This window comes from Echiichthys vipera (genome assembly GCF_963691815.1).
Source record: "Echiichthys vipera genome assembly, chromosome: 19".
Classification (NCBI taxonomy): Eukaryota; Metazoa; Chordata; class Actinopteri; order Perciformes; family Trachinidae; genus Echiichthys; species Echiichthys vipera.
Window position 1 is genome coordinate 20,652,105 of NC_139844.1, and position 114,836 is coordinate 20,766,940.

The following is a 114,836-nucleotide window of genomic DNA, read 5'->3' on the forward strand; positions in this document are numbered from 1 at the left end:
GGCAAGTAAGATGTTTTAAACACTCAGATATCTCTTGAAATTACTGTGTTCCATATAAGCCGCAGTCAGCTACAGACAAAGTACATTGTCTTGACTTGTTTTTCCCCCACTTGTGCCTTTCAGATATCATCAAGCTGTTCAATCCCAATCTGCTTGGCGCTGCTCCTGGCAAGACGGTTCATGGGCTGCAGGCTCATATCAGCGAAACAGGCTTCAACCTGGCTGTAACTGGACAAAACACCTTGTAATGACTCACAAGTGTGACATCAACACTTTCCAATCTGCACAATGTGTGCTCTGTGACCTTCTGTTGCATTTGTTATTATTTATTATGCTGCTTTGACATGTGCTGTCGTTCTGTCTTTCTAGCAATCTCCCTGGCCAGACGAGACATTTGATTGACACACTGAGAGGTTATGCGGTACAGTAATGCCCCGGCTTCTTTGAAATGAAACAACAGAGAGATGAAGAAAGTTAATAGAGGTGGTTGTTAAAGTTCAGCAAATGGAATCCGACACATCCTGCAACAAGATGCTGTCCTTGAACCTGTTTTTATGCCTCCGCGCCAGCAATAGCTGTAGCCGGAGGCATAATGTTTTCAGGTTGTCAGTCTATCCGTCCAATTATTGTGAAGGCAATATTGGAGGAACGCCTGGAGGGATTTTCTTCAAATGTGGCACAAATGTCCACTTGGACTCAAAGATGAACTGATTTGATTTTTTTAAGGTCAAATGTCACTTAAAAAAAACAACATTTTTGGCCATAACTGAAGAATTCCTATGCTAATTTTGACAACATTAAACACAAACCTTTTACATCCAAAAGGTCGAAGGTCAACTCCACTGTGACATCGTAATGCTTTTGCCAAGTATACGCCTATAACCCAGGAACAGAAGGGCAGACATTTTGTCAGTTTTGTTGAAAATGTGAAAATCTGATTGTATAGATCTTCTCTGCTGCCTGGTTGAAGAAGTGTGTGAATCTTTCACGTTTCCCCAAAAGAATACACTTAATACCTCTAATTAAATCCCTTCAAAGTCTTCACCACATATAATATATAAGTCTGGACAGTTTGAGTGTAAACTGCAACTTGACTGGTTAGTGGAGGCATACAACTGCAATGTGTATTTCTAGTTTATGCACCAAATATACTCTCTGACCCCTCTGTTGTCTCTTTCTTTAGGGTCTGAACTTTGAGGAGGACTGGAAGCTTTTGACCATTCTCATGGGCATGAATGACATCTGCGATTACTGCAAAGATAAGGTCTGCCTGCATTTTTTTCTTTTGTCCAATAGAAGTAGCTTTTTACACAATGACAAATATGTCATTAATGTCTGCAGAGTCTGCGTCTTCTCTCTAGGCTCTATTTTCAGTGGATAACTACATTCACTATATGACCGTCTCCTTGGAAATGCTTATGAATGAGGTAAAGTGAAAGAAGAGGAAGCGAGACATTTTTGGTCTCATTGAGGCTTCGGTATTGTGTTGGAATTCACTGCAGCGTGGGCGTCTTCTCCATGCTGTGCTTCAGGTTCCACGCATGATCGTTAATGTCGTTCAGATCCTGCCCATGCAGACTCTGAGGGAGGTGCAGAAGCCCACCCCGGGGTGCCTTCTCCAAAGGTGAGCCACTTATTCTGACCATGAACATTTACATGAGCCTTAAAGCCGCCCCCCCCCCCCACGCACAAAAAATATGTGGTGTTTATTGTTACTTCACTGTGACGATTGACCTGCACTCTGAAGAATTTGACACTTGAAGGTTGTTTTCACATTCATCTGCTGCAGAGGGAAGGTGTCTCTGTGCTCACCTTCAATCCCAGTTTAAGGCATGGGATCTGGGTTTTTTGTGACATCACAACTAGCCTGTAAGGGGGCGGCAGTAGCTCAGTCCATAGGTGACTTGGCTAGGAACCGGAGGGTTGCCGGTTTGAGTTGGAGCATGGACTGGTGGCTGGAGAGGTGCCAGTTCATCTCCTGGGCACTGCCGAGGCGTTGTTGAGCAAGGCACCGAACCCCCAACTGCTCGGGACGCTGAGCCACACTGGCAGCCCCCTCGCTCTGACATCTCTCCATTAATTGCATGTATATAGGTCCTGTCTGTGCTGTGTGTAACCTGTATAATAGGGATTTTAAATATATAGATATAGATATAGATATATAGAATAAAGGATTTTATTAAGTCAATCCCTCATGTTATATTTTTCAGTGTTTATGTATTTGCATATTCCTAGATCCGGATTGTTCAGTGAGGGATAAAGAGAAGACTTGGGTGTCTTTATGTACTTGATATAGTGCCCTGGTTTCTTTCTGTGCTCTTAATTTCACAATGTTTGGTATTAGAAATTCAATCAGAGTAAGTTCATACCTTGATTGGTTGACATGTCATCCTCCCATTTGTCCTTTTGTTTTTTACTCTAATGTAGGTCTTTCTGCTCGTGCCTCATAGAGCCGGCAGCCAATTCTCCTGAACTTCAGGAGCTGGTAGAAGTTAATCTGGAGTTCCAGGTACAGGTTATACCTCTCAATTAATGGCATATGCATATTAATCCATAATGGGAAACCACATCTTTAAATCATATCAACCATCTTATTATAAATTGATTTTGGTACGACTTTCATCCACAGAAAAGACTTGAGTCGTTGCTGTTCAGCGACCGTTTCTTCAAGGACGACTTCGCCGTCATTCTTCAGCCCTTTCTGAAACACGCCAACCCTCCCCGCCTCCCGGTAATCTATCCTCACCACAAAGGTCACAACAATATCAGCGTGGCAGAGGTGTCTGCTCTCAGGAGATGAATCAGTGAGAAACACTGCGAAGTAATGATTGAATCATTTAGATCCCCAATGTGACAGCTGTAGCTTTTAGTTTTTGTTAACACCAGTTACATTTCACTGAACAACACACTCCATCAGTAAATCTACACCAGTGTATGTTGTGTCTCTCCGAGCAGAACGGAAAGATCGATATGACCTTCTTCACTCACGACTGCTTCCACTTCACCATAAAGGGGCACGAAGAGCTGGCCAAGGGACTGTGGAACAACATGGTGAACAATGAATGACACTGCTTGTGTTTTAATGATACGGGAGGTTAAAGGTCAACTAGGGTTAAGGATTTATTGTGTAAAGATATGTCACAAAAGGATAAAATATCATGAGTAATCTAATAGGAATAAGATCTAGATCACAAGCGTAGGGCAATGAAAGGCACAGCTTTTTTTGAGTATCGTTCAGGGAAAAAAAAACTCAAAATGTTTTAAGATACACAACATATTATTTTGTGTTGCAACAAATGAATTCCTCGTCATCTCTGTCTTCTGCTCACAGTTTCAGCCTGAGGGGGGGAAGATGGTTGTGAGCAGCTTCTCTGACCCTATCAGTCTCATCTGTCCACCTATGGTAAGACACTTCTCTATATGACAATCTTGCTGCATATTTACCCTGAAAGTTTCAGGAATCTTTGATAAAACAGCTTAAACAAGAACAAACTGACCTTTACCTTTACTCTTAAAAAACAGACTAGCCAGATGAACACATTTCCCAAAGGATGTTATTGGTTTTTACAGTAATTTCATACCTTTGAGGGGACAAATTGATTTTACTAATTCCAACAACGAAAAGAGAGCTGAGCCGGAAGGCAAAGCTCTCGATCTACCGGTCAATCTTGGTTCCTACCCTCACCTATGGTCATGAAAGCTGGGTCATGACCGAAAGAACAAGGTCGCGCCTGAAATGTGTTTTCTCAGGAGGGTGGCTGGAGTCTCCCTTGGAGATCGGGTGAGAAGTTCAGCCATCCGTAAGGAACTCAGAGTAGAGCCGCTGCTCCTTTTCGTTGAAAGGAGCCAGTTGAGGTGGTTCAGGATCATCTGGTAAGGATGCCCCCTGGGCGCCTCCCTAGGGAGGTGTTCCAGCCACGTCCAGCTGGGAGGAGGCCTCGGGGAAGACCAAGGACTAGGTAGGGAGATTATATCTCCACACTGGCCTGGGAACGCCTCGGGATCCCCGAGTTAGAGTTGGTAAATGTGGCCCGGGAAGGGGAAGTTTGGGGTCCCCTGCTAGAGCTGCTGCCCCCGCGACCCGACCCCGGATAGACCCCGGATAAGCGGTTGAAGATGAGATGAGATGAGATAATACCAACATGCAAACAATCTTGCAGTGGTGCAACCTTCTTAAGATAAAGTATAATAAGTCTTGGTTTAGATTTTATAGCCAGTTTTGTTTTGCCAAAGTTGTGCTAACACAGCAAGCAGAGACAGTACTGAAATGTTTCTCTGTAACTGTGTTCAATGAAGCTCAGGCCTCTTTAGAGTTAAAAGTCCCATATTATAAAAACTGAGATTTGTCTGTTTTTGTTATAAATCAGGTCCAGGTGCTATTTAAATACTGTAGAAGTATCAAAACTCATGATCAGCAGAGAAATGCACACCACCCATATTCAGAAACTGTGCCTTTAAACGAGCCCTCAGGACTTCTGTACCGTTGTGTTGTCACAATTATACTATATATGGGTAGAAAGTGCTGCCACAGTGCAGTCACAGTCATTCCCCTGCTGCAATGATGGGCGGAGACACAGAGACAAGAACCAGAAATGCTGACCAATCAGAGCAGACTGGATTTTTCAGGAGGGGGTCTTAAAGAGACAGGCGCTAAAACAGAGGGTTTCAGACAGAGGGTGAATACGGGTATATTCAGACTGACAGTATGAGAAAAATAATGTGTTTTCTGAACAGTAAAGCATGTAAACATGTTCTAGTAGAAACCCCAAATACAAGTATGAACCCAGATATTAGCATAATATGGGACCTTTTTAATAAATTAAATATTACTATGACTGTAAATCAATATAAAACTGTGTCTTGCTTTGAGAAGTGTTGCTCAGGGATGTGTAATAAAAGAGCTATATGATCATTTATATGCTTTTCGATGCAACACAAAGTGCTTATAACAACCCATATTCTCCATGTCCCATCCGCAGGAACACCCGTACATCTTCACCAGACCGATAGCAGCCAGGTCCGGTCAGCCCCCACTGCGGGCTAACACTCTGTCACAGGCAGCCGTCTTCCTGCTGCCCCTGCTCCTGCTCCTCCAGGGTTTGGCATGTCTCGAACTTGTGTAGCTTTCACTTTGCTGAACTATTTAACAAGCATGCCACTGCTAAGTTTGTTACTGTTGAGGTGATACAGCATATCACCTGCAAAGGAGAGTCTGTGAGCCACTCTTTGAAGCGATGCATGTCTGAGCGTATCATATAGCAGCATACAGGAAATGACTGCGGTTTTAAGCTCTGATATCCCGAAAATGTGACAGTGAACCCTGCAACCTGAATATCTCGTCTTTAGAGGCAGCTGGAGGTGGAGGTGGTTGTTGGTGCTTCTCGTAGCAGAACGTTTTATATTTTGCTTTTAAATTTGAATGAATCATCCCTAAATTAAGATGATTGACCTGCTCTGACCACACAACACCTGTGGGAAGGGGTCAATCTTCTATGTTTCCCCCACATTTGTGATTAGAATAATTTACTGTAGGTGTAAATTTAAGGAAAAGTCTTGCCAGGAGCTGTTTTAACGACATTGTATAACCAGTTTTTGTAACAACTGGAGCATGACCTAACGATTTTGTGACATTTGTACATAAAACATTAAACTAATTAGACTTTGCCCCAAATTGATACAAAAGTCTGTTCAATGTTTTCTTTGAGAAACTCTTGACTATTCCAAATTTTCAGGGCGTCGTCTTTGAAGTGCATTTGTGTGTCCAATGTCCCATATTGTGCAGCGACATGTCCATGTTTTTTTTATTTTTATTCTAGAGGAGGTTTAGTTGCTATAAAAATATTGTAAAAATATGACAACGCTCACTCCACAGGGAAATGCATACAGCCCATATTCACACACTGTGCCTTTAAACATGCTGTTAGGACTTATGTACTGTTGTGATGTCACAAATTATACTATATAAAGGTAGAAAGTGTCGCTACAGTGCAATTAGATTCATTTTCCGGCTACAGTAACGGTGATGAGACGCTGAGGCCGCAGAAGTGGGAGACCTGGAAAGGCCGACCAATCAGAGCAGACTGGGCTTTTTCAGGAGTTCACGTCACACAAAAATGTATCGTGTCAGGCTCCAGGTAATGCGTGTGTGTTCAGGATGACAATAATGCGGACACGAGAGGTGACTGCTCATTCAAACCAACAATGGTGGCTCCTAAAGAGGTTAGCTTAGATGCAATAGCATCCGTTTTTGATCACAAAGAAGAGAACGGCACTGAAGGCTTCGCTTGATGAAAAAGATGATTCCACTTTTCCTCTGATTGACTTCCGCGAGAGTTTGATAGACAGATGGTTTATCCAATCACCTGAAAGGTATTTTTTGAAAGTGCCTGCCCTTTCCCAAGCAGTTTTAAATGAGGCCTTCTCAGATGGTTCTGTGAAACAAACCATCTGACGGGTCAGGTAAGGCTTAAAGAGACAGGCGCTAAAATGGAGCATTTCAAGAGGGTGAGTACAGGTATATTCAGACAGACAGTGTGAGAATAACAATGTGTTTTTTGAACATTAAAGCATGTATATGTTATCTAGTAAAAATACAAGTATGAACCTGAAAAGAAGCATAAGATGGGACCTTTAAATTCCCATTTCCAACATCGTGCAGTGTGCATTCACAGACACACAGAGGAGCCTTAATAAAGTCAATGAGCTGACTGAAATGATTAAAAGACAGGAAAAGATTTATACACATTTATATATTTATATAAATTACCCACAGTAAATGTTACCAGAAAGCTGTGACTTCAAACCAGAGAGCATTTAGTCACAGGTCTGTTCCTCACATCTCCAGGCAGCTGCTGGCCCACTTTCACTCCTCTGTCCTCCAGCTGCATTATTACGAGCCAAGCAGCAGAAGAGTTAAAGGTAATCCACCACACTGAACAAAAAACACAACTGATCTCCGTTCAACGTAAGCTTTAGTATATGATCATCCACTACAGATGAGCTCCCTATTCACCTGCTTTGTATGTAGTTAAGAGCGCACAGTACACTTTGTATTGCCTCTGTTTAATTAGTGTGATTACAAGGGCAGGTGGAAGCTAAATTAGGCGCAGCTCAGGTTCACTCAAATGTTCATTGAGCTCTTGAAAGGAAATGAAAACCACGCAGTGTGTACACAGCATAGTAGGGTTGAGTTGCATGGAGAATGGGGCGGCTTTCTAAAACTCGTCAACATGTCTTACATAATGCAGGCAAAGCCGTTTCAATGTGTTTATTTAGTGAAGCCTTTCCAGTATGTTGTTGACCATACACTTTAGGATGTAAAATATATATTTTCCATGTCCCCATCTCTCTACCTGGGATGTTGCAGTGGGCTGAGTTTTAATCAGCCCTCGTACCTGTTGGATGTCATAACGGCCGGATTAGTGCATTTAAAGAAAACCATCTTCATGTTTAAACAAGGCCATCGCTGGTTTATGTGGGACTGATACGCAACTGACGGAAATTGGCCTTCATTGTCTCTGTGAAAGCTGGTGCGATAGGAAATTTGAAACAGCAAACAGCCCAACCCACAGCTCGGACGACTCTTTGTCCGTTTTTAATGAATGCGTCAGTAACAAAAGAGAATATTACCTCAAAGGCTCACGTACATCTGGGACACAGCGCTTATGAGGTAGAAGAGAGCAAACAACTTTAGGATGTTCTGTAGGTCGGAGTCTGTTCCAAGTAAATGCACCTTTATATAACGACTCTGTAGAACATAAAACTCACCTGTACATTATGAGTTTTGTTTAATTTAAAACCGATTACTGCAGGTAATCTAGTACAGTGAGACCTCTTATTGCATGGCTTTGGTGAAGACTAACTCTGATTGGTTGATTATAGCATTCTCATCTCATCTCATCTCATCTCATCTTCATCCGCTAATCCGGGGTCGGGTCGAGGGGGCAGCAGCTCCAGCAGGGGACCCCAAACTTCCCTTTTCCGGGCCACATTAACCAGCTCCAACTGGGGGATCCCGAGGCGTTCCCAGGCCAGTGTGGAGATCTAATCTCTCCACCTAGTCCTGGGTCTTCCCCGAGGCCTCCTCCCAGCTGGACGTGCCTGGAACACCTCCCTAGGAAGGCGCCCAGGGGGGCATCCTTACTAGATGCACGAACCACCTCAACTGGCTGACATTTAGGAATAACAGACCGCTTATATGGATGCAGGTCCGATCATAGACTCTGAAAGACCCTTTTTAAATCATATCTCATATATATCTCAGAGCATTTTAGATGCAAACATATAAACGATGCTGTGTGACCCAACGATTCCTGTTAAAACATCTAAACCCAATCTTTCCTTGAACTTTGTCTTAGTGCACCATCCTCTCATGTGCTACAATTCTTTTAAAAACACAAATAAAATATAAAAATATAAATAAAAACTTGTCTGCCGTCCTTTAGCTTTTAAATGTGACACAAACACACCTGTTGCATTACCTTTGGGTGCCAGACCGACTGATCAAATGCATGTTCCTGAAACACATCATTTATGTAACTGTAACTAGTTTCCACTGCATTTGGTGGCGTATTGAAATAGATGTATGAAATAATTGGGAATTTACTTTCCTTCACCGATGACCCTTTAAGTGTGCACTCATCAGATAAAAAAAATCAAAGTGATCTGATAATTTATTAATGATGAGTAACAGGAATTAATGACACATCCTACATTAATTCACTGCATCGCTTAACTATGTTTAGCCTCATTATAAAGTGCCAGCTGCACATTTGAATCTGAAATGGTCCAACAATCACATCATGTCAGCTCACTATGTCAGACATTAGATAAACTACTACACTAAGGGTTGATCAACTCATATTTAATGTTATTATTTATGTAATTATGAAGATACACTGTATATTTTTATATTATATCACACATTTTAAATTCAGGTCTCATTTTGTCTCTGTTAAGAAGAATAAATGCAGCATTGTCTTCGGTTATGAAATGTGTACAAGGTATTTCCTTTTTTTATTTAAATGATCCATTCAAGCCAACTGCTCACATGATCAGAGTCTGTAGCAGCCAAGAGAACAATCATTTTCAATAAACCATCGCCTAGCAACGCGTTGGGGTTGTCAAGAGACAACATCAGCAAATACAGCATGATGACAGCACTTCGTCCACTAACACAATGAAGACAGTGACAGGAAATCTAGATTTACACCCATACTTGATCGTATTCAAAGGCGTATTACAGTGATATACATGTATTTTTTGTTTCTTTAAGGTTTTGTTTTATAAGCAGGGTCAATGCAGGATGGATGGACCAAAACCTTTATAAAATAAAAATAAAAATATGCTGAAATCTCATATTTTTTACTCAGTATATATACTTCCATAGCTATAAGGCTGCTCTCAACCTGTGCCCTTCCTAACAACCCTGACCGAGGTATGATCAGGTTAGATAGTAGACTAATCATTTGCCTCAGGATGATGTCACTTCCTCTCTCCACTATCGTCCTATATAAGCGGGCTCTGTTGCGGAGAGGTGTCGGTGGAGAGACCGGAGAGGACGGAGGCTGCCGGGTCACCGATGCTGCTGCTGCTGCCGCTGCTGCTGCAGGAAATCTAGCTCTCCAGAAATACAGAAAAAGGCTGCTAAGTTTACTTCAGGATGCGTCCGTGAAACCCACCGAGTGTCTCGAAAAGGGGTGAAATCGCACCATCTGATCTAAGCTTCGCGATTTTTTTTCTATTCCTGGAGAGCTTCCTGCGCCTCCTTTATCCAAAAACATGATCGGGAGAGGACTGCTCGTTTTGACAATACTGTCCAACTGCGGTAAGGAAAATGCTCATTGAAGTCCAAGCGACACCATCCGTGCATGTGTAGGGCTTAGATCCGCGCCGGAGATGTGACCGCCTGGATTCAGCACCGAGGACAGCGACGCGCATCCTTGATTGCGGCGGCGGATGGAGTGAATTCACCTGCGCCTTTGGCACATTCGGTCCCCTGTCACCGGGACCGTGTCGCTGTGTTTTAGTAACAGTGAGAATAACATCAGATCTTCAGGGATTATAGAAAGAATGATAGGATGATGCATCTTTTCCTTTCTCTCCCTGCAGCCCTGTCATTGCCAGTGACTCCGAGTCAGCTGGAGAATGAGGACGTAAAGGTAAAGCTGTTGACATCATTAAAAGCTTTTTCACTGTTTCACTGTGTTATTGTAGAAGTAGTGGTATACAGCAACCTGCTACTACTGTGTGTAAACCAGATGCTTCCTCATTATAGTGTGACAGTCATTGCACTTGTAATGCTCTATTGCTTCAAGCTATTTGAACTCACTTAAGTACTTTCTCTATTGGTGGCAATGTCAGTGCGACCTTGTTCTAATTTATTCTAAGTCTTTACCTCCATGGTTATTGCTGGATCACGGAGCATTTCACCTCTTGATGGAGAGAGAGAGAGAGAGAGAGAGAGAGAGAGAGAGAGAGAGAGAGAGAGAGAGAGAGAGAGAGAGAGGGAGAGGGAGAGTGGGAGAGAGAGGGAGAGAGAGAGAGAGAGACAGAGAGAGAGAGAGAGGGGGGGGAGAGGGAGAGAGAGAGAGAGAGAGAGAGAGAGAGAGAGAGAGAGAGAGAGAGAGAGAGAGAGAGAGAGAGAGGGAGAGAGGGAGAGAGGGAGAGAGGGAGAGAGGGAGAGAGGGAGAGAGGGAGAGAGAGAGAGAGAGAGAGAGGGAGAGAGAGAGAGGGAGGGAGAGGGAGAGAGAAGTTTCTGGAGCAAGTTCTGGACAGATGAGAATATAAAGGGTAGATGTGTAAAATAAACATTCAAAGATCTGGCAGGCAGAAGCAGAAAGTGTTGAACAGAAGAAGAAGAAGAAGAAGAAAAAAATCATCTGGCACGTGGGATTGGCTTGACATTGAAGCTCAATGGGAGTCGAAATGATTTTGATCTCTCATCTGAGAGTTTCACATCTTTGAATTAGTGGCTTAGTTAGCACAAGCGCAGCATTCAAAGAGAAGCCGATGCATTTGGATGTGTAAAGCGGTGTGGATTTATTCTACAGTCATAACTCATCCTGGTGGCAAAGGCATCCTGGTTTAGAGGGATATAAGGAATATCTGAATGTCACAGAATGTCTTTCTTTTATAGTCATTCTGCTGCTCCGTGTGTGTCTGCAGGTGATAAAATGCATTGTGGAGGCGCTGGCAGATGTGCTATCAAGGCCTCGCCCCATGCCCGTCAGTCAGGAGTGTTTGGTCACGCTGAAGACAGGTGAGCCCCACCCAAAGGAGCACACACTCAATTCAGTCTCACTCAGTATTTTCTTTTATTACATACCTCAGTTATGATCATGTTAACATCATTTTGGCTACAGTTAATGCCTTCATATAATAGAATATCTATTTAAAAAAAGGATTTAATGTTTATTTTTATAGGGACACATTTATGGACCAACGCCCCTAAATGGGCCTTTATACAAGTACATAAAACTCAACAAGAAAATAAAAAACACACAGCATAAATGTAGAGCTATATGCCAGTGAGCACCTTATGAGTCTGGTTATTTAGGATGTTATTTATGGAATAGTTTGATTTGCAACTTTAATGAGATCAAAACATATTTAGTTTTGGGGTATGGCAGTGGGGGGGCCAAGAAGTTACACATGTGAAACGTCACTTGCAGCATGAAATTATGAAATCAAACGTTTTCTTATCCATTAACCTTTAACCTTTAACTTCTGATGGAGAGCAAGATCTGGAAGAAAAGGACACTGTTCTCTTAATGTCTACTTTTTTCACCTAAAAAACTTAAATTCAAAATTGTATCAACGTGGGACGGAGAAAAGAAAACTTTTAAACCATAATGCAATGATAAAACTCGAGCCAATATCCAGTCTCATATCAGGATATGACCAAAAGATGATGTCATCCTCTTTGATGTATTTCCCTTAATGTCCTAACATCTTAATTAAACTGCTGAGTTCCCAGGAAGACACTGTTTTAGGGTTTTCACATCCCATCTCATGCTGTCATGTATATCATAAAGATGTACTGTACTACAGTGATGATTATGTAACATGAGTATGAAATGATTTTCAAAATGCTGCAGCCTACAGGGATTGTAGTAAAGGCTTCTTATTTATATGTTTAAACAGATCTAAAGAAGCAGGTTTAGCTTCTGGGTTTTTGGGCAGTTTTCCAAACCTTCATTATATAGGACAGACAGGAAATGGGGTGAGCGAGAAAGTGGGGGAAGCATGCAGCAAAGGGCCGCAGGTCAGAGTCGAACCCGCGGCTGTTGCCTCGAGGACCTTCAGTCTCTTTACATGGTGCGACTGCTCCAACCCCTGTACCACCGGCCGCCCCAAGCTTTTGTTTTGACCATATTCATCATTATTATCATCCCCTTCCTACAAACTAGATCCAGGACTGAAACAAGCCAGCCCACACTGGAGCGACGCCACCTTTTCCTTTTTTTTTTTATTGAGAGCATGATGACCACATCTTGAGGTTAATGGATTGATGCGATAGTGGCCGGGTAAAAAACCCTGCTCTGTTATAAAAGCGGGTCAGGAGCACTCAGTAACTATTCAGTTACATAGCCAGTGTTTTACCTCGATGCTGTCCTTATTGCATAAAATCGATCGCAGCATTACTCACCGAGCGTTTGCTACTGAGAGAGGGAAACTGTACACCACCAGAGGGATGCAAAGAGAGAAGAGGGGGGAGAAAAGGGCTGCATGACTGTACAGTTAGTTGTCTCTGCTTTGTGCTCGCTGCGTACAGTATACAGTGCTGTTTGAGGATCAGCAGAAAGTTCGGTGCTCACTTCTGCTGCAATTCAACGGGGGAGTCTCTGTGGGCCAAATGATTAATTGTGCTCTTGCTTTGAAAGCAGTAAATTTCAGGGCAATTAACTCTGACGAAACCACTAAAGCAAAGTGCTGAGTCCTGTACAAAAAAATAAATAAAAAAGCGAAGGGGTTAGACGTATACCTGTGTTTTACTCCCTGCGGGATCCCATTATTGCCCTTTCTGTTCTTTCCATACTTCAGTGGTACATTTGACAACTCACACCCATGTTTGTGTGTGTGTGCGTGTGTGTGTACATGCGTATGTGTGTGTGCGTGTGCGTGTGCGTGTGCGTGTGCGTGCGCGTGTGCGTGTGCGTGCGTGTGTGTGTGTGTGTGTTACGCAGATGACAGGCTTGTTTCTATCCTTCGCCATCACAACTTTCTGAAGGAGCTGCAGGAGATCGCCGTTCAAGGTGAGTCACAGATCTCAAACAGCTTACGTCTGTGTATGTGCCAAGCGTGCTCGTTTATAAGTGTATGAAGACAGGAAATGAAGCAAAGACACAATGCTTGAATGGCTCGTTTTAATCGTAGGTGGTCAGGAGAGAGCTCATGTGCAGAGAGACCATGGTAAACCTGAACCGACCACACAGACCCCTCGGACTGCAGAGGATGCTGCTGGTAAGAAGCTCAAGAGATGTAATAATAGAAAAAAAAAAGCATGAACCTACTTCTTATCACATTTCAGCCACTTCCATTTTTGAGAACTCTCTCTAATCAGCATTTTTAAATGCACCAGCTGTCAAAATGATGTACCACTTCCATTATTTTAACTTTGATGTTGTCAGCAAAGCAGGGCTGGCAAACGAGATACGCTGAGGTGAATTTAAACTCTGCGGAGGCTTTCTGTGAACAGAATCAGGGCATACACAAGGTCCTTCCACCTGACAGCACACCTGGCTTTTTTTAGGTCAGTGCCAGACTTCCTGTAGAGCACGCAGTAGATGAGTGGCAATAACAAGTAAGAACAAGTACTGTAATGACTAATAACGTGCACCAACCCTTACCCGTATGTTGCTGACAGCCAGATTAATGTCATGTAAAATGTGACATACTTACCCACTCCACTATACAATAAAAACACACAGATTTGACAGCTATAACACAAAATGACACTGACAATAAACTGTTGTGCTCCTGCGTAAGCACCTTCTTTTAACATCAAAGCAAAAATCAATGTCCTCCAGTAAATTAAATCCCTACCCCTCCCTGTTTTCAGATCGATCCATGTTGGAGGCTTTAGGAGGCCCAGGTGAACGATCCATCCTGTCCCAGAAGAGGAAGGCAGGAAACGGAGACGGGGAGGAAGAAAAGGAAGACAGCCTCGGAGATAGAGAGACACTGGAGGACCGTGACGTCGTTGAAGAGGTGCAAGAGAAGAGCGAAAACGAGGAGAGCCCGGAGAGTCACGTCACCGAGTCTGTGGAGGAGTCGAGTGAGGGCAAGGATGAAAAGAGGGAGGGAGAAGAAGAAGAATATGAAGTGAAGAGAACTCATTCAGAGGAGGAAAGCATGATCAAGGATAAGAAAGGCAAGTAGATATTATCTTTCTTCGTGTAGGCCTTGGTTACAATTACAAAACACTAAAAGGAAAAACAAACAAAGCAAAACTCACAAGATGCATATTCAGATTTTGAGCTTGACATTTTAAGTGCAAGGCAAGTCTTATGTATTTATTGGAGACATAAATTACATCCGAGCAAATTAAAATATGCAATAAAGCTGACCAAAGGCAGATAGCAGAATCTTAAGACAGTGAGAGTGCAGTGCTTTGTAGCCGCCTGCCACCACAGAACTGGGTGATTGATGGGAGTGCTTCCATCTACATGATGAAATCAGACCCCCCCACGACAGGGGATCAAGGCCAACATGGCTGGCGTACTAACAGCACACCAACTGAAATGATTAAATGTCTCCATGTCCCAGAATTCAAATGAGCTGCATGGTTACAGCAGGAATCATCCACTATGATCACTATCCTTTCATCAAGACGGCAATCAAGGTTTTGCTTTTTTTTGCCTGAGCTGAGCCATTCTCTGAGAACGGCAAAGTACAAGGAAATATCTATAAAAGGGAGCTCCTGCCAAGTCATCCGATTGCTCCAGTCGTGCCGTTAATTCCCATAAAGCACAGCTAGCAGTACTGGGGGGTCGAAGCTGCCAGTTGGCAAGAAATATTTCATTACAAGAAGTGGAGTCTTGCTGATGGTGGGAAGTATTCTGGCAGTGGTCTGATAGGTGTTTAAAAAACAAAAGAAATAATCTAAATGATTAAAAGAAATGAGACAGGCACCTCTAAAATAGTCATATACAGTACAATATATATACTTTTGTATTTATTTATTATTGTCATTGTTATTATTATTATTATTATTGTTGTTGTTGTTGTTGTTGTTGTTGCCCCCCCCTTGAATATTCACTGTTGAGTTTGGGAGTGTCTACAAATGTCAATGCATGTGTGACTGTACTGTATGTTCTTTAATGCTAAAGAAACACCAATAAATATATTGGTAAAAAAAACAAAAACAAACAGAGAAAACCGAGTAAAGAAAATCTCATTCTTCATGTTTATGTTCCCTGTCCCCAGGTTCTGGATCTGGTGAAAAGAGAGATACGGCCAGAATCAAATCAAAAGAGAAGAAGTCTGATGATGAAGACGAATGGGATAAAAACAAGAGATCTGCATTTTCCCCGCACAGGCCTAAACAACAAGAGGAACAAGAGGAGGAGGAGGAGGATGAAGAGGAGATGAAGAGAGAGGATAGGGAGAGCCTAAAGCGTTGGACCAAGAGGGGTAAGGCTTTTCCAATGAGGAAGAAAGCGGTCGGAAAGGAGGCGCAGCGGCTCGACAGTCAGCGGGAAGCGCCTCACCACTCGAAAGAGGTCACAGAGGAAGAAGAGGAGAAGAAGAAACGAAGCATGCAGAGGAGTCCAGAGGAGAAGGAGCTGCAGATGATTGCGAAAAGGGGACCTGAGGAGAGGAGGGAGTCAGAGGAAGAGGGGAGCGCCAGCCGGAAGGTATTCTGTCCATCCCTTTGTCTCCAAATAAGTGTTGTAACTTTGAGAAGAGGATAATACGGCAGTTCAACAAGCTGGAAAATACATTTTTTTACTTTTCTTCTTGAAGTTAGAAAAATCGGTAAATATGAAGCTACTGCCAGCAGCCAGTAGCTTCATATTTAGTAGCTTAGCATAGCATAAAGACTGGGTACAGGGGGAAACAGCTAACCCGGCTCTGTCCAAGGGTAACAAAAGCTGTGGTCACTTCTTAAGACTGTGCTACAGTGGCTTTTAAGGCCGCAAACTGCCTTATAGCTACATGTTTGTTGTAGCAGTGAGTCAAAAAGAGGTGATTCTGGTCGTAATGAGGCTTTGCTCACAGCAAAAAGCACTTATGCATGTAAGCTGATTGTGTTCAGATACATGTAGAGTTTGTGTTCACATATATATGCGATTCTTTGCACTCTGAGTATCTTTTCCTCACTTGCCGTTCTCTCACTTTATCTGCAGGAGCCAGAGATCGAAAGCCTGGCAGCCATCGAGTCAGAGCTGGAAAACGTTGCCCAGAAACTCCATGAGATGCGGCGAGGCTGAGAGAGCGATTGGTAAAAACAAAAATTGACACCGCAACCTCCTCTGCCTCCTCGTCCTCCTCCGCTTTACCAGCTGCCTGGTTTCCACAGATAGAGCTTTACGAATATGTGACAGGATTTTATCTTTCGCTACTTTTCTGGAGGATGCCCACTCGCGCCGCACCGCTGCAGTCCTCTTTGTGACATCCTGTCCCTCACATAGATTAGCGTACAGTACTGTAGATGCACATTGCAGCTAGACACGCGTACTAAAAAACAAACAAATGCGCACGTTCGGTGCAATTGAACACGTGCATTTAATATTCAGAACACACAGCAAGGCTCCTAAAGGAAAAACCTCTCCGTCAGTGAAGGCTGACAGCTGGTTTTCCTTCATTATCTCTGACAATCATCTCTCTCTTTCTGTAAATGTATCTGTTACTTTAACACTCACATTTGATACCAACAGTTATATGTTATTAACAGTCGAGGCAGATCAGGTAAATGCACACCAACAAGGTGAGGGTGTATAGTAACGGCATGTGTACACGTACAAAGCTCTTTCTGGGACGCTCACTTATGGGGAAGCAGAAGACGTAGATGCTTACTTATTATACAGTAGACACAGTTGACTCTATTCAAGCCAAGGCAATAAGTGAACATTTTTAGCAGATTAATGAACTGTAATTAAGTTGTGTAATAAGTACAATAAATTGAATAGTTTCCCTTGAAGTTTCTGTGAGTTTGGTAAATCATTTGAATGCCTCTAAAATCAAATGAGAGAGTTAATGCGATAAACTCAGCGTACTAACACATTTACAACTGTGTAATGGGCTGTTTAACTGATACAACTGGTGATTTTCCATCCCTTAAATTACGATAATGAAATGTAAGTGAAACAAGTGAATTACCAGTGTGAAGATTCAATCATTACTGTTTAAAGGTCCAATGCTCATTTTCAGATTCTTATTTGTATTTCGGGTTATTACCGGAACGTATTTACATAATTCAATGTTCCAAAAACACATTATATTTATCATACTGTCTCCAAGACCCTTTAAGACCCCCTCCTGAAAAATCCCAGTCTGCTCTGATTGGTCAGCGTTTCCAGGTCCTCTTTATCTGCACTCTCAGCATCTCTGCATCCTCATTGCAGCCGGGGAATAACTGTAACTGCACTGTAGCGGCACTTTCAACCTATATATAGTATAGTTTTGACATAACAACCTGCTTTATAATATAAAAAGAAAACATGCAAATCTCACATTTCTTTACAATAAGGGACCTTTAATGCACTTGTATACTGTTTTATTACTCACACAGCTCATAGTGAGCCTGGCTTCTCACTGTAGAGTCACACTGACTCATACTGTAGATACAGTTGGTTGTGTTTGTGGGCGAAGAAGCTGAGAAGATGAATCATCTCTCTGATACACAAGCTGTTCATACAGTAAACTGGAGATCAAAATTAGAGAACAAAGAGTTAAAACTGGATTTATTCTGAAATAATTTTTTTTTTAACTGTTCAGAATTTGATAGAATATCAGCTGTGGCTATAGCACTGCTGTCCTAGCATTGTTTCACAAGGCACTTCAACAAAAACCTTTATTTTGTGAAAAGAAACAGTGAGTATAATTAGAGAACGGTAACCATTGTGTCAGAAGAGAAGATTTAAACCATGTTTTCTTCGGGCTATAGGATTAAAAAATGAACAGGAAGTGTAGAGACCACAGCTTTGAATGACTTCAGCACATCCGCGCCCACAGGACATCACTAGTTTCTCACACTGCTCTGGTTTGATCTTGGTCCACTCTTCTTCAGTCTCTTCCAAAGTTCAGTAACTTCAGTAACTGTAGTGGGTTTCTTAGACATTACTTTGTCGCCAAGGATTTTCCAGGGATTCTCTATGGTAATGTGGTAAATAAATCAAGTATTAATACTTTGTTCTCTGTGTTTGATCTCCAGTGTATATTCAAGACAACAACATTTGAACTCTTAGTTTTGGCAGAATCACGTTATTCATTGGTTCCTACTATTAAAACGAAAGAGCCAGTATTATCAGTATTCATGTTGGGGCTCTATCGCAGAAGTTTTTTTTACTTTTTAATGGATTGAAAGGAGACACGTATAGAATATGGCAGAGGAGAAACTGAAAATGCAAAACAAGTTCTGCTTTTCATCTGGCTCAAGTTTATGCAAATAAACTGAAGAGTCTTTGAAAGCTTGAATACCAAGAGAAAAGATTTTCCCTGCATGATAAACTCAGCATTGCTGCTATTTGAAGGTGGTTTTGTATTTTGTATCACACACTCATCATACACAGACAATTCAACATGTATGCCACACATGCATACTTATTTTTACTATACTAAACATATATTTAGATCATTGTGCAGCAAACTATTATACTGTGGATCAGAGATACTCATTTAAGGCTGTGAAGATCTCCTTCAAGATTTATGTAAATGGCTACCAAAACAAGCTGAAAATCTCATGAAAAAAAATCCATGGCAACAAAATGAAAAGGGCAGCAGATGGCGACATTAGACTGTCTCAGTGCTCCTTTTCAAAGGTGAGTGCTGTCAGCGAGAGAGATCTGAAAAGGCCACCGTGTCTGGAACCCAGGTACATTTATTTTCATCTTGTCTAATGAAATGTAAAAACAAGCGGCATTGCTTCGCATCAATGCATTAAAATATTTAAAATATCCTCTTCAGCTAACAAATCAATAGGGGGCAATTTGGTAAACAGCCACCAGTTCTTTGCATTATTAATATTGTTCGCTGCATGAGAACTCATACATTTTTTAGCTACTCTGTTTAGGGAAGAAGGCCTTAATGCACGATGGTACATACACTTGAGTGGAAAGTGGAAGAACAACCAACAAATGTTACTCCTGTGGTGGGGATAAAACCATCAATTCCCTCCTGATTGACTATTTTACCAATTTCATTGCATTCAGCTGCAGATCTGATGTAGTGAAGGTTGATTTCCTGCACTCTGGCTCTGGGAGAGTGATATTATTGATATATACTAATGAATACTTGCTCTGCCTAAGATGTCAAAAGTTAAACATGATCCAGTGATGTTCTAGTTGTGCAAACATCGTGGGTCCTGGATGCTTAGTTTGAGGTGTTGCTGTCAATAGATCTTATGGACCGAACATAATGGAAGACAAATACAATTGGAGAAAACTCATGTTTGTATAAAAAATATAACATTTTATTTCCAGCTACAAAGTGAAACATGTAACATTTTTGTCACACTTCTCAATAAAATAGTACAAAATACTGTTGACATAAAATACACTATCGATACATTTGGAAGCACAGGACAAATTTGGCTTTTAAATTAACTTAAGCTGTACAAATATATACAACATTTACACATCAACAATACAAAAGGAATGAAATAACAATTCTTCCAGTCTTTTTCTTCTATTTCGTACAAAATAGACACTTCGTTCCTATAGACATTTGGTTTCTTCCTTCTCACCTGAATCAGTAATAGTCAATACGTCTTTTTTTTTTCTTTTCTCAGTGCCTTGTCAAAACCCACTGCGTTCTATATCTAACCTTAAACTCAGCATGCTGCTTGCTTTCTCATCCACATGCTGGGCGGAAACTCTGACCTCTCCTCTACTCTGTGAGAAGGGTGAACAGCGTAGAGACAAGGCCGACATTCAAGCCTGCGCTAACAGACACACACATACACACACACACTCACACACTCACACACACAAGGACACATTCAGACCTGTTTGTACAGGGGAACACTGGCCCGCTGTGGTCTGCGTGCGCCATCTACAGCTGCTTAGAGTTTCCAGGTCTGGTCTGGGCTCGGAGGGTGGAGGGAGTTATTAGATGCCTCATTTAGAGAGGAGGTCAAGGTTTAGATAAGGTATAGAAAGCATACAGTAAAATGGACGGGTCTTTAAAGGGGATTTCAAGGGGAATGGGAGGCAACCTGACAGTAGGTTTGTCAAAAATAGAAGTTATAGTGCAGGAATCTCTCGGAGCTGCTATGCAACCCTCTGTCTGAGTCTATGTGGCTGATAAGCACCAGCCGTACAAAACACATAGACACTTCGACAAGTGTCTGGACTACTTTTACAATGAGAAAATGACAAATGAAACATTTAAAAAACATTTATACTGAGCTGCAAAATGAGATGGAGTTCTGTTTGTTTTCAAGTCATAAGCTGCGATCGTCCTTCAGTGGCTTTAGGCCATGTCTCCCATCATCTTCTTGTAATACATGGACTCGAAGATGTCGTTCTCCCCGGGGCAGTTGTGGTGGCAGGCGCAGGACTTGATGAACATCATGTGCTTCTTCATGACCTGTCCGTCGGGGCATTTGAACTCCATGGGCAGGGTGGTGGTTCTGTGGGGGGTGCAGCAGCGTCCGTCCAGGCAGACGCCACAGAACTTGGGCCTGTAGGACTTGGTGGTGGTGCAGCCGGAGATCTCAAACTTCATGGGCTTGGAGAGTCTGGGAGTACGGATGCACTTTTTCCCTTTCTGTAAGAGGAAAATGAATAGACGACAACTTAATTAAGCATTCTTTGGCTATTTAAGTGCTGCTACTTTATCTGTAGAGTTCATGAAAGCGGTGCAGTTTCACAAAACTCACCCTGATGCTCTGCTCCAGCTGTGATTCACATGGTCGCACCATACACAACCGGGTCTGTTTCTCCAGGCGGCATTCGCGGTTATCATTGGTGACCCTGGTGGAAATCCCAAGGCCGCAGGTCTTAGAGCACGCGCTCCACTCAGTAGTCTGAACCAGGCAGTTCTCCCTCATCAGGGAGGGATCTGGGCCATAGGTCTCCTCCTCTCTGTAGGCTGTAAATACAGAAGCAAACACTGGGTCAGAAAGACAGTCCTGATAATGTCTCATCTCTGTTTAAAGATCAACAAAGAAACAACAATCTTTTGCACTTATAGAAAAAGGAGACTAACTTACCGGCCAAAGCAGAGCCCATGAAACTGTGTCTGTTGGGAGAATCACACTCCCATTCCTCGCAGCACTTCCCTGGCACCTTGACACGTCTTGGCATGGGGCAGTCGGGGCTGGGCAGCCTGACATCCATAGAGCAAAGAGGGACACAGCCCACGGCTCCATCCAGACAGGTACACTGGTACTTGCAGCTGCTCTGGAAAGTCTCTCCGCTCTTGTACATCATGCCTCCGAACACACAGGTGGCTCCCTCTCGAGCTGTGGGAGGGGAAAGGACAAGAGAAAAGGGTCACGATCCGGTTCATTCTTTAAGGATAGTTAATGATCTACAGCAGGACGTCACGGAACGAAAAGTCAATTCTCAATGGCTCACCTGTGCACACTCCTATGCGTCTGTTGATGGGGGCTCCGAAGTCACAGTAGAGGCCTTTGTGTGGGTCACAGAGGTCTTTCTCAGTGCAGAGCTCCCCCATCTGTTTGGCGCAAACCCTGCAGCAGCCGCAGCCATCCAGCACCAGGCTCACTCCTGGGGGGCACTGAGGGGGAGTGGAGGGGCACGAACACTGGTTGCCGCACTCCTGACCTGCAGCCTGAACATACAGACACATGCTTGGTTAAATATCATCTCCACAAAGTGTATTAAAGTTATAGTTACACTCCCACTACATTGAGAACAGAGTGTACTTTAAGGTTAGAGTGTATGTCATGCTTCAGTAGTAAAGTTTAAAGACTCAAAGCATTGCCCATATATATTTAAAGCCTGAGCTTCCAACTCAAAAACAACAACAGCAGTATAAAGTGTTTCTGTCTTACCATGTATGAGAGCATGATGCACAGGAAAGGCAGCAAAATCATTTTCTTCATTCCAGCAGACATCTTTTCTTCCTTGTAGAAATAGATTCTAGTTTTTCCTTAAAGTCTTGTTGAGGAAGTCTTCCTTTAGTCTCAGAGTTTGAGCTTGAGAAACCGTTTCTGATCAAGTTGATCTCTTGTCTCGTGGCGTTTCTCTTCTGCTCCGGTCACAGTCTTTTCCGTTCTGTCTTTGTGAAAGCTAGAGTTTAGCTTCGGTAGAGAAGTTGATCTGAGTTCTGACTGCAGAGCCCGGCTCCCTTTATACTCGCTGGCCCTCGCAGCACGTCACTGGGGGCTGAATGGAGAGCCAGCCCTTGGACAAACATGGACATACTTGGCATTCTTTCCTCGCTTCCTGACCCCCACTCCAGACATCCCACATTCCTGCTGTCTGAAGGCAAGGCTCTGCTGCTCCGCCAAACAACACTGTCTCTCTCTCAGAGCGGGCTTTCATCTGGAATGGGAGGTTAAGTCTGGTTAGAGGCCTGGGACCCCACACTGGGAATTCCTGAAGACTGACTTCACAAACGGACAGCCGGTACCTATAAATATTAATTAAAAAAAGACAAGAAAAAAGAAAATCTTCAGCTCGGGTCAAAAGTGAAGGCACAAAGAGGTTTAAATGAAAGAAGGACAGTTAACAGGTAGAAACTCATAAAGGTGCATCAACAGGTGATGATTAAATAAAATGATTGATGTGTGACGGTCGGTTCAGACTGTGAGCCCACTACAGCATTCCTCAGCTTGGCTTCAAAGGCACACGGACAGCCTGTACTTTAATAAAATAACAGCAAGCTGTTAAGGAAAAGGAAGTTCACCTGAGTCATTAACTCGAGCTGGTTATCTAACAAGGTTCTCGCTCCTGCACAGAGGCTTAACAACTGCTGCAAGGCTCTCGCGACTTTGTCTCCTGTACTTGTGCGGTTACATCTGGGGCACCAATTTTTGCGCACTGACATCAGCGGCTTGAGTGCAGCTTTAAGCATGAAACATTTCAAACACATTATGATCTGTTATGCACAAGTGAAGCATTTTGTTCACAAATACTTCCTCCAATCCTGATATGCAGCTGATTTTGCTATAAGCTTATTCCCTTGTGATCACACCAGATACAGACTTGTGTTAAAGTTGGTTTTGGAGAAGTATTCTGTTTGTTAAAGTAACAATACCACAATGGTAAAATACTCCATTATTACTAAAAGATTGCTTATAATGTTATGTCAATGTATAAGTAGCATTTTACTATTGTAGTGAGGTGTAGCTACTTGTAATTATTTTACAGTTTAGATAAAAGAAAACCAAATCTGAGGGGTCTATAAAAGAGTTAATTTTCCAATACACAAATTTGTATACATTTTTTGTGACTTTTCTCTAATCTTTGCCTATGTGCATCATATTGGATCATTGTACCTCTTCGAACAGTTATTTAAATGACCATCCGAGACGTTTACAGGGGAAACTCTCCCTTTATGTGCGAACAACTTCTGGACATCTGAAACTTAGTGAGGGATCACAATCCAAAAAGGTTGTGGGCCTCTGGTTTAATCTTTAACACCGCATTGCATTTTATAGGCCTATTTTTTAAAATCTTATTCTGAGGAGTAATTAATAAATGCGGCATAGTGAAAAGTACAATGTTTCCCACATGAGTAAATGTAAATTTGTTACTTTTGCAAACTAGGACCGACCGATGAAACTACTAATCTTGAAATAACTGCATCAAATAATAATACCCACTTCTTCCAGATTTCCTTATTTGTGATGCAAAGTCGTACGAGACTGTAGTTTAGTTTATAGATTGAGCAAATGGTTGATACAATATGTGCTACGTCTGTCAGTTATTATGCTTCTGAATACGATAAGATGAGCCTGTTGGTCTGTTCCCTGAGTTACCTGAGCTGAACGTGCCGCCCTGCCAAGGTATGCAGGTCGAGTATTAAGGGGACAAAGACTAATGCTCTCAGTTAATGGCACATTAGGCTGCTTTTCTTACCTTCCGAAAAGGCAAAGGTTTGTTTTTTTTGTAGAGGATTCTTTTGGAAACAAAAGCAGGGGGGATTCTGTTTCACATTTGACTGAACGTTTTGACTCCAAGGGTCTTAGTCAGGACAAATCCTGATAAAAAACCCTGAGTCGACGTTGGTGAAAGAGCAGCCCGGCCTAGGAAGGCACGAGGGGCAGATATTACGGGAACAAAGGCTACATGTTCTCTGGCTTCTCACCTGCCTAATGAGGTTTAGTCTATGACGAACTTAAAAAGGCCAGGTGTGCCTTGTCCCTGGCCAGGCTTATTTTACTACATCAAACCCCAGAGTGGAGGACTGCAGGAAAGAGGCTAGACGGAGGTTTGTGTATTTTTTTGGAAAAAGGGGGGATCACACACCAGGCCAGACTTTTATGAAAGGCGGCCCTGCTCCTTCTCCAGCCAGCGAATCGGAAATGAAAAACTCCCAGAAGAAACCTGGAGCTGAAGGAATGCGAGTGAGAAGCCAGCAGACAGGGCTGTTACTACAGAGGAAGCTTTTCCATATAAGGACGCCTGCTCTTTTCCTAATATGGATATGTTCTTTCTCCATGCTGGCTCAGTACAGTAGGGACTCCTATTAGACCAACTGAGCAGGGAAAAACACAGCCGCGAGTGAAAGTGCGGTGTGTGTGTGTGTGTGTGTGTGTGTGTGTGTGTGTGTGTGTGTGTGCGCTTGTGTGTGTATGTGGAGTATCCTGTCCCTCAAAACAGACCAGAGAAAGTGTGAGTGTGTGTGTGTGTGTGTGTGTGTGTGTGTGTGTGTGTGTGTGCGTGTGTGTGTGTGTGGAGTATCCTGTCCCTCAAAACAGACCAGAGAAAGTGTGAGTGTGTGTGTGTGTGTGTGTGTGTGTGTGCGTGTGTGTGCGTGTGTGTGTGTGTGGAGTATCCTGTCCCTCAAAACAGACCAGAGAAAGTGTGTGTGTGTGTGTGTGTGTGTGTGTGTGTGTGTGTGTGTGTGTGTGTGTGTGCGTGTGTGTGTGTGTGGAGTATCCTGTCCCTCAAAACAGACCAGAGAAAGTGTGTGTGTGTGTGTGTGTGTGTGTGTGTGTGTGTGTGTGTGTGTGTGTGTGTGTGTGTGTGTGTGTGTGTGTGTGTGTGTGTGTGCTGTCAGTCCAGTCATTACAGCCTCAGGGCCAAAACGTCAACTCCATGATATCTAAAGGAAACAGCTTGATGGAAGAACGTGCTTCAGCCATGCTGCAAAACAACACTCAAACTTGCTACGTGCAGAGTAGTGCAGGTTGTTTTAAAGTGGATTTATTTTTGCATCACAGGCCTTTAAGGATTTAAGGGGATGTTGTTTTGAAGATAATGTGTAATCCTGTTGTAATTTTCAAGCTATGAGTCAAATGAGCAAACGAGTCTATAAAATTGAAAGTTTATAAGAAAACAAAGTGAATGTTGTTTAGTCCGGTTGGGAAACTGATATTTTTCTGGATGTTGTTGTGCCGCTGGTTGTTTTTGTGTTCACTGAGCTCGGTCTGTCAGTCTCAGGGTTTCCTGTGCTGAATAACAGCGGGCCGAGGGGCCACGTGCTTCACCGTTCTGCAGATCTGGATGTGTGGATGGGGTTGATCGCGGCGGGCCAAAGGAAACATATGTCTCTGTGTGGGGTAGGCTCAGATATGTCAAGGCTAAGTATAGACCAAGATATTTGTCTAAGAGAGTAGCTGTGGGTTAAAATCAGTAATGGAACTGTGGCGGTGGTGGTAATACAATGTCAGGGGAGTCTGCAGCTTTGAGCTCATTGGCATCAGTGTTGTTGAACATACCTGCGTGCAATCTGTCTGACCTAAAGTCTCCTACACTTACACATGCTGTAAAATGGATTGAGCAAACCAATGCAGAGATTCTGTGAGGTTTAAAAGTGAAAGCCAAAACACATGCAGCTTTGAATTATTGTTTTTTTTACCTCATGTAAATATGATAAATCTTTTGTTTTTATAACAGCGGACACCAATAAAAACTCCAACCAATAAAACCACCACAAAATAAGACCTCTTCATCCCCCCTATGAAGTGAAATGACCTTTATTTCCTTTAAACCTCCAATAACAATTTTTTGTGGGCGAATCAAGCTGTAAATGAAACAATGACGTAATTACACTTCATGATGTTGATACGGTGAATTGTTGGTGCGGTTGCCTATAACACATCCAGCAGATATAGAGCAACATTAGCATTCATTTGGAGCTGTGTTTATGCCCACCTGATCGATGTGAGTCCAATATTGATAAAACATGGATGTAGTTCCTGTGGCATCACCCGCTAACCTGACTCCGCCATATGCATTGATTTGCATAATTCACATTTGCTCTGCATATCCATCTGGGAACTCTCGCTTGGAGATCTTTTGGTGGTGAAAGAGGTGAAAATGCTGGATGCTGATTGGACAAATTATCTTTCTATCATCACCTATTTTTGTGATAGACAGGCCAAATCAACCAATCAGATCAACGAAGCGTATGACGTACTAACAGAGCGTAAGTAAACAACATGTCGGTAAAGGATATTTGCCATTTATGGAATGTGAATTTAAGGAAAAAAGGCACAATTTCAGGTGACCGGTTCATACTCAATGAGAACGATCCAAGAGAAAAAAGCGTTAGCGAGCGGCTTGCTCAATAGCTGCGCTCATCTCATCCGCGGAAGCCGCCATGTTGTTTACTCCAAACAGTAGTTCTTGTTGCGTCACACTTTGACTCCCCTCAAAACCAAAGCTGATTGGATTGGTCGTTGGATCAGGATGGTCTTTAGTCCTTTATTTTGCATAACTTTAAACCTTAATATAATTTAAACGGATGATTTATATAAAAAATGAATCCTGTATACTTGTCATGAATGGGGAAATTAGATATGTAGAGACCAACAGTGTTTTTTGAACTGGCTGTAAACTTGTTTATTTCTGCTGTAAAGTTGGACATTTAAACATGGGGGTTGATTGGGATGGACTCACTTTTGGAGCCGGCCTCAAATGGCCATTTGAGGAGCTGCATTTTTAGCAATGTCTGTTTTTTTCAGTGAGAGGTTGCCACTTGGTCTCCACCAACTCCAGAGGGAATGCTACCCAATGTTCACACGCTAGTTGTTTACTTAGTCGTAGCAAAGTTAAGTTTATTGCATCCATAACAATGGAAATTACATACATTAATGCATTAATTGTATTACATACAATTGCTTTGCAACACTGCATTTCTGGAGGAAGTTTGTCAAGATAAGTCACCTAAAAGAATGCAGACATAAGTCTGTAAAACTTTGATGAACAATGTTAAATGTGTGAATAGGCAAACCAGGTCACAGATGTGGAAAATATTAAACTAACAGCATTAATTCATTTCTGGCATTAGTTATGCCAGCATTGCAGTAACAGGGCCAAGAGCAGACACTGTATACCGTAACACTTAACACTGGAATCAGTCTCAGAAATACAGCTGACACCAGCATAATTAACAATAATAACGTCATGCTGATGAAGCCTTTTGTTTCACAGTTTATTTTTTTCCCAAAAAGAAACTGTACCCTCAGCACCTCCACCCTTACCAAGAGTATAAACTGATGGAGTCATGTCGCTACTTTAGCTCTGTAGTCATACAGTGACCCGTGTAGTTACGGCAGGTCAAGGCCTGCCTTCTATTCTAGTCTGGATTTACGCACACCGCTGCCTGCCACTTATAGCCTCATTACTTAACTGCAGGTTTCATAGCTACTGTGTGACATCACAAGGGTACATGGCTGTGTCAGCTGGGGAGTTTCCAACTTTAGGATGTGTGGAGATGTCTTACCATATGCCCACATCAGGCTTTGGTGACGACACTGCCCACGTTTACTCTCTTTTAGGCAGGGAAAGTTCACAGTTGATATTCACAGTTTTCTTCTACACCTCGTGTGTGCTGTTCCATCACACCACGGTTGATGAAGTCATACCTGATGCTGACGTCACACGGGAGGCCTCTTTTAGCTGTTTCCATGGTTCCCACACACTGCTCGCATTCAGAGCAGCAGCAGTCATACCTTCCTGACATTTGAAAGCAAAAACAGGAAGATAAACATCAAAAGTAAAACATTTTGGCCACACCAAACACTGGACTGAGGCTGCATTTTTGCTCCACACCAGGTCAAATATAGAATTTTTAGTACATAGAGTTTCTAAAATAATTTTCAATGCTTCTGCTTTTGTGTACTTTCCATTTTATGCTGGCTTGAAAAAGAAGTGTTAGGTTTAGTGGATACATTTATCCAAACCAGGCTGTGGTCTTTAAAAGACTTTATATGAACACTTAGTTTATTAGGTAAACCTAATTAAAACAATCTAATTCAGTACGACCATGCAATTAAACCCATATTCATTAAAAACAACAAAAAAAAACTTTTTGTTCATTCAAATTAGGGGGCCATTTTGGACGCTGAAGTTTGGACTGGCAACTACATGCATATGAATATGAATATGAATATGAATATGTAGGCAAACACAGAGTGTTTTTCCCAAACCAAGTCCATATTTGAAGCTTTGGCTGTGCTATCTGCACCTAGCTGTCCATTAAACTAAATTCCATTAGTGGTAGCTGGCAGGCTATTCGAGGAATGTTCCTTGGCTTTAGCCTTCAAACCGACCATCTATATACCACTGTGTAAACTGCACATGAAACCAAGATCTCAAAATGATTTTCCTGCCTGTATATTTCTGCCTCTTTGAACTCTTGGGCTGCCTGCCTGCCTGCAGACAGTGAAGGGTGGAGAAGTTGAAAACAACATGGTTGCAAACATGACAGAAAATACTGTTATTTTGTAAACCCACCCACCCACTTTTTAAGAACTTAAGTGAACTTTCAACTAGCACTCTGGAAAAATAACCACGTATATTTGCATTAACACAACACACGGCCACATTTAAGGCACATAAACCAAGAAAACAACCGTGACAAGACAAGTAGAATAACAATACTGTGTCATCTGCAGTATGTGTTTCATTAGCAAAACAAACAGGCTCACAAAGATGTGCACGGAAAGTAAAGCGCTGCTTTCTTTTAGAATCTAGAGCAGGTCTGCAAAAACACTCAAAACACACTTTTTTATGCACGGGACGGTGATCTGTTGAAATTTAACAATGGAGAAAGGACAGGTCAATTACTTAAACATGAAAGACTTGGATGATGGAAACCTTTTGAAGCCTGCCCATGAAGAGACAAGCAGTGGAAACTAATAATGGATCTGGAGCCTGGGATGATTTGTTGAGGTTTAACAATGGGGTTGGTGGGCAGATGAACTGTCAAGATGGAAAGTGTGTCTATTTAAAGCCTAGAGTGGTGGAAAATGTTCAGACTGGAAACATGCATGAGACTCAATCTTTTTCAGGCACAGCCGGCACAAAATAGTTGGGTTTAGGATTACTTGGGATAATAGGCCGCGAATAATATATTGACGGTTAGTTGCCAGAGGGGCATAGTTGGAAGGTGAATTGAATTTTTTGGTCAAATTTTCTCATAAATCATTTAGTTAGGGACCTCTAGGGGAATGCATTTGCCAGTCTGTGTTAACAAGAGAGGAGATATCGCTTTCATCTACCTTGGACAAAGCATTTTGAACTGGCAGAGGCTCACAGGTGGAAACACTGATAATGTGCACCATGGGAACATTTGCACAGATATAACAAGGGATTAATGGGTGGTTTAAATGTCAAAGGGAACGAGGGAGAGAGAGGGGAAAGAACCTTTTTAAAACCCGTGTCTTGGAAAGTGTTTAGACTAGAGACACTGATGAGAATTTGGGCTGTTACTCTTTCAACAAACAGCCGAAACTCATCTCAGCTGTAGATTTACTGCCACACACATGGATATGGAAGTCAGGTGGTCCGTACTTAAACACAGCTCCGTGTGGGTCCAGGATGGCCTCCGTTCTGTTTCAGTGACCTCTCAGCCGGAGGTCGAGGGGCTTTCTAATCTTAGACCCAATGCCTGGCACGCTTAGTTCTCCCTGAGTGCTTCCTCCTCTGAAGACATATTGAACCACGATGGCCAGATGAAACCAGGAAAATGTCTTGGGATCACAGAGTGCATGACCCCAGAGACGGTCTGCCCTTTACAGGTGATGGTTCCTAAATATAGCAGGGATCCTGCCACACACAGTGCTACAGCCACAAGCTGGAAGCATTTAAGTGGTGCACAATAAGAGGGACATTGCTTGTCAGTTTGCTGACAAATTTAAAGATACTATGCGAAACAATTTACATGTTTTAATCGCTTTGCCAATGTGTGAGCAGATTGTAATGTAACACAAAAACTGAGACCTTTTTAAAAGGTAGTGGACAGATTTGCGTAGAGTGTGACGTTTATCCATGCTCCCAAGGCCTTTCCTTCTTTTCAGCTCCCCTTCAGTGTCGGCCGCGTGCAACACTAGCAAACTTTAGCTTAGAAAGGGGGTCTGCTAACACCAACAAACAACTGGCACCCACCACAACGCAGTGTCCTACACATAGTCCACATAGGAACACAAAATAAACAGGATCGTGACAAAGGTTAGGCGAAAACTAGAGTCAACATCGGCGGGGCATTAGATTCAGGGAGGGACCTTCATTTTGTTGTCAACTCGAAACCGATTCTGGGCTATAGCTGGAACTAAAATAACATAGTCATTTTACTTCGATCCCCTGTCATCAATGTTCAGTCTTGCGTATGTCATTTCACTGTTTTGTCCGATGCCCAGGATGCTTGCGTGCACCTATGGCAAAAGGATCCTGACTGCAATTAAGATAATGGCCGCCGGTGTCATCGACAACAAGGTTTTTTTTAAAAATACCACATAGGAATAGTTCAACCATTGAGAAATGTGTTCATTGGCTTATTGCTGAGAGTTAGATGACAAGATCAGTACTACTCTTATTGGTGCATGTTAAGCATGGAGCTAAAGCTAGGAGGTGATTAGCCTAGGTAAGCATAAAGAGTGGAAGTATGGGAAAACAGCTGACATAGCGCTGTGCAAAGCTAAAAATATCCAGCCCTCATTTACTCCACACACAAAAAGAAATGGAAAATGAAGTTGTGGATTTACGTGGACATTTTGAAACGTTACAGACACATCATAGATTACATAATAAAATGAGTGATGGCTGAACTCCATGTAGCTGCTTCAGTTTCAGGGTCCTGGTATTATTCATGTTATGTCCCTGTCACAGTGTCATAACTTACAGGGGCACTTATAGAGCAGCACCATCGTTAATGTTATTAGTAGGCCTTACACCTGTGCTTTCACTCCTGTGAAGAAACTCCCATAGCCAGGCGTATCCAACTTCCTAGGGTCTTCCCAGAGGTGAGCGTAATAGTTGTTCATCAAGAAATAGTTACAGCAGATACACATGTATATATTTCTGTATGTGTATGGAATAAACAAACAAGACACATACGTGCTAATAAGTGAGTTGTAGAGCACCAGACTAGCTGTTCCCCCTGGTTCCAGTCGTTACAGTATGCTGAGCTAGACTCACTGGCTCAAGCTCAATACTTATTAGACACTTTGAAAAGCAGTGGAAGAAGAAAGGGCCGGCAAGTAAAGAGAAATGACACCAAAGCACTTGGAAGAAAACGTTTTTAGCCTGCAACCTATTACAGTAATTGGAGGAGGAGGTGAAGAGACACATTTCTGAAAACACAACGCCTGCAAACTGTTGTTTTTCAAAGGTACAATACAATGGTTTTCCTCTTATGACATACTTTTCCCTATATGGCTTTTGCTGCATTACACGGTGTTGCATTTGAAGTGGACGTATCTGTAACAGTGAGTCTCTGAAGCACCAGAAATAGTCAATGTTTTTTTTCTTTTTAATTTTCTCAAATTTCAAAGTGACTTTTATCGTCCAGTTACAACAGGACAAATAAACTCTGCAGGTTTTCAGTGTTCTCAAATTTACTCACCTTGCGGTTCCCTGGGCCAGACCACATCCAAACTTTTTTTCAATATTTGAATTAAAAAAAAATCATGTTTTAAAGTGTTTGAATTGAAAGTCTTGTGGCTCACATAGTGTAGGCCGTGAATGTAAATACATATCCTATAACTTTCTGAGGCCACTGCTTCCCTGCAGGAATGTCAGCTTCCCCCTATTAGCTTGGCACACGACTGCATACCTCAGCTAATTAGCTTCCTGTAAAAGCCTTGAATAAAAACATCGGCTTTAATCACACGCTGCTGCTTTGTCTCATTCACTGCCAAGGTAAATGTTACTTCAAGCTGAGAGAAAAGGGACATTCTGCTTTGTGGGTTTCTGCTTCCCAAACAGGTGTTTCAAGCCGTGATGTGCAGCGATCCAGGTCAAGACTTCACCTTTACGTTCCTCAACATCAAATAAACTCAGACTGTTTTTCTATCATTAGACTTTTTAAAGGCTTTCATTTAAATTTATGTGTTTTCATTCTTTCATACCGAGGTTGCCTGAGATGTCAAACTGGTCTAGAAAGTGTGTGCTTACTGTCTGTTTTACAGGATGCTTATTTACTGGCAGTGAGCGGGAGAACTGTGCTCTCATACAGTTTCATATGAAGCTTAGCGGTTGCTTTTACAGTTTGTTGGTTTGCTGTCAGAAACAGAGTGTTCATGCGACGGAGCTTGTTGACTCGTTTGTGATTATTTAGCAGCTGTCTGCCGGTAACACGTATCTCAATTTACTCAATCAAACATACCAATTATTTTGAAGCTGTTTACCAGATTTAAGCTGCTTATTTACCTCATGTTTGCACAGTCTCTCACAAAACACATTTATTTAGAGGGGAAAATGGTTATAACTAGGAATTGAATTTGAAGATTTGTCTGTGTCTTTGTAGGATTGTTCACTATAGTCATATTGGATACATTTGAGGTTCAAAGTTCATTATTGAACTGCGATCATTCATTCATTCATTCATCTTCAACCGCTTGTCCCTGTCGGGGTCGTGGGGGGGCTGGAACCGATCCCAGCTGACATTGGGCGTGAGGCGGGGTACACCCTGGACAGGACGCCAGTCTATCACAGGACACATAGAGACGAACAGAGACAGACAACCATTCACACCTACGGGCAATTGAGAGTCATCAATGAACCTAACACGTGCACGTCTTTGGACTGTGGGAGGAAACCGGAGAACCCGGAGAAAACCCACGCAGACACGGGGAGAACATGCAAACTCCACACAGAAGGGCCCCAGCCGGGATTTAAACCAGGAACCCTCTTGCTGTGAGGCGACAGTGCTAACCACCACGCCACCTTGCCGCCCAGGAACTGTAATCATGTTATATAATATATGCAGCAATTTCAATATTACCTTTCTTTATCTGGCTCTTTAGTTGTTAAATGCTCCATTGTGTTCACCAGCTAGCTGCATGCTAACTGTGTCTATCTATTGTTTGGGGCTGGGCATGTAGCGCACAGGGGGTTTATTTGTTTGTCACTCCAGGTAACCCCATACAATACACACTGTCAGTTGATCCACTGTTAATCTAAAAATATTTATATAGCATCTTTAAGGTGCTCAGAAGGAGAAAGTTGTTTTTTTTAAATAGAATTGCATGACAACCTGTGTGCTGATGAAGATCTTGTCAAATGATTGAAAGATCTTATCTTGCTGAAAAAAATGTGTAAGTATCATGAACTTTTATTTGCCACAAAGCTTATTTTCTACAGTAACCAAATGGAAAAATCCAATTGGCTTTTTTTTTGATACTAACTTCCAGGTTGGCCTACAAAAATACATCATCCATGCAGCACTTTGGGAGATTATTGATAAGGTTATTTTGTATACACTATAAATCATTACATTTAATGGACAAAATCAGACTTTAATCTGTTTAGATTATTTGTCTTTGTTTGTGAAATAATATCATTGGTCACAATATTCATGGACGACTAATACTAATGTTATGTGTGTCTGCACATTGTTATTGTCCTTATGTAATAATAATAATATAGTAGTAGTATGACTATAGCAACTGTATGACTAATGGCAAACATTCATAAAACTTTGAAGTATTTTGTGGTTTAAACATAAACCAGCCCACAGACTCGGCTTCCCAAACTGGCACTAACATCAACGCTCTGATGACAAAACATTGTTTAAGCCACAAACGCTCTTATTAGGGAAGTGTGCAATGAGCGCCTCTCATCACTGCTGGAGTCGGACCCTTTGGCGAAACCAGCGTCGTCTGTGTGGTGTCTTGACTGAAAGAACATTCAAAGTCAACAGTAGATCGGTCCTTTGATGGAGTTGGAGTGCTGAAGACTGCAAAAGGGAACACCGTTCTCAGATGACTAATCAAAATGAACAAAGGAGCGAACGATTAGCGCTAGGAGGACTGTTCCTTTATAAACAGCTGTGAAAATATTACTCTTTGAGGGCTTTCCCTTTTGCTAGGCTGTCAGTGTAAACACAAATGTGTTCCTAACTGAATAAAGGATTGGAAAAACAATATTGTTAGCTGTTGCTTCATAAGATGTTGATGGAATAATGAACTGCGCTTTAGTGACTGGTGGTTTTGGTCATTAGGAGAACGCTCCTGATAGGATTGAGCTCTGCCTTATAGAACAGCCTGGCTAGGACTCCCATCTGCTTTAATTGTTTCCAGATATGAAGTTTCTGCACAGTGGCTAACTGGACCCCTCCCTGTGCGTGTGTGGGTGTATGTGTGTCTGGAATGAAAGGCCTCTCCCCATCTGTCTGCGAGCGGCAAGGTCAGACTGCAGCCTACACCCTCGCCCCATGTCTGTCTATCTGTTTGCCTGTCTGGCTGGTGGCAATCTGACCCTCTATGCTCATCTATGTGTCTGTTAGCTGGAAGGTCACAGCTGGTCGGCTGTTACTTGCTGTTTTCTCTTTCCTTCGCTAAAAGTAGCTCTCACAGTTTTCTAGAGTAGAACGGCTGCTACTTTTTCTGAAGCTAGTGCTAACTTAAGAGAGATGGAGCAATGCAATCCAGCTTGTGTCCTAAGCTAAACCAGTGTTCTTTACCTTTAAACTTACCTGCCCACTCCAATCTGACAGTGGAAAATATTATGCTCCCATCATCCTCTTGACAACAACATGGAATATTCCCCAGCTGGAACGGTTGAAGGTGGATTCCTCAGCAAAGTGAGGAGGAAGTGATGACGCAGGAAGGAGTCATTGCTCAGCTAGCTGTCAAACCGTCAGCAGACGACCCAGGTTTCACATGTTTCTCCTACCTCAGCCCAGACAACAAGAAATATGTTTTATTTTCCCTCACGAGGGTTAGTCATAGCATAAACGCAAAAGTTTGGAAATAAATTTCGTCAGTAGGCCATGTGGTCCATTTTGGACTTGCTGCAATGTGTAAAAGCCAATTTAAGGAAAAAGAATTGTCTCCTCGACAAAAAACATCCCTACTACTTATCTTAAAAATAGTCAAATAACATAATTTAAATCAGATTAAAGTAATACTTTAAAATTTTTTGGGAAAACGTTTGTTTGCTTCCTTGCATAGAGAGACCAGAGAAGATGGATACCACGCTTATGTCTGTATGCTAAATATGAATATATTAAGCTACAGCCAGAAGATGTTAGCTTAGCTTAGCAACCCAAGACGGAGAAGTTAGCTTCTGCGTCCAGCCAAGAAATAGTTCAAGACATAATCTTCTGTGAAACCCTAGCTTGTCGGTTAACACATAATTTAATAAAGAAAATACATGTTGGCTTTAGAAGATATCCCCAAAGCAATTTCAGTCAAAAGCAACTGGACTTGGTTATTTGTCTAGGAAGACGTTTCACCTCTCATCCAAGAGGCTTCATCAGTTCATGTACGCATCTGACCAGACTGGGACTGGACCGACTAACCGGTGTGGAGATCCAGGTATTTAACCTTTCACAAGGCCGATGATGTCACTGAAACCTTTTGTGCTCCAAGTGCCAACGACTGTCGTTAGAGTCGTTGGTGGGAAGTATATTTCGACTTCTTTAGTGCTCTATTGGGTCTTAATGACAGTTGTTGGAGTCACAGGAGAACATTTGTGAACAGTTGTTCTTTGAGGTTAGATTGTTGAACCTCCTGGGAAGGGATAAAAGGGCTGCATACAAAAGTCGGGTCTTGTTTGGATAGGAATATATAGTGCCCAAGAAACTCTCTATTTTGGACTGAGCCAGGCTTTTTCGGCCTGCTTCCAATCTGCATGCTAAACTAATCTAAACTAATCTAAACTAAGCTAATCATCTCATCTAGGGAGTGCGAGAAATATGTTTATGTATAAAGAGTTCAGTTGAACTAAAACTGAGAACGTCGCTGGTTGACGCAATGGTCTTAATCAAGAGCCAAAAGCACAGAGCCACATGCTGTAATGTCTGTCTGCTTCAAGGATTATTAGTTTGTCAGATTTATAAATCTTAATCCAGATAAAAGTATTATCTTCGCCACATGTGTTACTCCAAATGCATCTCATGCATCATCAGCCGTGAGTTCACACTATTTTTCCAGCTGTATCTAGTCCTGCTCAGTAAATAAATCCATCAGCAGCAGAGGAGGAGGCGGCGATGACGCAGGAAGGACTATCAAGCTGCTCTCTGTCAAATGTGCAGCAGCACTATATGTACAGCAACTAGTATTTTTACTTTTTTTACAATTCATGTAATGCATTTGGTAGACGTGACTAATGACCGCTTATCACCAGAATGCATAGTGTTTTAGAGTATTTCCATTGCTAGATTTAACTATAACATTAAATACTTGCTTCAATTTCTGTTCCTGTTCTTGAGATCAAATTTTACAGACTGCTGCAGATCAAATATGGAGGCCCTCTTGCTAAAATGGAGCCTCCTGTGCTATTAAGCAGTTTGCCATGTATGACCAGGGCCCCTTGTGAGGTCTCACTTACAGTACAATGATTGAAGGGTGCGACAGTTACATAAGTACAAGGTGTCATGTGATGCTATGTGAATGTGAAGCCTTGTCCCACTGAGGAGAGCCTCTACGGGGCACGTCTGACAGCTAGGTGTTCTGTCACAGCGTGTCAATACGCAGCCTGTCTCGGGGGTCGTAACACATTTTTCCTTTTACCCTTTATATGCTCATTTAACTTCATTATCCCTGAAGTTTGAATATAGTTTTCCTCACCCAATCTGATTTGAGTTTTGACATTTTTGGGTGGGTTTCTCTTTTTCCCCTCACTGTGTCTCATAGCCAAAGACCCTTTTTATCACATGTGTACTGTACTTTATTGCTGGGTATGTTTTGTGTGTCCTTGCAAAACTTAAACTTTACTTTGCAATCTGACTTTCACTAAGCAAGTATGAACTGAACCTTTCTTACCATGCCTTTGGACTACAACGTTTTTGTGGTTAACTGTATTCTACTTTACCTCTGCTTCTCACGGTAACTGTTCCCAGGTATGTTTTTCTCCTGCCTTTTGGACATGTGGTTTAGCGTGCCTGGCAGGGCGGCAGGCAGATCTCCTGGCTCGGTGTGTTTATGCAGGTGCAGGACATTCAGGGCACACCGCCCTGCAGAGTATTTTGGAGGGGCTTTTCAGAGCACCCTATCCTGCAGTATTAGAAGGGGCCGCCTATATGTGGCATTTTAGTGGGACCGCCCAGAAAAGGCATTTCCTCAGGTTACTGGAAATGGAGCAGTAAAGGGTTTGAAATAAAGTCAAACACATCAGAGTGAGAAATGTTTTAAGGACAGGTGAAAGATGGATGTTCAGAAAAACAAGATCATGAGGGCGCAGTACCAGCCATCCATTTTATTATAAGCCATTAAGACCAAAATTGACACATTCTGCAGCCATTTAAATACAGATCTTTAATTTTTTCTACAATTCAAAAACACAAAGACAGTGTGGAGTAAAATATTTCACCTATAACATACAGTTGTGTATCATCTGCATACCAATTGGTGTCAATATTATGTCTTCTGATGATATGTCACTGCCGAACAATCCCAAATAGTAACAGATTGCAGAAATGTACAAATCTCTATCTTTTCACACCCCCAGGACAAATGGCTCCCATTCTTATAAAGTCCATATGCTATCATGTAATACATATAAGTTTGTCATATGTGAACTTACTCCTTGTATCTATTGTTGATGGAACTTAATGAGGTAACCCCCTGTCAGCACATGTTTCCTTCCACAACCCCAAGACATGCAGGTTAGGTGAACTAGCAACTCTAAATCGCCCATAGGTGTGTGAATGTGAGTGTGAATGGCTGCCTGTCTATGTGTCAGCCTGGTTACAGACTCATAACTTGTCTAGGGTGGACACCGCCACTCACCAGGCGTGAGCTGGGATAGGCTACTGCTCTCCACAAACCTGCAAAGCATTAGTGTGTAAAAAATAGTGGATGGATGCATGGAAAATCTAATTTCCAGATATGATGTTTGTCTCATTGAAATGGAATTGACCATTTGGTTGTTGAGATGACTGCAGTATTTCCACATCATTTAGTCCCTTTGCCATTCAAAATTCATACTTAAAAGTCTTTGCAACATTCACTTAAATTCATATAGAGAAATCTCCTTGTTTACACGGAGATATGCAAAGACATTTAAGTACTCTCAACTTTTGTAAAGATGCCTGGTCAAAGGTCAGACGGTGTCTTCATTATTGGAGCAAAGTTGTGACTTTCAGATGGCAGGGTTACAGTTCATACGGCAAAAGAACAGTGTTCATCTGTAGCAGTAATAACAGGTTGACTGTGTGCCACGGTTTCATTGTTAGGAAGGACAGGAAAGAAGAATAGCTCTGCCCTGCTTGGCTCACTCTGTTCTGCAAAATGTTTCCGGGATAATGAATTCCTGTGGTTTGTTCAGCCAACAGTAGAAATTAGGAGAAAGGGTGAGGAAGACTAAACGTATGAGAGTGTTTGTCCAGTCAGCACCTAGAGTGTTAACAATCCCTCTGTTTTGTGGATAATTGCAGATTACCGGTTGGATAAGTGGATTGGCCAGAAATTAATGAGGGGAAGTACAGAAATGCAGAACAACAAGTTCAAGGTTTTGTCTTGTCCCTGAATGTAGAGGACATTCATCATAAGTCTGTAGAAAGACAAACACATTAAAATACCAGTAGAAAAAAAATCTGCTTAAGAACATCCTGCACTGATTGAATGGGATTTGAATTAAAACCCAGGCCTGTTGGCTACAGGTAGCAGCAGAGTTTGATCCAATAGGCATTTGACTATTTGACTATTTGCACAGACTCAAAGTTTATCATTTTTTAACCCTCCAGTATGTTCCACTTTAAAGCATGTGAACTTTGGCACCGTCTTAAAATGAGCACATGCTCAATGAGCCATACTGTTGCTGCACGGGTACAAACACAGATGCACACTTAGCGCACACCTTAAAACACAGTAGGCACATACACACACGGCACACTGCGCTTCCACATCGGAGTGAACTAGGTTGAGAAATTTGAAAGAAAACAAACAGGATTCCAGAGCGGTGCGGTGTGGCGTGAGGCTGCTGGACTCAAACACAAAGAGAGGCCTGTTCGCAGCGTACAGGAGCATTCCAGCTAACAGAACAGGCTCTGGGACACTGTTGACCTAAGCTACTTTAGAATGTTTGTGCAATAGCTTTTTACCACTTGATTAAAAATATCGTTTGATGCCGAAGCGGCCGTGTCCTAGCAAGGGGCAGTTCAGACTGGTCTGAGCAAAGCAACATGTTGCTGCATGAACGGAGGGCTCTTATGAAGATGTGAGCCATGAGCCATTGGCCTGGAACAGTGAGTCACAGTTGAGTCATTGAGGATGACCATCCGTGCTGTCAGGCACTTGATTTTGTAATTATATGTCAATTTTCTTGAAAGTCAGTTTCATGCCAACGTTTTGTGCGTAATGGATAGAAATCACAAACAGGAGATGAACGTTTCCATTGCTCAGCATATATTGAAATGGTTGCCATTATGTTTTGTACATTCAGACAGACAACTCATCCAAAGAGTTCAATGACTTTTCCTCTAGTGCAACCACACAATTGTGGGTTTAAGTGAATCAGTCAACAGTGGATTGCCATGTCTGGAACATCGTTCCCGGCCCCCCGTCAGGGTGAATTTGAATAACTTTGGTTATCCCTTAACTCTGCACCAAATCCCATTATGAGGTTCCGGATTTAGATGTGTCCATTACTTTGATTTATAACCAAATACCTGTCAAACTAATGACAATCTCACCCTCCCATTAGCCTATCTAACTAAGAAGGTTAACATGGTAATCATTATACCTTAACATCAGCAGTTAGCATTGGCATTGTTAGCAGGTTGTTTAATTCAATTTAATTTTATTTATAGTGCCAAATCATAACAAAAGTTATCTCAAGACACTTTACATGTAAGGTAGGTTGAAATAACAGTATGACTTATTTCTGATAAGACCCAAGTATTCCTCCATGAGCAGCAGCAAGTTGATGTTATTAGTTTATTTATTATATAAGGTATTGTTGATCTTACAGTTTTTTTATAAACCTGTTTATTGAAACACATCACATCCTGTTGCATGACCTTTAGAATTAAATGCGTGATTTTTCTTTTCTTTCCCGAAAAAACAAACATGTAAACAAACAAACGAACAAGTAGAAAACATACAAACATTATCCCGCCTTCCTATCCAGTTGGTCTTCCCTTGTCAAACAGCATATCTCATCAACCACCTTACATTTGTACATTCATATTGATGTAAGAGCCCAGCTGGACAGAACAAACAGAATGTGTCGTTCACCCCTACACCGTAGGAGTTGTAGCTACATAATGGAAATATGAGATAAGATGCTGCCATGTAGTAAAGAATTTCTCAGTTGACCCTCGATGTGAAAAATGAGATTCTTTCTAATTTAAGGAATGACATTAGATCAGTCTGCCAAGATTGTTCTGCTTGGGGTTTAGGCAACTCTCTCTTGATATTATACTTGCATCTGAAGACCCTTCAAATAATCCATTAATTCATTCATTCATTCATCTTCAACCGCTTGTCCCTGTCAGGGTCACGGGGGGGCTGGAGCTGATCCCAGCTGACATCGGGCAATTATTATTAATTCAACTAATAAACAAAGATTGCCACTTAAAAACAATTATGTCACCAAGCCAAACTCAATATGGACCATGCTTCATGAAATGGATCATAGAATAAATCAAATGGATTTAGTGGAACTGGTGTTGTCTCAAAGAGTTTGTTGATTTGCTTTTCCCAAATGGCAGATCGTTCCTCCTCCAAATGTCTTTCATTTCACAAAAGGTCCAGTTTAAATATGTTTAGGCCTTAGATTAAACAAGTGGGCTGAAGAGAAGATTGAGATGTTGGATCCCTGATTTGCCAAGAAAAATGTAGATGAGGGAAGTGAATGCAGCCTGCTCTCCTCTCCGTCAGCTAACACCATAGAAAATGTCCTTGAGCACATTTCTGAGCGTCCAAATTGCTCTGGTGGAGCTGCCGAGTGGACCAACACTAGAAGACTGTGGTCGCACTGGGTTGCTGCCAGGTACGAATGTGTGTAACTTTGTACGTGTGAAGCAGGGTGTTGATGAAAGAGAGCATGTGTGCTTGGCAAATATTCCCAGGATAAATTAAGGCAAAAAGCAAAAGTCTATACTGAGATCTAAGAAGAAAACGCTTGATGTGGGTGCAGATTTGCGCTTTGAAGGTGGGATTGAACCGGTCACAGAACAGAAACACGGGGATGAAGTTAGCTGAACCTGTTTAGATGTTGTGTGTCTTTGGTTGATAGGATTCTTCAGTAGCCCACAGAGAAAATCTAAAGAAAAATCATCAAAGTTTCACAAAAATCCACAAATCCATCCTGTTGTCAAAGCCTGCCGCAGCCCTAATGATGATGATGATGATGAAGATGAATTAAGTTGGGCTCATCTTATCAGCGAAGGCACTTTAATTTGACCTCTTATTTTTTCTCATTTTATAACATAACCTATTAACCCCCTCAATAAACATCACAATATCACTTTTTCTCTCATTAATAAAGTTTTTTCGTATCATTTTATCTCAGTTTTATTTCCTGGAATCAGTCACGTTTATCTCTTCTCATCTCTAATAAAGCTCGTTTATCTCAATCATTAATCTAATCCCACCAACCATAATCTTGGTTTATCTTGTTTCCTATCATCTCATCAAGTTGATGACTTTTTTCAACTTTTTGTGTTGGTAAATGTCACCATTAGTTTCATTAGTACAGTTCATCTCAGCTCATTACACTTTATAAAGTAACCTCATCAATAAAGTTAAATATATGTAACTCATCTAATCTCATATATTCTCATCATGCCCTTTGCCGATTATCAGTTTTCATGATTTAAGAACATCTTTTCTAATTCCATCTCAAATTATATTATTTTATATTTCCCCTCAGAAAAGTGAAAGCTATCTCTAAATTCATCTCATTTGTAAAGTTCATCATCTCTTCTCATCTTTCCGCAGTTTTAGTTTTGTCCTTATCTTGTTAAAGAAGTCCATCTCCTCTTTTCCCATCTCAGTCTCATCTGTTCTTGAAAGTACAGTTCATTACATCTCACGTATGTAAAGTAATATAATCAAATTCCCTCTCTTATTGTTTTCGTCTCATCTCCTTTTTATCATTCAAATGTAGCTGATCTCATCAGTAATATTCATTTGTTTCATCTCATCTAACCTCACCAATTACCTGTTGACTCTTGTCGTACCATGTTTCATCTTGCATCCTCAGTGAACATCTCCTGGTTAAAACGCATCAGTAAAGGTCAACGTGTGTCAAAAATGAAATTCATCTCATCTAATCTCACAAATCCTTGTCATCTCTCATTCTATCATGTTGTTTCATCATGATGTATCTTGTTGGGGGTCATCTTATCTTATTCATTCTCTCTAAATGCATAGCAGTCTAATAATGAATTATCTCTGTCTCACCATTATTGTCTCATTTCATTTCATCAGTTAAATTAATCTCTTCTCATTTCCCAGAGTTAATTTCACATCTCATCTTTTCACATCACATATATCATCTCATCTTCCCTTATAAGCTCATGACATCTCTTTTTTTCATCTCATTTGTGAAGGTTGCATCTCAGTCCTGTCCGCATACTTCATCTCATATTGTCTTTGTCTTTGTCTGGTCTCATTTGTCGTACTGAACTCAGCTCCATCTTGATGACAGCTGAGGATAAATGCCAGGCAGTGAAATGGAAACAAGCAGTCTGAGAATCCCCCCGGTGTGAGAACATGACGAACATATCACAACACTGTGAGTAAACCGACGGCCTCCCTCCTTCACTCTTTCCCTCTCGTGAGCTGTCCATCTACCTCTCTGCCTTCCTCTCCCTGTTTTTTTCACACACACACTTACCCTTCCCCTGTCTCTCTCACAGACTTGTTGCTCTTCATATATCTGGAGTGTTAGTGACAGCGAGCTGTGTTTGCCGAGCGGCTTTCACTCGACCACTGCCACCGCCCCACCCATCAAACCCTCTTAACCTTCGACCCCGCAGCCCCACCTGCCTACTCAAACATGCTCACGCACACACACTCTTTACACCTCTTGTTCTGTTAGCTTTGTCCACCTGTGACGTCAAGCGCCTTTCAATGGCCCTGATTAACAGGTATAATTCACTCAGGGCTCAGGGCTCAGGGCCAGGATCTTTAAATAATGGGTGTGCATTCCTGCTTGTGTTGTGTTGTCCGGTAAATCGACCGCATTGAGATGAATGATCGGAAAATAATCCATCTCCACAAGTGTTTTAAATCTCAACATTTTTAAATTCCTTTGTTCAAACACAGAAACGTATCTTTAAAGTCTTGAACATGTCAAAGAACATGTCACATTTTCGAGGAATTAATCATTCAGCAAAGTCCGCAGTGCTAACAATGTAAACAGTCTTTATTGTATTACCGTCAGCAGAGGGATATTTGAGTTTGATAAGTACCGAAAAGTACCTCTTCATATTCATATTTGGTAAATGTTACAATAATTGTGCTTCAGGTGGGAAGAAATTCATCAGTAAACATGTCACAGGAGTCTGAAGACTCTGATCGTCTGCAAAAGTCAAAAGGTTTTCTTCTTGTTTTTAGCACCACCAGAGGCCGTTTAGTTCATACATGTAAAAACGTACAAAGAACCTTTAAACGACACCTAAACTTTAAGTTCGGCCGCACTTTCGCTGCAGAATCAAACGTCCGCAGCTCGGAGAGGTCGCCACAGCATGAAAGCTGGCCTCGCACTTCGCTGCTGCTTGGTGTGTTTTTCGGGGTAACGCGATATCAATGCTTGATTGAGCTGAAACTTAAATACCATAAATAGTCCAGTACCCAAAAAGAAAATAATCAAAGGACCTGAGAAGGTTTTTTCTCAATCGACTTCTTACTATCAATTAAGGATCTCACATAAACATAATTTTTCGAAAGCTTAGAGTACTTGTTTGAGACATTTCGAGCCTTTGTTTTTTTTCCTCGCTCGAGCACTGATTAAAAGTGGGCGGAGCTTAGTTTTAAAAAAGGGGATGTCATGTAAGTCTTCGCACCAATCATGATTTAGCAATATTTGAATCGAAATGTGTAGACTTTCGCGGGGGTTGTCTCCTCGTGTAGCAGTCATTTCTTCTGGAGGTTTGATCGTTGCTTATTAAGTCATGAACATTTAGTGTTATAGACAAATACTGAAGATTTCAACAGCTTTAAAATCAAAGCTTTGCAGCTGTTTTTGTGTTGTTTTTTTTAATTCACGTGGACTTTAAAGTGTGTTCTGTACGGCCAGTCACCTTAGTATCTGCTTATTATTTGATCGTTAGCTATCAGTCTAAACAGCCAATGTTAAACTGCACGTAGCCATCACCATGGAAGAACAAATAACATAGAAAATTATGTGGATTTGATTCCCTAATTGCCTAAAATTTGCAGTTCGGATGGGAAGCAGTCAAGCTGATGTTTTTCCATCTTCATCCAGATCATCCGAGTGTAACTGTAGTTCCCCAGGAACTTAGAACCCAGAGCCGACCGATCCCACCATGACACACACCCACAATTTATTACCCACTATTATAGAAACCGAGGTTCAAATACCTACCAGTGGACTAGCCCAGACTTTAATTCACATGGTGAAGCCCCAGATTTAAATCCTTTACCGCTGCATAACAATAATAGGAGCTGAAACTTGGCGAGGTCTTTCCACTACCGTCTCTGTTTGTGTGTATGTGTGTGTGGTCTGACCAGTGCCCACATCCTTCCACAGCAACAACATGGCCACCTATGAGACACACATCCATTCCTCAATTACCTCCCTGCCTTCCTCCATCCCTACCTCTATCCTTCATTCTTCATTCCCACCAACGGCCAGGCGGCTGAAGGTTATGACATATGTTGCGTTACACAAGGTCACCGTAGTTTGTCTTCCTGCATTTTTCCTCTTGGTTACGTTCGCCTATACAAACAGTCCCCTACGCCTATAGGAGATGATTTGAGGTGAGTAAACCACGATGGCATTTAACTTGTTCACACAGGATGTAACAAAAATATTTGAGGTGGAGGCTGACGAAGGTCTCGCTTACTTTTTCCTTTGTAACAAACGCATAAATCAGTGTGTGCTATAATCAGAGATGTCTGCAGGATGAGAAACTAGGAGTCAGGAAAGCGTTAACACAAATCATTCACCAATATCAGCTCCCACCTCAGATACAACCCTCAAGTTTTAAAGGCCAGCATGTAAACCACAAGGCATGGGTAGTTATGGGAACACGTTGGAGACTGTAAACAGAGCATCGGAGAACTGAGATCGAAGCAAGGATAGGACTTTTTAAAATGCAAACTGAGAGAAGTTTTTTCACTCTGGGACCCACCCAGAAAATATAGTGGTATCCCTGTGTGTGGAACATAGGGATACCACTACACACATAGGCCTGTGAGACATTTACAGTAATAGCTTGAGACTACAGGCTATAGGAGCGAGGAGCACTAGACGCAGTACAGATCTATGACAATGACCTGGAAAATCATATTTCAAACTGCAACATGTAATAAGGGTTAGGGTTCTGTAGCGGTAAGTTAAAAAGCAGCAGGACATTCATTATAGTTTTCCAGATGTTTGATGATGACGTAAACCTTACTAAAAAAGTTATTTCTGGCCACTCAGAGGCAACGCATTAAGCTGTAAACACAATGTTGACATCTTATTAACTTAACCTCTTCTCAACTTCAAATGCATTTATGTCCCTGTAGGAAAATAAGTTATGCAGCAAGTAAAACAGAAAAAATGTAAACATATACAGAGAATATACACACTTCACATACAAAGCAATCAGGGGGAGAGGAGAATACAGTGTGCCAAAGAAACAGTAGAAGACACATGAATGCAGCTAATTACAATGAAGAAAAATGAAGAAAAGAAAGGGAAACCTAATCTAAAGAACACAAACTACCAACAGCATCAATACCGGCCACAGTGCTCAGGTCAGGTTTGACTTCCACTCACCCGTATTCAAAAAAGAAACGGCTGAAGGGATGGAGAAGTATGTATCTGTTACTCTTTACAAGAGGGAAATCTGAGCCGCGAGCCTGAAGGCAAAGACTGGAATTCTGCATGTAATGGGCGAGAGCTGTTGGAAAGGATGGCTTTGGCTCCCCTAACTGTCTGCCTAAAAACTAGGTCAGATATTTTGCTCTGGTGAACCAACAAAATCTTGCTGCACGTATTACAAATTCTGGTTAGAGCATTTTTGGACTTGTTATTGAGGTTACTAAACCAGCAGAGAAGAGAAAAAGGTCAGAACCGATTCAATATGTGACCTACATTAGATGAGCATGAGAGACTTTAACTTATAAAGTCGATGTCCATCATCCCTGGACAGGACACCGGTCTATCGCAGGAGACCCGGAGAGAACCCACGCAGACAAGGGGAGAACATGCAATCTCCATATACATCAAGAGAAATGAAGTGGGGTGATAATTCTCTGAAGGGTTGTTTCTAGGAGCGACCCCTATCACATTACGCACATTACGCAGAGTCATTTGATCCATTGATAACTGTGAAAAGCTACTTTATTAGAACTGGAACACTACCAGATATTGCATACAAAAGAGAACAAGGTTCTCCACAAATGAACTGTTCCCAAAACACATACATTGTTCTTTTTGGCAAATGCCACAGGGGGGTATTCATTCATCTTCAACCGCTTGTCCCTGTCGCGGGGGGCCGGAGCTGATCCCAGCTGACATTCGCAGTCTATCGCAGGGCACATAGAGACAAACAGAGACAGACAACCATTCACACCTACGGGCAATTTAAGAGTCATGAATTAACCTAACACATGCATGTCTTTAGGAGAACACCAGAGAACCCGGAGAAAACCCACGTAGACACGGGAAGAACATGCAAACTCCACACAGAAGCCCCCCAGCCGGCATTCAAACCAGGAACCCTCTCGCTGTGAGGCAAAAGTGCTGACCACCCTACCACCATGTCACCCAACATGGGGTTATGTACAATAAAAATGGGGTTGACTGAGGGTAGCCTAGATGTTTTGACTTTCTTGGTGTCCTTTGATATGGAGTGAGCAGGCACGTTGGTACTGTAAATATCAGGATGCTGCATGCTGCTTACTGACATCCCATCACAGTTTCTGGTTATTGAAGTTTACCGCAAGCTCCCAGCAGCGTACTGAGTTACCCGCTGTACTGTAGGCTTAAACATGAGAGGCTGTGCTTACTTTATGCAAGTTATTTATTTGTTTTTTAGTGCAGAGGGAATAAACGGTTGTGCCCAGGTGTGCTGTGGGTTTCTCTCAGTGTGTGTGCGAGCTAGGAATTATAACTTTGAAAACCACAGGTGAGTGCAGCAGTTTCCTCTCAGCGTGGAATATCCTGTCACATACCTGAGAGCTACTTCCTCTTCAGAAAAACATCAATATTTACCAGAATACACAGAAGCCTGTAAATCTAAAAAACCCTCTTACCCGCTGGCATGTTTTTCTGTTCTAGTGCCAGTTGTCAACCCCACCGGTGCCAGCTCTACCACATCTTTATTTATGATTTTTTTTTTTTTTTTTAATGTCAAAATATTCCTTTTCAGAAAGAGTACACCCTAGGGAGGACATTTTAACAGCAAACACTCTACATTCCTCCTACTGGACCGGAGCTGGACTCCAAAGTAAAGTTTACATTCCTGGGCTGCTGGGAGGAATGCTGCCCTCTGGGGCGCTGGACCCGACCTGAGGATTACAAGTCAGGGATCGCAGACGGAGACTGGGATGCTCGGTTACAGGTACGTTTTGAATATGTCAACAACACAGGCTCAATTACACAGACTCTAACGGTCTAACCTTGTGTGGCATTGATCATATCTGCAGACCGGAGGGGGAAAATGCTTTTTTTAATTATTTATTTTATTATAAGCGTTGATGCTTTTGTCATAAGTTTGAGTCACATTGTCTCTCATGGAAACTATGACTCTGGAGTGGCTATTAAATGAACACTAATAAAAATTCAAGTTTTATTCTCAGAGTTAATGCTTTTCTCTTGTATATGAAGTCTGATTAAATCTTGATTCAGGTGTGATACTCAATGACGAAACAGAGTCGAGTATTCACAAAGCCAACGAATGAGGCAACATTGTATTGGACTTGCAGTGGCAACCTTCATGTTACGTATCTGTACTCAGGACAGTGTGCTCAACGGCAGTGAAATTATGTCACGATTGTCCTAAAAAAAGGGAGAGAGAGATGACATCCTATGGGCTTTACAGCCCTAAAAATAGTGAGGGTATCTGCAGCTATAGAGACGGCACTGTAGGTGTGCTGTAATAGAGAGGAAAGGGAGGAGGGGAAATGAGAGTAGGGTAGGAGGAGGAGAGGAATCCGTTATGACAAGGACAAGCCAATTGCTACCACGATTCCAGCTGAGAAAATAATGTACAACCATAACTATTACTGTTCCATCTGATGATATTATTATTATAAGCTGATCTGCACCCCGGAGCAGACAGGGGGTTCATTGTCCTACTCAAGGACACTTGTGATTAATGTCTGATGAAGGGCTTGAACCTGAGCGGTCATTTTGAAGGTCAGTCCAGACTTTGATCTGAGCTAATGAACATGGAACAGACCAGAAAAAACTCACTCAGGTGAGATCAAAGCCCTAACTGGCTGTGATAAAGGTCTAATGGAGTCACTCTATGTAAGGTTACCCCTTGCATTTGTGTACTATTGTGAACAGTGGACAATGACAGTATACTGTGTGGCTATTGTATAAGTGTACCTACAGTAATACCAATACAAGGTGATAGCATTTCATAGTGGTATGTAAAAGACATACAAGGGTTGTGGGGAAGCAGTCCGGCACTGCCCCCTGGTGGCAACAATAACTATCTCCCACTCTTTATTATTTTGGATCTTGTAAATGGTAAATGGACTTGTACTTATAAAGCGCCTTTCTAGTCTTCTGACTACTCAAGGCGCTTTCACAGTGTTTGTCACATTCACCCATTCACACAGACATTCACCCAGATGGCAGTGGACATCTTCATACCATCTAACCTAATCTGACCATTCACATCACATTTACACACTCATGCACAGCAGGGAAAGCAATTCAGGGTTCAGTGCCTTGCCCAAGGACACTTCGACATGTGGACCGAGGGAGGTGGGGATCGAACCGCCAATCTCTCAAAGGGAGGATGACCCACTCTAACACTGAGCCACAGTCACAGTTGAGACTTTTTTTTTTTTTTCCAAATTTCAACACGACCAATCATCAAGTGCACATTTAAGGAAATGTATGATTTGATTAGTAGTGCAGTATGAGCATTTCTTAGATCATTTCTTAGAAGATATATCTGTTTCTTATTGAAAGAGTCATGTGTCTTCCACTATGTCAGTTGTTGGCAGTTTATGATCCCTATTAGCTTCTGTTTCTTTCTTTTTTTTGACTGGAAGGCTCAATGCCGAAACACGTCAGGGTTTATTTTTAGGTCTAAGTGACTATTCCGCTACAATAAAGGCAATGTAATAAGAGAGTGGAGATTTCTTCTGGCTTTGGTACATGTAACATTATCCAAAGAGCACCTTAAAATAACTCATTTGGAGTTGAGGTAGCGCTACTTCTCAAACATTTTGATGTTTAGCCTCCGTTGATGTGGATGCTAATCCTCCTCTAAACATGCACAAAAGTGACATGAAATTTTAAAAAAATTAGTTGAAAAAAAATAAATTGAATTAGTATATTGGGTTCTTGCCCCAGAGTTCACCTTCAAGGTAAATATTTCATAATCTTTCATCTACTTTTAACTTACTAACGGAAAGGAAAACTAATATAAACGTATTTCCTCAGTGAGCTCAGTGTTTCACAGTCAAGTGAAACTTCTATGTACAATAACATCAGCAGATAAAATCAGCCTCGGTGCTCCAGACACATAAAATGCCGTTAAAAGGAAGGAGGCACATAAACAGGTTATTTCAACCTTCTAGTTTCGCCTCGATCCACATCAGCTAGAACCACATTTGTTGTTCATTTCTTAAATGAAGCAGTAAAATTAATGTAAAGGAAAATGGTGTGTCAACTGAAAAAACAACCTAATTATTCCCTATGTGTTTATTCACCTCAAACCAAACTTCGTTTCCTTTGCAGTAACTTTGCACCTCGTCAAATTTTCCTCTTCCTTCTCAGCTGTGACATTTCTGTTTGGAAGGAAAATCCTGCTCAGCTCTTTGCAGCAACCTGCTACTTTCTGTGTGTTACCAGCCCAAAAATACTCCCTGTCCTACTGACGCCCTGGTTCAACCTGTTCTCTGCCCGAGTGATGTATTTACAACACTGTGTCCAATTCCTCCACATCTCCGACTCTGCCAAGGAAACTTTTGCCTTCTGCGTCACAGCAGCCTGTTACTTCCACTTCCCAGTCCAACTCCAACACGACCTGTTCTGACATATACAAGCTAGCTCCTGTCTGATCCTTGATCTCAACCTGTCATGGCTGCCTGAAACTTTTTTTTCCAGTGTGTGGGGTAAGCAAGGAGGTGACATATGTGCTTTTTAACTTTTTTGTTTTCACAAAAAGGTGTACCACAGGGGTCTGTCGTTGGGCTTCTTTTATTTATATGCAGTTTTTGTTTTAAATTTGAATAATACAAATATGATTTGTGATTTACCAAAAAAGTTGAACCCCTGCACACTTTAACTGTTAAAATCGTTTAGTAAATACAAACGTTGCTATTTTAAAACTATTTTTGGGACTATGCTGGGATTCAACTTTTTTTTATTTACTCTTCCCTTTCCTATGCCCCGTCTTAAGTTATGGATGTGCTAGGTATCCTTCTATTTTGTGACATGTGAAATGTTATAATAATTATCATCATAATAATGGTATTGCATTGTATTCATATAGTGCTTTTCTGGGCTTAAGGTTGCTAGATTTTTTCACATTTATGCAGATGACAACATTTAATGTTTGGCTAAGCCCCAACAATTAATGAGACATTTAATTAGCTGCAGTCAGCTTTTAATAAGGTTCGATCTTAATGCCAAGCCACACAACCTTCATGAGCAATGTGTGGTGGCTACCTTGCTGAAACTGGTCACGCACGCACGCACACACGCGCACACACACACACACACGCATGCACGCACACACGCACGTTGGAGCGCTGCCTGCCTTCCTACATCATGTTTGCCCACTCCAGCTCCGGGAGGGCCACTGCCCTGCATGTTTTAGGTTTTTCCTGCTCCAACAGACCTGATTCTAATGATGAGCTGAAGTTTGTCACAGGTTTGTTATTTGTTATACTCAGGTGTGTTAGAGCAGTAAGAAACCTAAAATAGGCAGGGCAGTGGCCCTCCAGGAGCAGGATTGGACACCCCTGGCCTAGGGGTTCCACAGCTATGCTGCTCCAACCCGTTAACATTGGAGCCACAGAAAAAATCAACAGGTTAGCAACGCACATGTGCTACTAATGCAAGACGTGTGGCCCGGCCATTGTCCTTGAGAACAAAGGCCTGTTCTTATGTGCGCAAAATGCTGAGTTAATGCTGTTCTCAAAAAAACAGGAAGATGCTCTTGCAAATGCAGTTGATGACTGTCTTCAATACACAACTGCAGTTTTGCAACAAAGTTCGGCCACTACATCATGTGTCCTTTCATTAAATATGTCAAAATGGTAATTGGGCCTAAAAACCTTATTTTAACCTTTATGTTATCCAAGGGAAGGCAACGGAGCACACATGTTCTTTCCAGGATTAGCCACAATATACTGTCCTGAACTGAATGGTAAATGTCTTAATCAAGGGTAAGAAAGATGTCATCAACAGTTGCTGAGGGTGGAAAGACCATTACAGATTGAGCCTCTAGTCCTATCCAAATTCCTGACCATGGAGTGACATTCAATCCTAAAAGCCCTTAAATAAATAAGCACCAAATGACATGAAAAGCAACCAGTCCACTGAATGTCATCTAGAAACTTACCAGTCTGCCATTCATAACTTTGAATGTAAAACCAGCTACAGAATAAGTACTCACTTATTAGTTTGTACTTATTTCATTTCAATCTGCTACTAAACTGCACAGCGCGTATTGTTGTATATTGTATAAACCTACGCTTAACCACGATGTCTGTTGCACTCTGTCACACTTAGTTCATTGCTTGATTTATTTGATGTTAGCTTTATTTTGATTTGATTTATGTTTATGCTTATTGTTACTCTGATCCTTTCTTTTCTTTGTATTGAAACTGTTGCAAAATAATTTCCCTCGGGATAAATAAAGCTTCTTGAATCTTGAATCTTGAAGAATGAACACCAGAGAACAGACGCAACCCAAAGATGCAGTACTTGGAACAATGTAGTTATGCACAAATACTTAAAGGACTTCCTAAGACCAGAGTGACATTTATGATGGAGCACAAATAATGAACTTTAGTGGTTAGCACTGTCGCCTCACAGCAAGAAGGTTCCAGGTTCGCATCCCGGCCTTTCTGTGTGGAGTTTGCATGTTCTCCCTGTGTATGCATGGGTTTTCTCCGGGTTCTCCGGTTTCCTCCCACAGTCCAAAGACATGCACGTGTTAGGTAGATTGGTGACTCTAAATCACCCGTAGGTGTGAATGGTTGTCTGTCTCTGTTTGTCTCTATGTGCCCTGCGATAGACTGGCGTCCTGTCCAGGGTGTACCCCGCCTCACGCCCGATGTCAGCTGGGATCGGCTCCAGCCCCCCCGCGACCCCGACCCCGGGATAAGCGGTTGAAGATGAATGAATGAATGACTCTTTGTGGTGATTCAGAATTTAATTGAAGAATAAAAGAATTACATTTTTATAAAAATCACTTCTTATTTCAGGTTCAGTACATTCAGGAAATGTATTCAGCACATGGTAGGCAGCGAAATCTCAGTACTAAATATATACATGTGATCATGATTTTTTACATCAAGGTCAAATAGCTGTTGCAAATAATTATTAGTGTTTGCTTACACTTACTTTGCTTTGCTTTGGTTAACAACAAATATGGTTTGTTCATAGCAGGACTAACGAGATAAAGACGGTTACTGTGGGTTGTCAGTCACACAAAAACAATAACTGACTGAGTCGATCCGCACACAGGTGTTTTCACTTAATTTGGCTGATTAAGTCTCTCCTCTGGACCATGACTGATTGACGTAGCTATGGCTACGCCTTCCAAGTGACAGCTGCTCCAATCAGCCAGATAATTGAAGACACGTGTGGTGTGTGTGGTGTGCAGTGCATTTAAATGAAGCATGCCCATGTACAGTAAGTTAAAACAAACTAAAAAAAACTTGCATTTATATACTTTGTGTGTGCTCATCTGTAATGTAATAGGTCATTTAATTTAATAAAACAGGATTTTTTCTTACAACGATGCAACCTCTCTGAACTATGCAGCATAAAAAAAAAAAAAAAGCAAAATCTTCTAATAACTTGGAATGGCTGGTTATAAATGGACGTTATGAAAGATGAATGAGTGTTGTAAAGTTCCTGATCACGAGATTTAGTATGGATTTATCATTGGGATGTAAATAGAAATAAACTATTCATTTTAATTATAACCTAAAATACAGGAGATCATAGATTAAAAAAAGATTTAATTTCATTTTTGCAGTGCCATGGACCAAGTGTGGATTTACAAAGTGCACTTGATTCATAGTTTAAATGCTGAGTAACATTTGGCATGTGGGTATTTTATTATCTGACCTGATAAAAAGAAAGCAGCGGCAGCGCTATGACTTAAGCCCCTCTAACCTGTCTACAGCAACTTTCTGCTGCTGATGCCAACACGGCTGTTTACACCTTACATTTCAGCTTCCCTGTTGAAGTAAATCATTACCTAAAATCGGACACAAATGATTCAATTAAAGCTGATTATAACGATAAAGCTTCCAGTGCTAGTTTTGTTTTCACAGTGAAGGAGTGTGCGGCCCTATCAATGACGACTGCAATATCTTAAAATATAATCAAGACAAAGGAAGACTGACAGTCCCAATGACTCCCCTTGTGTGTGTGTATGTGTGTATGTGTGTGTGTGTGGGGGGAGAATGAGGAGCAGAAGAAGAACGGGGCTTCATCTTTTGTCCAGGCTCGAATGGAGAGAGGTGGAGGAGAGGAGGAATAAGAAGCACCTCATTTCTTGACAGCACCCCAGATAATGAGTCCAATAATAGTACAAGCTACAGCTAACACTATCATCAGGATGCACATCTTCTTCCGGGAGCTCCGCTGGGGGGGGGGGGGGGGATAAAACACAGAGTGGTTATTTGTGTATTAAATAAGTATTAGATATAATCTGCATTTTAATGGAGAGATGGATGTGTTTCACTCCAAGAGGCTGATGATTTAAAGTGACTCAATCGGATCACCTTGTGACTCAGCCTTTTTTTCTTTTCTCATTTACGCCTCTTTATCTACGTTCTACTTCCCAAAGAACTTGGTTACACAAGGGAGTCCTTGTGCAGGGGTGGAGGAGTCAAACATGCAAACAGTGTTACCCCAGAGACTCTTGCTTAGATTGCTGATTTGGTCCACTAGTTGCAAGCTTACTTCTCTAACAGCTGAAAACGCAACATGGCGTGAAGGCTTGTGCAGCATTTTTTTTAACCTGTCTTTGTAGCCTGTGCTTGGTGCCAGCTTCACAATGTGCATATTGATAATTATGATAATGATAATTGATAATGCAGTTTGTCTTGGAAGTGCAGGCTGTATTAACTGGTCCACAATAAATTACCTGGACCGTTCTCACTAAAGGATCACGGATACTTACTGATTTATTTATTTTAGAAAGACGGATCACGTCAGTGCCTCATATTTCCCCTGTAACATTTATACATTTGAATGCCTCTTCTAATCCTCTCCTTGTTCCTTTATACGTATTCCCTTCTTTGCGCATCTGTCTTTCCTCTATTCTGTTGATCATCCTCTCTGTCCTATCCAGTTTTACCTGGTAGTCTGCAGCCCGTGCCAGCTGCTGGGTGGCGCTCTGGACACTCACATCTGCATTCTCCACATTGGCTTCTATACTGTCTGCAGAACACACAGGAAACACACACACTTTACATGCAGCAGGTGCGAGGAAGGGGGGAATACGGCATGAATCTACAAACTAGTTTCTCAGTCATTAAATATGTAGACAGATCAGCAGAGAAGATCACATGGACAAGGTCATATTCATATTCATTATTCTTTATTTACCTAATATTATGATTGTGTTTCTCCTTATTAAAATTAAACTATTGTTTTGTGGTTTTGTGTCTTTTTTTGGTGGAGTTTCCTTATCTGTTTCAGTTCTAAGTTGTTACATTATCAGAGGAGCAGACAAGAAATCTACGAGCAGGTGACAGAAGCTCACCTATCATGTCCCCCTGCTCGTGCACCATCATCCCCAGGTCCTTGAAGATGTCATTGATGTCCGTGATGTCCGACTGAATCCAGCAACATAAAAGAGAGACGGTTCGTGTGAAAGGGCAACACGGAGTTGATGAGATACTGAGATATTAGCCGACACGCTGGCATAGACACTTCCATCTAAATCTGTACCTCTAACTGCCTGATGGACGATTCTCTCTCCTGAATCAGCCTCAGGTCTTCTTCGGTGATGGCTTCAGTCTGAGCCTGCACCTGTGAATCACTGCAAGGGACGATACAGATGAAATAATCACAATACTAGTAACAATAATAACGAATATAATGAGATCAGAAATAGTGGACCTACCTAAGGAACGCAGGCATATTTCCGAAGCCATCATCGGGCTGTCCTCCCTATTAGAGGAAATGAAGAGGTTGAATGAACACACAGTAGTTATGTGTTTGTTGGTGCAATTATACCACAGAGGACGTTTTTTGCTGTGATTTTGGCTATGATTCAGCGTGTACAGGGCGCTATAAGAGCTCCCCCAGCCAAGATATGTTCCTCACCAACCATTTAAAGCAGTAAGGAACTGTTCCTTCTTATCAGCACTGTTGCAGGACACACAGATACTTTTCAGTGCAGCGAGATAAGCGGTGTGGGGACAGAGTTGCCAAAGTGATGCGAAAGCTACATCCTGTGAAAATTCTCTCAGTTCAAAGAAATATGAAAAAGGAGAGAACTCCCTCCGATCTCATCTCCAAAAGAAGGCTGTGTGTGTGTGTGTGTGTGTGTGTGTGTGTGTGTGTGTGTGTGTGTGTGTGTGTGTGTGTGTGTGTGTGTGTGTGTGTGTGTGTGTGTGTGTGTGTGTGAGAGATGGTAGACGCCAGTCTATCACATGCTAGCACGTTGCTAACCACCACACCACCTTGTCGCCCATTTATTATTTTTGTATGTTTAAAAATCTTATAAATAAAATATGATTCATAAAAAAGGCGCATAAAACCTTAACATTCCTTGTTTAGGAAGTATTGGCCTGACAAAAAGCCACTTTTAACTAACATAGCATAAAGCAACATAAACATAAATGTATTGATTATAAGTCACTGACATATGGATTGTTGGTCACTAATATATTATTTAATCACCATCTATGTCACTGGTCTACCCCCTGACCTTGTGACCTTGTAGGCACAGCAGCAGGTTACTCACAGACACCCTGGAGCTGGCTCTGACTCTGGCCACAAAGTCTCTCTCTTTGTCGGCCGCCAGTCGCTGGGTCTTCTGGAAGCTGTTGAGCGCAGCGGAGAAGTCATTCACCAGACGTTCTTTCTGTATCTTCCTCTGCCGCTAAAACAAACAAACAATAGAAATGTTAAAAGAAAACCTACAGAACTTTGGGAAACAAACCAGTGTGAACGAGCAGGGAAATTATGACTTCCAACAATAGGTAAAGGTGACATATTATGCTCGTTATCAGGCTGATTTTGATTATATTTCACCATTAATGATTAAAACAGGACACAGGATTCTGTGTCATACATTAAAATACATCAAATACAAATAGACAGGGATGACACAACGAAGCCCAAAAGCCAATTTCACTGTGGTCCCTATGGGGCATATCAATCATTCAAATAATACTTGTATTTTGGGTTTCCTCCTTAAACATGTTTACATGCTTTTATGTTTTTAAAAAACCCCAAAAGAATTAAGAAATGAAGAGTTCAGTACCTGATCAGGGCCAACAGGAAGTGCACTGAATGCCTTGATTAGTTTGTCAGTCTCCTTTGCTAGCTGGTTCCCTTGGTGCTGTTTCTGTTGCCTAGTGACCAAATTTTATTTTTGTTGTTAAAGTAGAAAAATACTGAACACACATTACAAAAAAAAACAGATTGCTGAGAGGAGAAATGGCAAAGAATTAGATATCAGGGGACCCTGCTGAACACACACGCACACGCACACGTTTTATTAGTTTAAATGCATTATCCGTATCGACCCAATATAATAATGTACTGATCTCTTGAACACTTTCAGACAGACCCAGTCTTGACCACATGTGTCAAGGGTTCGCTGTAGGTGCAGGTTTTCATTCCAACCAAGCCAGAACACACCCGACTCGACTTTTGTTGGACCAGGTGTGTTTTTGCGTAGTTAGAATGAAAACCTGCAGCCGCAGCGGCCCTTTACTGGATCTGTTTGAAACCCCTGGTCTAGACCTTTGTGTCCCATAACTCACAGCGTGTTTCGTAGCTGGCTGCTGTCCTGCTCTGTTCCCAGCTGAGAAACTGCCCTCTGTAGCTCCGAGGCTGGGGAGGAACAAAGAGTGCATTTGTTTATCTAAAAGATCACCACGTGTCTACAATGATGCTCACAGTGAAGTGGGTATAATACAATGTTACAGTTGATGAGGACTTCTTCTGTGTGTGTGTGTGTGTGTGTGTGTGTGTGTGTGTGTGTGTGTGTGTGTGTGTGTGTGTGTGTGTGTGTGTGTGTGTGTGTGTGTGTGTGTGTGTGTGTGTGTGTGTGTGTGTGTGTGTGTGTGTGTGTGTGTGTGTGTGTGTGTATTACTCAGCAGTGTCAGCTTCTGGACGTTGGAGCTGATGTTATGAACCAAAGCACTGGGCTCCTCTTGCATCCCAGCCCGGTAGGCCATGATGGAGAGCTGTGGAGGGGGACACGCAGCAACACAGTCTGTCACCGCATTCAATCATGAGTCTGTTACCATAGTTACTGCGGTTATTTCAGTGGGTTGGTGACTGATGTGAAATCACCTATGGGCACCTGGGCTGAAAGCATTTGTTGACTTAGTTTTAACCTTATACCTTAATATATTTGCATTGAAGGGGAAGAAAAACATCCAAAAATGATTACAAATGGGTGTGATCTCATCATTAGTAATCAACCAACACACACCGAATGGAGCCATTTGGGCGTGCGTTTTAATGACCTTTATCTCAGTCCATGGAGTGAATGCTTGGCCTATATTGACTCTAGTTTTTGCCCGTCTCCGGTCACTCAGCTGCTGGGACAAATAAGCAGCTGCAGGATTGGCAAAGACGATTTCACCCAGTGCCAGCCTACAGTAGCTGCACCCAACAACAGACAACCCTGGCAACCAGCAACGCCCAACGCTATTGGCTGGTACAATGTAAACAGAACGTGACAGGAAGTCATCGTCAAACCCGTCCAAAAAAACTAAATATGAATTCAGACGAAATACTTGTTTATGGAAGAGCAATACTTTCATTCTGTACCCCTTTTTGTTTTTTTACATATAACTTTTAATGAAGATTCTACACATTCAACCCTTAAGTCTCCTTAAAGTCTTCTCAATTTCAAATGCATTTGTAAAAGGCTACATTTTTTGAAGAGGCATCTGCACTTCTTTACTGTATATAAGGCCTAATGTGTAACAGGGCTGGGTGAGGAGTGTTTACTAAAGCTCAGTCAAACAGACTTCCTGTACTGTTGACTCAACAGGACTGGAACCGTGGCCAGTATGCAAATCCACCAGCTGTTGGGAAACTGTCACAACCGAGTCTCTCCAGCCGATACTGAAGCATCTTTAAACACTGAATCATGACTTACACTTTAATGAAAGTTGTCGCGACCCCCCCTGTGCGCTCTTGTGCGCGAGCGCGTGTGTTTGTCCCTTTACTAACAGGCTGCATTCGCTGGCAGCGAGAAAAATGCGGAAATCACAGAATCTCCCCAATAACAACAACACGAGACCCCGAACTGTCGCTGTTTACCGATAAAGCGCGTGTTATTACCCGGGTTGAAGCTGTCTATGAGTGAGCTTTATTCCTCCGTTGACTCCAGCGGGTGCACAAGTCATTAAGTTGGAATCAAAGTAGCAGCACAACCTCAAGCTTTCTCTCTCTCCGGAAAAAAAACACTTTCCATTTCTTCGCTCGTGAAGAAAAAGGGCATAACACGGTAGTGGTTATAATGCTACCCAGTCTGTGTTGTGAGTCCTTCCTAAGTGTTCAGTAAAAATGTAGATTTGTTACCTTTCTTGTGACTTGCAGCAGCAGCAGCAGCAGCGGTGTGTTTCCGGATTCTCTGCCCCTCCCCTGTCACATGATGTCTGCAGTGTGAGGGCCAAATCACTGGGCTCTATTACTTTATGACAAAGCAGGGCAATGCTGTATGAAGCAACAACAACAATCAAAATCCCTGAAAACAGATTATATGACACCTTAGTGTATTATGGCTTGTCCGTAATGTTGAAACTGCATATTTATAGTTCATAAATATCAGAATCAGCTTCAAGTATTAGTAATTTATTCCTCCAACTTCAGAGCTCTCTGAAGGAAACAGTGGAATATAGGTGAATAACATGGATTTAAATAACAGCTTAAGTACAATTCTGATGTAGGCGTACTTGTTTCTACACCAGTTTTTCCAGTAGGCTGCTTTATACTTATTGCACTTATTGTTTTTTTCTTCGTTGTCGCTAGTTACATCAAATGTTTTACATACGAAACGTGTGCTTCGCTTATTAGATATGATGCATTCTTATAGACGAGCTTCCAGTTCGGGTTTCAAGTTTTTATTTGTCACAATGTTAACGCGAGCATATACAAGAATACACACAAATATACAAAATGCATCATGATGGTATGTTAATACCGAGGTTCAACAAAAACAAGAAACATGTCAGAAATAGCTGCAGTGAATAAGGAAAACCTAGAAGCTTTTATATAGTGTTGAAAGTCTGACAGCTTGGGGAAAGAACCTTGCAGCGCTGGTCCTGATGCTGCAGAGTCTTGTGCCTGACAGCAGAGGGACAAGGTATTATCAATTGCAGTATTGCTGCTTTAACTTAAACCAACCTGTAAACACCTCTGTCTCCAGATAATAATAATAATAAGTGGTTACAGGCCTTTTTGTGTCTGGTCTACATTTTCCAGAAATGGCGCAGGTGCAGGTTTGGTCGAGACTTAGACACTTAGACACAACTAAAATCTCTGCCACAGACCTGCTTATAATAACTCTGCAAACCTGTGTGTGCTCCAGTAAGTGCCATTTAGGCACCCAGGTAATGCTGGTTCAATTCAATTCAATTTTATTCACGGTGCCAAATCATAACCAAAGTTATCTCAGGACACTTTACAGAGTAGGTAAAGACCACACTCTATGACTTATTCATGATTTACATAGACCCAACAATTCCCCCGATTAGTACAGTGGCAACGAAAAGTCTGTCTTGACTGGTTGGGAGGAAGAAAAGAAGAGAGAAAGAGAGAAAAGACGGACAGATGGACAGAGAGAGACAAAGACAGACAAAGAGACACTTCCAGAGATGCAAGCAACCACAAAAGTAACATCAACTATAATAATATCTATAGTAATGTGAATATGACTTATATGTTATGGCAGTTAATAAAGTAGAATAGTAGAAACAAGCACAGCTAAGGTGACAGAATATGACAATGATAATAATTAAGGTGGCAAACATGATCAATGATGAATAGCGTTAATAACAGCTGCGATACAGCGAGACATACCACTGATGGTGTCTTTATGGCTACAAATGTTATAGTTTATAAGACTAATGATAGTTTATGTGTCACGGGTACACCAGCAGCAGACAGGTCAGACAGGTTAATCACACAGTGATAGACTCCAGCTCTTGGAAGTCCTCCCTTTCACCTACATCTGTTCAGTGTGGGTCAGTACAAAAGCCTGCCAGGACCCCAGCTGCTGGGCGTCTGTGATTGGTGAAATAAAATGAAGGTCAAACATTATGCAAATACAAGACCGCATATCGGCTTGCCTGTACAGTACATTGTCTATAACGCGTTGACCTTTTGTAACTAGTGTATGGGATGATGAAAGTCACATGGAACCAGCGGTTGCGGTGGCGCACCAATGCGCAGAAAGTTCTCCTGCATGTAGGGCAGCCTATGGCATTGCATCTCATTCTCCAGTGTCCAGAGTCCACCAGTGCATGGAACATATGCTATTTCTAGTTATTTAGATGTACGTGTTGATCCTGTTTTCAGGTACAACATGGAGGCCAGATCCTGTGTTATCTCGGTCTTATGAACTGTGGGGGCCTAAAAATCGGTCCCTGTGTCTCAGTGTCTTTCAGGACACAGTATATGGCGGTCACTCACATCTACAGAGGTGCATTTACCCCTGTTGACCGACATACAGTTACTCTTTCTACGACTTCAATCTGGTCAAACAAGAACCAATAATCCTATAGATTTAATCATGTAAGCACAGTACAGGAAATGTAAACCAAACAGCATAAGAAGAGGATATCGTGCATTAAATTGGCCATTGTGAATGGAATAAGATTCTCAAAGCTTTAGCTGAAATTTAAATCCATTTGCCATTGATTTAGCTTGTCTTCTTATATTCCCTTAAATATACAGCATAGCAACTCTTCTTGTTTCTTTGCAGATAACCTTAAAACTTGGCCATAAAGGACCTGACCAGATCTGCCATGATACAGTACCTCTTCACAGCCTGTCTGTGATGTAATGTGATTTTATGTTGTCATGTTTTAACTGCTTGTGCCAATTGTGCTGATTGTCGGCTGAACATTGTTTGTGTCTGCGTGGGTTTTCTCCGGGTTCTCCAGTTTCCTCCCACAGTCCAAAGACATACACGTGTTAGGTTAATTGATGACTCTAAAATCACCCGTAGGTGTGAATGGTTGTCTGTCTCTGTTCGTCTCTATGTGCCCTGTGATAGACTGGCGTCCTGTCCAGGTTGGACCCCGCCTCACGCCCGATGTCAGCTGGGTTCGGCTCCAGCACCCCGTGACCCCGACAGGGACAAGCGGCTGAAGATGAATGAATGAATGAATGCCTTTTACAGTACGCATACACACTTTTCTTTTACCCTGTTCAGCTGTTCAATATTTTCTTTTAAATGTTTACCTATGTGTTTTATTTGTTGTTTTATTGGCAATTTCTGACAACTTTCCAGAGGGACAGATGTTGACATTTGGCACTGATGAATAAATCAATAAAGAATAAAGGTTTGGACCATGGTGAAAGTCTACATGTTGAGTTAACAGATTTATCTTTTAGGTTGCCTTCATTCTTCACAATATATGTGATTTTGTGTGTGCGTGCGCGTGCGTGTGTGTGTGTGTGGGCGTGTGTGTGTGTGAGAGACTTTTGTTCGTTTGTTCTGAGTGTTTGCATAGTATTGAGCTCTATTAACACACATTATCTTATCTTTATTTGAAGGTCCATTGAACCGCATGTCATGTGCTAAGTCCATGTGAAATGCACTCCAGAACATTTAATCAGAGTATATAAGCCTTGTATTTATGTGGTCAGTCAGTTCAGAGTAGACCCTCCCGGCTCCTCAGTCATGCTGCGTTCAGCGGTCCTCGGCCTCCTCCTGGCATGTGCGGTGTCTCTTAGCAGCTCTGCTGTAGTTCTGGAAAATGGCATGCCCGTCCTCTGGGCCCAAACGGCCTCCCAAGTAACTGACCTGCCCATACAGAATGGCATCCTGACCCCCGACCCCTGGAACTTCCTTCACCGCATGAGTCTTTACCGGCTGGTGATTGCTGCCACTGACCCATTTATGGGCTCCATGGGGACAAACGCCACAGACAGTCCAATATGGGGACTGCCACTGCAGCTGGCATGGATGCTAACCTCAGGTAAGATGAAAATATTTTCATTTTTATTTCTCTGTGAGGGGATTTGGTGCAAAAGTGGATAGTGAATAATTTAAGAGCAGTTATATGAATAAATAAAGTGAATAAATAATCATGTTTTGATGTGAGCCCCAGAATCACGAGTCCTTATCTGGTAGAATATAACAACACAACCTACCAGAGAACCTCCACACAAACTGATGGCGTTGTGTAAAATGTGTTGTCTCTGTAGGGCGTCTTGCTGACCCAACCAGTGTTACAACCTGCGGCCTGCAAACAGGAGATACTCTGTGTATTTCTACCCAGAGCTGGTGGAGCTGTAAGTATGACAAACACACATGTGCACGTATACACATCTCTTCATTCATTCAACTTCATCGATCCCAGCTGAATTCGGGCGCGAGGCCGGGTACACCCTGGACAGGACACCAGTCTATCACAGGGCACATAGAGACAAACAGAGACAGACAACCATTCACACTCACATTCAATCCTAAGGGCACTTTCTAGAGTCATCAATTAACCTAACACGTGCATGTCTTTGGACTGTGGGAGCAAGCTGGAGAAGAGAGAGAGAACATGCAAACTCCACACAGAAGGGCGACAGTGCTAACCACCACACCACTGAATCACCAAAACACATCTCTTGCACACACACATTCACATATATATAGACAACTAAAACCCAACAAAACCATTTCTTTCTCCTCCAGGTGTGAACTACTTTGTCTCCGTACTGCCCTTCCTGTCTGCTGCACAGCAGGGCTTCCTGGGAGAAGGAGTTCAGGTACTTGTGCAGCTGCATCTCACACTCACATAATGAGACAGTTGAAAACAAGACCGAGAGTCTACAGCAGACAAACAATAAAAGCAGAGCTCATGGGATATTTCTGAGTGCTTATTTCTCACGTAAAAAGCCTGCTAATTGTTTTGATATTTTCAGGATGATGGAGATTGTTGTAGTGATGATTGATATTGATTCTGTTAGGTCCAGATGCAAATACCTGAAGGTGTACAGGACTATTGCACCACATATGCCGCCTGTGCAGCTGTCTACCCTGACGCAATGACTAAGTGGGATGCCTTTTTCCAGGTACACACACACACACACACACACACACACAAACACACACACACACACACATACACACACACACACACACACACACACACACACACACACACACACACACACACACACACACACACACACACACACAACACACACACACACACACACACACACACACACTGATGTGAAGTCAAACCAATGCACCAGTGGATACTGTTTCATAGATTAATAATAATAACCTCCTTAATGTTAAATGTGTGTGTTTAAAGGGTCTCAAGTCTTCAGCTGAGTCTCCTCTCGCTGATAATATGAAGAAAGACGCTCTCCTGGGTCTGTACTGGGATGCCCAGATGGCTTCAACGTATGCCTCTGCTGCATGCAGCTCCAGGTAATCTATCTATCCGTCTATCCATCCATCTATCTATCTATCTATCTGTCTGTCTGTCTATCTATCTATCTATCTATCTATCTATCTATCTATCTATCTATCTATCTATCTATCTATCTATCTATCTGTCTGTCTGTCTGTCTGTCTGTCTGTCTGTCTGTCTGTCTATCTATCTGTCTGGATATTAGTCTAAATAATGATAACAATAATTAATAATGATAATAATAATGACTTTATTTATATAGCACCTTTGAAAACCAATGTTTACAAAGTGCTTTGACAGAGCAAAGAAAAAAGAGCGCACATAGAAATGCATACATACACATCAACACGTCATGCTTAAAAGAAGTAAACTTTTAATGTTATTAAAAACAACAAATTAACAACAAAAGCAATTAAATTAACCGATGACAAGGTAAGACAGCAAAAGGACCAAAAAAGTAAAAATTAAAATAAACAAAATGAGTAAATTAATATAAAAACCAGGATTGTTGTGGGACTCACAGTGAGTAAGCTGCTCCCTCCTCTCCTTCAGGCAGAGCCACTACTCTTCTAAGGAGGTTTCATTTGCGAGGAGCTGGCTGAACTCGGCCGAGTACGTTTCTGCCGCACATTTCCAATCCAATTTGCCAAGATCTGCAATGTTCATAACCCCCCTTCCAGGTCGTCTTCTACAGGTACGTAGCTACATCAGCATCCATCCATTCATTCATTTCTACGCCATATTTTTCATAATTTGTGTATTTATCTAACTTTTGTTCCATCTGTCATATCTGCACATCTAGGAGGGCGACAATGCACCTAACATAGCTGATCTGACTCCCGAGGAGAACCACTCACTGTCCACCTTCTCTTGGATGAACAACATCAACAGTCTACTGGGTAGGGCACAAACACGCTCACACACAAATGTTGTAATAAAGCGTGTTTGGTTGAATTTGCGAGCTGATTGTGATCATGTCATCCACCAGGTGGGACACTGGTGCGTCTGTGGAAACGTGCAATGTGTTCAGTGACCACAAGAGAGAAGGGCAGAGACATGCTGGAGCAGCTCCTCCTGAATCCCTCATACGCCACAGGAACGTTTGTGACCATCGTCTCTGGAATGACTACGAGCTGCTGAGAGAAAACACACACACACACACACACACATACACCACACACACACACACACAGAGATATGACTAGCAATTACATAATTGCTAGTCACTTTTTCATCTGAAAGTATGATTAGACTCTTTTTTATTTACACAGTACAGGATTACTTTTGTATATTTCTTGGAGGGAGGTTTCATTAAGACACTTGCAAAAGTAAGTGATGTTATTATTTAGAAGGTTCCAGATTACAGTTTAAAGCAGGTAAACATCTGCATGTCTTTGTTGGGATCCCTCTCTTTTGTATGTGTGCCCCAATAAAGCACCAAACAACACTATTGTTATTGTACTCCTTTGTTGAAGACTGTTACTGCACTTTCATTAATGAAATACAGTACAGAATATGGCAGACAAGACCCAGAAAGTTCTCTGGGTTAGTTTTTCTCAGATTTAAATTATGAATACAAAATAATAAGTGATTTGTTTCTAAAATATGATGCACTGTTATAAGTTAAACTACCTAACTGGATATAAAGTAGTTTATAGCTCCACCTCCTGTGGAGTCATAGGAGTGGCATAAAATAAATGAAATAAATATATATAAATAAAATGCTTATATTATCTGTTTCTGATATTCAGTACTCTAATGCTCTTTATATTTCATATTTTTTTTAATTTACTTATTATGTTATTAATTTCTCGATACAGTATTTCCACATTAATTGTCTTATTCTTTTACAGATACTTTTTTTATGGCACTCCTATGACTCCATACACCTCGACCAACAAATACAATATTATCTTTCTTACACATGCATGCGTCAGTAATACTAATCCAGTTCTTTGATATACCTAGATACATTTTTCAGTACAGGGTCCATCTACTCTACATCAGTCCAGTAGCACTCTCTAGTGGTAAATTAATGTAAGTGCTAACCTATCATGAATTTTCCAAGAGCAAGGCACAAACAATGTAACATTTCCATTCATATACACTAGATATTAAACATGTATATTTGAAATGGTGCCTGTAATATGCCTGGACACATTACATTAGCTACAGTGTTACACAAAGAAATGCACATTATAATTGTCACTTATATTTCATGTATATAATTCAATGCCATATTTAGTTCGCTTGTGTTCATGTTTATATTTATGTAGGCACTGTCAAATCAAGTCAAATTCCTTGCAATGAAAATTGCCTGGCAATAAACCTGATTCTGATTCTGACATGCGTGTAACCTGCTCATAAAGTTTATTCTGTATCTCTGGAGATGTTGCCAGACAGACAGAAAGACGGCCGTATCTGTAGGGAGAATGACGGCTCATCTGTCCATTAGATTATAATGGATTCTTATCAGACACAGCCATCTTGGCCAGAGCCAAACAAACACTTAGTGCCTATTTTCAATCTCCGCATCACGGTTTCCTGTTAATGGATTATTGAAAAAGAACAGAAACGCTCAACATGGTATTTCTGTAAATATGTTTTACAGGCAAAATGTGAACTGAAGATAAGTGGATATTTCTTTAGAGGATACACAAAGAAATACGACTAATGGAAACGTCTTTATTTCAACACAAAACATGACATGTACTTTAACAAAATACAACACATTTAGATGATGGCATCAAATAAGAATGACATCTAAGACATTTTTTAAAAGGAAGACACAAAGGGTCACTATACCTGCCTTGGAAAAGCACAATAAAACCCTCTGCATAGTATTAACATCATGTACTGTATCTATGCTAGATCATGATTGTCTGTGGAAAAGCAATATCAAATACAAACGGCACAATTAAAATAAAAAAACAACACAAATGCAGATTGTGATATGATGTGAAGGCTGGCACACTGTGTGTACTTTAAGGTTTTATTCTGTTTAGTTTTGAGCTTCTTCTTAGTTGCTCTTATTCACGATCATTAGATTAGTACCATCAAAGTTTGAGTTTCAGTACAAAAACGTAAAAAAAAAAAAAAGATGCAGCTGAAGATTTTACGTCAAACCAATTTAACACATCAATACAAATCCAGAAAATCCAGAATATATTCTCGTTGGAGGCTAACGTAACCGAATAAAAAAAACAAACCTGTAATAAATTCTTATAAAACCTGTGCCATCTTCCACACTACACTGCTTCTTTCTATGATTCACCTCACTGCCTGTTCAAAATAGCCATGAATCGAGGTTTGATAAAACACACATCGCCCTGGTTCATTTACAGCAGTGGTTCCCAAACTGTGAGGTGTGGTGGAGCCCACTGGTACCGAGGTATCGCATACGCCATCCAAACAAAAGGTGAAGAAACCCTTTTCACAGCAGATGTCCAACACAGGTGTAGCTAATAACAGTAATTGACTGTTCACTAAACAACAACTGTCAACGATCCGGTCCCCATTTAGCAACCGTTACTTTTACTAGGCGTGGCTAACCTGTCCAGTTTTAGATTGTGTTCACATGGAGGCTACATGGCCATGGGGGATTTGTAAGGCCAATCGTAGCCAAACAGATTTAACTATCTTTTTAAAAACATACACAAAAGTCAATTGTGTGTTAATCTGCTCTAGCATAAACCGCAAACGTTTATAGGGAAGGTTTTCGTTGCCACCGTACTCTGCGGGGGAATTGTTGGGTCTATGTAAATCATAAATAAGTCATAGAGTGTGGTCTTTACCTACTCTGTAAAGTGTCCTGAGATAACTGTTGTTATGATTTGGCACTATAAATAAAATTGAATTGGATTGAATTGAAACGTTAGCATGCTCGGCTAACTAGCCTACTACGTGTAATAACCCAACACACTGAGTTAGCGTTATTAGCTAGCTACGGTTGGGGTCATCCCTATGATGGACCCTTTTCCCCAAAAGGCTCCTATGTTCCCCGGTCACATAAGCTCTACTCATTGTAAACTGCACATCAGCTGTGCCAGAATAAAAAAACTCGATCTAGCAACAATGACCAAGAGGGGTGAGGCTTAGTGAAAAGTCAGTTGTAGCTACTAGTTCATCTTGTGCTTTTCAACCTATGACGGTTCAAAGTGTCTGCTGTGAAAAAGGTCTGTGGATCAGGAATCATTAGGTAACAACAAAGAAACAAGAGTAGATGACTCTGACGCTACAAAGGCTAACAAGACTGAGGTTAGCAATACCAACTGTAAGGAGTAGGTTAAAACCATAGGTTAAAAAAATGTTAAGAAGACCTGACAGGGAAGAAAAGAATAAGCTGTTTAGGCTGATCAAAAGTCAGTCAAAACTTCTAGAAAATGCAGTTTGTTACTTCAATATATTTCCGCTCCTTTTGTTACCAGTTGATATAAAATGCAATCAAGAGGGGCCAGTATATAACAGTTTTAAAATGTTTGGGAACCACTGGTTTACAGTAACAATGATCTCCTTTACAGGAACATTGGACCATTACAACAATAAATAAATAATAACATTCTATATAAAGAAATGTTATTTTTTTTGTAAAGTGTCAAATTGAGCACCATGGTATCCTAGTAACTGCAGGGATACAAAAAACAGACGCGGATTAGAACTGTCACCATGCTCCGACAAGAATGATAGTCCAGGCCGTTTTATCGCCCCGTTTCCTCTTGGCGCAGAATATAAATTTCACCAAGCTTGACAAAAACCTGTGAAAGATGGCATAGCTAACACTGAGTCTGTCCAGATATGAAAAAGGAATGTCACTGTAACGTCTAAACACAGGAGAGGAGTGGAGCTGGGAGGAGACATTTAAACAAACATTAGTCAAACCCGCTGTAGAGAGAGCGTGTGAAACGGTTTTAGCAAGAAAGTCTGCAACAATGTCTTCCAAATCATACTGAAATTAAATCAAATCGGGAAAACATCTGTGGTTAGTTTAAAGTATTTCACCTACACATGTACGACACAGTACTGGCCATTATCAATCTTGCTTTGGCTTCTTGCCGTCTGCTGAGTGGTGAGGTAGAGAAACGACTGAATGGCAGACCTGCTGTCGGCTGACTCCCGGTTGAGAGTCGCTCGGCTACATGAGGGGTCAAAGATCACCGGGCCTCACACAGGAAACTGCCCTGAGCCTGCTAATGCACTGGAGTGTGTGTGTGTGTGTGTGTGTGTGTGTGTGTGTGGTGTGTGTGTGTGTGTGTGTGTGTGTGTGTGTGTGTGTGTGTGTGTGTGTGTGTGTGTGTGTGTGTGTGTGTGTGTGTGTGTGTGCATGTGTGAAACAGCGTATCCGTGTGTTTGATTCTATCTGAGACAAAGTATTTGCTAATGTTCGGGTGTGTTAAACAGTTAATGTATAGATACAAATATATATATATATTGTGTGCACGTGTGTGTTGTCCATGGAAGTTATGCTTCTTCGTAGGCTGAGGCCTTGTCTTTTAACAGGTCCAGACACACGTGACAGCTCCAGCTCCCTGTGGAGAGAGAGACGATAGGAAGAGAGGCTGAAACATTTGTCCTCCTTGCTCTTTTCCATATATAGCCTTTCTCAAACGTACACTACATGACATGATATCAACACGCTGATGTATAATAAAAGCCGCTGTACCTTCTGGAGGCTTGGTCATTGGAGGCTTCAGGCAGTACATGTGGTATCCTCTGTCGCAGTCGTCACAGAACAGCAGCTGGTCCTACATTGGCAGCACACAGTCAACATCTTAAACATCTAAAATCTACAAAATATGTACAGGGGCCAGACAAAATTAAATTTACCCTGCCTGGAAAAGGACGTAAATGATGAGGTAAGTAAATCAGAGTCACTGCAATAGAGACACTGCTATAAAAGTGGCTCCCATTATGTTGCAGCATTTACTGTATTATCTATAAAAGAGGTCTGGTAAGTAGTGCTGGGAGATTTCAACATATCATGACACAACACATAGAGCTTCAACCTTTAAATGCCTTAAATAATACACCTTTGTTGCAAGGTTTGCTATGGTGAGTATCACTTTAGAAGGTCCCATATTGTAAAATGTAGGATTTCCATGTCTATTTTATTATAAAGCAGTCTGGACTTCTGTACGGTTATGATGTCACAACTATACAACTATTATATAATGTCAATAGGTAGAAAGTGCTTTTTGGGAGCTTAAAGGGACAGGCACTATAACGGAGCATTTCAGACAGAAGGTGATTACAGGTGTATTCAGATTATTATCAATTATCTTTTCTATTCAGTATGAACTGCATTTGTATGAAATTTTGCTCAGTAAATAAACATATGTGGCTACCTCATGGATTTACGATCATTTACATCTTTTATCCAAAACAGAAAAAAAATGTATTTGTCACTATTCTAAAACATATCTTGAGCCAGTCACTGGTATGGTATGAAGAAAAGAAAATCACATCAAGGTTGACTTATCACATATCTGCTCGGCTTGTATGTATGGCCGTTGACAAGCTGAATGCTGCCGACTGTGGAAAGGTCATGACATTCAAAGAAAAGCAAGTCGAATTTGGTGCGCTTCAAAGCAAATTTAAAGGAAATCGAGCCACAGAGGATGACAGAAGACTTCCCTCTCCTACAGTATACATACATCGTTCTCTGAAGTGCCACAGAGGCTGCAAGACTTGCACTCTATGCACTGCCACTGGTACGTCCTGACTGCCTGCATCATGTTATCAGTGAACTGCAGACATGTGGGGTGACCTGCAGAGGGACGGTGAGAAGAAATGAGGAAACAGTGAGGAAAGAAGGAAGGAAGGGGTGACAGAGTGGATTGCCAGAAGAGTTAACAAAGCAAATCAGTGGTGTTCTTTTATGCAATAGCTGAGAGACATGTGGCAGGAGGTTTAAATCGGAGCTGACAGCAGACAAAGCCTGACAAATATGTGAAACACATTTAAATAATCCTTAAAAAGATGATTTACATGATCTGCAGCTGTGTCTGATTGTCCGAGGGTCTGCTTCAGACGGTGTTAATTAACAAGAATAAATACACAGTACTTCCACTATGGTGAGATTTTGTAAATGAAAAAGGGTCATCTGATGTTGAATAAACCCCAACCCAAAACAAACCAAAAAAAAGAAATTGAAAAACCATTTAAAAAACATAATTTCCCCCTTCGAAAGAAGATTACTGTGTTGTTAAAAGAGTGTTAACTGTGTAATTGCACCCACAGTGCTAACAGTCCACACAGCTGCATGAAATGTAGCCTCCAAAAGCAACCTAGCCACAAAAGACATGTGATTATAAGTCTGGAAAACAAAACACAAGCGGTGCGTGTGTACAGGGAAACACAACCGAGCAGTATTTTTACGACCCTGTATTAAAAGTTTTAGGTCTTTAATAGCTTCCCCACAACTTCACGTTGTTGTCGGCCTCTCATGCACACAGTTATTATCTCTGTCACCCTGGTATCGATGGGGTATCAATGAGCCATGAGCGAACCATAATCAAGAATGAACTGATTTCAGATCTGGACTTGGGAAGCAGCCAGAAACACTGAAAACATCCTTCAACCTGTGATGGGTGAATAAAGACAAGCTGAGGGATCTGAGTGAAATTTTAAGCAGAAGAGTTTAAGCTGCTGCCCGCGTCCCGAATCCAACTGAGGAATTACAGTCAGGCAGAAATTAGCTGAAGCAGTTTAAAAGATGGCATATCCGCTTAAATGGATCCCACTTAGCAGCGGGCAGTAGAAAAGGCATTTCTACTCAGCGTCAACTGATGAAAGACGAGCTGTCGTCTGTAAAGACAGAGAGGAGCAATGGAGTGCCGATTGGCTCTTACTTCTCAGCCAACTTGACTCAAAAGTCCACGTTCATCCCTCCTCTTGCCACATTAGCGGCCAATCATGTAACCTATTCCTTTTTTTCTTTACAGTCCAGAATAAATTAGGATGTAGCCAAGAAGTTTAGTCTACGACCTAGATTATCTTACGCAAGCAAAGTCAAGTTGAGGACAATTGGTTCATGAAAAATGAAAGATGTCTTAACGAGTTGAGCCGTAAAATCCATCAGAGCAAGGTTAAAACAATTTTTTGAAAATGCCAATTTATCCATCAGAGGCAGCATTTCCAAGAAAAGGTGGATTTAAATGTCTTTTGAGGGACTATATGTCCTACATCTTTGAAAAGTAAAAAAATAAATTGAGTACTCGTCCAGTCTTCCAGGGTTCAAATGAAATCATTTAAACAGATTTGATTCTATTGTCACAAGATCCAGGAAGCCAGGAAGTCCCGTCATCAGCTGTCTGCCACAGCATCATCACTGTCTGAAAACAAGATGTCTTCCAGCTCGGCATCCTCAAAGCCGTGAAACGTGGAGGCCTCGCTGTCTGACACGTTGCTGTACATTTCCCCTAGAGCACTGGGCTTCCTCCCATCCTTCTTCACTCCTCTTCTTCCAGCTACCATGAAAACATCAGCGTCAGAGCAACACAGATGAGTCTACCGTAGCAAAAAAAGCATCTTGCGTGTTGAAATGAATGCTCTCTTACAGCATAAGACGCTTGAGATGATTCGAGAAATGTCTTGCTGAGATATCCAGCAGAGGCGGCTTTGGCTAGTGTTGAGGGAAAAAAGGGGGGAAAAAGAAACAAAAACGCAGCCAAATGTCCCATAAGGTAATGCATGAAAACTGAAAACAAACGAGTGCACGTCGTCTAAAGGCAAAAGTCCATACTGATGGGCGAGGCTGACATGGAGAAGCATGCGGGGTGGAAGCAAGCAGCGGAGCCGCAGGATCAATGTTATTTTTCTGAGAAACTCTGCAAAGAGTTCCTGCAGTTGGCTCTCACGTCTCATGGTCTCAGGCTCATTGACAACCCATTGAAAAGACACTGTGGCAACATGAAAGCTCAAGTCACTGCACGCCATAAATGTATAATCAGATCTACATCATCAGGAAGACACAGGTTGGTTGGAACAAAGATTACTTGGAATAATTGGACTAAAATGAACTATGTGAACATTAACGTAAAGGTTCTAATAATAGTATACTTTATTGATGTGGATCCAAAAGATATAACGTAAAGAAATTATAATTTATTATATTATTATTAGTCTAAATAGATATCTATTTCATCCTTCCTGATCGCCAGAGGCAGTGCTTAATACTGGACAGAAGATATTCAGTGTGAAGCACTGCCTGAAGCGGCCATCCAGGATTCATAGAACCATAGTTACATTCGTAACTTTTGTTTTAAACTGCACAACGTTTGTGGCCATTGGGGAAGCAACATTTTAGTCCATGTAACAAAAATAGACATCGCAAGGAAGCGAGGGAAAGACGTGAACAAGAGATTGTGGATAAAAAGGAAGTAAAGGGAAACAAAAATGAGATGTGTAGTAGAAACAAATTATATGAGACTAGCAAACAACTCATTTGAGGTTTGAGGTTTAGGGAAATACGCTTGTTTGTTTTTCTGCTGAAAGTGAGATGAGAAGAATCGATACCACTCCCATGTTCAAGTTTAAGAAGCATCCAGAAGCTCCAGGATGCGTGTAATGATTGTCTGCGCATATTGCTTCGAAAACCCAGGTGGTGTAGTGCAAGTGAATGTTGTTGTTGTTGTTTTTTTTAAATGGACCTTGAGTCTCTTCAATAAAGGTGAGGATGGTGATGATGTACGCTAAATATGAAGCCACAGCCACGTTAGCTTAGCTTGGCTTAGCATAAAGACTGGAAGCAGGGTGAAACAGCTAGCCTGGCTCTGTCCAGAGTTAGCAATGTCCGTCTACCAGCTCCTGTCTAAAACAATGAACTAAAATTAAATACATTTAACATGTTTTATTTTGTTTCACAAGAATGGAAAACCCCATGGTGACAACAATACTCCAGAACGTTACTTCACCTGTAAAACTACAACTTTTTTAAACAAACAACATACCACATGCTACTTAGTTAGCTATAGAGGTGTAGTTAGAATCAGAAATACTTTAAAAATCCGAGGGGGAAATTATTAGACTTGTTTTTTTTCCCATTTAGGCGAACTTTGTTACCTTTGGACAGACTAGCTGCTAGTTTCCAGTCTTTATGCTAAGCTAAGCTAAGCTAAGCTAAGCTAACAGTCTCCTGGCTCTAGCTTCATATTTAGCGTCCAGACACAGGAGCGGTATTGATCTTCTCGAGAGGAACGCAAGTAAATCTCAGCAGAAAAGTGAATAAATATATTTCCCTGAAAGTCAAATTAATATTAAGAGTAGTTTTCTTGCTATGATATCAAAATCATTCAACTACCACTAAATTCTTTGGCAGAAAAACTACTTGTGGTCTACATAAATGCAAACGCCAACAAAGAACCCGAGGCTTAGATGGAAACCCTTCGTGTTGTGGGGATTGGGGACTCACCGGAGCGTCCACAGTCAGAGCAGGACACCAGCTCCTCGGCCTGGCCCGTCTTCCTGTTGGAGCCTTGGTCCCCAAGGCAGAAGTCACAGTAGTCGTTGGGGATGATGCTGCCATCTGGACCCTTCTGAGCTGTCGGTAGGAACACATGTAAGGAGAAGGACGCATGAGATGACATCCATTTTCTCATTCATTATAATGATTTTTCATAACTATCATGCTTATGAGTATTTCAACGTTGTGTTTAATTAAACGCTAGGCAGCAGCTTACGTTTGTGGTTGTCTGCGTTATATGGAGGGGATAGGGACATCTCTGTGTCCTTCTCCTCCTCGCCCTCCTCCTCTGCCAGGTGAGTGTGGGTGTAGTGATAGCTCAGGCCGGGCCGGTTCTTGTAGCGCTTTCCACATACTACAGATAAAACGTCAAAGGTGCATTAGAAACACATAAAGCTTTGTGTGCAACATACTGTACTGTGGACTGCTCAAAATCATCAGTCAACCCTGCCTTAATTGAAATATAAAAGATTTATATTTGCACCAACTTTAACTTAATGGTCTGCACTCTGCTTTACAGTCATTTTATTTAAATAAAAATTAAAAACAGGAAAGAAATCTAATATAAAATCTGGCATTCAACTGGAATGAAAATGCACATTGTGAAGTATTTCACAAGGACGTTTATTGAAACATACTTACAGTATCTCAGAATCAGAATCAGAAATACTTTAATAATCCCAGGGGGAAATTGTTACAGTTACAAGAGATGCATCAAAGGTCACCTACAGCTGTTTCCAAAAACAGATTATTACGAGCAACTCAACACAAGGTTTACAGACAGGTTTTTAATCCTGCTGTTGCTGTACTGCGAAGGCATGGAAGTCACATATCTAACATGTAAAAAAAGGACTGGTTTAGAAGCATTATATGTGCTACTAATATGAAAACTAGAATCGATGGTGTAATATTGCAGTAGCTCTTGGGGTCAATGAGAGCTTAATGAGCACATTAGAGCTGTAGCCATCATAGAAGTTTCTTAGTATAATGTATTTTTCTGCTGCTTTCCTTGCTACACCCAATTCCGCAGCAATTTCTGTTACAAATTTGCATATTTTACCACAAAGCTGCAAAGCTTCACCGTCTCCCTGTAGATTCACTGCCAATCCAATCCCACAGTGAAACCCTGATCCATTTCACCCAAAGTAAACACTTCTACAATGGCTACGTCTGCGGATCATATCACAGCTAGTGCGGCCTTTACGAAACATGCATCCCTGAGTGCGTCATTAGTGGAGCTGAAGCATCATTTGGTGCATGCCTTGCAAACGAGCAAGAATTAAGGCACTCGGAGTAGCGTTAGTGTCATGCAATGCTTGCACTGAATTCAGCAACCTGCGCTAGCATAAAGCATTTAAAGCGTTAGCTATCACCAAAGGGTTTAGCATTCAGGCAGCCAGTCCCACACCAGGCCAATCATAAAAGACAGTTCATGGGAGCCCCTAGAAAGACAAGATGGTGACAGGTTCAGATACCTTCTTCAGCCTTTTTTGAGTTATGCTTTTGTTTGTATCTATCTGGAACAGAGAAGACACAAAGGCAAACAATAAAGGAAAGACAGCACAAGACATAAATGAAGATGAGGTTCATCTGTTTCGAGGCTCAGTCAGCGTGGCTATCTCTATCCATATCCGCATGGCAATCCATTCCTGGTTTCTGTCCAAGTACGCAAGTGGCATGCTAGTCAGGTCTGGATTTACAGCAAACTCTGTCTTCATGCTGCAGAGGACAGCTTTTAGGACAGAAGGAGAGAGGGCTATCATTGAAAGATGAGTGAAAATGACAAGTCTTCTGGATCTGTCTCTAGCCCCTTTAAACCATGCACTGCGTAACCTGAAATAATCGAGACATTACCTGGCAGGGCTGTATGTGAGAACGCAAATGTCCCATTCAGTGGGTCCGGCCCTCAAACTGAGTTTTCCCTCCCAGCTCCCATGTAGAAAGACCATTCAATCTTAGAACGAGCCCATATGTGACTAGAGGCGCTTACTCTCCGGCGTATTCACTGAGATTCAATGGGAGTGTTGATGACATTTATATTGGTAATTTATATCAAACATACCCATGACGATAAAAACAATGTGATTTACACAAAGACGGCAATGAAAATGTCTAACCAGAGAGATGATGGGATTCAGGAGCTTCTGTCAGTAAGGACCGGTGCTGAAAGCATCACACAAATTCAAAGAACGCGAAGAGGCTTGGTTGTTTCGCGACCAAATTAACATCCGGTTCAGTCCGCGCGGCGTAATCATCATGACCTCCCTCCTGTCGCTCTACCAGACGCCACCCCTCTCCATAAAGGAATTGGTAATAGAGCAAATCTAGGGTGAAGAGAGTTTCTCCACTTCCCTGAGATTTTGGAACCACTGCGATTCTGAATTTAGTTGGACAAACGTGTAGAGCAAAATCTAATGACACTGATCACGTGATGGCACTAGATGTGCAAAGGATCAAGCTTTCTTGTCCACTTACTGTCACAGACGTATGGTTTGTCCTGGTCTTCGATGTTAACGGGTTCTGTCCTCCGGCGACTGGATCCTCTGTTCTGAAAGGAAACACAACACACGTCTGACGTTTAAAGCTCTATTGTACCAATGTTTCAACACAAATAAAAGTTGTGATATTTCAGATTTGATTTTTTTGTAATTAAACATTTTCTGATTCTTTTAACTTGACATTAATTAACATATTTCAAAAACAATGTTTATTGTCATCGTTTAGTATGAAACACAAACCTTACAGGGGAGATATTACACTCCTGTTCAAAAAAGACATTCCTTTTCTCATGCTGTCTGACTGACTATACATTTATCTGTCTGAAACACTCAGTTTTAGCGCCTGTCTCTTTAAAACCCTCCACCCAAAAAAACCCCCAGCATTTCTGGATCTTCTGCATCTGCAAACTGAGTACACGTCATTAAACCTGAGGTATTACTGTAACGGCACTGTAGCAGCACTTTCTACCTATATATAGTATAGTTGTGTCATCACAACCTTACAGAAGTCCTGACACAGTTTCTGAATACAAGCTGTGTGCATTTCTCTGTGCATTGAGAATTTTGACACTTTCACAGTATACTGTATATAAAGCACCTGGACCTGGGTGGAAATCTTGCTTCTTACAATATGGGACCTTTAAGATGTGACTCATGTCTAACATCATCCTAAAAAACTTGTGCTGTAGAAATAAGAGTCACTTTTTCATTTAATAGATTTTGAATTGATGAACTGTAACTTTCTCTCACACACACACACACAAACTCACGCGCACACACACACACACACACACACACACACACACACACACACACACACACACACACACACACACACACACACGCAGGCACACACACACATATATGTGTGCGCCTGTGTATACGCTGTGTCTCTGTCTGCAACACTCACTTTGCCTCTGTTTCTGTTCTTCCTCTTTGGAGTATCCGTGTCAAAGTCTTCCTCATCATTGAGACCGTCCCCGTTTTCCTCCGCCTCAAGAACTCTCTACGGAGCAGAAACACACACGTGCAGGCAGTGGGAGCGTCAGGCACAAGTAAAAATAGGTTTTAAGAGGTTAGAGAGGAGTAAAACAAGGAGATATGTGATGCGATTCTTAACAATAACAATTCCACTGTACATAATGCATGTACATAATAAAATACCTGTATTTCCAGCAATGTCTCCTCTTCCTTACAGATGTTGTTTTTTTTCTCCAGCAGACTATCCCCCCTGAGGAGGGCCTCCAAGGCTGTGGCCTCCCCCGGGGGCCCCTCGCGCTTTGGGGCCAGCTCAGCTTCTGAGTAGAAAGAAAAAGTATTTGCGATGGCAGGTGTGTGTGTGAGCCAATGTCCTCCTTAATGGTGCAAATTCATTCTTTATCATCCTCACAGACACTTTTTTTTTGCTCAAAGTTTGCTGCCCGTATTGAACGCGCAAGTTCAATTTCCTCTGCCGCCACTTGACTAACCAGCTGTGTGCCAATTGACAGAGCAGAGAAAATGTATCAGTATCAATGAGGATATTGTGTAAGTGTTTCCTCTGTACAGGGAATAAAGGGAGCTTTAGTAACTGTGGCACCAGGTTCACAGAAAGAGAAAAGGAAAAATGAAGCAAAGCCATGAAACACTCTTCATAGGCCTGAAGTGAATTGATATACTTTATCTTTCTTCCTCTCCCTCTTTTCATCTTTTCATTTCCGTGGAGATGAACAGCGTTGACTCTCTGTCCGCGTCTTTGATCTATAACGTCGAGTTGAGAACAGAATGAAAGTAGGGATGTGATAAGAAAGGCAGGGGAGGGTGCAGGGCCACTGAAGCTGCGTGCTGTTCTTATTGAATACAGAGCTGCTGTACCTCTGGGATTCCCCTCTTTTCCCTCCTCCTTTCATTTCTTTGTGTCCATTTGTATGGGTTGACTTGCTGGCACTGACAAGACATTTCCTCCCTCCCCATCACGGTCCCTAAAGCCGGGGTGCAGCTATACGTTCTGTTCTGCTCTGCCAGCGAAAAGCAATGAAACGTCCTGCACCCCCAACCCCGTACGAACACACATCCATAGGCGCTTGCACGTGTCATATTGATCCGGATGCTCTGCTGACCTTAAAGAGGCACTCCACCGATTTTACCCATGAAGGTCAGTTTACTCATCAGGAGGAGTACGAGCCTCTGAGAACAGTTGTGTCTGTGGCTCAGGATGAAACCCTGATGATGTCATGGTGATGTCATTGGGGACTTTCTTAACAGAGGACCTGCGCGAGAGTTTGGCAGTTTGGTTGTCACTGTCTTGTTTTTTAGGGAGAGAACTAGTAAAGCCACTGTTGTTTCGATGGCGCTGTGCTAAGCTAAACGTCAAAGAGGGAAATTTTGCGGATCTTCAACCGGCTGACGTGCATCACCCAGTGGACCTTTAGCGGCCGGTGAGCAAGGAGCCATTCATCCGCATGTGCTGCCTGCACATTACAGTGAAATTCCAATGTTAAATCCTCCCAGGGACATGACAAAATCATTTCAGATGGAGGTCCTTGAAGCGAGAATTGAATGTGGGTCATTGACCTAAGGTTTAATTTAGGGGTCCTTGACAAGAAAAAGGTTGAAAACCACTGCCTTAAAACATACACTGCTTTATTGTCTACTCTAAATGGGACCATAATTTACAAAATGGACATCATGTCATATTGAAGAAGACTTCCAACTTGCAATTAAAACCTTAAACTCATTAGGAAAATGTTTACTAAGGGAATTAATCAAGTGAGAAGTAGGTTCATTTTCTCATTGACTTCTATACAACCTTCTTTTTTGCCAGTCGCCCCCTGATGGACATAAGGAAGAATGCAGGTTTAAGGCACTTCAGCATTTGCTTTACTTTTCAGGCCCAGAAGCCACATCCATCTCTTTTATACAGTCTCTGGCTTGGAGATGTGGGGTTTGAAAGAAGTGGACATTGGGAACACAGGGAGTTCTAATGAAAGATGCTTTTGCGTTGCATTATGTGGATCCAGAATGTTTAAAGCATTAATTTGCTGGAGTGACACAGGAATGTAAACTGGCCAATGCCATCGCACCCCTCACATCAAAAGTAGGAACAAGAGGCATGAACTACAAAAAAACATGAGAAAAAATACTATAAAAGAGGTGAATGTAAACTGCACATTCATGGTTTTGTTTACATCTTAAAACAAATGTTGTATGCATCTATTTTTTGTAACCCTTATCAGATTAAACAGGGAGTTTATACTGAGGGGAAGCAAAATGGCTGCTGAGGCACGGCCACTGACAGGGTGAGCTACGACACGATGAAGAAGCAGAGGATCTACTGTACAAAACAAGGAACCTAATTCTGGTTTCACTATTTCAAAGTAACCTTGTGACAGAATCTCTGTGTACAGAGAGACAAACCTCTCTGCTCAGGAAGCATTAAATAAACATAAAGTCTGGAAGAGGAGCACTCGCATTCCTCTGTCATGTTAGGATAGATATCTGGGCCAAACTGCAGAAATGGATCTCTGAAAAACAAAACAGGAGACATCTACTCTTTCGCCCTACAAACGCAATTTTCTTTCCTTTTTACGAGCTTTAGTTGGTAGCTTGCTTGCTCTGGGGAGTGTCTCTTCTTTTTTTTGGACTACTTATACTTCGGCTTAAAGCTGGATCGTTATTGGTGGAGTGTTATATTGCGCTTGGAAGACAGCGAGGGGGAAACAATAGTGTGGCAAAGCCGAGAAAACAAGGACTCGGCTTTATTTCTCCCCCTTATCAGGTTCCTGGTTCATTCCTTTGCTACAATCCCCTTTAACACGCACACACACACACACACACACATACACACACACACACACACACACACACACACACGCACGCACCCACACAAGCATGAAAAAAAAGCAAACACTTCCACCTCATAAGACTCACTTACATTCTAATGCCTCATGGACAAATGATTATAGAGGCCCAGTCAGGGTGCTTCTGTGCTGCAACAGAGAGTCATGTGTGTGTGTGTGTGTGTGTGTGTGTGTGTGTGTGTGTGTGTGTGTGTGTGCGTGTACTGCCAGAGAACAGTGAGAGGAGGCATTGATTCAGGGGAGAGAATGAACCTGGAGACCTGGCGAGAGAGACAGGCTAACCAGAGCCAGATGGTCAGATAGTGAACATTAACGCCACTGAGCACGCCTAAAGCTCTGTACAGCTATACAAGAGCACAGAGGACACACACACACACACACACACACACACACACACACAAACACACACACACACACACACACTATGTGCTTTTAGGTGATGGTAGCGTGTATACAAAAAGGAGTGGCCGCACCGGTGAAAGCGGCATTCATTGCATTACTGTCGGTCAATACTGCTGCGGCTATGGCATTCACTGCTGCATGCATGTCATTGTGCGTGCATGTGCATGTGCGTGTGTGTGTGTGTGCTTGTTGTTGGTATTACCTAGTCGAAGCTCACACAGGCGGAGCTGGGGATCCAGGGGAGGGTGGAGCCGCCTCTTCTTTCTCCAGCAACGAGCAGGGTAGGTATACATCTGTCCTGCTCCCTGGCCTGGACACACACACACACACGCACACACACACACACACACACACACACACACACACACACACACACACACACACACATACATACGCACACATGCAGAGACACCGGCACACAGGAAGAATTTTAACAACCATTGGCAGGACTACAATTTTAACAAAACTTGCATTGAGACCCCTTCTCTCTCACACACACACACACACACACACACACACACACACACACACACACACACACACACACAGAAATACACAGTGGGCTGGTCTTGTTTTCCTGACACTTAATATGTCTCAATTTCAGTGCTCGAGCTAATGGTCTACATATTCCTTCCTGCTCTTATGAATTCCAGAAACAGTTTGTCACACAAAAAACCTAAAATTTTGTGTCCTTTATCAGCGTTGACCCAGAATACATGCATAAAATGTGAGTTAGGGCTGCCACAAAGTATAGGGTGTGGCCTGAAGGGCTTTGCATACAAGATGGGGAACAGGCTATTTGTGTCCAGTTCTCTGTAAAGAGCAGAATGTTCCCTTTGGTTGTGCAGGCGACCCAGATGTGCACTCTGACTGCATGTCTCAGGATAAATCAGCGTGTGTAAGCATGTGATACACAAAAGAGGGGTTGACCTTTTTTTTTTTTATTGGGGGAGGCGATCATATCATCTGAATTAAATCCTTTCTGTCCATCCTTCCATATTGATGCATTTCTGCTCTTTGCTGAGAGTTAGATGAGAAGATTGATACCAGTCAGTCAGGATTTTTGGCATGAAAATACATCAATTAGACCATCGAGATAGTTTTTCGTTGATCAACCATGTTTGGAGAAATCCCAGGGAGACGCTTACAACGTAGTTAGCAAACCTGGAGTTTATTAAAAGAAATCCTCCTTGAACTGAACTCCAGTGCATTCGGTAATCGACTTGTATGGGCTACCTGTCAACAGGTGTCCTTCTGGTGAAGCACAGACTTGTACAACAGTCATTTTTAATAAACTCTGGGTTCTCTAACTACGTTATTGGTGCTTCGTTTTATGTGCAGGGACTCTTATCATGCTACTGCTGAGGTTTGGTGATATTTTGAGCAGTACTAGTGTTTAAATGATGCCGCTTTAGTCTACTCAGTGTTAGCCCTCCCCAGCTGTTAGCTTCTCCCCGGGATTTCTCCATACATGGTTGATCAACGAAAAAAACTGTCTTGATGGCTTATTTGATGTATTTTCTTGCTGAAAAAGACCATGGGGTCCGTTTTCAGCGGACTTGAAATATACATGGGGAAACAGTTAGCCTAGCTCCGTCCAAAATCTGCTTACCAGCAGCTCTACAGCTCATTGACTAACACATAAGGTTTCGCAGTAACTTCATGGCGTCTACATTGGCTGACTGGCAACAGTCTCCAAGAGTGAAAAAAATTACAAACATATTCTCCAAAATGCCAAACTATTCCTTCAATAAAAATGGGAATGGTATCAGGAGATGCGTGAATTTGTTCAGTGGATCAGATGATGTTTCCCACCTGGCTGACGGTGGCACTTTTCCATCCAGATGTAGCAGTTGTTCTGCGCCACACCAGTTTGCGAGTCCAGGAAGGGCATGCGCACGCTGCGTTCGGCACAGAGGCGGGCATTGTAGCTGCGACAGTGTTCGATAGCCTCCTTATAGAACTGGTCACCGAGTCTGAACACAGAGAGACAAGCAGAGAATGTGGCAGGTGAAGAGACAAGAAGAATCATTTACGTTAACTGCCCCAGTCATTTAACATTTTGCTCAAGTTACCCGCAAGAAACAAATAGTCGTATGTATGCAATTGATCTGAGCTATTCGCAGCATGCTGCTTTGATTTCGGGTATCTGTGCGCTGAGTCATCCCCGCTCTTGAAGCCCTATCAGCTAAATGATGACATGTTTTTGGATGGTTAATTGCAATAATATGTGCCGGTGGCTGATGATTTGGTCTCCAATCAAGCATAAGCGGGCCCATGCAGTCCTGGTTAACTTTGGCTTAATATAACAGAGACTTCTCCCCGCATGTTGACTCAGTTTGTTGTGCAAAGGAACATCTTTACACAATAAGGTCTGTGAGGGGGGCACGGTTTCAGGAAATGATGATGATAAACCATAACTATAGAAGAAATATTTCATACTGTCGAATTGATGAATCAGCGAGAGTGTCGGATCGATGTCCACACAACAGATGGGCAACACACACACGCACGCACAGGCACATGCACAGGCACACACACACACTCTATCACACTATCGATCCACAAGAAGGCATAAATCAGGATGTGAGCCATAGATAATCTCCACAGTCTCAAGCTTCATTTTTGCAGCTACAATCATTAGAAACAGACATTTCGCCCACATAGAATATCCACCTTGGGTAGGTTACTCTTTATCACAGATAAAGCTGAAATCCAAAGAGGAAGATGGAGAAAAGATAATTCTAATGGGGTCTGATCCTTAGCCAGCAGAGGCACACAAGACCCAGCTCCAAAACGAGTAGACTAAACAACACAACCATCTTTGGGAACAGTTTAGCGTTTAGTTTATTAGATGAGACAGCCATAGTAGTGAGTAAAATTTGTTTTCAGTATCTATTTTGTGTGATCTCTAGACGTAATCCTCATTTATGTTAAATGTGAATTAAAGGTCCCAAATAATGAATGGTCAGCGTTTCCGGTTGTTCTGCATATGTGCTCTCGTTATCCCAACCGGGAAAATGACTGTAACGGCACTGTAGAGGCACTTTCTACCTTTAAATAGTAGCCTATAGATGTGTAAAGATGTGCTTTATATGCTAGTTAGCTGTCATAACTACAGCATGCACAGTTTCTGAATACGGGCTGTGTGTGTTTCTCTGTGGAGCGTTTTAATATTTGCACAGTATTTATCTTGCACCTCCACCTGCTTTATAATCAATGTGGAGCCTTCAAAAGAAGAATATCACTGCCAATAGTATCTATTGCTGCTGGGTATGTACCCAAAGCAGCAGGATCTTGTCTGTCTCTCTGTGCGTACATGTCTATCTGCCTGCCTGTCAACCTGTCTGTGTGGCTGGCAGAGCACAGATATGTAAAGAATTCCAAGCTGGACAAAGACCAGCACTCTGGTCACACTGAATCTCACAAAGATGTGCAGTGTCTGGAGGTGGAGGGAGCGGAGGGTGGACGGAGGCGGAAGAGGATGGGGGAGGGAGGGAGAAGGGCGAGAGGGTGGAGTGAGCAGCAGCAGAGAGTTAACGGGGTAATGCATGTGTGGGGGAGAAAGGGGGAGAACTCAAAGGAGGGAACAGGTACAAAGATGATGCTTGATTTGTGGTTGAAAAGAGAAAACGAAAATAATTATGACACGCAGAGCAGAAAAATGATATCTTCTTTGAGGGAGAAAACCAATTTAACATGGTCAAAAGTGAAATCACTCTTTAAAGGTCCCATGTTGTAAAAAGTCAGATTTCCATGTATATATTTTTTTATTATAAAGCAGGCTGAGGTGCTATATAAGTACTGTTAAAGTATCTAAACGCTCAATCCACAGAGAAATGCACACAGCCCGTATTCAGAAACTGTGCCTTTAAACGAGCCGTCAGGACTTCTGTACTGTTGTGATGTCACAACTATACTACACATGGGTAGAAAGTGCAACTACAGTGCTGTTACGGTCATTCACCTGCTGCAATGATGGGCAGAGACACAGAGAGCACAGATGCAGAAGACGCGGAAACGCTGACAAATCACAGCGGACTGGGCTTTGGGTCTTAAAGAGACAGGCGCTAAAACGGAGCGTTTCAGACAGAGGGTGAATACAGGTACGATCAGACAGACAGTATGAGAAAAATAATGTGCTTTTCAACATTAAATGTTCTAAAAAGAAACTCTAAATACAAGTATGAAGCATAATATAGGACCTTTATTGTAAAGAAATCATTCAATTGACGCGAAAGACATAATAGGATAGTACAGCAACCTTGGTCATGGCATAGCACTATCCGTAGGTAACCAGTGGAGATTCCAGGAAGTCACTGCTACCAAGCTAACAAATAGTCCAGCATGTAACCTCCCCCATAAAAAACAAATTAAATTGTTGCAGCGCTGCAAACACGCAAAAAAAGTCAAACCTCTATCGTGGCTCTGTGTACACCTTCAGTGCCACAGTGTAAGCTAGGCTGTGTATAAGATCTGGCCTTTAGCACATGTGGTAGCCTGTATGCTGACTGAGGTTTGCATCGGGATACCTACAGAAATGAGGATGGCAGCTGCTGGTGATTTTGGCCACACATGTTTTTACAGTATGACGAACCAGCAGTTGCAGCGATCCAGTCAAATCCAAACCTCCAGAAGTGACTTCCTTTCACATAACTCACACTCCCAGAGGTGTTATCTCTGCTTTCAGTATTTGGTGCTGGAACTGAAGTGTGTGTGTGTAGTGTGTGTGTGTGTGTGTGTGTGTGTGTGTGTGTGTGTGTGTGTGTGTGTGTGTGTGTGTGTGTGTGTGTTTGTGTGTATGTGTGTGGACCTACAGGCATCGTGTCTTCCCCAGGTTTCTTCCCCTCTCTTCCTTTCTGTGTCATCCCATATTGCTTTTATATTTCTGTCCCAATTCCAGCAACAAAGCGTCTACGTTAACCCCCGGGGCTGCTTCATAAACTCTTACATAAGCGAGCGTTCGTGCCTGCTTGTTGGACTGCCTGTGAATTTGTCTGAGAGGTGTGTTCATGTGTTGAGCTAAGTGAGAGTAAAGATGCGTGTGTGTGTGTGTGTGTGTAGGTGTCTCTATATGCCTCCAAGGCCATCTCTCTGTGGGCTGTTTGTCCCGATACATCCTCCCCCGACCCTCGAATCAGATTCAACCATCACAGATTGTACTGTGCTCCAGTTTGTACCCATTAGTGGACTGTATGGCTGATCCTAGTGATGCAGCTTATGTAAGTGGAGTTTTGCATGTTGGGGAACACATTCCTCTTGGTCAACAGCTTCCTGGATACTGATGGAATCTGCAGTTGCCGTGTGTGTGTGTGTGTGTGTGTGTGTGTGTGTGTGTGTGTGTGTGTGTGTGTGTGTGTGTGTGTGTGGCACTGTGATTGTCTCAATTGCTCCCATACTAGCACAGAGGAGCTTTGTGTGTGACGGTCGGTCTTTTCAATGTTTCTAGGTGAAAGCTCACAGAGGTAGGGCTTATGGACATTATACATATTCAGGCTTACACTTAATCCGTAGTTCTATTAATCAGACTTTCTGTTGGGAGGTCTGCTGTCATTCCTCTCCATCAATCTCATTCTCATCCACCACACATTTCTGTCTGTTACGTATCGCTCACAGCACGGTCTCTTCCTCCTTGCTAAATAGAATAATTAATCACTGAAGCTCATCAGTGGCGTAATAAATCACTGTCGCACTTCTCTCCACACTAAAATCCACTCCATTTTCCTTCCTGTTTCGACAACTTAAAAAAAAAAGTGACACATCTTAGTTTACGACGTCATACCTCATTTGAGGGTTGAGACGTTTAATCGATTATTCAATTTTTTAATCATCAAAACTGAACTGCAACAATTCTGATGTCTAATGAAGCATTTAAAGCATTTTTTAAAGGTAAACAATGCCAAACATTCCCTGGTTCCAGCTTCTCAACTGTGGGGGTTTCAATGTTTTCTCTATCATATATGAGAGGAAATTAAATATGCTGGGGTTTTAGACTGTTGGTCGGATTAAACAAGCAATCATAATGGACATTTTCACTATTTTTGGACATTTTATAAACTAAATAATTATTAAACTACTTGAGAAAATGAAAGATAAATGATAAATACTCCGATGCAGATCGGTGGATGATGAAAACAAGTGTTGTTTTGGTTTTTCCTTTATCTGGGTTAAAGCCTTGAGGCATGAGGTGTTTTGTCAGTCCTCTTCACTTTACTTCAATCACACATTTGTCAATCATTTTAATGAGCTCTGAGTTCACGGCTAAAGGTGAAGCATCCTTGAGACAACCAGAGACACGATTGTACATTTAAAAACGTGTTCTATTTATGTGTTGTTCATATAATGAGAGTGAGAATTGAATGCGCTAAGACTTTAAAGGAGTTTATCTCGTAAAATGAAAGGAACATTAAAAGTGAAACACTCACATCCGCCTCCGGTGATGTGCAAACGACCAGGTAATTTATTCACCACAAAGTGAAACCCCTCATTAATGTGTGTGTGTGTGTGTGTGTGTGTTTGTGTGTGTGTGTGTGTGTGTGTGTGTGTGTGTGTGTGTGTGTGCGTGCGTGTGTGTGTGTGTGCAGTAGAGATGCTGGAATATTGCTCTGTCTCTGTAATTATTAGCAGTTAATGTGACATTTTAAGGAGATGCTATAATTCATATCTTCAGTTGAAACGTTGGTCGTGTGCTTCAATATGTACAGACATTGTGAGTGAACACAGATCATCTCAATGTTATTCAGAATTAGAATCAGAAATACTTTAATAATCCCAGGGGAAAATGATTGAAGTAACATCGTTGTAGAGGGCAGAACTTCACAGAAGTTAGGGTGGTGAAACAGTTATTGTATCTTATATCATTCAGTTTACAGCATAGATTTTATTGTTCACTTTACTACTTTACAAACGCAGGTTTCAGATAAATGCTATTTCATTTGGAACATTACGGTTGAAAGCTCGTGTAAAAAGCCAGTAAATCGTGCTATAATTAATTACGTTTGATTCACTTCAGTTAATTCAGTCTTATTGTAGACACAGTCGCTGGAGAAGAACTATGTTGTATTTAGTGGCAACTACACAATTGTTCAAGTTGAACATTATTAACTGTAGTTTTTGTTATACTACTATTTTTTTGCTAATGTTATTGCACTGTGTTGTCTCAGTAAATCACATTTCAAGGTTCATCTAAATTTCATTCAACAACACAAGGTAGCACAACCAAATGCAAGTTCCTCTATGCTACACACAAATTAGGTTTTTTATGGTGGAGTACGGATATAGAAAGCCGTTGACAACGTGTTGTTAACGTGTTATCTACGTGTTGTCAACGTGTTAGAGTTCACGTGTATTTCAACTGGTTGTCCTCCCATGTACGGAGGATGAGTTGAGAAGCCTGACAGAGGACAGAAGCTGCTCTGTGGTCTGATGGTACATCAGTGGAAGTCTGCAGAGTGAACAGGCTGTGGCTGGGTGATATGACCCAAAATGATCTGTCCCGATATATAGGTCATTTTCACAATAATAGCATGTTGTCTGTTTATTCAATAAATAGTCTATATGAAATAACCACAGGGTGAACTTATGTTGTACTACTGTCTGAATTAAATACTTGACTAATAGTACTGAGTATTTTCTCATTTTGTGAGTTTAGTGCAATAATAAACATACTGTCTATGTTGACATCATGCACACAAATAGTGGGATGTAAAAAATAAAACCACCCTTTTCAAATGGTATTCCCTCTAAATATTTCACATGTTTTTTTGAGATGATTTTCTGAGAAGCATGTGCTTGTTTTATTAGAAGAAGAAGAAGAAGAAGAAGAAGAGAAGAAGAAGAAGAAGAAGAAGAATTACTTTATTTATCCCGCAATGGGGAAATTGTATTTATTATTAATCATGTTACACACACAGGCCCGAAATACACACACATGCACAGACAGGACCTATACATGCAATTAAGGAGAATTGTGTCAATTTAGATGACACAATTGTGTATCCGGATATCTCGGTATATGGTTTCATCAGGATGCGATTCCACTGAAAGATGATAAGTTATCATGTTCATTTATCGCCCAGCCCATCACTGAAGACATCACTGATGCTTGGTAGCAATCAGGACTTTTGTGTCAAAGTTTAAAGGACTCGGCAGAAGTCCTTTTAAATATATTTTGAAAACTACTGCCTGTATCTTTGAACAATATCCCACTGATGAGCTGTTATAATAGCCTGTATGATTTAACAGGCATGTTTCTCAGCATTAACTGTTTAAATATTGTGCATGACCTCATTCAACTCACAGATCCTGAGCTAATGAGAAACTGTATAAGCCACTGACTCTACAATACAAACCTCTTCAACACATCTTTCTCACAAAGCCTGCGGATCTACCCTGAACGTACACATCGTGTCTCAAAGGAAACATTGGAGGGAGCGATGTGGGTTCACCGCAAATTAGGCACAATTAGTGAAGGGAGAGGAATAGGTAAGAGGCCCCGAAAGGAAGTGCGGGGCAGGGCAACAGAATGTGGGCACTGACTGATAGGCGTCTTTGTGGCACTTGGAGTAAAGCGGAGAGAGAAGGGGAAACGAAGAGGAGGAGCCAAGGAGGAAGAGTGGGAGGGAAGAGGAGGGGTCTGGATATGTCCCGGGGCACACGTGTTCCCTTTCAAACCCTGTCACACTCATTTTCTCTCAAATGCGCGGATGTGTGTACGCACGGGCGCACTCACACACACACACACACACACACACACGCACGCTTGTCCATGCGCAAACAGACACACAAAGGGAATGAAAGGGAAAGGTGCAGAGTGTATTAGGAGGGGAGGGGGGGGGGGTTGTTGCAAAGGGGAAACCCTGATTCAGATGCTGTTTCAGATGCTGCTTTCTGTGTAGGGAGAATAACATATATACCTCATCGCTGCACTCTCCTTTTAGGAATCTCACGTACAAAACACACATAAAGAGAGAAACATGTGCAGAAAAGGGAAAAAAAAAAGGATTGATCCCTGCATGGAGCTTTCTATAAAAAAAAATTGTTCCTGGACATTTAATTCCCCATGCCTGGAAACCATTCCCGGACATTCCCATTCCCCGGGCTTGGAGAGACAAAGGCCAGAGTTCGGCCCTGTGCTGAGGGTGTAGCATAAATGTATGCAGTAAATGCAGCCAGACAGCCCCCCCCCCCCAAAAAAAAAGAAAACCCCTCCATCACTCACTCACGCTCCTTCTCACGCAAATTGGGGGAGGGGCGGGCAGCTACACAACTGCCCGCACATACAACGAGCACATCATGAAAACACAACCCCACACAAGATGCCCCCATGCCCCCCTCCCACACACACACACACACACACACACACACTCACTCACAACCATCTCCTTTACATGTCTCTAAATCTCAGCCCACGTCTTTTCAGTCATTATGCACACAATGCAAAAGCACCTTCCACCTCATCTCTCTTGCTCATTTCAAATCCAAACCTAATGGTTAAAAAAAAAGAAGGGAAAAGGACACACGACCTGCACAGAAACACATTTGTGCATACCAATTACATCACTCATTTGAATGCTTCAGCTCTTCATCGAGTCTCATTCAACACGGCCATGCAGGTTATATAAATATGCACGGCTAAAACATGTATGAATGAGTTCCAGAGAGCCAGACCTATTTACTGCGAGCTGCTGACGGTTGTAAGTCATCTTTCAGAGAGTCTAAATGTATTATCGCAGCCTTATCGACTGCACAAATCTCCTCTTTAATTCAGCGAGGCGATTGGCTATTACTGACCCGCAGTGTCAGTCTCGTATGAAGAGAGATAAGAGAAAGAATACCCTGATTCCCAGAGGCCCTGACAGCCCCACGTTTGCTACAACATGGGAATATGCGCTACGGTTAACCAACCACATGCTGAGGACAGCTGACAAGCCGGCCCATTTGTTTCAAACAGATAGTGGACTCAAACATGTGCTGCCTGAACACTACTCCACAACATTACTTCCCATGGTAATAACTCACATGTCCCTTGATATTAGCTTGAATGCAGGTTTCTCTGGTGTTATGGCATTGACTTATGCTTGTATGTCTGTTTTGTTAGGTTGCCTTCGACCTACACATACACACATTGTTTTCCCTTTTTGCAGATACTGGATAAGGTGGGGGGTTCTGTCTGAGAGAGTCCTGCCATATATGAAGGGCAGATGGGATCCCCTTCCTCCATCCTGTCTTGTCCGTCTTTAAATGAACCTCTCCCTCTATCAACAGATGGACCCAGGAGAATATGAGGGTGCTTCCTAATCTGTCGCTCTAAATGCACAACTGCGGATACAAGCAAAACACCCATATATCTACATTATCTACATACTAATCTGTTTGAGTGGAATACAGCGGCTTAAAGTGCTGGGGTGGATCATTGTTTGGTGGTTTCGACAAAGAGCTCTACAAAACAAGAGCATCATCTGCGCTTACAGAAATGTGTCATGCTCCTTATTCCTTCCCTCTGAATGTGAGTACATGACATGTTAGTAAAGCACATTAAGGGTTCTGTGTGAAAAAAAAGGGTGTTCAGGATGACGACAGTTGAAATGATTTCTTTACACTTCCACGGTATTATGAAATGACCTAAAGTGAGAGCAAAGATATGGTGCCACACTTATCAGAACCATCAGAAACACTGATATTGCCTCTTGCACAGGAAGATTATGTGATAACTGTCTGAAAACTCTCTGTACTTTCCACATGCCCAGTGGTAAACATCTGCTGTCAGCCAGGATGTTAGGGGTGCAGGGCAGACATGAGAGGGGGACCTAACTGATGGCTATAAAACGAACAAATATGAGCCCATTTTTGCATTTTATCAAATAATGCTTGCTGCTCCTTTTTTGCAAATCAGAAATTGTACACGCACCGTATTACAGTTTTAAAATCTAACTTCAGGGGGAAGCTGCACGCCCCGTAAACCAGTATAACACTGCAGCGTTCTTCTACACGCCTGAAAGGAGGTCAATACTGTATAATAACATATTATAATCCGCCATCCATTGTTTACATGCATTGGACATTCGCGGAGAAAGCCCCGAGACGCGCAGTGAGCGAGAGTCGCCCTCTCAATGTGCGCTTTGTGACATTAATTGCATGAAATTATCTATGCAAATCCAGCCCGTCTAGCACTGACAAAGAAGCACTGCATGCAAACTTGTGTCAACCGTGTTCATAAAGCAGAACAGTGGACCGAGGCAACTTTCGAAGTGAAACCAAACTGCACGAGAGAGGTTGGCACGCGGGTGTTTTGCGCACGAGTGCACGCTTTTGCACTAGTATTGCGAAATACAGCGAGTAGGCAGCGGTACCTGCAGATAACGTTAACACACGGCGTCTGTCCAAGTACATGGCGAGGGTCCATTTTTTGTGGTTCTCATTTGAGCGCGCGTTCAGCCCCCGTATCAATGCATGCAATCACACTGTGCACTCGTTTTAGTGATACATTTTAAATTGTACTTACGATTTCAGAGGATTATGAATGACAGTCGCCATTTTCCTGCAAGACTGTAACGTAATATTCCAAATCTCCGTGTAGTTTGGGACCCTTATGAAAAAAACACACACAACAGCCAATGCGGTCCTGGGCACTGTGCGCGCTACCAATACAACACCAGCATCAAGACATTAGGCGTGGCCTCAGAGAAATCTGTCAACATCAGTGTCCCAGACGGTCCACAGAGTAGTAATAATGCCATTGAATAAAATGATTGTGTTCATTTTAGTGAAAACGTCACAATTGGACTTAATTATATAAAACATAATGAGCTCTGTCAGGGTGTCCTTTAGAGTTTTGCGTTGGTTACAGACAACAATCCAATATGTTTTTGAATCATCATGATTGTCCAGGGTTAAAAGGAAATGCAGAAAATTAGTGTAGGAGGGAACATATCAGATTAGCCTATTTTAATATTCCGCCGTCTATCAATCAAATATTTGTTTTTAAATGTATTTGAACGTTCAATTTATACAGAAGGTGTCAAACGCTCATATATAACGCAACACATGCGAGCTTTTTCACATTCAACAAAACAAGGAATAGAAAAAATAAATACAGCAAGGATCTCATATACAATGAGAAATAAACAAACATTGTTTTTGTAAATGCTAGAGTGTATATCAAATATTTTTTCATAATTGTCTAAAAATGTTGTATTTTTGTTGTTTTATAAAGGGATTTATAAAGTGATTTGAATTGAATTGAAAAATGAGAAAAGGTTGATTTAGAGGCTGAACATTTATTTACCAAATAAAATGAAAAAATGACTTATACTGAAGACACTTGTTCTTATTTTCATCATCAACAACAACAACAACAACAACAACAAAATCACTATAATTCTGAAGAGTGGCTGAAACGGTCACTAAGAAAACAACCAATGAGTGCCTGCAACGTCAGTCACGATTGTTACCGCTCAGCCAATTAATGGCATTTGGAGGCGGGCGCATGGCAGGGGCTCTAATGCACAGCAGTTAGTTAGCTCGTGAGGTGTTAAAACTAACAGTTTAACACGGAAATAAAAACGGTTGACATTCAACGGAAAGCGTGTTTACTATAAAATTAAACCCGTCTTTACGTTAACTCATGTTTTATTTTCAGCATTAATTTAAAAGTATCGAGAAAGCGGTGTGGCTAGCTAGCGTTAGCTCACAAATGCTAATGACTGTTGCTAACTTAGCTAACAAGTAAACATGCTGCATCGACGAGCCGGGAGTCAATAAAAGACAACGTGGCGTGAGGAGGATCATTGAAGTGAACAGCAGGGATGAAGAAGTGGAACCGGCGAGAAGGGCAGCGGCCGCACCGGCGACAAGGTGCCGGTCAACGCCACGGTTGGTACAGAGGCAACCGGCAAAGGTCAACACAGGACGAACAGTGGTGTGTTAAAGGAAACAATGACGCATAGTTTTGTTTGAAAGATGTGATATCATGTCTTAGTCAATACTGCAAAAAAAAAGGCTGTGTTTGTTAATAAAGTCAAAGTGATGGTGCGTTCACAGGTCTGGAAATAATGATGCAGGGCCATCTTTTAGAGAACCTCAGAGGAGCTATGAAAACCAGTCCGCCTCTTCCTCCTCCTCCTCTTCTTCCTCATCATCTTCAAAGACCAGCAGTGCTGCACCAGGTCAGCGCCACACACCAGCCCTACACACCAGCCCTCTCCAGAATTTAATAAACATTTGTTCTGTAGTGATCAGTTGTGAACCATAACACAAGCACTGTTCTTGTTAACGGCAGTAATTCATTATTATAACAGTTTTTGCCCACAAAAACACTTGTTACACCCGCTATAAGGACACTAGCAAATGCACACACTTGAAGGGGTAAAGTTTAGAGAGTTTATTTCAAATTAAAGGTAAAGTGTACAATTTACCCCCAACCTAAACTTCCCCAAGTCAACATCCTCGCTATTTCTGCAGCGCTGGGGCTACTAAGAGTTACATCTGTGCTCAAAACAGACTTCTCAAGGCAAACTACTAATAATCATTTCACACCTTAAGCCTGTGCTGACTGGCTGGGGGAAATGAGCTGACCTAAACACAACAAAAACAAATAAATAAACAAAAACAAAGAAACGAAAACTTGTGCGCCCCAAGGGTACCAACTCCCTTGTCAGGGCGGACTAGACATTAAAAAGAAACCCAAAGTTACCCAAAACAAAACCAAAATAGTTCCACTGCAACACAGCACTTAAATTGTTGCTCCTGTTGTAAATGACATCCAGTAATCGGGTGTAACGTGAACTAGACATTAAAAAGTAATCCAAAGTCACCCAAACGAAACCAGAATAGTTCCACTGCAACACAACACTTAAATTGTTATTCCTGTTGTAAATGACATACGGTAATCAGGGGTGTAACGTGAATAGCAAGAACTTGTTAATGCTTCATTTTACCTTGTGTTCTGTTGCCAGAGCTGCCTGGTTTCTACTTTGATCCGGAGAAAAATCGTTACTTCCGCCTTTTGCCCGGACACAACAATTGTAACCCGTTGACCAGAGAGCAGTTGCAGGAGAAAGAAAGAGAGAAACAGAGAAACAAGATGCTTGCTGAGGATGAGAAGCCCAGAAAAGTGAGTCTTTTGGTGGGGGGGGGGGGTTTAGCACCAGTTATACGCTTTCTCACCACATACTTGGGTTTCATGCTTGTTTATGTATTATCGTCTTTATAGAAAGCTCCAAGAACAGGACTGAACACCTCGCTGCTGCTGCAGAAAAGACACCTTGGCATGTTACCTGGGAACTCCTATTGCAGGTACAGTATCACTCTGCTGTGTGCACATGCATGCACGGACGAAGAGTCCCTATATCCTATCCGCATTGCGACACCCACAGCTGTAATACATTACAAAACCCCCTAGCAAAACAGAGTTTAACTATAACGATAATCATTTCTGTATGTGAGTGATTTTTCTTTGAACCATTGCCGGGCCACTTATAATGATGCTAATCATTTTTGACTTGGGTTTGAAAATAGTCAGAAAAAGAAGCATGTTAAAACAAGCCAAATGTTTCTATAAATACCTTATATATACATATGCAGAGACACAGATTGTCAAGATAGTGGTTCTGGTTAAGTGATTGTCTGCAGTCTGTTCTAGTCTGTGTTAACGTGGTTACTGTGCGTCTCCAGGCTGGTCCATGAGGTGAAGGTCAGTGGAATGAGACGTCACAAAGTCGAGATCCAGAGCACGGACAACAGCAACCCCAATACTGACAACTTCAGACTCATAGTGGTGAGAACACACACAAAACATGCTGGGTGCTAATGTAATAATGCAGTCGTAATAGTTGCACTGTATAAACACATTTTTTTACTTGATTTAGAGTTGGAAAAATCATTAAAAGAAAATTTCCTAGTGTAGCTGGTCTGCAATCCTCCCCTCTTCTCCCTCATCTTTCTCAGGGCGACTCGGCATGTGAGCGAGTGTTCACAGTCAATGATGTGTCACACGGGGGCTGCAAGTACGGCATCATGAACTTCAGCAGCAGCAGCCGGGGCTCTCTGTCTGTGGAAATGTGCGACAACCTCTACTTCACAAACCGCAAGGTGGGAGTGTTTCACAACAACGCTGATCATGTAGACATTTAATATACTTCACCGTACCCATTTTCCACTTTACATTTTAAGGAAACATTGTTTTGTCAAATCCTATAAACTTAAATGGTTTGGGTTTTAGGTGAACTCCATCTGCTGGGCCTCGGTCAATTACCCAGACTCCCACGTCTTGTATCCTTCTTCAGCTTTAGTTGTGCTCATATTAGTCAGCCTACATGCCTTTAAACTCAAGTGCTGCTTGGACACTGCATGTATTTCCCTTGACTGAGCGGATTGTCAGACTGTGTCTGGTAGGAGCGGCAGACACCCCTGGCTGCGTCAGTTTACTTCCTGCTTCTCTCTTCAGCAACTCCAACCCAGGTTGTACTGAATAGAATCTTTGTCTCGCTATTTAAGACATTCACATTGGCTATTTTGTTATTCTTAAAAGTAAATTACAGTTTCCTTGTAAGATTTTGTTATAAGTCTTAATCATGACCCTTTTTAGTTCATTAACCTCCATTGATATTCAAAGTTAAATGTTGGCATTGTTAGTTCTCCCCATTTTAACCGTTCTCCTCTGTCGTCCGTTCCTCTCTCTCTCCTCAGACCAGCCCGGGATGCTGTGTAGCTTCAAAATATCCTCAGCCTGGTCTTGTGCTTGGTGCTTCAACCCCCAATTTGACAAGACCTTCAGCACTGGTCTGTCCGGCCATCATCGATTGTCTTGCAAATCATGATTAGATATAATATTCATAATTAGACTGGATCAGATTAGTCTGTATAGTTGTTTGCTTGGCTATAGTTTTCGGATGTTAATCAGTCTTAAATTATTTGTATGGGCAGAGAGAAAGCTACAGCAACACATGTTGGAATTAAATCATAGAATTCTCAGTTGTTTTTCCAAAATCTGTTTGCCCAGAAAAGCAAACATTTAGACATCCATCTTGGGGTTCAAATTACCTTTGGATCTAGAGTTAACAAGTAGCTGTTAATTGTTTTAGATAATTAAAATAATGACACAGTATTTGTTTACAAAAAAGTAAAAAAGATCTGGTTCCTGACTAAAATAATGATGTCTTCCCGCATGTGTTGGCAGGCCTGTCTCGTAGGGTGATCGTGAAAGATGCAGAGACGGGCCGGACGCAGACGTACAGCACCGGCAGCGATGTCTTGGCTCAGCAGTTTGCCCTGAGGGTGAGTCATCTGTTACATTTAAGTGATTAAAGCCGATTGAGTTCACTTGTTAACATGACGGAATATGGATTTGACGATGTAAGGAAGAAAAGAAAGGCCAAGAAAGTCAAATACATTATTTTATTTCCTCAGGTGCCTGTGCTGTTTAGTGGTTGCCGATCAGGAGAGATCTTCAGCATCGACCTGCGACAGCGTGGCCGTAGGGATCATAGCTGGAAGGCCAGCCGCTTCCACCAGGAGTCAGCCATCACCTCCGTACGCGTCCTGCAGGATGAGAACTACCTGCTTGCAGCTGACATGTTGGGCCAGGTCAGGTTATTTGCATATTTTAAAGAGTGGGTAAAAGTGGATGCTGGGTTGTGTTATAAACATTGAGTTCTAAATTACTAGTATAACACCATTTACACCTGGCATTAAAATGTGTCTCCTATCCAGATTGTATCTAGATGTGATTTAACCTGATTCCATTTCCACCTAGTATTGCGTCTCCAGTGTCCACATTGAGATCCAACCGCTCCGTCCAGCTCAAACAACCGAACATCACACCCTTCTTTACTGCCTCCAGCTGCGCAATGCAGCTGTCTGGCTGCTGCTGAACCAAGGAGCTGCGTGCCAGCCAAAGCTTACTGCAGGGATGAATAGACATGTTGCCAAGGTCCGCCATTTGAAACCAGCACTAGCCGCTCTCTCCCACAGCTCCAACCCCGTGCCAAGCTGCACTGTGCTTCTCAAATTTTTATTCTTCTAACGGGACTCTTCACTTTACGTCGAGGCTGAAAGTTGTGTGCTCCCCAGCGTCCAGGCCTGTTAGAGGCCGGTGATGGTAGTTGTTGAATGTGGATTGAAAATGCAATGCCGTTCACACTTGTGTTCAATGTGGTCACAATGCGTCCCTGACCACCGGTTTGGTTTGGCCGGCCGATCTAACCCAGCCGTCCTCGATGAGTTTTGACTGTATCTGTGCTTTCTTGTGTTCAAGGACTATCTGATGACAGTTCCATCACCCAAAATGCATTTTAATGCCATGTGTAAATGGAGTTTATATTTTGGTCGACTCGAGAAGAGGCTAATTACCCAAGTCTAAAAAGGAATACAAAATATCAACCCGCATGGATCTTATTATTGCTGACCTCGTGTGTTTTCTTCATTTATCTGTAGATTAAGCTGTGGGATGTGCGAGTGACAAAGCCTGTACAGGAGTACAAAGGGCACTATAATGAACACGCCTACCTTCCCATCCACGTCAATGAACCTGAGGGGCTTTTGTTGGCAGGTAGGAGAGGACACAACACCCTTTATCAACATACTATGAAACAGTTTAATTCTCTAAACCATTAAACTGTCTTTGTATCAAAGGGATACCAGGTTTAGTTACTGTGCTCTATGACCAGATAAGATAGTTTGAGAGAACTGACACCTGCCAAACATGTCTCATGTCGCTCACAAGATGCTTTCCAATCCTGATTTGAAAAATAAAACGACCCATTTTGCAACCCCTCCTCCTCTGCTCCTTCCCCAGTCGGTCAGGATTGCTACACACGGTTATGGAGCCTAAAAGACGGTCACCTACTGAGGACTATCCCATCACCCCACCCGGCCGCAAACGACCTGATCCCGAGCGTGGTCTTCTCCTCCAAGTTGGGCGGCTGCAGGGGGCTCCCCGGCCTGCTCATGGCAGTCAAACACGACCTTTACTACTTCCCATACAACACAGACTACCAGGAAGGAGAAGAGCAGCCGACTGGGCTTTAGGAAAAGACTGAAAATGCTTCATCTCATAAATCCACCGTCTTTCTTTTTGTTTGCCAAATGTATAAATGGAGTTATATCTATTTTATAATTTGAAGGGTTCAGCTTAGTATGCGGTTAATGAATTTGATTGGGGAGATGACCTCAGATAGTTACATTGAAGCCTCAGGGGAATGTTATTTTTCGACCCACTTGTTTGTGCCAAAAGGAAATAGAAGCGCTAACGTGAGTGCACTCAATTACTAATTTCTGTAACCTTTACAAAAAAAAGTGCTCTTATGATGTGATTGACCTTGGATTTTGAATGCAATTTAGGATGTCTCTGATGTGAGTTTAAAAATGACACTGGTTTGTACTGTAAATCAACACATTTTCTAATCGCTGTTGAATGACAATTTTATTCTAAAAAACAAATCAGTAAACAGTGATTTATTGCATTGTGTTTGCTCCTGAATGACACACACAGGCTGAGTTTTTGCAGTTTAATACATACTGTACGAGCATACATGAACAAAAGGGATTGACTTGTTCTGATATTCATAGCCACTGAACATCTCTGACATACCAACAGTGAGGATATAGTTCACTGATTCACCTTATTTGTTGAAACTGCCCAATCAAACCAACTCTCTTAGTCACTTACAAACAAATCCCTGGTTAACCATCACTACAGTTCAGTCAGATCTCATAATTCCTCGCTGATCACTCGAAAGCCTTACCGCATCATCATCATCATGCGTATTTGTTAGATAAGTCTCAAGTGTTGCTCACTTGGTGCTCCTAGCTAACTAGCTACACAGCCTGAGTTGAAAGAGTAGAAGATAACTCTTGAAATTAATTCCTGTTTTGAGGGGCCAGCCCTTAAAGGTGGTTTCAAGTCTTTTCTGTGCTATACTGCTACTGGGAGCCGGCCACTCCATAAAAGTAGTTCCTGTTGCCTTTCACCCCATTATAGTCAGATTTGTCTTGTTAGCAGATAGTAGTCTTACCTTTTTAAAAACAAAAAAACAACCAAGGCCATTTAAAAAATGTATATATATACTTTTTCCCCCAATATATGTATATTCTATGTCAAATTGAACAATGTGGACAGCATTATTAGGGCTGTTCTATTATCCTCTGCCCATTCAAATGCAAAAACAAGCAGGGTATTGAGGGATTATGATTCTATAAATCGGAATGCATCGCGGTGCTACGGTACGTCATTGGCTTCTGAATGTTCGAATCCTCCTGAAGCCAAAGAGTGGCAGGAAAGCATAAGCTGAGGAAAACTACTGTACATCCATTCACAGGAGTATTATTCATTGTGGTGGACTACTTTTCAGCTTTTTCCACCATTTCCATACAGGGCTCCTGCAAACACAATCTTAGAATAAGTTAGAGTTCTTCCCTGGAATCAGTTTAAGATGCTCAGTCCGTACTTTTATTATCAAACAGTTCACACACGTAGCCCCAGACTACAAAAGGTGCTAACAGTACTAGTGTGTCACACAGAGGGATTGTCAAAAAGCGGTTTGTGTGCCTTAATACAAATTTTAAAAGGATCAAAGTGGGTGCATGGGTATTTTTACCTGAACTCGATTGTAAGCAAGCAAGTTTTTATCTCTCCTACCTTCTTGATATCAAAGTCTCACTGACTGGTAATCTTCACAGTGTAAAATATAGGCATATTAAAGTGAAAGAGCATCAAGGGACTGATGTGAGGACGGCATTAATAAAACAGAGTCCAACCTGCCACGGACAGTCAGGAAATGCCACTAAAGAGACAAAGGGGAACTGAAGCCTTTTAGCCAAATGTCATAATGTCGTCAATTCCAGTTTCCACAGATGCTCACGTCCTTTATCACCACCCCCCTCTCTCTCTCTTAACTCCTACTCCTGCTCCTCGTCCTGCTAGAGCTCCCCGGGTTTCTGGCTGCAGCTGTTGCAGACCCTCACTGGGTGGTCCCAGCCGCGAGAGGGCACGGCACGTCGCTCCTGAGAGCAGTCGTCGCACACTCCCAGTCCACAGGCGCGGCAGTGGTGGATGGAGAGACGCGCGGAGAACTCCCTCTGGCACTCGCTGCAGGAGTGGATGTCCTGATCTGGGACCCAGTAGGCCGGACGAGCCGCGTCCTTCACCAGGCCTGGACGAGGAGAGGAGAAGAGAAGCAGCAGCAGTGGTTAATATGACCGTTACAACAACTGGAGAGAGTGATAGTTTCAGTTAGGAGTGATATTCATCTGCACTGGTTAGATAACATAGACAGATGTAATGTTCACCAAGAGGTATGTCGATGGCGCCGACTACAGCTCCTAAAGTGCTCTGAACCGCCTCCCCAACCTTTCTGGCTATCAGAGTGCCTCCCTCCTCCTCCAAGGCAGCATCCAGTAACTCTGTAACAGGGAAACATGAACACATGAAATTAGGCACAAATTACCACTTCCAGAAACCCATGAAAACTGATACATTAAACATTAAAAGGTCCTATAATGTGCTTATTTCCAGGTTCATATATGTATTTCTGGTTTCTACAAGAACACGTTTGTTCGGTTTTAGCGACGCTTTCTAGCTATATTTAGATTAGTAGTAACATCACAATGAGCTGTTTGAAAGGCACAGTTTCTGAATACGGGATTGAGCATTTTTATATTTTCACAGCACTTATAGAGCACCAAGACCTGCTTTATAATATAAATAAATTGACACAGAAATATCGTTTCTTACAACGTACTTATAGAGCACCAAGACCTGCTTTATAAACTAAAGAAATTGACACAGAAATATCGATTTTTATAACTTGGGACCTTAAATTCTGGCGGAAAATCATCCTTTGGTATTTTTCGGCACGTACATGCGTCACATAAGCCATCAAGATAGTTTTTTTCGGGTACAAACTATTAACAGAGAAATCTGAGAGAGTCATTGACGTGGCTAAGACTGATTAGCTCGGGGCAGTACAGCAGCAGCACTAATACTGCTCAAAACAACAGCAAACCTCTGCAGTAGCATGAGAAGAGTCCCTACACAGAAAACAAAGCACCAATGGGCTCCTTCCTTTTGGACTGCATTCGGTAATCGACTTGAATGGACTTTCAAAACACTATTTTAATAAACTCTGGGTTCAGTAACTACACTGTTGATGCTTCATTCTACGTGTCGGGATACTTATCATGCTACTGTAGAGGTTTGGTGTGATTTTGAGCAGTATTAGTGGCTGTTTTAATACCTTTACACAAGAAAATGCTCGATGCCTAATTGGATGTATGTAAGTGCTGATGAAGACCATGGGATGATTTTGCGCCGGAATTACACTCTAAGAGGGATTTACCAGTTGAGATTTCTCTGTTGTGGAAACATGCGTCGCAGACTCGGACGGGTGCGAGGCCCCAGCCCCGCTCCGGGACCGGCCGGGATTTTGAGGAGCAGGAGTCACAGAAGCCCTCTCCACAGGCGCGACAGTGGTGCTTGGTGTCGTTGGGCTGGAACTCTTCTCCACATTTATGGCATTTCTGCAACACACACAGTTAGGATGACACACCAGTTGTCATTATTAGATAGGAGTCCAAAAAGTAGAATATTTTGGAGATATGATTTTCACTACATATCCATATAGCAACACCATGTACACTGTAAACAGCCTAGGCATCTACTCTATGTGCAAGCATCGTCGGTTGCTTTTTAACGGAAGTATGATCCCTCTCTCTCTCTCTCTTTCACCCACCTGTCGTTATTTCTCCCTCACCGCTGCTGCATCCAATTAACAAATGTTTCTCCTCATAATAAACCTTAATTTTAAGATGTTGCATTATTGTAAAGCCGATAATGCAGAAAGTACCGTTTAACGGTTACAAAAGCCAAATAACTGCTGTAAAAAGGGCAGTGACTGAGGTTGGAACGCTTGAGAAGAAAAGTTCAACTCAAGTACAAAGTTGCACATGGTCATGGTTCAGTTTCTTCAATTGACTATTTAACTCTTAAGTGTTTGTATTTTCTTTCTTTCTTCTGTAGTGTCTGTTTTAGCTGCGTACCATCATAAGGGAGTTGGGTTTCCAGTAGGTGGGAGCGATCTGGTCGGTGAGCCAGGAGGTGACCGCTTTGGCGGGCTTGACGCTGAGTTCAGACACCGACTGAGAAATGTATTTGACTCCGTCCAGCAACCTCTGGGCGGCGTTGTTGTTGTCTTTCAAAAAACCGTCAGACTGAAGAGGAGGCAAGAGAACAGAGGAAACAAGTGAATACACTAGCTTACAGACTTTCTGTCGTTCATACGCATCACACTGTAACTATATATTATCAGAGATACATTAGCTGTGTACAGTACACAATTGCAGTACAGTATTCTAGTGTTAGACTGACAACTGACCGCCATGCTGAAAGAAATATGATAATTTAGGAAGTAACATAGTCACACCGGCGGACATTTAGGTTTCTATACTCAGCACTTTTAACTAAGTATGCTTTGTTAACATGAAAAAGGTCATAAACCACATTTGGCATTAGTTTCCTGGGCATCAACATTCAACCAGCTGGCAAGAATATAGTGCAAATTCAGCTCGCAATGGACATGAAAACATTTGAAAACTTTTGTTTAATCGGTTAAGGCAGACTGTCATTTGGGCTGTTCCACTGCGGCCTTACCCCGGGCCAGATGTGCTGGATCTCCGTCCTGACCACTGTTTCCACTGGGTCCTGGTTTCCATACCAGTACTGCCTGCTTCTGTAGATCACTGCACAGTTGGGGCACTCGATTACATACCTGATAAGACAAAACTGATCTCAGCTCCAGTATGAAGGGGACAGATTGTGTTGCCTTTTGGTCTGTATTGCAGAGCTGTAATACATTTGTCATTGCACTTTCTGTTGTTATAACTGTGGACGGGCAAATGGAGCTTCCATTTTAACGAGTGGGTTGATCACACTGTCTGCAAGGAAGCCATTTCCCTTCATCTTCCAAATGGTTCTGTGGTAGCAGGACTCACCCAGACCAGGCATAGATGGCCAAGCCAAACCACGGTGAGTCAGACGAGGCCGTCGTTTTGGGAACAACTATTACCTCCTTCCCTCCCTCGTAGCAGGCCTGAGAAGTTCAAGCACAGACACTCAGAGCCTCGTCAAGCAGGCGTGTTTCAACATATGCATGTGTGGCATTTCGGACCTGTACTCGCCTTGCAAGTGTAGATGCGGTTGTCATACTGTGCAGAGTAGCGGCAGCGATGTTTGGCTTCATGCTCGAGTCCTTCCTTTAGGTGATTCATGCTTCTCTTACAGCCGGAACTGAAAGTCAGAGAGTTCCGTATCATTCTCATTCTCAGGTTCATACTTACTTACGTACTTTGGGTTATTACTAGAACATGTTTAGATGCTTTAATGTCCAAGAAACACGTTACTTTTCTCATACTGTCTGTTTAAATATACCTGTATTCACCCTCTGTCTTTTTACGCACCCCTCCTGAAAAACCTTAGTCTTCTCTGATTGGTCAGCTTTTCCAGGTCTCCTGTATCTGCACTCATTGCAGCCAGGAAATGACTGTAACAGCACTGTAGTAGCTCTTTCTACATATATTATGGTTGTGACATCACTATTTGTATAGTACCTCAATCTGCTTTATAATTAAAAAAAGACATTTAAATCTCACTTTTTAGAGTATTTAAGGCAGGGGTGGGCAATTCCGGTTCTAGGAGGCCATTCGCCTGCATGTTTTAGGTTTCTCTCTGCTCTAACACACCTGGTTCTAATGATTTGCTCGTTATCAAGCAGCTGATGCTTGTCACAGTTTGATTATTGTTAGACTCAGGTGTGTTAGGGTAGGGAGAAACCTGAAACATGCAGGACAGTGGCCCTCCAGGACCATATTGTCCAACCCTGATTTAAGGGATATTGTTAATGTGTTTTTTTTTCCTTTTTAAACTGTTTACTGTTTAAAACCTTAACGTCACAATTTGCTGCACTGGTCCCGATTGTAGCTTTAAGTATTGTAATCATAGTTTCAAAACAATTCTGTTGCATTACTTGTTCATTTCATAATTTATAGGTCCAGAGGAAAACTACAAATGCAAATACAAAATGTTTGCACAATCACTCTCAATAAATAGACTTGGCAGACATTCCAACAAAAACTCAACTTCACTGTAACTAATTGAGTGAAACTAAGTAAGCCTGTGTGCGAACCATGGGGGAAATAAACGTGCAGTGCCTAGTAGAGTATTGTGAGCATCTCCTTTATTACACCTCAGAGTGCAGCAGTGATAGCTGACATTTTTTAGTTATATGATGCCTTGTTTCTGTCACATTTGTTCTGTAGTGTTACTTATTCGAATTTGTACTTTTTGATACAGAATTTCAAAGATTGCAGCGTGCGGAGAGTACACGTACCCACAGCTGAGGCAGAGGCTAGAGCAGGTAAAGTACTCATCTGGAAAGAATGAGTTACTGGCCATGTGCTCATCTGAAATCTCCCCACTGAAGCGCTCGCTCAGGGCCTGACGCAAGAGACAGGAAGAATCAGTAATGTTCACTTTACTCAAACAATGACAACACATTGGTCACGTATACGAGTATCTCTCACATTACAAAATATCCAGAGGTGTGAGTGTGTAATACAGTGCATCATCACTACCTGCAGAGCCTTGTAGATGACGCTGGCAGAGCGTGGCGAGCGGGTGGTGTTGTTATCCAGCTGTTGCTCCAGGCTGCGCAACAGACCACTGAAGTCTGTGGGAGGGTTGTAGGTCCGAGTTCCACGGTACTGGATGGAGCTGAACGCTTCTGGAAACAGACCCAGCTTCCTGAAACGCTCCTGGAGAAGACGCTCGGCGGATTCAGACGGTTTGTCTGGAGATCGAGAAAAAGGAGAGTGAGAGACAGTCAGAGAGGGAAGGAAAAAGAGGACATCTCACATTGGGGAAAGGAAGGAATCATGTACCTGATCCTAGTAGCTTGGTGTGGACGGTCTCATGGAAGATGATTACAGCAGGGCCCAGAGTGGACAACGGGACGTCGAGGCCACAGCGGGTGGTGGTCGCTTTCAGCTCCCTGGTGAAATGTTTCAGGTAGGCATCCGACGCATCACCGAGGAACTTGAAGAGATCGTCATGGAGACGGTCGGCATGGGTTCGATAGATAACCACATCACAGATAGCCAGGACTTTGAGGAGCAGCCGGGTCCGCTGGCCCTGATTAGCTCCTGATGAGTCAAAACATGGTAGTGTTAAAAACGTGTTGACTCCCACTACATACCATTTCATTATATTAGGCTATTGTTTGTTTCATACCAGCCCCGAGCAGTCCTTCTGTGTCAATGACTACCACGCGATGCACAGGGTCCATAGCTGCCCACACGCCCACAGTGCAGGACTCTTGGGTGGGTGAGGTCTTGAAAACTTCTCTTCCAAGGAAAAAGGTATGGTTCAGGGTGTGGGACTTGCCCTCCCCAGTGTTTCCAAAGATGGAGACCACTTTGAGGAGCTCATCTGGCCTGCACCGCAGTCTGCTCACAAAGTCGTCCTCATCCTTCACCTGAGAGTTCACACACGATCAGCCCCGTCGTCACGGCATCATAATAATCAAGTCAAATAAAAGCATCAAAACACGCTCTTGAGTATTTACCTTCATCTCCTCCTTCTCGTCCACCAAAAGGAAGCTGCACACCCTCTCCAGCTCCGCTTTCAGGATCTCCATCTCTGACTCCCCGGCAGCCGCGCTGTTATCCTGGGGAGGGGGGTAAGGTGTGAGAGGGTGCTTCCTCTTGTTGACTCCACTGTGGGTGCGCTTCTGGCAGTCCAGACACAGGTTGATCTTACAACCCTGGCAGCGCACCACTGCTCTGAGTCGTCCACCGTTGACAGGGCAGCTGCTGTCGCCTTTGCAGGAGTCGCAGAAAGGAACGTGGCCCGGTGCAATCCGAACCCGGTCGTGATTCCTCATCCGCTCCTGGCGATGCAGCTCCAGTTCACAGCGGGCACACTGCAGGCTGCCGCATTCATCGCATTCAAACGCAGCCTCATCTGACCCCCCGCAGGCGTAGCTCTCCTGACAGCCCAGGACTGTGTTCATCCCTTTATCTACAGCTGGACCTTGACCACTCATCTCAAACCTGACAGTCACTGAGAGTAACTAGGGGTTGCCAGAGCAATTGCAGTAGAAGGCACAAAGTTGTGGCCCTGGTTAAGCAAATATCTATGACCAGGTGTGATGTAACCTTGTTTGTTCTAATTCCCAGGCAAAACAACTCCCTCATGTGCAATGTTGTCAGAAAGTACTATGAAATCCGCTTATTACAGCTTACTAATGAGGATATTCAGTCGGTAGTAAAGCACACACCTGCTTAGACGAATACTCACTTGTGTTTTGGCACAACAACAGCCTGCTAACTAACATCAGCTGCCCTGCATCTCTCGTCTTGTTTTGGAAATGTTGCAGCACATTTGTCGAAGATGCCACGTTGCTATTTTTAAAAGTAACCCGGTACACTCGTCATGATGTCTAAAAGACACTTTCTGACATTCGAGGTATAAATAGTTTTATCTTAGGGACACAAAGAGGAAAAACACACTTGTGAAGAAACAAACAACCTTCGTTTCAATCGACTGACCTAGCAGTGGCTACCAGTCCGACGGCCGAAGACTACCTAAAGTGCTGCCTCCACACAGTCTAAACCCGGACACGTATACTGTCTCACAACACACAGCCGACTGCCACATATGTAGCTGCTGCGGCTGTTGTTGTTGAGAAAGTTAGCCGGCTGAGCTGTTGTGTGTCAGAGCCCTGTAGGTGTTGTTGCTTTTGCATCAGCTGATCGGCTTGTTTTTATCCCAGGGTTCAAAAGTCAGGCGGACGCAATGCATTTTGGGAAATGGAGGATTTAGGAGTTGTAAAAAAAAAAAAACCTATTTGATTAAAACCCTGTTTTTTAATTATATTTACAGACTATTTTATCTTACGTATAATAACAAAAACTCCTGATTTTTATTATTTTTTTAATAGTTCGACATTAACTACCTGGCTACTTATTTTTTTATTATTATTATTATTATTATATTTTTTTATTAACGTTTTTTTAAATGTGTTTGCACTTGTCAAATATATTAAAACTGTCTGTTTGCACATACTTAAATAAATGGAGCGGATATATTGACAAGTCACTAACCGTTACCCACAATGCTTTGCACCTTCCAGCTGCTGGAGTGTCCACTTGCATTAGTTACCGGCGTACACCGGAGCTTACACGGTCAGACGGGGACAGCAACAGATATTAATACACACTCTGTTACTATGAATTGCTGCGTCTTATAACTACTCTTTACAACTTGTGTATTAAGTATTAAAATTGCCACCCGGTTGTTGTGAAACACGACAGTGCCCGCCCTGCCGGACAACCCCGGTGTCCGTAACGAGTGCACCTAATGTGAGAATTGATTTTGGCATCAACTCGGTTGAACTTGTCCTGGGATTATTCCGTATTTATGCCGTGGCGTTGTTTCTTATTTTATATTGAACTGGAGAGACTCAGCATCCCGTGTACACATTTATAATATCCCGTCAAAGAAAGCACCACTTTATATCTTCATATGCGGCTGACCTTGTCTGCTGACAGCGGTTCACAGATAGCCAAAGATAGCTCAATGCTAACCTGTCTGTTAGCCGGATAAGCTAACGGTTTCTTCTGTTTGTTTTGCGTTCGCGATGGAGGACGAGGCGTTCACGGACATTACTGGCAAAGCCATATCTTTGGACTGTCAGAGTCACTCGAGCCTCTGCAGGGAGTTCACTGTCAGCGTCCCCAAAGTGTCCATCGGTAAGGTGATGGTGTACACCTGCTGTGTGTGGCTGCTGGCGTACGCTGTCTTCTTCTTCACAGAGGTGAGAAACATGAGTGCACTGAATCACTGCCCATACCTCTTAATATAGACTAGACCTAAAGCCTTGTCTCAATCTCTATGACTGTTTTATATCATATTATCATCACGGATCACCCAGGGTGTGAATCACAACTTTCATAGAATATAATGAACTGTATTGATCCCCATTCACATGTTATTGCAGCTCAAGTTACTTGAAAAGTATAGTTATAGGTTCTCAAACTGTGGTGCTTGGACCACTGGTGGTACTCAAGCTCTCTCTGGTGGTACTTGAAATAATCTCTCTATCTCTCTCTCTCTCTCTCTCTCTCTCTCTCTCTCTCTCTCTCTCTCTATATATATATATATATATATATATATATATATATATATATATATATATATATATATATAAATTAAGCCAGAGTAAAAAAATATCTCTATGTAAAGTTTGAGAAGAAAAAATAAAAGTAGACACATTAAAGAATAGAGAACAACAACAATGATAATGTAAAATAGATTACATATATACACTACACACACAGATTACATGCTGTATAAACACTATACACACAACCAGTCATATATACAATTATTTTCAATACACTCATGACATGTAGCCTACTGGCAGTGGCAGAGATATCACTGTTCCTGTGTGTTATTATACAGTCTGATTGCCATCGGGTCGGTATGAAGAACCTGCAGTAGAACTCCTTATCACACAGTGCACACACTAACACAATATACTGATTCTTTGGACAATAATACACCAACAGTCATATTGTCACATTATTTATGTGCATTCAGTCAGATCACATTCTTTGTTTCCTGTTTATATTTTCCAGTTGTGATGGTAATAATAACTGGCCTATGGTTATTTTTAATTGTGTTACAGCCCAAAAATACCTCTAGCTGACTAAATACTGGCGATGCTTCCTTTGATCTGTAAATGTAAATGATCAGAGTATTCATTTTGCTTTTGGGTGGTATATAATGATTCGTATTAACATGTTACACTGAAAAAGATCTGCGCGTGAACGTCTTCCCTCTCTTGCAGAATACAGCCGTTCTGTCCAGTGCTATATTCGTCACCCTGGTTGGCATGATGCTCCACATCCACTTTGTGAAGGTAGACCACGAGTCCCTGCTTGTCATCGGCTCCTTAGGCATACAGGTGTCCTCCAGCTATGCCTCAGGCCGTGAGACCACCACATTCATCGAGATGAGCAAGATCAAGGATATTGTCATCAATGAAGCTATTTACATGGTGAATAAGGGCATTTATATCCCCATCACTTCTGTGCAGATTTAACATTACTCGCATCATTATTCTATATTCATACAGTTCTGCCAGTTAATGCCTTTGTGAGAAAAGTGTTTTGACGTCTAATGCTTTTATTTCAGCATCAAATCATCTACTACCTCTGTGTGCTGTTGAAGGACCCGTTAGAACCTAATGCAGTGTCAAGTGTGGTGCCATTGTTTCAGGTGAGGTTGAACACAAGGTGTACTCATCATTTAAAGTCATCTCTATAAACAGATTCTGCATAGGCATGTAGAATCTGTAGGCAACTGGATAAGATTTTGTTAGCGGAAGCAGTCCAGTTTCTGCTTGTCATCAGAGTAGTATTGACCAATCAGGTGTGAGCATGCTTTGGTTGCATGCAGATAAACTGTTTGCGTGAAGGAACACATTAGCCACCATTCAATCACGGACCTCACGGGCTATTTTCTGATGACAATTTAGCTTATCATCCTTTTGTCATTTTCTATCTGTATTTATATGCAGAAAAAAATATTTATAGAGATGCCATCTCTTAACTCCAGCTCCATTCTCGCATCTCAAGTTGCTTATCATACATCACAGACATGCTGACCCCATACAAGCCTGTTCGCAGCCTTGGATCCGCGGGTGGGTCTCTCTTATTAACTGTCCCAGGCCGAGGCTCAAAACCAGAGGTGACCGTGCCTACTCCGTCAGAGCGCCTCTGCTTAGGAACGACCTGCCCGCAGAGATAAGGCTCGCTGAATCAGTATCCTCTTTTAAATCACTTCTTAAAACTCATTTTTATAGACTTGCTTTCTTGTGATGTCGTCCTTTTATTGTCTTTTATCGTCTCTTTATCTTTTTATTCTTTCTTTGAAAGCACCATAATCTCATAATAATTCTCCTTTGTCCTAATGATGCCCCTTATTTCTATACAATGATGTGTAAATATTGTCATGTTTTACCCTTCTGAATGTCACTATTATTATTATTTATATATATATATTTTTTTTTTTACACTATATATATATATTTTTTTTTAGTTTGATTTGTGCTGTCAAAGCACTTTGTAAACTGCTGTTTTTAAAGTGCTATACAAATATTATTATCATTATTAGTATTATTTTTATTATTATTATTATCGAACCTTAAACAATGGCCGCCGATCAGAAGGAAGAAGTCTTGGCCAGGATATCCCCTGGCTACACCGGAAAGCCAATAATATTAGCCGCTGCCCTCAGAGGATAGATTGCCATCAAGCAACTAGCTGATTCAAATGAGCTGGTTCTCAGATTGTCCATTAATTAACCTGCTTTGGTGTTTGTTTGTCGCTGACCTCGTGTATAAAGGCTCGTACACACAGTGTCATCCCCAGTAACCTGTTTCTAACGAACCTCCCTTTTGTCCTCTTTCAGAGTTCAAAGCCGAGGCTGAACTGCCTGGTGAAAGTTTACAAAAGCTGCCAGGAGATTCTCTCAAAGTGCTGATGACACAGAAGGCATACTTTAGAAATGTTTCTGATCATGCAGTGCGCTTTTAATATTTCTCTAAGTAATTTTCTTTTCAATTGATAAAAGCAGAGAGCATTTTTTTTCTTTTATTGTGGTACATCTTGATTTGATGCCCGGTGTATTTTTCCACATTTTTACTCCTTTTCTCTCTTGTATGAATGTGAATGTGATCTGTTGAATACAAAAGCAAGCGCTGCCATGTTTTAAACATAAATGTTAGTTTCATTATAACTTTATAACAGTAGCTACTTAATGATGTGAAAATGGCACCGGTGTAAGCCTGCCTCTTTAAACCTGTAGAGCCAAACCTTTTAACTGACATTGTATTACAAAGAAAACCTTACCTATTATTACTTATTTATGCATTTAGATAATAATTTACTTATTTTTCAAGCATTCTCACACTGTATTTTTGATTAAAAATAAATATATTTGATAAAACATAACAAAATCAATATTGCTGGTAAATTATTGTCCATCACCGGTGGATGTTGTGTGCTTGGGGTTCATGTTTGTGAGGAGCTTTACTTTCCTTCCCCAGAGGGGGGCAGCACCACACTTAACTCAAGCTCATATATCAACCTTGATGCAACTTTTTAAAACTTCATTAATGAATCAGTTTGGACAAAATCATTTAAGATGTCCCAAAAACACTTAGGCAAACTGTTTTTGAATGTACACTGTCTGTATGTACGCAGAAAGCTTTGGGAGAAAGACGTGTGGAAGAAAGAATAGTAACAAGTGTAATGTGACGTGATAGTACATTTATAAATAAACATCCACACCTTCTTCCTCAAATATGTTTTTACTTCCTCATAATTGCATATACCTTCATCTTTTCGAGGCAGTTGCTGACGTTTACCTCGGTTGTCACCTTACTTGGGACTGTTCATTTACCACACCTGTTTGCAGACATGTTAGTTAAGGTTACCTCACAGACAATAATATCACTGTATGCTGTGGAAACGTCAGAATAAGTAATACTTTGTTGCGGTGGAATGACCCTACTAACAGTTTGATAAGGCCACAGCTCCTTACATCTATAAGACAAGGCAAGTTTATTTGTATAGCACAATTCAACAACAAGTTCATTCAAAGTGCTTTACATGAAACATTAAAAACATTGAAAAGAAACGTATAAAATGACATTTAAACAGCGTAAAGTATGACATGACTGATGACAGATCAGGGAATTTCTGCAAAAGAATATCCAGTTGTTAATTAGAGGTAATAGCAGTTACAGTACAGTGCAAGCAGTTAGAAGAAGAAGAATTACTTTATTCATCCCGCAACGGGAAATTTGATTTTTTCACTCTATTATTATTCATGTTACACACACACGGGCCCAAATTACACACACATGCACACACAGGACCTATATATATGCAATTAATGGAGAGATGTCAGAGCGAGAGTTCATAAATGATTTTGTTTAATAGAAGGCAGCTACAAACAGAAAAGTCTTCAGTCTTGGTTTAAAAGAACTAAGAGTTGCAGCAGACCTGCAGTCTTCTTGAAGTTTGTTCCACATATGTGGCGCATAAAATCTGAACGCTGCCTCTCCGTATTTAGTCCTGACTCTGGGGACACAGAGCAGATGTCTGGATGCCTAAACCATACAGTGCTTTGTAAACCAACAGATGTCTTTTTGAAATCAATTCTTTGACGGACAGGAAGCCAGTTTTAAATATCTGAGGACTTGAGTGATATGATCTACTCGTTTGGTCTTACTGAGGACTCGAGCAGCAGCGTTCTGGATTAACTGCAGCTGTCTGATGGACTTTTCAGGGCGACCCACTGTATAAAGACACTGCTGCAGTAGTCGAGCCTGCTGAAGATAAATGCATGGACACAGAAGACACATAAGTCCTTTAATCCTTGATATATTCTTTAGGTGATAGTAGGCTGACTTTGT

General features: G+C 41.9%; 8 protein-coding genes across 9 annotated transcripts; 4 read left to right on the plus strand and 4 right to left on the minus strand.

Annotated features, from left to right (window-relative positions):
- Positions 1–9,559: 9,559 nt before the first annotated feature.
- LOC310961638 (uncharacterized protein) lies at positions 9,560–17,085 on the plus strand. Its single transcript, XM_083933784.1, has 8 exons — positions 9,560–9,826; positions 10,111–10,160; positions 11,167–11,260; positions 13,188–13,256; positions 13,378–13,464; positions 14,063–14,374; positions 15,430–15,860; positions 16,353–17,085. Exons 1-8 carry the CDS (start codon positions 9,781–9,783, stop codon positions 16,434–16,436), a joined length of 1,173 nt encoding a protein of 390 aa, XP_083789910.1. The 5' UTR covers positions 9,560–9,780; the 3' UTR covers positions 16,437–17,085.
- A 2,562-nt stretch (positions 17,086–19,647) lies between these two features.
- ccn2a (cellular communication network factor 2a) lies at positions 19,648–22,434 on the minus strand. The gene is made up of 5 exons (XM_083933558.1): positions 22,187–22,434; positions 21,747–21,963; positions 21,380–21,631; positions 21,047–21,258; positions 19,648–20,934 (listed from the first exon to the last, which is right to left on the minus strand). The coding sequence occupies exons 1-5, from the start codon at positions 22,247–22,249 to the stop codon at positions 20,638–20,640; spliced, it is 1,041 nt and encodes a 346-aa protein (XP_083789684.1). The 5' UTR covers positions 22,250–22,434; the 3' UTR covers positions 19,648–20,637.
- Positions 22,435–53,443: 31,009 nt separating this feature from the next.
- stx7l (syntaxin 7-like) lies at positions 53,444–60,092 on the minus strand. Of its 2 annotated transcripts, none has more exons than XM_083933549.1 (10): positions 60,036–60,092; positions 58,591–58,684; positions 58,259–58,328; positions 57,754–57,844; positions 57,232–57,369; positions 56,386–56,432; positions 56,211–56,301; positions 56,023–56,095; positions 55,615–55,697; positions 53,444–54,896 (listed from the first exon to the last, which is right to left on the minus strand). In XM_083933549.1, the coding sequence occupies exons 2-10, from the start codon at positions 58,673–58,675 to the stop codon at positions 54,801–54,803; spliced, it is 774 nt and encodes a 257-aa protein (XP_083789675.1). In that variant the 5' UTR covers positions 58,676–58,684; positions 60,036–60,092; the 3' UTR covers positions 53,444–54,800. The 2 variants fall into 2 exon arrangements, with proteins under 2 accessions (XP_083789675.1, XP_083789676.1); XM_083933550.1 differs by lacking the exon at positions 60,036–60,092 and adding an exon at positions 59,796–59,817.
- Positions 60,093–63,363: 3,271 nt separating this feature from the next.
- Positions 63,364–66,241, plus strand: LOC310962020 (protein LEG1 homolog; the record flags this gene model as incomplete). The annotated part of the gene is made up of 8 exons (XM_083934361.1): positions 63,364–63,661; positions 63,891–63,977; positions 64,372–64,445; positions 64,647–64,751; positions 65,000–65,118; positions 65,654–65,795; positions 65,904–66,000; positions 66,090–66,241. The coding sequence occupies 8 exons, from the start codon at positions 63,364–63,366 to the stop codon at positions 66,239–66,241; spliced, it is 1,074 nt and encodes a 357-aa protein (XP_083790487.1).
- Positions 66,242–67,944: 1,703 nt separating this feature from the next.
- On the minus strand, positions 67,945–93,849 carry dpf3 (double PHD fingers 3). The gene is made up of 12 exons (XM_083934086.1): positions 93,803–93,849; positions 84,115–84,275; positions 82,502–82,609; positions 79,223–79,356; positions 78,969–79,064; positions 78,036–78,108; positions 77,036–77,077; positions 75,778–75,915; positions 75,510–75,638; positions 71,752–71,864; positions 70,761–70,842; positions 67,945–70,626 (listed from the first exon to the last, which is right to left on the minus strand). The coding sequence occupies exons 1-12, from the start codon at positions 93,832–93,834 to the stop codon at positions 70,559–70,561; spliced, it is 1,176 nt and encodes a 391-aa protein (XP_083790212.1). The 5' UTR covers positions 93,835–93,849; the 3' UTR covers positions 67,945–70,558.
- A 946-nt stretch (positions 93,850–94,795) lies between these two features.
- Positions 94,796–100,677, plus strand: wdr21 (WD repeat domain 21). The gene is made up of 13 exons (XM_083934142.1): positions 94,796–95,218; positions 95,341–95,465; positions 96,255–96,412; positions 96,512–96,594; positions 96,973–97,075; positions 97,246–97,389; positions 97,520–97,569; positions 97,679–97,758; positions 97,987–98,079; positions 98,477–98,574; positions 98,707–98,883; positions 99,733–99,847; positions 100,094–100,677. The coding sequence occupies exons 1-13, from the start codon at positions 95,106–95,108 to the stop codon at positions 100,324–100,326; spliced, it is 1,572 nt and encodes a 523-aa protein (XP_083790268.1). The 5' UTR covers positions 94,796–95,105; the 3' UTR covers positions 100,327–100,677.
- A 128-nt stretch (positions 100,678–100,805) lies between these two features.
- zfyve1 (zinc finger, FYVE domain containing 1) lies at positions 100,806–109,075 on the minus strand. The gene is made up of 12 exons (XM_083934046.1): positions 107,913–109,075; positions 107,579–107,822; positions 107,230–107,490; positions 106,924–107,138; positions 106,680–106,786; positions 105,472–105,580; positions 105,286–105,383; positions 104,945–105,062; positions 104,335–104,505; positions 103,635–103,815; positions 102,586–102,699; positions 100,806–102,449 (listed from the first exon to the last, which is right to left on the minus strand). Exons 1-12 carry the CDS (start codon positions 108,390–108,392, stop codon positions 102,217–102,219), a joined length of 2,331 nt encoding a protein of 776 aa, XP_083790172.1. The 5' UTR covers positions 108,393–109,075; the 3' UTR covers positions 100,806–102,216.
- Positions 109,076–109,457: 382 nt separating this feature from the next.
- On the plus strand, positions 109,458–113,198 carry pigh (phosphatidylinositol glycan anchor biosynthesis, class H). Its single transcript, XM_083934047.1, has 4 exons — positions 109,458–110,165; positions 111,201–111,410; positions 111,548–111,631; positions 112,826–113,198. The coding sequence occupies exons 1-4, from the start codon at positions 109,989–109,991 to the stop codon at positions 112,895–112,897; spliced, it is 543 nt and encodes a 180-aa protein (XP_083790173.1). The 5' UTR covers positions 109,458–109,988; the 3' UTR covers positions 112,898–113,198.
- The last annotated feature ends 1,638 nt before the right edge of the window (positions 113,199–114,836 follow it).

What these genes read in the sequence shown, in the direction of transcription:
- LOC310961638 (XM_083933784.1), top strand. Translation starts at nt 9,781, where the DNA reads ATGATCGGGAGAGGACTGCTCGTTTTGACAATACTGTCCAACTGCG. An exon ending in GCAGGAGATCGCCGTTCAAG is followed by an intron (nt 13,257 to 13,377) that starts GTGAGTCACAGA and finishes TTTTAATCGTAG; the next exon opens with GTGGTCAGGAGAGAGCTCAT. An exon ending in GACTGCAGAGGATGCTGCTG is followed by an intron (nt 13,465 to 14,062) that starts GTAAGAAGCTCA and finishes CCCTGTTTTCAG; the next exon opens with ATCGATCCATGTTGGAGGCT.
- wdr21 (XM_083934142.1), top strand. Translation starts at nt 95,106, where the DNA reads ATGAAGAAGTGGAACCGGCGAGAAGGGCAGCGGCCGCACCGGCGACAA. An exon ending in CCTGGGAACTCCTATTGCAG is followed by an intron (nt 96,595 to 96,972) that starts GTACAGTATCAC and finishes GTGCGTCTCCAG; the next exon opens with GCTGGTCCATGAGGTGAAGG. An exon ending in TGAGGGGCTTTTGTTGGCAG is followed by an intron (nt 99,848 to 100,093) that starts GTAGGAGAGGAC and finishes CTCCTTCCCCAG; the next exon opens with TCGGTCAGGATTGCTACACA.
- zfyve1 (XM_083934046.1), bottom strand. Translation starts at nt 108,392, where the DNA reads ATGAGTGGTCAAGGTCCAGCTGTAGATAAAGGGATGAACACAGTCCTG. An exon ending in ACGAGAAGGAGGAGATGAAG is followed by an intron (nt 107,823 to 107,912) that starts GTAAATACTCAA and finishes GTGAACTCTCAG; the next exon opens with GTGAAGGATGAGGACGACTT. An exon ending in GCCATCTATGCCTGGTCTGG is followed by an intron (nt 105,063 to 105,285) that starts GTGAGTCCTGCT and finishes TTGTCTTATCAG; the next exon opens with GTATGTAATCGAGTGCCCCA.
- stx7l (XM_083933549.1), bottom strand. Translation starts at nt 58,675, where the DNA reads ATGGCCTACCGGGCTGGGATGCAAGAGGAGCCCAGTGCTTTGGTTCAT. An exon ending in AGCCAGCTACGAAACACGCT is followed by an intron (nt 57,845 to 58,258) that starts GTGAGTTATGGG and finishes TTTGGTCACTAG; the next exon opens with GCAACAGAAACAGCACCAAG. An exon ending in CACGGGCTGCAGACTACCAG is followed by an intron (nt 54,897 to 55,614) that starts GTAAAACTGGAT and finishes CCCCCCCCCCAG; the next exon opens with CGGAGCTCCCGGAAGAAGAT.
- dpf3 (XM_083934086.1), bottom strand. Translation starts at nt 93,834, where the DNA reads ATGGCGACTGTCATTCATAATCCTCTGAAATC. An exon ending in AAAGTGCCACCGTCAGCCAG is followed by an intron (nt 82,610 to 84,114) that starts GTGGGAAACATC and finishes GTGTGTGTCCAG; the next exon opens with GCCAGGGAGCAGGACAGATG. An exon ending in TAACGCAGACAACCACAAAC is followed by an intron (nt 75,639 to 75,777) that starts GTAAGCTGCTGC and finishes TCCTACCGACAG; the next exon opens with CTCAGAAGGGTCCAGATGGC.
- ccn2a (XM_083933558.1), bottom strand. Translation starts at nt 22,249, where the DNA reads ATGTCTGCTGGAATGAAGAAAATGATTTTGCTGCCTTTCCTGTGCATC. An exon ending in GCATCATGCTCTCATACATG is followed by an intron (nt 21,964 to 22,186) that starts GTAAGACAGAAA and finishes CTGTATGTTCAG; the next exon opens with GCTGCAGGTCAGGAGTGCGG. An exon ending in ACGCATAGGAGTGTGCACAG is followed by an intron (nt 21,632 to 21,746) that starts GTGAGCCATTGA and finishes CCCCTCCCACAG; the next exon opens with CTCGAGAGGGAGCCACCTGT.
- pigh (XM_083934047.1), top strand. Translation starts at nt 109,989, where the DNA reads ATGGAGGACGAGGCGTTCACGGACATTACTGGCAAAGCCATATCTTTG. An exon ending in TCAATGAAGCTATTTACATG is followed by an intron (nt 111,411 to 111,547) that starts GTGAATAAGGGC and finishes CTTTTATTTCAG; the next exon opens with CATCAAATCATCTACTACCT. An exon ending in GTGTGGTGCCATTGTTTCAG is followed by an intron (nt 111,632 to 112,825) that starts GTGAGGTTGAAC and finishes GTCCTCTTTCAG; the next exon opens with AGTTCAAAGCCGAGGCTGAA.